Source organism: Schistocerca cancellata, chromosome 5 (genome assembly GCF_023864275.1).
Source record: "Schistocerca cancellata isolate TAMUIC-IGC-003103 chromosome 5, iqSchCanc2.1, whole genome shotgun sequence".
In the NCBI taxonomy this organism is placed as follows: Eukaryota; Metazoa; Arthropoda; class Insecta; order Orthoptera; family Acrididae; genus Schistocerca; species Schistocerca cancellata.
Window position 1 is genome coordinate 521,458,873 of NC_064630.1, and position 144,179 is coordinate 521,603,051.

The window sequence follows — 144,179 nt, forward strand, 5'->3', positions numbered from 1 at the left end:
AAGGTCAGTATTGCCTCACGTGTTCCAACATTTCTACGGAATCCAAACTGATCTTCCCCGAGGTTGGCTTCTACCAGTTTTTCCATTCGTCTATAAAGAATTCGCGTTAGTATTTTGCAGCTGTGACTTATTAAACTGATAGTTCGGTAATTTTCACATGTGTCAACACCTGCTTTATTTGGGATTGGAATTATTATATTCTTCTTGAAGTATGAGGGTATTTCGCCTGTCTCATACATCCAGCTCACCAGATGGTAGAATTTTGTCATGACTGGCTCTCCCGAGGCCATCTGTAGTTCAAATGGAATGTTGTCTACTCCCGGGGCCTTGTTTCGACTTAGGTCTTTCAGTGCTCTGTCAAACTCTTCACGCAGTATCTTATCTCCCATTTCGTCTTCATCTACATCCTCTTCCATTTCCATAAAATTGTCCTCAAGTACATCGCCCTTGTATAAACCCTCTATATACTCCTTCCACCTTTCTGCCTTCCCTTCTTTGCTTAGAACTGGGTTGCCATCTGAGCTCTTGATATTCATACAAGTGGTTCTCTTCTCTCCAAAGGTCTCTTTAATTTTCCTGTAGGCAGTATCTATCTTACCCCTAGTGAGACAAGCCTCTACATCCTTACATTTGTCCTCTAGCCATCCCTGCTTAGCCATTTTGCACTTCCTGTCAATATCATTTTTGAGACGTTTGTATTCCTTTTTGCCTGCTTCATTTACTGCATTTTTATATTTTCTCCTTTCATCAATTAAATTCAATATTTCTTCTGTTACCCAAGGATTTCTATTAGCCCTCGTCTTTTTACCTACTTGATCCTCTGCTGCCTTCCCTACTTCATCCCTCTGAGCTACCCATTCTTCTTCTCCTGTATTTCTTTCCCCCATTCCTGTCAATTGTTCCCTTATGCTCTCCCTGAAACTCTCTACAACCTCTGGTTCTTTCAGTTTATCCAGGTCCCATCTCCTTAAATTCCCACCTTTTTGCACTTTCTTCAGTTTCAATCTGCAGTTCATAACCAATAGATTGTGGTCAGAATCCACATCTGCCCCAGGAAATGTCTTACAATTTAAAACCTGGTTCCTAAATCTCTGTCTTACCATTATATAATCTATCTGATACCTTTTAGTATCTCCAGGATTCTTCCAGGTATACAACCTTCTTTTATGATTCTTATGGTGCAGTATGGGCTGTAAAAACTGGCAGTAAGCAATGCCACGGCGCAGCGTGCGGAGCCCCTGCACTTGTCGCTAAGCAACAGAGAGTGGCACAGCTAGGAAGCAGGTCCAGCGCCAAAGTCTCGAGTGCATGTCCAATATGCATCGTCATTGATTTGCCGAAGTTAAGGATGCTACCCAAAATATGTCCATTCTGCTTGATCCAGTGGAAAGTGTCATTGAGTTCCGGTATGGAGTGGTTCAGGAGCTCATCTGCATAGGCCCTGCAGCGATAGGTATGACTGCGCAAGATAAGACTCTGTGGGAGAGTTGTAAGACTGGTGATGTGGGACTCCAGTGCGATGGCCTACAGTAACGTGGAATGTGGCATCCTTGACGCACAGAGTGGAATACAGTGGCATGTAGGTATTGATCCAACAAGTCTCCCATTGACATGGACCACGGGGACACCACGAAGCAGAAGCTGGCGAATAGTATCCACAAAGAGAGCTGCGGAAACCCCATACGTGCCACAACTGTGAGGAGAAATGGATGTCGAATGTGACGAAAGGCACTTGTAAAATCAATGGAGATCAGCGGCGCACACAGATGACAGCCTGTGGCTATCGTGATGAGGTCACAGCATTCCCCCCAAAGCCGTTTGAAGGGTATCCCTACAACCACATGTTGTCTGTTATGGTAAAAGGACCTAAGGTAAGACTGTGCGTGTGCACGCTGCTAAGGGGCACACATAGGTTTTATAATCTGCGTTCATTAATGTAACGGGGTGATATGTAGCGACAGTGGTCGCTCCTGATTGTTTAGGCACTGGTAGAAGAACGTCAGTGACAAATTCGTGTGGTATTTGGAAGGCAGAAGTACAGAGTTCCTGAAGCATCTCTGTCCAGCGAGGGAGCATTAAAGTGGTGAACGCCCAGTAGAACTCCATTGGAAGACCATCTGGTCCCGACGACTTGTTCTTCACCCTCTTGTCAATCGCGTCCTCCACCTCATCCGCAGTGATCGCATACATCATTGGTGTTGACTTTGCAATGTTGAGACTCCGTCCAGGAGCAAGGCGGAGCTATCAGGAATTGGGTTCGCCATCGAACAGTTGTCGTAAAAGTGGCGGTAGTGGACGGCGACGGCAGACGCCACCGCTGACTGCGTTGTGTGGCGACAACTGTAGGAATTAGTGAGTTTAGATACCAAAATCTACGTCAGCGACGATGGTCAGATGCTGCGTGAATTGTGGACAGCGATTCCTCATATAGAAGATACTTCAGTCGCGATCTCGCCACGATCCCGCACAATTTATCGCGTTGGAGTGAGAGGAGACGGGGATTAGTGCACTGATGTTCCCTATGGACACCAGCATGGAGCTCACAAAGGATGGTGTAATGAATGTTGGCGGTGTCCCGATGCCAGGCTGCTGCTTCCTTGCCACATTGCATGAAGATCTTTGTGACTGCAGGTTTCGCGCATTTGAGCCACCAGTGCAATAGGCATGCTTTTCGCACGATACCCATATAGTGGCGGTACATTGTTGGCAATGAGGTTTTCCAAGTAGGGCAGCGTTAAGCTTCTAGAACCCATTGCTGCACCAGACAGACTGAGGTGGTAGAATGAGCGTGCAGATTATGGCGCAATGATCCAAAAAGCGCAAGGGGCCATTTTTCTACTTGGAAGACTGTGTTTCCAAGATGAACAAAGACATAAAACCGATCGAGTCTGCTCGTAAAATGCGCTGTATAATTGGCATAACCAGGGACAGTGCCGGTCGCGGTGGCCAAGCGGTTCTAGGCGCTTCAGTCTGGAACCGCGCGACTGCTACGGTCGCAGGTTCGAATCCTGCCTCAGGCATGGATGTGTGTGATGTTATTAGGCTAGTTAGATGTAAGTAGTTCTAAGTTCTAGGGGACTGATGACCTCAGATGTTAAGTCCCATAGTGCTCAGAGCCATTTGAACGTCGCTGTGATTTTTTTCCCGAACTTCGAGTTGAAAGTCTTCAACTAAGGTGCCCAGCATTGGGCATGGCTAATAACCAGGTGTCTCGTCTTTCTACCCAGTTGAAATCGCCACCCACGACGAAGCGATCATAACATCTGGAAAACAGAAGAGTCATGTCGTCCGCAAATAATGTGGACCACTGCTGACGATTTGTGGAGCTAGATGGGACATAGATATTGACTACGTGCATGTCAAAGATGGTGTCAGCCACGCCACAGCCAGGTGGGAGGATTGTAACGTCTATGCCTGTTATCCATTTGCGAATGTAAAACGCCAATCTGCGCCCCGAGAGATCTCCTACAGACGTTTATGAGTCATAGCCGTAAACCCCCGGTATTGTGGCAACATAAACTTCCACAAGAACGGTGACATCGACATTGGAGGCCCAGATCACACCATAGAGGAGCTGCAGCTTTGGTGTGGTGCCAATCATGTTGATGTTCAATGTGATGAACTGGTAGGTCCGTGTTAGCAGGGGCGGACGTACATCTACCATCGCTGGCGGCAATATAGTTAGTGGACCTCAAGGAGAGACCTTCCCTCTGGCAACCAGGTGTAGATTCCAATATTAACGAGCAATCTATTTGGGGGGTGGATGGTAGATAGCCCTGTGGAGGAGGCATTCCTTCCTCCATATTGTTATCCTACACCCCTGTGCAAATGTTCGTTCAGTGTCCATGTGTACGTCATTACAGTGAGAGAGGTTATCAGGCATCAGCAGGGAGACAGACATGTTAACCTGCACACTGGCCGGTACTACGCTTGTGGCGGCTGCCACTGGTTGCCCATCTTACAAAACGTGCTGATCATCGTTAGAGCTGTCCACCGACACCTACATGGGACTGTTTGCTGGTTGAGCAGCGTCTCCATTACCTTGGGTAGGAGTCTCGTGAAGACCTATGAGCGAGTGAAGACGACGTCTGCGACGAGGAGGTGAGCGTTGTTTGTTCACATGTTCCTCAGCATCTGAGGATGGCAAGGAGGAGCGTCTGCCTGATTCGAAGGCTATTGTCAATTCAGTGAAGGAGTTACGCGGGTATTTTGGAGAGGTAACCGTCTTTGGCGACCGTCCTCGGTGTCCTGATGCCGGCCACATCGTCAGGTGGAGCGACTGCACCGTCCGAAGGTTGGTGGGGTGGAGGGGCGTGCCGGTCGGAGAGACCATGCGACGTGCTGGGCGAAGCTGTAGGCGTGGCGAGGGTCGCCGCGCAAGTTACTGGCAGGGCGGTCAGCGTGGGGTGGCACGGACGCTTCTGACAATTGGAGCTGTGTGACACATCGCCGAAAATGGCCCTCCTGGCCGCAAGTGGAAGTGCGGGGCTGACCGTTATACGTTATAATGGCAGGGCAGCCTTCGATAAGACAGAACGACAAGTGACTGAAGATCGATCCAAGCCTGCCTGATCCCACTGCAGTAGTTCGGAGCGCCGCAGTGACGGCGTCTGCGAGTAATTCGAATGGCAGCTAGTACATCCCTATCGTTTGCACGCCGAGACTGGCGTGGGCCTTAAGTTTTCGTCGCACGTCACGTCGTTAATCATCTTGACGTACACGGTTCTACTAACCATGACAGGTGGCTGTTTGGCTATCCATACACGGCCCACAGCCAGACCCAAACTTCCATATGTCGTCGTCCCAGTATCAAAGCCTATACTCGTACATGCAATATGTAATTCCCGTACAGGGGAGGAAATTTTAATTGAAAGTCGCTGCCTGAGATCATGCATGCATGTGCGAAGGAACACCGTATCGTTATTCTTAATAACACGGGCACTGAAATATCGTATTTATCCGCCGTTACAATGAAGTGACTTTCAATTAAATGTGTGAACAATTACAGGTTGCGACGCAGAAACGACGACATATGGAAGTTTGGGTCTGGCAGTGAGTTGTACACAGATAGCCCAAGCAATTAAGGGAACTGCTTGTGTAAAGCGAGAAATCCGGTTTCGAGTCCCGGACCGGAACAAATTTTCATTGTCGTCATCGCCTTATACAGCTGATGGTTGTCTGGATTCGCAACTGCGAATACATTTCATGTATACGAGTACTTGTACAGTGTTCGTGAAAATAAACCTTTTCAATAAGGAAACGATAGCAGTTCTTCTGTTGATGAAACTCTCCGCGCTTGTGCTGGCAGTGGCATGAACTACCGGCACAAATCAGATGACGTGGACTGCTATTTCCTTGTTCCCAGTTTTTCATTAGCTAAAAATCTTGTCGCGTGGGGCAGAACTACAGTAGCTGTTGTGTATTTATGATGTACAGCGTTGCGTCGTTTTTTCGTATTTTGACAACAACAACAACGATCTTGTGTATTGAACCGGGGCCTAGAAACGACGGAGAGGCTTCGTCCCGCCGCAGCCCTCAGTGGTTCACAACCCCACTACAGGCCACAGCGGTCTACCCACCCCACACCGAACACAGGGTTACCGTCCAGTGCAGCCCCGAGTGGACACCCCCCCCCCCCCCTCCAGGAACGTCTCATACTAGACGAGTGTAACCCCAAATGTTTGCGTGGTAGAGTAATTATGGTGTACACATATGTGGAAACAGTGTTTGCGCAGCAACCGCCGACACAGTGTAACAGAGGCGGAATAAGGGGAACCAGGCCGCATACTGCGAGGCAGATGCAAAACCGCCTTAAAAACGATCCACAGGCTGGCCGGCACACCGGACCTCGCAACTAATCCGCCGGGAGGATTCGTGCTGGGGACCGGTATGCCTCCCTGCTCGGGAAGCAGCGCGCTAGACCGCGCGGCTAGCCGGGCGGGCTATTTTGATCTTTATTGGATTGTAACATAAAGAGTGCAGGACAACCCTCGTCCGTCATGTCGTTTGTCTACGGCGCCATCGAATGGCAAACGGGGTAGGATATCTGTCACTTCCGCTTTCCTGAGAGAAGCTTTGCGAGATGGAGTCGGTGCCACTTCCGTTCATAGCACGTCCGACTCAGAGGAAGTCTGTATGAGAGGCAAGGCACAGCCACCACACGAGGAACAAACATACCATAACTTTTCTTTTGGAAGCGATCATGCGTTGGGCGCTTTCTTTCTGACTGTACAGCTTGTACGATCTGTGCGCTAGTCCGTCCTTCAGGAGTTGAGAGTGGATTGTCAGAGAGTCGGCCAGTAGGTTGCAACTGGTGGGAATGCAGGCAGAATGAAACAAGATGATACTGAATAATAGTAAGTATTGAAAGTTAATTAAATATAGACGAGAGGCAAGAAGTGTAAGTGCGATAGAATGTTAATTAAAGAATGTAGGGGAAAGAGTAATATAAGAAGTCATTGAAAAGTTGCGTTCGTATTGAATTGGCTCAAGTGTTTAAGATTCACAATCGCTCGTAAGTGTTGAGGAACAATAATTGTCCTATATGAGGTTTCATCTATATTGGAGTAATTTTCATAGGGAAATTTCCAGTAGGCACTAATCTGAGTGAAATGCTTTGGTAAAGATGCGAAGAGGGTGACTGCAAACTGAAGTATCGCTAGGTTGAAATTGATGTCTAATAAGAAGTGTCCACAACCACAAGCGTCGGTCATGTAAATTATTGAACATATACCATGTGCAACCTAAGATTTATGAAGTTGCATGCACAATTATGCTGCAGAAAAATCAAAACGGGAACATAGGATTAGTACTGTAAGTAGGCTGTTCAGGTTTTCTTATTGGTAACGCCACGTAGTATGAAAATCACTGGCTGTGCTGTGTGCAGTCTGTGGCTAGTTTGCATTGTTGTCTGCCATTGTAGTGTTGGGCAGCTGGATGTGAACAGCGCGTAGCGTTGCACAGTTGGGGTGAGCCGCCAGCAGTGGTGGATGTGGGGAGAGAGATGGCGGAATTTTGAGAGCGGACGATCTGGACGTGTGTCCATCAGAAAGAGTAAATTTGTAATATTGGATATCATGGACTGATATATATATATATATATATATATATATATATATATATATATATATATATATATATATATATATATATAAAATCACTTTTGAACACTATTAAGGTAAATACATTGTTTGTTCTCTATCAAAATCTTTCATTTGCTAATTATGCCTATCAGTAGTTAGTGCCTTCAGTAGTTTGAATCTTTTATTTAGCTGGCAGTAGTGGCGCTCGCTGCATTGCAGTAGTTCGAGTAACGAAGATTTTTGTGAGGTAAGTGATTTGTGAAATGTATAGGTTAATGTTAGTCAGGGCCATTCTTTTGTAGGGATTTTTGAAAGTCAGATTGCTTTGCGCTAAAAATATTGTGTGTCAGTTTAGTGTTGATGAGAATAAGTAAAGAGAGTAATGTCTGAGTACGTTCAGTTTTGCTCAGCTGTTTGAAAATCAAATAATGTAAGAGGTTTATCAGCACTAATAATCTGAGTTGAGTGTGCATGAGCAGTGGGAAGAAGGTATATGTTAAACATTGCTTCATACACGAACTATAAAAATATGTAATTATTGTTGATATGCAGAGAACACAGCTTGAATTTTCGCTGCATGCACTAAAGTAGAACAATCAATTCCTCCTTCATTCTCTCGACAACCCAATTTGCTTATATATATAGGCGAATAAGAAAAGGAGTATTAGTAGAGCTGTAAACTGCAGTTGCATTGAAACTGACCGGGTCTACAGAAACTACGGTGTTACGTGCTCCTTCTGGGAGTACTGACTTTGTGTGGTGAATTAATTTCAAAATTGGTTCAAATGGCTGTAAGCACTATGGGACTTAACATCTGAGGTCTACAGTCCCATAGACTTCGAACTACTTATACCTAACTAACCTAAGGACATCACACACATCCATGCCCAAGGCAGGATTCGAACCTGCGACCAAAGCAGCAGCGCGGTTCCGGACTGAAGTGCCTAGAACCGCTCGGTTACAGCGGCCGGCAATTAATTTCAGTAGTCCGTCATGTGTTGGTCCTGGCTGAGTTTCTATATTCTTGGAGTCTTATAGCAAACGATGTGTGATACTTTTGTTTGATCCTCATCCACTGAGTACAGCTCTGAACAATATTACAGAGCTGCTGTAGGCTTGTAGTCAGCAACATATTTTCGCTGATTTCATTATAAAGTATTAGTTATCCATTTCGTTCTACCTCAACGCGGATAGAGAAGTTCATAATGTAGTAATATAAACCGCTTTTTTTCAATAGAAGTATTACTCGGGTTTTTCTACATATAGATCTACATATACATTTCTCAAACAACTGTGAAGTGCATGATAGAGGACACTTCCGATTGTAAAAGTTACTGGGGCTTCTCCTCATTCCATTCACCTAAGAAGCCCGGGAGGAATAACTGCTTAAATGCGTCTGTGTGCTCTATAACTAGTCTTCTTGATCCCAGGGTATCGTAGTATATACCTACTGGTCTTTGAAACGTTATAAATAGTTCTTACGGGATAGTTTGCGCCACCTTCAAACATCTGGCAGTTCAGTTTTACCAGCATGTCCGTGACGGTATTCCATGTGACTATTCGTGTTACCCTTCTTTGTACACGTTCAATATCCAGGTTCGGACTTTAGCACTGATACGAAGGACGGCGTTGATAAATATTTTAGATAAATCAGACTTTGCACTTCTTACTTCTTAACTTTCTTGTTACATTTTTGCACGATCTCTGGCGAACTCTTTCTGTTTGATAATTAAAAAAAGGAAAAAAAAAATAATCTCACCAATTATCACTACAACTCCCAGAACAAAACACGTACAATATTAAGCTCCAAACGTTATTCAAATAACCGTATATTATACTTTAAAGTACAAATGAAAAACAATTCAGTATAACAGCCTTTCCGAACTATAAAATAATAATGTCCACTAATGACGAAGTCGACCCTTTCGTGGTCGCAAACTCTCACCGTGACTTCATACGTTGTACAGACGAAAAAATGAAACAATTTCAGAAAAACTGGATGATTTATTCAAGAGAAAGAGCTTCACAAATTGACCCAGTTAATAAAGCGTTGGTCTACTTCTGGCCCTTATGCACTGGTAATTATTCGAGCTGACATTGATTGAAAGAGTCATTGGATGTCCTGAGCGATATCGTGTCAGATTCATTCCAACAGGTGCGTTAGATCGTCAGAATGACGAAATGTTTGGAGGGTCCTGCCCCTAATGCTCGAAACATTCTCAAGTGAGGAGAGATCCGGCAACCTTTCTGGCCAGGGTAGAATTTGGGAAGCACGGAGGCAAGCAGCAGAAACTGTAGCCGTGTGCACGCGGGCATTACTTTGTTGAAATGTAAGCCAAGGATGACTTGCCACAAAGGGCAACAAAACAGGGCGCAGAACATCGTCGACGTATCGCTGTGCTGCAAAGGTGCCGCAGATGACAACCAAACGGGACCTGCTATGAAAAACCGTGGCACCCCACATCTTCTCTTCTGGTTGTCGAGCCGTATGTCGGGCATCAGTCCGGTTGTATAGCAGCGCTATCTGTGGCGACTCCAGACGCGTCTTCGGCCTGGAATCTCATTGACTGGCGTAGAATTGTCTTCAGTGATGAGTCCCACTTCTAAATGAGCCCCGATGAACGGGCTACATGTACGTCACATCTACTAACGTCCGTCCCATTGGGATAATTCCTTCGTGGTGCGTCGCTTTTTTGTCTTGGAGTGAATAATCGACAGCTCCGTTGAACGTTTGTGACTTACACTGGATAGACTTCACTCGTCCGCAGTGTCGTTCGCTGGACAGGAAACACGAAGTGACCACTCAGTTCCTACACTATGCAATAATTAGTAAATACATAAAACACACATTTTTTGCTCTCGTTACCGTGTGTTGCCGAAGCGGGAGAAATTCGAGCTTCGTAATCCAGATTGTGTGACACTAAAACATCGATGAAGAAATGAGGGGAATATCGTTTGTTCACAGAACGCCGAGAGCGGGTCGCTGATCAAGGTGTTGGTAACGGCACCAGCAGTCAGCATGCAGCTGCTGGTCTACTGTCTCGGAGCTCACAGCGTCCGGGAACAGGTGAAGACAATTATTCTCGTTTCTTCCCCCCTTTCACGACTCAAATAATTTATACCTACAACAACACTTTTACACATTGGTTTAACATAAAAGCTCTTCTATTTATACAACTAACATTATGGGAAACACGCATACTACCAAAAAATCTTTTTCGACAGTAAAATATTCACAGTATGGGATTCCACAAAAGTAATTCCATGACCTATCACGCACCCACGCTTTAGTGCCACCAACGAACAAATTTAACACTAAATGTACTCTCTGTCGCCGCTCCAGTGATTTCGTGCAGCGGCAACAAAATAACTTAATACTTAAGAGTGTTGCTTGCTTTATGAAGTGATATAAAATCCTTATACTACGACTCTTCTCCTCCAAGAGCAGGCAATTAAATGTATGATAAGGCCATTGCTCTCCTGAGATAAGTAAATAAAAGAAAATCGATGTAAAGAACTACAATGGTTTAACTTCTGCTGTTCATCCTTTGACATAACTGAAAGTCCCTCCAGCCCTGTGACTGGCAACATGAGAAATACCGCACCTGTAATGATCTCGGGAGTCCCCATTATAACATATCCATCACTGGGATTCTGGCAGCAGACACATCCCAAGTCTTTACTTTCTAACGATCTATTAAAGGTACACCCCACTGTACTAGCTCAGACATATAAATGCCTTTCTAAGGGTTAACTGGAACACATCTCATGTCTTAAAGTTATCTAAATACTTGGTAGGCTATACAGTTACTCCTCCTCTTAAATATCAACCAAAATACTAATTTTCTTTACATTCTTCCATTCCCTAGAATAATTTGACAATAGCAGCTGAGCGTAGGTTGCCTGCTGGATCATCATTAATCCACCTAGATAGTACAAATTTATCGTTACTCGCTGAATCCCTCTTACACGCTAGTCTAACATATGTACATACATTAGGTACCGATTGGCTTGATTTATAGGTTTTCGACACCAGATTTAAGCACTTTAGTCTGTGTTAGTCAATACATTTCTCCTGTACTGCCTCCACCTGTTGTGTTATATCAGATTTCATCTTACTTATATCAGTGGATAATGTTTCAATTACCTCGAATTTGTTCTTAATGCTAGTTCACAAAAATTCGTTATTTCAGTGACTTAAGTGTTACTGGCACCAATAGTGTCTGACATCTGTTTCTTCCTCAACCTGTCAGTGCCGTGGTTTCAGCGCTCAAGTTATGTACTCCCTCAGAGACTCCCTCCTTAAACATTGAAAAATTCTCGTGGCATCTATTCAATTCTTACTACACAGTCATTTCCAATGCATTTTGGATTAAACTGAAGTCAACCTAAAAAAACCCTTCTAAGTGCACTTGTTTAGGTTTAAATCTGATTTGAATGTTTAAAAATTGGACTCGAATTTGTACAGATCAGACTTAAGTAACTTATACTTATCATCTGTTTTACCCTCCGGTTTGACACTATTAGAATTTGAATTAACAATGTTAGAGTCTAACTTATATCTTAATTTTTGTCTATCAAATCTCATGCCGTTGTAACTGGCATCCATCTTACTGTTTCACTCTCTTACATTAGAGTCTAATTCTAGTAACATATTCTGTACAACGCTAAGTAGATGAATTTCCTTTCTTTTCTTCCCGAGACACGCTACTCTCTTCACTGACCTCTTCCTCTTTTGATGCTATCAGGACCTTATCACTCATGGCAAAATCACTCTAACTAGTAACGGATTTTATCTTGTCTCAAAACAATCTCTTTCACCACATATGTCAGCTAAGCACTTTTATATTCATCTTTCCCTTCCACTGTCCCACCGTCTAATTGTTGTTGTTATGGTCTTCAGTCCTGAGACTGGTTTGATGCAGCTCTCCATGCTACTCTATCCTGTACAAGTTTCTTCATCTCCCAGTACCTACTGCAACCTACATCCTTCTGAATCTGCTTAGTGTATTCACAGTCTAATTATCAGAACAAAATGTTTAAGTCTTATCTTAAATATCGTCAATAATATGAGCAATGCAGCCAGTGAGTTAATCAGCTGTCTACGTAATGCAGGTAATCAATTACACTTCCAAATAATACCTTTCAAGCTATAAGGCTTCAAGCAACGATCAAATTGCGATATTATCACTCAAAAACCTTCACTTACACCAAGTTCGAACCGCCAACCGTAAAAGCGCGAATGCAGCAACAAAATTCTTCGTGTATTTTTCCAGAAAACATTACAAGCTATGCGCCGGAAAATCAGTGACTAAGATTCACTTCGGTATGAAACACATTCAACTCTACGTTTAATCTTGGCCTGGAGCATCGATCGTTCGAAATTACAGCACAATGGAGAACTGCGTAACTTCTTCTCTGATGCGCGCACAACTTGCATAACGTCGTGATATGACATATTTTTTACACTTTTGACAAAATTCTGAAAACTGTTTATTTCTTGTTGATTACATTAGTTCACGGCAAGCTTGTTTCGGCGCAAATGCCATTCTGAACGACATTCTAAATGAACGGACGGATCTCAAACACAGAAATTACCGGGACAACTTCATTGACATAACAGAGGAAAGGATTGAACACAATACGATAAGCAAAAAACCATAAAATGCATTAAATTCTCTCATCTACAAATGCACAATATCTTTGGCAAAAAACATCTCCGACTACCTAAGAAATAATTTACTTGTAAACATAAAACATCATTTGAACGATTTGTCATTTTACAAATGTCAAAAAATAGCACGAAATATTTATAGATTATTAATAACAAAGTACATAAAATAACAAAATGATTTATGGACGTCACTTCACCTAGACGTGAGTAACTATAATATAAGATAAAATCTCGTAGTAGTATTACACTGACATTGGAATGACCTACAAATTTGTAACTGTCAAAAGATAATACGAAATTTCGCTATTATTCTTCTATAGAAAGTAAATACGTGACATATGTTAACAACGTAGTACACAATAAGAATTAAGTTCTAAGCTGTTTTACGGACGTCACTTCATCTCGATGTATATATAAGATAAAACTTCATATAAAATTGCAGAGTACTGTTATACTGACGTAGAGTAAAATGATATGTAAAGGTAATGTCAACAGGAACACTTGACAATGACACGTACATCGATCGTGAACGTATGTAATCAACAAGAAATAAATAGTTTGCAGCTAATTTTGTCAAGAGTATAAAGAAGAGGTCTGAATTGAGGCCTCCCGTCGTTGCTCGGACATTTTGGCATGAGATACTGTTTTTTAGATACGCCAGCAAATCAGGGTTCTTCGAGACCCGTTATAATTTATTGCTTCTGTAACACATTTGTGCAAAATTAGCATAAACACATTTTTCTGTTGGTGTTTCGTCTGGTTGCTCAGCAGTAGTCATCGATAAAATTCTCCCATCTTTATAATTTACTAGAGGCGTAAAGTAAATGTTGACGGTTACCCTAGGCAAATTTTCACAATGCCAGAGCTTCCTGTCAGTAAAACAATCATAGACTCTATAGACATAGCTTCCTCTTAATACAGCCACCGATTTCTTGGCAGCGAGTACGGTTGCACGTCTTGGATCAGATGTTTATTCGTTAGTTGTTAGTTCTCTAGGAAAAAGACGTTTCAGTGTACTGTTACATCCATATCAGAAGTCAGAGAAAGATCTATCTGACAATTCGTGTAGCACTAATTATCTGCCATTCTTGTTTTCACATCACGCACAGGACATGCAACAGCACGTCACAAAAAAAAAGATTATTTCAATATATACTCAGCTCTGCGAACAGAAGTTAATAACACACCAGTGGAAGGGATGCATGAAGCAACGATTTTCTTGGAGATTTCTCGGAGGTCGCTCCGCCCCGTAAAATATTCCATACTTTCACTACGAGATCCTTAACTCCTTCCCAGAATTTTAAAACTTCTCACAGAGTACGCTCTTACTGCCGCTTCCAAGCTCGCCAAACCATTGGTGAACGTTCTACACTTTAAGCCATCAAATTAGCAAACTAGCAATGACCATTAAATTCGTTGTTACATTCTATGAATCTGCTGTGGCAAGGTTAAGGACAGCGTAATTTTTGGCCTTTTGGGTATTGTTAAAAAACATCCTTCAACAAAAAACTGAAATGTGTATCCTTTTGCAGAACTCAGTTATCAAATTTGAAGTGAAGGTGGGACATATCCGATCGAAACTGGATTAATAAAAATATAGAAACTTTAAGATGGGAGTTTTAATGCTTCGGGTGTTCTACGTAGTATTCCACACTTGAGTACAGCCCACAGAATGTTCACACAACCATGTGAAACTGCAAGAAAAGTCCTTCTTTGGGGTGTTATTCAAATCTCACGCCACATTGCCTTGAATATCCGTTGTATCATCACAGCGGTGACCCTTTAAGTGAATTTCTCCAGTTTGTCGTTTTGTGGTAGGTTCGTATTGATAACACTATGTCTCGTCACCAGGGATGAGTTTGCCAAACGTCTTGCTAGTTGTCCAAGCTTCGTTGGTTTTGTGCAGAAGTCAAGGTATGTGGGGAAAACATTGCACACTCTTTTCTCTTCTTCAAAACGTTCTGAAGAATATGTTGCACGTTTGATTTAGCGGTGTTCAGTTTGTTACTCCACTGCGGTTTGTGGCAGAACAACTTTGACACACAACGGTCGCATGTCCATCACTTAACACTGCCTGTCACAACTGATTGGTCAAATGGATATCTATGATTTACAGTTGTTAGTTCAGACTGCTTTCACAGTCACTGCGCTGACGTCGCTTAAAACTCTCTCTCGGAACTCTTCGGACTGACAGTGTATCTTTCTTTCTTTACTTAAATGAAGCTGACTGACTTCTACAGGCCGTGGCGTACTCCACTCCACTGCGCTTTGGCCGTTTACTGACACATACCTCTGTCTCTATCATAACAGACAATAATCACAATGTAATATTTCAGTAACACGTATTTTATAGAAATGTTACAAATTTTAACATCTGAGGCGTATGAAAACACATAGCTGAGAGACGGTTGACATTACATAACTGATAGCCTATAACTCGCGTATGAGACGACAAAATAGGGAGTAAAAATAAATGAAAGAAAAAATCTGGCTTAGTTAGCCAGTTTTTGGCAGAGTTCAAGCATAATCTTTTAAGGACGGACCCCAAGTTTTAGTCCTCTTGCCGACACTGTGACAATATGCAATTGCTGAGCAACTTTTGTTTTAATTTAATCAAAAAGGAAGTCATTTTCCAGAAAAAATGAGCTTTTTTTGGCCAAAACGTGTACAGTGAAGTAAATAAAAACCATATTAATAAAGTAGATTTACTATGCCAAGTGACATGATTGCCCAGTAACTAATTTATGTTTCGAATCATGTTGTGCTAATGTTCACATTTAATATCAACTATTTTCAAGAATGGATGACGTTATAGGTTTTTCTGTAGGATGTGAGTAAAAAAACGTTTTTAATAATTAAGTTGTGTTGTATAACATGACAGTTATGTATTATCGCAGTAAAACTGAGTTCCATTCAGTTGGTCACGTTCTCTAAAACTTGTGTCATTTTTGTGAACTGTGTACGGCGATATAACAGCATAAACAACATTATCCACTAAATTAAGGCCCATATCATTAACGTCGATATGCAGCAGGATTTTAGAGCATATATTTTGTTCAAACATTAGGAATTACCTCGAAGAGAACGGTGTTTGACACACAGCCAACACGGATATAGAAAACGTCTTTCTTGTGAAACATAACTAGCTCTTTACTCACACAAAGTGCTGAGTGAAAATCACAAGGGGTTTCAAATTGATTCCGCATTTCCAGTTTCCAGAGGGTTTTTGACACTGTACCACAGAAGTGGAATGTAGTGAAATTGCGTGCTTATGGAATGTCGTCTCAGTTATGTGACTGGGTTCATGATTTCCTGTCAGACAGGTCACTGTTGGTAGTAATTGATAGAAAGTCGTCGAGTAAAATAGAAGTTATTTCTGGCGTGCCCCAATGTAGTATTATAGGTCCTCTGCTGATCCTTATCTATATAAACGATTTAGAAAACAATTTCAGCAGCCATCTTATGTTGCCTGCAGATGATGCTGTCGTTTATAGTCTAGTAAAGTCATTAGCAGACTACAACAAATTGCAAAGCGCTTTAGAAAAGATATCTGTATGGTGTGAAAACTCGCAAATGGCGCTAAATAATGAAAAGTGCAAAAAGGAATCCGTTAAACTTTGGCTGGACGAAAAATCAGTCAAATATAAAGGCCGTAAATTCAACTAAATACCTAGGAATTACAATTACAATTAACATAAATTTGAAAGTACACATAGAAAATGTTGTGGGGTTGGCAAACCGAAGACAGCGTTTTATTGGCAAAACACTAAGAAAATGTTACAGAGACTGCTTACACTACGCTGCTGGGCGGTCTGTGGTCCTTATCACACGGGAATAACGGAGTACATTGAGAAGGTTCAAAATGAGCTGTACGTTTTCTATTATCGCGAAACAAGGAAGAAAGTATCACTAAAATAATACTGGATTTGGGGTGGATATCATTAAAACAAAAGCGTTTCTCGTTGCGGCGGAATCTTCTCAAGGAATTTCAATCACCAACTTTCTCCTCCGAATGCGAAAATATTTTGTTGACGCCGACCACATAGGGAGGAACGATCATCGTAATAAAATAAGGGAAATCAGAGTTCGAATGGAAAGATATAGGTGTTCGTTTCTTCCGCACTCTGTTAGAGACTGGAATAATAGTGAAGTATTGTGAAGGTGGTTCGATGAACCCTCTGCCAGGCACTTAAATGTAATCTGCGGAGCATCCAAGTAGACGTAGATATAGATTACTCCATTACGAAGTCATGTACAAAAGGAATCAACAAAATCCTGGGGTATACTGTATAAAAAAATTCTGCATATATTTTTCTGTAATTCTGTATATATTCCACCGAAATTTTGTAAATTTCGTGTAAGAATGCACTACAACTGCTGCAGACTCGCATTTTTTAGTGCTGACATCGCAGTGAAGGTCCTTACATACCCAATGAAGTGGGTAGACTAGGGCAGATTGGCCCCTTTTTTATTGTTGTTTCTTTCCATCTTATGTTTTCAAATTTTACATAGATCTTTTTATGTGGAATCATTGGTACATTATTCCAGCGGCTTTATAACTATTTAATTTTGGCTTCATTCTATTTGTCAATTCATAAAAAGATATTTAGTATAGTAATGAAACCGGGGTCAACCCACAGGGCAAGTTGACTCAGCAGCTTGGACAAGATGGCCCATAAGATTTTATCATATAATTTAGCTACGAGATTAGTTATTAACTGAAAATATATCTAGTTTATACTCAAGTTGTTGTAATACAAATTACTAAAACCTAATGACAAAAACTATTCTCATAAATCATGTATCATTGTTGTAATGAGTCTGATAAAAAGTATGTACAAAATTTTAATCATTCATTGTCTGAATGCCCGATAGGATCTTCACAGGTTAAACATTAATAAGAAACTCCTTTCACATTATTTTTAACACATGACAGATATGAATACCTCTTAAAACTTGAATATTGAATCAATTCATCATACGGATTGCTGGGCGAAAAAGGTTTAAGACACCTAAGACGAATAATCCTAGTCTTCTTCATCTTGAAGAACTTTCTCAGGGATGCTTACTTTCTTTCTGCCCTTTATTTGAGGAGTTCTATAATGTGATTTACGTTTACCATTGTCACTTGTTGAGGAAACAGGTTCTTACGCCAACCATAAATATTTCTCTTCACGGAGTTCTCTTTTCTTCTGTGTGGAGGCTTGCTGGTTCGCGTGGTGACATGTCTTTCGTTGTGTCTGTCAGTATTGTTCAAGTTCTCTTTCGTTTGTTTGCTGTTTCTTTTCTTTTTCACAATTCCGCAAATGGTCTGACCTCTTCAGGTTTTGGGAAGGACATTTGGCCAGGTGATGTGATGTTTAATGTAACAGGCGTTGTTACTGACTGAATAGACCTAGAATTGTATTCTTGAGCATTCGAAAGGCTAGCTCCAGCAGTTAAATCACAACCAACAGTAAGATCAAGCATATCTCTTATGTATGAAGACAAACAGTCATTATTTGTGATAATCTACCTTTTTACCTGTTTAAGGATACAGGGTACTTTTCCAGCTGAATATTATGTAAAAATCAACACCTATTTCTTTCAGGCGCTGTTTATAAGGTATATGTTTTACAGATTTTTTTGTTGATGTCAGGTAATGCAGCACACTTTCTAAACAAATTAGAAATATTTTGAATATTTTTTAACCTGCTTAGGGTTATTAAAAAATTACAAAGAAATTGACGCAATTTTTTTCCTAAATGCTTCCTCAAATTGAGGTGCCATTTAATCCAATGTTATACATTTGAAGGAGACCAAATTTTTACAAGGTATGCATAACATGATGGCTGAGGTACTAGACCTATTTGATTCCACCTACTATGTATATTACAAGGATAAAAAATATCACATCTTACATTCTAATTTTTATAATTTTGTTCCTAATAAAAGTGTCATTTTTTCAATAATTTTGTTGATTCTGCAATAAAGATTAGGTCTACTACATAAGTATTGACTACTACAAGTTACAGAAAAAATTAGAGCAATGCTTCATAAACTTTAGGAATTATTTGTACCTGAATTGTGAAAAATAAAGCTTGCGGGAATTTGCGAATGAAGATATGAGTCCAATTAAACTGTACCTCAGGACATTCCTGAAGCATTGTTTTCATCCTGCAGCATTTCTTCATCTTCAAGCTTCCTCTTGGCATTCCTTTTAGCACCTCTTGCTTCTTTGGTAACTTGAAGAGCGAATCGTTCAGCTTCATTCACCCATTGTCTGTCAGACGCAAGCAATTGATCTTCCATATTAGAACCACATATTCTGCCTAAATTTCTCAGGACTTCCATCTTTTAAACATATCACTGCATCTATTACACCAACTTTTAATGTATTTAGTCCAAAAAAAAACCTTCTTGGGTAATCTTTCCCATATGCGATGGTTGAAACTTTCGTTTGTATTCTGAGTGCCCTCATTAAGACATTTACTAAGCAAAACAGGGCTACTCAGGTCTCTAAAAACTGGTTTTATTTCATTCATAACAGGCTCAGGAAGAGAATGCTTATGATGGCATATTTGACCACTTTTTTTTTGCTTTTTGGTAACCACACCAAGAATCTGCTCCTTTAGGGCAATATCCGTGAACAGTGTGGTCATCTGTAGACAACGTATGAAAGTTGGTGGCCCATACAGCTTTTCTCATTGCTGTAACACCATTCAGAGGTGCAGTCCGTCTAATGCCCAGTCCATAGTAACTCTGAAGAAAGTCTGTTTCAGTTTCTGTCAATTTACCTCGGTCAGACAGAGATTTTCTGTCAGATAGCAAGTTTCCTTTCATTTCTCTTCGTAGCTTTGTCAATCTAGCACCCATCCTCTTTTGCACGTGTCCACAACACTCCAGTTTTTTTCCCAAGATATCACCATAAACACTGAACTCATTAATTTTATTGAAAGCTTTAGAGTCCACTTCGTATATCTAATGTTATAAACGGGCACCAACCTCTGAAAGATTTTTAGTGCTCCATCACACTCCATACCTCCACTGTAACCATAATAATTCTTAGAACATTGGTGTTCAATTTGTCCTTCGGTGTTACAATGGCAAGTGTGGCAGTTCCTAGATAAGCACCCAACATCAATAACTTTCCCATTCTCCAGAGAAGTAGCACTTACAACACCATTCAAGGAACGATGTCCTCGACGCTGCCATGTCCCATCAAGTGCAACAGCAATATCCCTGGTTCGACTAATATTTACAGTTCCTTCTACTGCACGAACAGAGTATCAGCAATTGAGACACACACATTCATAGACCAACCAGTGTGAAAACTGTGGTCAGAAGAAGAACCTAACGTATAGAGACTGGCAAAGAACTTCCTATACAGTAATCAACAAACAATTTGCAAGTTAGTAAATTTAAGCAAACGGTCAATGCTCAATTAATGACCGCTTTCAATGGTTTAAGAACCTACGTTAAGAATCTCATTAAATTACTATTTGAAGCATAAACGTCTAGAAGAGACCATTTCAAAGACATACGCAATAAACTCGGCTCCACGAATGGTGAAGGCTGCATAAACACCTTTCTAGATCTATGTCCGCACTCTGTAAATCGCTGTGAACTGCATGCTAGAGAGTACTACACGTAGTACCAGTTATTAGGGCTCCTTTCTTTTCCATTAATGTATGGACCACGGGAGAGAGTTGTTTAAACGCTTCGATGTGCGCTTTAATTATTCTAAACTTGTCCTCGCGATACCGACGTGAGCGAACTTTGGGGCTCATAGTATATTCATAGATTAATCACTTAAAACTGGTTCTAGAAACTCACTCAGTAGGCTTTCAAGGGATAGCGTCTTCCAGTTTAGTTCTTTTTGCATCTCTGTGACGGTCGGCTATGGATCAAAAGAACCTTTGATCATTCGTGCTGCCCTCTTTCTATTCGTAGAAATCCCCTGCTGGTCCTATTTGGTACGGATCCCCCACACTTGAGCAATGTTCTAGGATGGGTCACACGTGTGTTCTGTAAGTAATCTCCTTTGCAGACTGATTACATTTTCCTGGTATATTCTGTTTGTAAACAGAAGTCTACTACTGGCTTGACCAAAAATGAAAGTGACAGAATTGGGAGCTCCAGATGGCGAAGCGTTTAGAACAGTATAGCATATTTGGCGCGGATCAAGCGAGGCATGTGATATTTAAGATAACGTAATTTTGAAGTAGCGGTTATTGCAGCGAAAAGAGTACAGATTGGTACTCGGAGGGTGCTGGGTTCGAGACACTACTTAGTATTTTTTCTTTTTTGTGTTCAATTTTTACGTTACTTCCACTGTAAATAAAACGAAATAATGCTCAATATATTGTATTTATTACTATTTTCATAAAAGGGGTGTAAAGGAGAAGTCAAAGAAAATTTGGATTTGCAAATAAATTTCCAGGAAAACATCGTAAGGCGTACATGAGAATGTCGTACATAAAATTACATACTTTTATTGTTTTGCAATTAATGATTCACAATTTCTGCCGTGATTTTCATCTTAAAACAGAGGAACCAGTAATTTTGTTGGCTTGTTGCACAGCTATAAACGTCACATTTTTTACAATTACGTGGTGGTTTTAAAGTTCCTGTGGGAAAACAGCTTTAGTTTGCATTCATAAATGGTCTCTCTCGTCGTACAATATGGTAGTGAACCACGCGTAAAGCTGATTTCGCCAAAGATTGTAAATTGAATGTTTTGAAGCTTTTTCATCAAGTATTTAACTTGATACAAAAATAGATATCGCAGGCTTGCAGCAGCGAGTGCATTTGGGGGTGTGGATTCACTTTAACTCTGCATGATGGCACTCCTTACTCATCTTGGAAAATCTCGTTGTAAAATTTTGGATTTGCTTGTCTTCCCCACGAGCCAATTAACAGAAGAATTTTGTTCTGCTGCACGTAAAGCTTCTTCACTTCAGTCACAAAGTTTTTGTAGAAGATTGACGTACGTTTCCCAGATTTTGATGAAGTAATGACGACGTTCCTATATTTTGCCACGTGCTCATCCACCAAAGTTTCTTTTGTCTATCCTTTCATGCCTTTTATGAAAATATTAACAAATACAACGTATTGAGCATTATTTCGGTTTATTTGCAGTGCAACTAACGTAAAAATTGAAAATAAAAGCAGTTCCGTATAGAAGCTCGATCACAGGCTTTCAGATTACCGTTCCGTATTTTTCCCGCGGCGCCAACCGCTGCCTGCATCATGCCTTACCAGTCCCGCGACAAATATGCTACTTACTTCTAAATGCTTGGCCATCTGGAAATCCCCCTTCTGTCACTTTCGTTTCCGTCTAAGCCCTGCATACACGGTAGATTCGGTCGTAATCAGTGATGTTACCTTGTCAGCCTATATAATGGATGCATTTCATATCGCTACAGTAACATTCATGTACTTGTATGAGCTGATCGACTCTAATTGTGAGTCTTTGATACTGAGTCACATGACAGTACACCACTTTTAAATCTTATGGAGGTCCAACTCAATACGTGTGCAGATTTTTTCAGACAGTATACTTTATTACAGATAACTGCAGCATCTACGAGAGCTCTGAGTTATTATTAACATTGTGTGCAAGATCGTTAATACTAATATGCAACATGAACAGCGATGGCTCCAACAAAATTCCCATGGGCATACCTAAAGTTAATTGGGCCGAGGACTGTCCAGCTGAGGTAAAATGCTGCGTGCCCCCTACCGAAAATCCAGTTACAAATTTCTCCTTATACTACGTACGACCGTGCTTTTTATAGTAAGCGCAGGACGGGTATTGAGCCAAATTGTTTCCGGATGTCAAGAAATACGGCGTCTACATGACTGTCTTGATCCATGGCATTCCAAGACAATAACTAAGGGATGTCTCATATGAGAAATTCCTGGTACATGGGCCTACCCTCTGACCGGTCGACGACGGCACACACAAGTGCAAGCAGCGGGTTGCCAAGCTTCAGGCGTTGTCTGACAGCCAGCAAAGGCGCCAGCAAGCCAGCCACGTCTCGCTAATTAGGTTGCGTTCATATCGACGCCAGAATGTGCAGCCATCACTTGACTATTTACCTTTGCAAAGATCACGTGCCTGAAAATAGTTCACGCTGTGGTCATTCGCCAAGGCAGTAGTTAGGGCAGCGCACGGCTTCCGACAGCCAGTCCTCGTCGGTAGTAAACACTGGGCACGTAAAGACACCGACCCGCGGTCACTCATTCGCAGCTCATGTGCTCCCAATCACCGACGACAGTCGACGTTGGAGTATTCGTCGACAATTTACTCCGATTATTAAAAGGTCTCTCTTTCGCAGCACATATGCTCCCAAATACCGCCGACTGTGGCTGCACCTCCCCTCTCGGCGCAACGCCGGCCCGCAGATGTAACCCTGTGTTGCTTGCTTCACTGTGTTAGGGCTCCATCACGAACTCTCAAAGGAGTTGCTTGCCAAATGTTATCTGTTTTTGTAACTCACACAGAATCAGATGGTTACTTGCTAAGTGTTACCTCCTTTTGTTACTGTTCCAGGATAAAAGAGTTATCATTTCTAACCCACTCGACTGCTGTTATTCTGTCTGTACTGTACCGTGGCCATAACAAAATTAGTTCATGGAACACCAGGGAACAACTAAATTGTCGGATTTACAGATAATACATAGGATCATCTCAAAGAATAGATAGACGGAAACAACAGGGATCCATCCCTCAAAGTTACAGAAGTGTCTCGACGAAGTAGACTCATATTAGTCTGTACTACAGAAATGTAATTAGAGAATTCCTTTCATAACGAATTAACTCTAATTCGCTTCAAAAGTGAACATTATCTACGATAATGCAGTGCCGGTGATACCGGTGTTCTCCCGAATAACGCAGGCACTGCAATATCACATTTATCCACCGACACAAGGCAAGCGACTTTCAAGTAAAATGGTTACTTGCTAAGTGTTACCTCCTTTTGTTACTGTTCCAGGATAAAAGAGTTATCACTTCTAATCCACTCGACTGCTGTTATTCTGTCTGTACTGTACCGTGGTCATAACAAAATTAGTTCATGGAACACCAGGGAACAACTAAATTGTCGGCTTTACAGATAATATATAGGATCATCTCAAAGAATAGATAGACGGAAACAACAGGGATCCATGTGATATCTCAAAGTTACAAAAGTGTCTCGACGAAGTAGGCTCATATTAGTCTGTACTACAGAAATGTAATTAGAGAATACCTTTCATAACGAATTAACTGTAATTCCCTCCAAAAGTGAACAATTCCTGTGAACCTTCAAGTAGTGAGTTGTCTGCAGTTTGCATAGTTAAATATTGGTCTGTTTTGTGATTTTAGGGTGAGCTGGTGTCCGTGGCTGCATATAGTTGTGGCTGGCCAGATACCGACATCAAATTCCAGAGAGCATTGCTCGTCGTCATGGCTCGGGCACAGAAACCTCTGAGTCTCACTGCTGGCGGGGTCTACCCCATACAGAGGGCCACCTTCCTTTCGGTAAGCATTTAATGACTGTTCATACTATTTGTTGTGGACATTACAACATCAATTCTCTGGACTATTTCGCGATGGTGGCACCACCTGACGATAATGGGGTTCTTGTAGATAGAGCACGAGAGCAACTGGGCATGGACTAGACATCTAACACAAAATAATCCTATTAAAGGTCTCATCCGAGCACTTAATTTAATAAGTTTGAGGAAATACATAAGATCCATATTAGACGACCCAAGCGGAAACGGTTCACGAGTCTTCCAAAATTCGGGTCTAGTGTTTTATCGTGCCTCTTCCTTTTTCGGCAACAGAATTGTTAATTAAGATTAGCGATTTTTTCTCTTTATAATCTTCGTCCACTGCACTCTCCATTTGTCTACAATGACGGTTCCACTGTCGAAGGAATCTATTACAACCACGGTTATTGTCTTCTTTCAAATTTCGATATTTTTAAGTATATTCGATATGTATTTATGGGTGACACTTCCTTCAGCAGACAGCCGGTCATCATGTACTTTACGTTCTGCTAAATGAAAGCGAGCTGATCATTCATTTACCCGGGAAGCAACTACATGTAATATTGCGAAATGTAAAAAAAAAAAAAAAAAAAAAACTGCTGCACATGCTGTAATGCAATGACCTTCTACCACTCTCACACGTACGTCTAATTAGATTTGCTTTCGTAACTGAAATCGATTTCTGACCTACTTACCCGCAAACATCTCAATTTTAGCGTGTTCACCCTAGGCCGACTGCTGTTTCTCATTTCCTCGTTTCCGTGTTTTGGACATTCTTCAGATTTTACACAGTCCATTCGGACCTTCAGTATACATTTTCAGATATCCCTTGAAAGAAATTGCTCGAATGATACGTCTTTTTCTCGTACCCTGTTCATTAAAATTTTTCAACATTTGTCGCAGAATACCACTAGATGCCTTCTGCCTGTCATATCGAACACTTAATCTGTCATTAATTGCTTATTACAGTATGAAACTGCGTTAAATGAACTCGTGACTAGATCACTCTTTTTCTTCATATTTCGTCCAGGAATGGTAGGAAAGTCTCATGTTTTCATTTTTTAAAGAGTTTTGTTTGATCTTTTTCTTTTGCTAGCGAGAACACTTTTACAGCAATTTCGGTAATTTTTTCGCCCACCTTCTCTTCGAATCAGTAGCCTCTCTTAGTTATTTTCTTGCTAACATCATATGGACTCACCTGAATTTCCTGAAATTCTTTCAGACTTCTGTGATGAGCTTCATGACTCTGTTTTGTTTCTACGCTGCAATCATTCTTTACTTGTCGAGGCCATGTCTTTCGATATTGCATTCGTTGTTGACTTTCCCTCAAATTAACGAAATTTTGCGGCAAAGCTCTGAGCACATTTTGTCATTGTTGACTTCATGTCATTATTCATTGAGCTCATGTTATTTTTCGTATTTTCCATACCCTTATTCATGTCCTACATTTTCATCCGGCTCTCATTCATGCATCCTGTAATTTTCTTCGTCATGTTACTTATGTCATGTACTTCTGTTTCTAGAAGCAGCAAATGTCTCAACCGTCTCGTCCATTATTTCTTTCAGTTTGCCCTGGAGCTAACATGTATCCTGCTCCTATCGCTTTTTCTGACTGTTAAGTAGTTCTGTTCTCATCTCTTTCAGTTCTTAAATTTATAACTAATTTCTTGAAATACTCGTTAATAATATCCTCTTTCGTATCTACGATAATGCAGTGCCGGTGTTGCAGGTGTTCTCCCGAATAACACAGGCATTGCAATGTCACATTTATCCACCGACACAAGGCAAGCGACTTTAAAGTAAAATGTCCCCCCGCACGAGAATATACCAGTACAGGTTGTAGACACATGGTTGACGACATGTGGATGTTTGGGTGTGGCCGTGCACCATACGCGGATGGCCAAATGGTACAGAGGGCTGCTTGCTCTCTGTAATAAAAAGAAAAAAAAACGGAGTGAAGGAATCAACGATCAATTTGAACAGAAGTCTCGTGACGTCCGCCCAGACCAAACGCAACGAACTATATCGAACAAAATAAAACAAAAAAAAAAATGGTAAGGCGACCGATCGCGATAAGTGGGAAATCCGGGTTCCAGTCCTGATCCGGCAAAAATTTTCATTGTCGTCTTTCCATTATACAGCGGATGGTTATGCATATTCACAACTAGCCCGCATCTCGTGGTCGTGCGGTAGCGTTCTCGCTTCCCACGCCCGGGTTCCCATGTTCGATTCCCGGCGGGGTCAGGGATTTTCTCTGCCTCGTGATGGCTGGGTGTTGTGTGCTGTCCTTAGGTTAGTTATGTTTAAGTAGTTCTAAGTTCTAGGGGACTGATGACCATAGATGTTAAGTCCCATACTGCTCAGAGCCATTTGAACCATATTCACAACTGCGAATACATTTAATATATTTCGCGTCTGGTCCCTCATCATTATCGGATACATCCTACTTTTCTTTTTCTAAGCCTACTATGCTCGTATTGTCCCATTATTTTTGTGTGCCACGTTTGTTTGATATTTGTGCCTTTAATATCTGTCAATGCTTTGACCTTGGGACGCCCCATATTATTTAGCGTACTTCTCTTCAACTCCACTCTGTTCGCAGTTCTAAAATCCAAAAATTGCATCCAAACACGGTTGGTTCTTAATACGACAGATTTTCTCAGATTTATTCTGTCATGTTGTTGATATTTCTTCCATGGACCACGGCCATATAACCCGGAAGAATTATCAACAACAGTACCATCCGGTAGTGAAAGCCTTCATTGCATGATTATTCTGTCATGCTCTGCACCACTTGTAACATCACTGCTTGATTGTATTAATGTTCTGGTTCTATTGAACATTTATATTTTTTCATGACTCTTCGCGCTTTACAAACTGATAACACCTCATAATCCTACATGAAATGTATTCCCTATTGCGAATATGGACAACCATCAACTGTGTATCGATTGACGACAATGAAAATTTGTGCCTGACCGGGACTCGAAGCCGGATTTCCCGCTTATCTCGAGCGGAACGCCTTACCATTAAGCCACCCTTTTTTATATACTATAAACCAATAATACAGCTTTAATGTTTTGTGTTTTGACACTATTAGACACACAATCTGACTGTCACATAAGTTCTTTACATTAGCTTATAATATTTCAAAAACTACTTTCTGAAGTAGAAAAAGCACACACCAAAAATTCGCAGTAAAAATTTAAATAATATCCTTAAGGTAACTACAATACATTACTGTCAACACAGCCTTTTTTTATATTAATCAATGCCCATTCTTTCAAATATAATTGTAATAACATATTACCGAACTTTTTCTTGTGGTTCGAATACCTTCTAATGTTGTGGTATTCACGCAGCATGTGTACCTTGAACTCTATGGTGCTGTCGGATACTAGTTTGTTAATGACGTAATTAACAAAATTTCCGAGCAACCAGTACACAGCGTTATTTTTTGCCTCTGGGAAATAGCATGCTTAAGGCCTTTGTATCAATGATAGCGATAAATTCTCAGGGGATGTCATCGTAATCAGAACTATTTCCTCCCGGATCCACTTCCAACTATTCATGTGACCCCTACAAGTGTATCTATGAATTCTTGTGCCAACTAGATGGCATTGTTGACAAATTTTTTTCAGAGACCGACTGCGTACAGTCTTTCATTGGCGCTAAATATGTTGTTAACTGTCTTGTACCATGACTGTTTTACATTAGAACTAATGTTTTTCCAAATCTCAGTCCAATCAATGTTTGGAAACTGTTGTTCTATTTTGTTCCTTCCTCCGCTTTTCTTTCGTTCCCACATTATGGCTCTTGAAGCTAAGTGTCGTGACTGTCTGATTTCGGCACTTATATAACTGAACTCAACATAGAAAACGCTCACATGCTCTAAACGACTGTTAGTATTCTGCACGTCAATCGGGGGAAGCAGGTTTCTAGGTTTAATTATCTCGAAAAGTTGGCTGGTTATGCTTTCTCTCGAGTCTCTTATTAAATTAACTAGCCTTTCGATAAAAAGTGCAGAGGCCTTATCCGTTATATCAGTTAATCCTAGTCCACTATTTTTAGGATCTAGAGTGGCTACTTTAGCAGGTACTCTGAACACTTCACCTTTCCACAAAAAGTTGGTGATTTTGGACATTATTCTCCCTGCTATCATTCTCGCTATTGGATACAACTGGGCAGTATAATAAGCTTTAGCACGGATGAATGAGTTGCTATACTTTGTTCTTTGAACTTGGTTCATACGTCGAGTTAGATTATCTATAATTGCTCCTTGCACTTTATCTGCTGCAACTTTCCAATTTAAAGCCGTCATTATCATGAGGAATGCTGTCAGGGTGTTCCAAGTGTTTTATGTTGTCGGACTAATTTTGCCCATTCGACACTGATATTATCAAAACCTCTGAGATTTATCATCTTACTTTTTTCGTTTGCATTGGCTCCAGATGCTCTACAGTACGTATGAATCGCTGTTGCTAGCATGGTTACCTCTTCAGTATTCCTTATAATGACTCCTATATCGTCAATATAGGCTTTTATAACTGTTTTATTTCCTGATGATGTTAAGCCTTTTAATCTAGCAAGGACATGTCAGCGGAAAGGTTCCAGTGGAATCGCGAAGAGCGGCATGGACAGAGGACTTCCTTGAGGAACACCTCGTTTTATTTGTATCGGCCTGGATTGTTGACAATTCACCGCTATTTTTGCATTTATTCCAATTGCTATGTTTTTTATCAACTGTATGACCTATCGTTGAAACCTATTTTCTGCAACCTGTAGAAGATATTCATGATTTACTACATCGTAGGCCGTATAAAAATCTAAAATAAAATAAAATAAAATAAAGCACACTTTATGTTTGTTACAGAAGTTATTGCAATGATGTCCCTGAATTCTGCTTGATTTTGAAAAATGGTTCAGCCTTGTCTACAGTTCTGATGTCTACTAATAATTTTATCTGTAAGGCATGAAATTCTCTTGTTTACTATTCTAGCTATTAATTCATAATCAAAATTCAGCAGTGAAATTGGGCGAAAACTATTTAAATCTTTGTTTCCATTATTTTGTGGCACAAGAACAATTTTACTCTCCTTATACTCAGCCGGAATCATTTTACCCTGAATAACCTCATTTACAACGTCCGTGATTTTCGCACCCACTATTGGCCAGTAACGGATGAAAAACTCTGCTGGCAGACCATCCAGTCCCGGGGATTTTTTTGATGATGAGGCTCACAGAGCCTCATACACGTCCTCTTCACTGACAACCTTGAGAAAATTTTCGTTGTTATCTTCTGTCAGCTGTGGTGCTAGGATGTCCAGGAATTCTTCCGAGGATGCATCACTACTTTGATTTACAGAATATAGCTCGCAATAATAGCGATAGATCTCCTCCATGATATCCTGCTGGGTTCTGAGAATCGTACCTTTTTTGTTGGAATTTCATGAATAAAAGTCCGTTTTTCGTATGCTTCACTAAATGATACAGGGAAGTAGCTTCCTCTTCTGACACCGATTTTGCCTTCGATTTTATTTTCAACCCTTCCATTTGATTTCTCTTGACATTACGTAACTTTGACTTTTTTGATGTCTGCTATCCGAAGTGAGGAACCTGCTGAGACCTGATCATAAAGATCTCCCAAAACGGAAGAGTAATATTCCATAGTGCATTTCATTTCTCTTGCGCTCTGGGCACTGTATTGAATAAGAACCTTCCTCAACTTTGGCTTCGCCATTTTAACCCACCAGTCGACAGAAGTGGCATATCTACTACGAGCACGCAGGCATATTGCCCATGCTTCTTTAATCAGGTTTTCTAAATCATGATTTACTAACAAGGAAATGTTCAAATTCCACTGATTCTTGAATCGGCGAACTGGCTGTCTTGTTAGATTTATGCAAGCTAAGGCACTTGAATGGTCTGAAAACTACGCAAGCATGGTTTCTACTTGTGTCACGGAAGTTCCAAGATTTGTAGAAATAGATAATCTATCAGTCCTGCTACGAGATGTTGCCGTGACATAAATGAACTCAACAATGGAGAGGTATTTGATTTCCCATATATCCTTTAACTCTAAACCAGTAAGTAGTTGTCTTAGTTCACTTGAGAAATTAAAATTAGGTAACTGATCTTTTCGATTAAAAACACAATTAAGATAACCTCTAAGTAATAACTGTCTTGGATTTTTCCTTAACAAGTATATCATTTCATCTTTGAAGAAACGTGCCCTGTCAGCTCGGTGAGAACTTCCGGCAGGGGCATACAAGTTGATGATAGCTACATCTTAGATATGTAGTCCTATTACCCTTCCGGATTCCACTAGTTCCATCTCACTTTGTGGAATCTTTTCACTCACCAAAACAGCTGTTCCAGCACTTGTTTCGTGAATCACATTTATGTAACTGACATAACCGGGAATTACTAAATCCGGCATTAAAACTTCTTGTAACAGGCTAATATCAGGGGCGGATTCCTTAAGTGCTGATAATTTCAAACCGGACGTAATTTTATGTTTATAGTGGTGACAGAATACGATTGCGTCATTGCGCTGTCACTATGTAGTTGTTTTGATGTACTAATTTAGTTTCCTGCGGTTCAGGGTTCACTTAAACTATTAACAGGTTTCTCGGAACGCTGAATATGGAATAACACTTCAATCAGTTTATTAGTTACTGTCCTGTTTTTTTTTTTCAACTTCTGAGGTTTTATCTTGTACCGCTAGCAGACATTTCATTGTGAGCTTTCTGTTTTTTCTCCAGTGATTCGTGTGGGACCGTCTGGTACCGAACATTCTTTGGGATTGGGTCGCCCTTTCCAAATTTTCCGTTCTCTTGGTTACGAGCTACATTCACATTTGGTTGCGTGTCTATTTTACTTCGCGGCCCATCTGGAGTACCAGCAGACGCTTTCGCAATTTCTGTTGCTGGCGCCTACCCTGCGGTGCTGACCATGACTTCATTTTGGCCACCACTTCATTGTTCTTTATTAATATCTCTTACTTCCTGATCGAGGGAAACAAATGGAGACGGCAGTTTTGCAACCTCTCCCTGAATTTATTTACTAACAGATAGCTGCTGATCTGTGCAATCAGCTACTACACCTGTTGTTTGTTGCAAATTAAGACTGACTACACCCCCCTTCATTTTCTAGTTCCGCATGTTTATTATCTTTCTGTTCATAAGTTTCCATTCACATTCTACCTTCCGGTTCCTCTGCCTCCGCATCGCACTGTTTTTGGTTGCGAACTGAGGGAGTTGTACAGGACAGCTCGTCCTCTGAGCAAGTATCAGCTGTCTCCAGAGGTTGTTTATTCGGTTGCATTTTAGTTTCACGAGTAGTGCTAACAGGGTTTCCCTTTATTGTTAACGGGGGAAATTGACTGTTATTGTGAAGGGGGACATCAACTTGGCCCGCTGCGTTAATATCCGCAACCAGTTGATCCGGGTTATTCTTTGGTAACAGATCGTTTAAGGGAAGTTGGTTGGGTGGTTGGTTGGTTTGGGGAAGGAGACCAGACAGAGTGGTCATCGGATTAGGGAAGGATTGTGAAGGAAGGGGGCCGTGCCCTTTCAGAGGAACCATCCCGGCATTTTCCTGGAGTGATTTAGGGAAATCACGGAAAACCTAAACCAGGATGGCCGGACGCGGGATTGAACCGTCGTCCTCCCGAATGCGAGTCCAGTGTCTAACCACTGCGCCACCCCGCTCGGTTTTAAGGGAAGTCTCAGACGCTGTATCAAAGTACTTTTAAGGACAGCAGTTCGCTCGGACATTCCTGTCTGAAGTCGCCGGTTTCGTTACATATATGACATGTAGCTTCCTGACCTGTATAGACAATTTGAATAAACAAACAGTTATGTGAGGCGGAATATTTGTCTTGGTGTCCATCTCTACACAGCGGACCCCGTTGAAACATTGCAGTGTTAACCGAGGCGACCATCTTTCATTTGCAATTGATTTAACGTGCCAGTAGTTTGAAAGAACTCCGCTAATCTTATCATTTTTAATTTCAAGGGGGAGATTTAAGACAGCTCTATAGATGGAAACCTTATTTTTATAACCATTTCTATACAGAAAATCTACTTCATAGCCCAACTTTCGTAACACTGTATCAACAGTCGCACCACTGAATAACTTGACAAAAACACAGTATCTTTGGGTTGGGTTGTTTGGGGGAAGAGACCAAACAGCAATGTCATCGGTCTCATCGGATTAGGGAAGGACGGGGAAGGAAGTCGGCCGTGCCCTTTCAAAGGAACCATCCCGGCATTTGCCTGGAGCGATTTTAGGGAAAATCACGGAAAACCTAAATCAGGATGGCCGGGCGCGGGATTGAACCGTCGTCCTCCCGCATGCGAGTCCAGTGTGCTAACCACTACGCCACCTCGCTCGGTACAGTATTTTTCCTGATCCAGTTGCCAGGTATGGACGGTTTCAGAACTGAGACCAAATACCTGTGTAATCCAGTCATTTATTTCCAGGGATGTCGGCTGAACAGGACGGGATTCCTTGTCAAAAGCAAATACTAGAGTATTCTTCCTCAGGTTTGTAGCCATGGTTAATCCAGCGACGAAATTTCGGTTAAACAACCGTAATTCCAATTAGCAGCAGCACGACCAGAAGGAGCGATCAGATCATAAGGAATATGAACGAACACGGAGATTAGCGGACGGACAGCACTCGGCGAAGCACAAGGACAGCGATGTAAACACGGGAGTGCAGCGCAGCAGTAAACAACGTCCACTATCTAGCGCGGCTGAAACGGAGCTATGTTCGAGCACGACAGCGTCGTCAACCGTGTGTCTGCAACCCTGCACTGGTATATTCATTATGTGTACTGCCGTACAGGGAGGGCAATTTCGTTGTGTGTCGCCTGCTCGGTGTCTGTGGGTACATACGATATTGCAGTGCTATTTCTGAACAGCACAGACACTGCAATACCGTCTCTCACTAAATTGTTTTTTTTCCTAATTTTACGACAATAATTTGATTATCAGAATTCTTTTTGTTATGGTATTCCGACAGATACACTAACGCCCCCATAGTCGTAATTGAAAAGTTATTGATTATTTTTACTTATCTGAACTGTATCAGTGTCCTTAAATCCCGCCAGTCTCTGTCGCTCAACAGTAAGGCTAATGGCCGCTACACAACTCTCCACTACTGCCTAGGTTTCACTTTCTAAAGACCAAAGTGCTGGGGTGAGTTTTTAACGGCAGTTGCTCTAGCACTCGCGATCGGATGTTGTTTATAAAACGGGCTCGTCAAAATGGTAAAACTTTATAATTATTCCACTATTCCCTATTAGACTGGGCATTGGGCGGAACACCTTGGACAATAATGCTGGAAGACTCTTAACTTCTCGGAAACGTTAAGCCCACCTGACATTAGCACTAGAGACAATAAGTATTATCTATGCGTCTTATTAATTATTATTTATGCCAAAAGTTGCAAATAACAGTGTCCCAGAGGCGGGTTAAAATGTTAATTCTGTAGGTAACTAATCAAAGGAAAAAGGAATCGGTAGTGGAACACTACTTTGAGTTCATTCACTCACTTCGCTGGTCATAGTTCTCTATAGATGTTCCACTTCCTTTGCAACGTCTTCCTAGCACTGTGTTCTGCGACTCGACTTGCCGCCGTACCTGTTCGTTGGTGTTATCACATATTCAGAAAGAAATTTCAGAAAATGGGGGTAGCAGTGGGTCTTGTCCTATAATGTTAGGAGGCAGAAGGCACCATAGGACTGAATGACTTGTATGCCAACGTGTATTTCTTTCCGTACGCATGTTTACATTTTCTTTCAGCTTTTTGCCCAGTATTGTCTTCTGTTGGAATATGAGACAGCTTTTTTTCCAGCATTCTGTATGAATGATTTGTGTTTCTTACAGCTGGATATTCACAACCGCTACTGGACACGGTGTCGTCTACCTATGCAAAGAAGAGACTATAGTTTATGATTTTTTTGAGAAGGAAGTTGAGAGGCTGATAGATGACATTGATGACGTTCATTAAAGTTGTGGACCACATGTTCGGAAGCGGTATGATTCGTACGCCATTTTACTAGAGTCGCAGAGATACACCAGTTTCTAATAGATATGTGAAAATGGTACAACGTCCCAGATGATTGACACCTGAAAGCAAAGGCAGTAACATGCGTTAGCTATAGAGCCTACCTTAGTAACATTACCGAATGCAAGTTATTCCACTTTCCCGAAGCTTATACGAAATATGTAGACTGGTTCTCTAATGCTTCCTTGAAAACTGTACGATGCATTGTGTGAGAGTTGGCATTCCACATAGCTTACAACCGCCTATTTTTGTATGGAATGATAATAGGATATCATGGGGTATCATGATAAAACAACGTGGTCATACAACGAATTCAACCCTTCATGAGCGGAGAAAGTAAAGGAAGATAAGGTATTATCGACCCATCGCCATTGTGTGTAGTGGAAATCGGGTGATAGTTCAGATGAATAAGAGCAGTGAATGAATTTGATCGTGGCCTTCTTGGTAGGATCATCCCAGAACCGCATGATATGATTTTAGGAACCTACAAAGGCCCAAAATCCGAATTTTTGCACATGTCGATCAGTGACTTCGGTTCCATGAGAATAAGTCTGTATGAACAAGATTGACAGTGGTTGTTCAAACCCTTCACCCTTAATTCTGAATGAGATTAAGGCCTCGAAACAGAGTTCATATCCATAGGGTCAACTACTTCCATATTTCTTCCTCTTTTCTAGAATGGTGCGACGACGAAATACAAGTATTCATCTACATCGGCATCGTACTCCACAAACCACCTAATGATCTCCCACGCGGTTTAGGGAATCACCATTTAAACACTCAGTTTTTTTATTTTCAATGATTTTGAAATCTTATAAGTGGTTTCTATCTTATCACTATAGTTCAATTCATTTATCTTGGCGGCTCGCGCATGCCCGCCCAGACGCGGGAGATTGCTGCGTTGCCAGTTGCACACGACGCACGCGCCAATAGAAGCAGCGCCATAGTATAGCATAGTTCGCAAACTTACGTTTAGGGGGGAGCGCGCAGTTCATGAAGTAAAGCCACGACGGCCGCATTAACCCTTTCGCTGCTACAAAGACGTGCTCCCTGCATTCCGCGCTGCGCGCGATTTTGTCACTGCACTGCTCGCCTGTGCAGACACATCGTGTTCCGACTGCTTTGACTCTCTTATAAATCGATTCCACAAAAACTATTTGGCCCAAAAATTAGATTTTTACACATCTTCTTGACTGATACCTTCCCCCCATAAATGACTTAATTTTGTTTCGATGTTCAACGCAGTTATTATGCAGCATTAAATATAGTAAACCATTGCACGAAATTTTGAAGTTTGCAGAGGTAAAAGTCCATAGAGTATACTTTCCGTATGGTCGATTTTAGTTGCCACAATGTTGAGAAGGAAATGTGGACAAGATACCTAAATTTCATATAAAATTTACTGTATAACAATAGCTATTTTAAGTACCACATAGGTGTCGTATGTAATATTGAGAAATATTCAGTTTTTCGCGACTGTAACAAAAGTTTTATTTACACTGAGCACGTTTGGCTTTATTTTAAAGCACTTCAATCAATCAAAAGGAAGTAGACAAAACACATTAAACAAAACTGTGGACTTACAAAAACATTAGGACTTGAATATACCGTCTATCAGTGAAGTGCTCTGAGCTATGTCAAATATAATTTTTGTGTGTGGCACACACAAACATCATTTATTTGCTAAGACACTGATCTGCCAACACAAACGTTGAATATTGTGTTACCGCAGCACAAAACTACGAAAGGTGACTTGGCAATGGAAGAGACAAAATACTGTCCACTGAAGATGCTTCAAAAGAGAGAAACGCGTCTGGTCTAAATAAGTCCATTATTACAGTTGCAGAAGAGGAATATATTTCAGTACCATTGGTAAAACTGCGACTGTGGAACAAAAACAAGAAAGAGAACATGAGTACCATTGTGTATGTGCCATACCTTTCCTTGATAGAAGTGCTTTAAAATAAAGCCAAACGCGTCCGGTGTAAATAAAACTTTTATTACAGTCGCGAAAGACGGAATATTTCTCAATATTACGTACGACACCTATGTCGTACTTAAATTAAATGAGATATTGTTATACAGTAAATTTTATATGAAATTTAGGTATCTTGTCCACATTTCATTCTCAACATTGTGGCAACTAAAATCGACCATACGGAAAGTATACGCTATGGACTTCTACCTCTGCAAACTCTTCAAAATTTCGTGCAATGGTTGACTACATTTAATGCTGCACAATAACTGCGTTGAACATCGAAACAAAATTAAGTCATTTATGGGGGGGAAGGTATCAGTCAAGAAGACGTGTAAAAATCAAATTTTTGGGCCAAATAGTTTTTGTGAAATCGAATGATAAGCGTGTCAAAGCAGTGGGAACACCACGTGTCTGCACAGGCGAGCAGTGCAGTGATGACAAAATCGCGCACAGCGCGGAATGCGGGGAGCACGTGTCTGCAGCAGCGAAAGGGTTAATGAAGAGACAAATCACTAGAAATTTCAAAAAATTCTCGAAGTAAGGCACTTCGATATTGTTTTGAAATAATGAAAATATTAAGTACCACACAAGGTTTGAACTCATAACCTTTCACGTAGCAGCCCAACACCCCAGCCACTACACTAACGCACCTCGCACAAGTACATGTCCTCATGAGGACTATAACACGTCACGCAAAATACTGACAAACACTGTTGGTATGACTATGAATTACTCACGCTTCGTCGAAGTACAATAGGAAATAAACAATTACCGCTGTTCTTTATTGCGAAAAAGCGGTTCGTGAGAGTGGTACATACACCTTTCCTTGCTATCGCCTGAATTAGGAGTCTTATTGCTTGTTTGGTTTAATTAATTAATAGAATATGAAGCAATTGGTATAAAGAATGCTTTTTCCAAACTTTCTATAAAAGAATGTCTGCTATCAAGACATAGCTTTTGTTCTATTACTTTATTTATGACTGAACGTTTCTAAAACTGAAGACACTCGTCCATGCTCTGCACTGCAGTCGAGATGTGGCAACGTCGTTCTCTGTTCATTGGCTGACTGTGTTTTGTGACGTCAGATGCGCAGAACGAACCTAAACTCGGCCGCCAACATAAATGATGCGCACTTTAAAGGCAAGAGCACGCAGCCATGCTGCTTTCTCGCAGACTTGAAAGAGTAATAATGAGTGAAATATCTAATACTGTTTATTGGCACTACTTGAATCTTATTAATGATCTGTTATCCCATCAACAGATGAGTGATTAGCAGATGATGGAGGAAAGAAACAGATGTTATTCTGAAACTTCCTGGCAGATTAAAAGTATACGCCAAACCGGGTCTTGAACTCGGGACTTTCGCCTTTCGCGGGCAAGTGCAAGTGCTCCACCGACTGAGCTACCTAATCACGACTCACGCCCCCCCTCCCCCCCCCCCAATCACAGCCGTACTTCCGCCAGTACCTTGTCTCCTACCTTCACAGAAGCTCTCCTGCTCAAAATGGTTCAAATGGCTCTAAGCACTTTGGGACTTAACATCTGAGGTCATCAGTTCCCTAGACTTAGAACAACTCAAACCTAACTAACCTAAGGACATCACACAAATCCATGCCCGAGGCAGGATTGGAACCTGCGACCGTAGCAGCAGAGCGGTTCCGGACTGAAGCGCTTAGAACCGCTCGGTCACAGCGGCTGGCAGCTCTCCTGCGAGCCTTGCAAGGCTAGCACTCTTGGAAGAAAGATATGTGGAGACATGGCTTAGCTACAGCCTGGCGGATGTTCCCAGAATGAAATTTTCACTCTGCCGCGGAATGTGCGCTCATATGAAGCTTCCTGTCAGATTAAAACCGTATGCTAGACGTGAAGGCGAATGCGGAATCTTTGCCTCTCGCAGGCAGGTGCTCTACCGACTGAACTACCCAGGGACGCCTCAGTGGTCGTCCTCACAGCTTTACTTTCGCTATTACCTCGTCTCCTATCTTCCAAAATTCACAGAAGCTCTGCTGCGAAACTTGCAAGACTAGCGCTCCGGGAAGAAAGGATATTGCGGAGATATGCTTAGCCACAGGCTGGGAGATGTTTCCAGAAAGTTGTGAGAATGAGTAGTGAATCGTGCTTTGGTAGCCCAGTCGGTAGAGCACTTGCCCTTAATGGCAAAGGTCCTGAGTTCGAGACTCGGCCCAGCAGACAGTTTTTCTCTGCCAGGATCAGGTCACACTCCGCAGCAGACCTAAAATTTCATTCTGGAGGTGTTATCCTATTAGTTGACTGCCAGAGATTCAATAAAAATAATTTACAAGGTTATTAAGTAAAGGAGAATCGGATACGAATATGGCTTCACCCCAACAGAATCTTACTCTTTTTTTCTATACGTAGATCACGGGTAGTAGGCCTCTCATTTCAGCGTTTTACGCAACTACTTGTTTCGATATCTTAACCATTTTTCTGCTTTCTGCTACCAGTGTCTTACTTTGACCGAAATGTTGCAGCTGCTGAACGCTGGCTACTCGTACTACGCTGTTCTTCAGAACTTCACTGGCCGCTGAAGGCGCGCCGTCCGACATCTACCAGCATCGCACACAACCTGCTTGTCCCGAGGAGGGCAGTCGCCAGTAACTGATAACCTCCCCCCATTCATAAGCACCAACGCGTTCCTGACAACACCAGTGGACGAAGCTTGGACATGAGAAATAAATGGACACACCACACTACTAATAATTGGTCAACAATATGAAATGTCACTCACCTAATAAATCCTGAAAACTGATGTTGTACAGTCCAAAATGGCACTGCACAGTGTAACAACTAAGACGTCATTCATATAGAATGAATCTGCAATAAATCAACAATACAGCAATATCAAAATATTTCCTGTTGTATTACCTTTTTCTTCGATTGAAATGTAATATACGGTTAGGTCATTCAATGAAACTCTTATGTTGTGGTCCTTCTACTTATCGCATCACTTCTACAGTCATTTACACATACATACTGGCATAATTGCGCTCTCAGCATTTCACAAAATCAACTTCCTTCACACGTTCATTGTTTGCCAGACACACTTCGACAAGCTGCTGCGTACTTGATTGCTCAGAAACAATTAAAACAGGAAAGCAGCAATAGTAAACTTCCAGAACAATTTTTCACTCTGGAGCGGAGTGGGTCTGATATGAAACTTCCTGGCAGATTAAAACTGAGTACCGGATCGGGACTCGAATTCGTGACATCTGTCTTTCCCACGAAAGCGTCAAAAAGCCATGAATTTTTTGTATCTTGACCTCTAATTTTGCACGGGTTAACTTTATAACAAACAACTCTGAAAATGGCTCTGAGCACTATGCGACTTAACTTCTGAGGTCATCAGCCGCCTAGAACTTAGAACTAATTAAACCTAACTAACCTAAGGACATCACACACATCCATGCCCGAGGCAGGATTCGAACCTGCGACCGTAGCGGTTACGCGGTTCCAGACTGAAGCGCCTTTAACCGCACGGCCACACCGGCCGGCTACAACTCTGAAAAAATTCATTGAAATTGGAGAAAAGTTTCGTACGACTCCCTATTTAACAGACCTTCTATTATCTTTATTGGAATTCAATTGATTGTTTTGCGATACGTGAATTTTTCTAGAATATCACACCATGACCTGAAAAAAATGTGCGAATTATTACAGTAAGCTCAAAGTAACTGTTCAATGCTATATCTGAATCAGAACTGTAAACAACAATAACTTTTACTGAATCTTTTGTTCAGTAGTTCAACATGTTTTCCCACCTCAGCTGCCCATACCCTAGACACTTTCCGAATGGCGTCTGTTCAGTGATATATCCTTCTAATTTTAGCACTATATTGCCATGGCTTCAGTTCTTAAAACTCTAAAGCTTATCTGTTTCGTTTTGTTCTCATTGTCCGCCATAGAATTAACTCCAATCTATATTTACACCGCTTTTGTTGTCACAGGGAACTGCCACTGCAAATCTGTTTCAGTAAGTCCTTCAATAAAAAGGCTAGCCATTAATAACAGATGAACTAACACAGAGGCCAGGGTTCTCCTTAACTAAATCTCCACACCTTAAAAAGTAATTTCTGCTCTCATGAGATATATCTACCACGTTCTGCGTGCTAGAAAAATAGGACTTCAGCAGTTGCAGGCAACTCGACGAATACCACACCCACATTTTACGTCAAGTAGCAGATCATGGGTAATCAGATCAAAGTCTAGAAACAGCCTGCAGTTTAGTTCATCTTGTTCTACAACGTTAAGTACTTGCTCCATCAAAGACAGCTGGTTCAGCAGTTTTGTTTCCCAGAAAAACTCCGAACGTTTACAAATATTTTATTTCTATTCAAAATTATACAACATTTTAAGTAAAACTCTTTCAAGTATTTAGACATGGTAGAGATACTGAGTCAGGGCTTTATTTTTGTGTCGATTTGTGAAGTACTTTTACTGTTGGAAACACTGGTACCCAACCTATTGGTTACCCCCTGAGGGATAAAACGAAATTTTTTGTGGGCTAAAAACAAAAGACTTCCATTCTGCTTTGGCCATGAAACTAAATTATTTTTAAAATACGGTTAGTAATATCTCTATTTCGTAAGACCGCAGTACTGATAATTGACAGCACCATACGGCAGTGACGATGTAATCGCTACTACATTGCTGTAGAGCTTACACAGTATTATTCTTGTTATTGTTGTTACTTTATGTGCCACTAACTGCATTTACAGTACTAGCATTAACATGTGACACAGTGTGGTGGCGGTTACAGATTGTGAAAAGAATTTATGAACGTCTTCTTCCTCACATAGTCACCGACTACACACGTAGTTTATACTTTGTACCATGCATCTATGAAAAAGAGATGGAGTCATATTCGTAACATAAGCTTAAATATGTAATGAAAATATCTTCTGACAGTTATAGGAAGTTCTTGCAATAAATCATAAATTTCTTCATGATTCACTTCGAAACTAGTAAAGGAACTAAGTGACAGCACAACACAACAGTAAATTTGTCATGGTCATGGCTACTACTAATAAGTGGTCAGAAATAAACCACTGACAGCCCAAAGTCTTTCACATTTCAAAAGTAGGGAATCCAGGGATCAAGTGATATACAAACAATAAGTATTGTGCACATATTTTAGCTTCGTTGATTTTAAATTAGGGTGCCAAGTCTGGACGAGGAAAACGTCGCTAGAGAGAAGAGTGATGCAGAGAAAGCATGTTTCGTAACAAGTGTCTACCCTCAATGTGGGTACTTAACTTTCTTTTCTGAGAAGGAGTTGTAGGTAGCAGTTGCGAATCACAGGGATTGCCTGACAGTTCTATAAAAAAAGGTTGTTAGAAATAAGCAGTACCAATTTTCTGATTGACTCATTAGTTCTTGGCTCAATAAAACAGTTAAAAGCCTCTCATTTAATAATACGTGCCCAAGGAAAATACTTGTTCATTCTAAATTTTAGTTTTACGCAAATGTTGATCACGCTGTGGGGAGGGGTGGGGATGAGAGCAGTGGCATGTACTAGCTTGTATGCTAGCGCTTTCAGGGATGTTGGACTCAGAAAGGTTGGAAGTATCTCTCTACTACATAAAACATAAATGTTATCAGTTAACTGATAGTCTATGTTGCATGTCTTAACGACCTTATCAGATGACTGCTCCTGGACCACAGGATGTTTAATTCTTTAAATGAATATTAGTATTCCTTTCTTCTGTGACAGTCATTGGTTAAATAAATGTGATATTTGGGTGACCTCAGCAGTATTATTTGGATAACATTTCCAAGATGTTACTCTAGGCGGGCGTAAAAATGAATGTGCGCAACGGAAAATACTGATCGCAAATAATAATGTGATATTTAGGTGACCTCAGCAGTATTATTTGGATAACAGTTCCAAGATGTTACTCTAGGCGGGCGTAAAAATGAATGCGCAACGGAAAATACTGATCGCAGAAATGAAGATTTGGCCCTATCTGACTGCCCCCTGAAGCAGATCTTAGGATCTCCTAACAGTGATATTATCTCCTCCTGCTTGCTTTTTAACCCATAAATTACAACATAAACATAAATGAATGTTTAGGGGAACTAATAACAACAACATGATAAATGCTGTTTCTGCGTATACACATATTGTAGATTAAAAACTCCTATTTATTACAAATGTTTATATTTCCCAACTAGTGTTTCTGATCAATTGCCCAAATCTGCCCCTTTTTATGACTACGTGATCTAATAAATAAAACGCGAGATCACTGACATCAGCTATGTGCCAAACACTAGAAGACACTACTTTCAAAGACGATCTACAGTGGTGTGCAACCTCAGTGGAAATAAAATTTACTGATCACAGCTACTTAACTTTATAGCCCTAGTAAGCTGAAGCAGTTAGCAATATCACCGTATGTACTGTGTCCGATGCGTCGGAGTGATGGTTCTCGTACACGTCTGCAAAGACGGAAGAACTCAAGCCACAAAATATTAAAAAAAACATCATTCAAACACTAGGACGGCAGAAGAGGGTTCTCTGACTAGTATTATCTAATACTGTCTTCTCCTCTCTGTGTTCTAAAAAAATTAAAAAAAAAAAAAAAAAAAAAAAACCACGCGAACTTCCAGCCACAAGGACGGAATTCAGATAACGTCTCTATGTGAGTATAGACAGATGAAGTGCTCTCAATCACTGAGCGGTGCATACTCAACGATGACACCCTACCTGGAGGCGAAGTCCAGGATCATATAGGTTCGCAACAGTACAGTGCCTAACCGTTCATACTATAAAATCTCCGAGAGCAAAGACAGCAAGTCCGTCTGTACCAACAAAAGCTGATACTGAGCGACTGTCAAACACGGGCGCTCAAAACGGAAGACCTCTTTGTCACCACCGCTGGCTTCCCAACAAAGCTCGGCTCCCCTCCCTCGTAACTGCAGAAACCGAAATATATTCTCGAAACCACGGAATATTCTTTCTCTCTACAGATTCTTCCGAACGCTGACCAATCATATTTTAGTCTTTTGTCGCCCAGCGCGGAAAGTTTGCGAGGAAATACCTATCTTCGTTAATTAGAATACATACAATGGTACACTTCTTAGAGTAAAAATCCTTAGAAATAACCCAGCCTGCGTGATTTCCGAGGTAACGCTTCCTCGTTCCTCTCTGCTGTGTCCAAGATTTTCAGTTTCCGAAGTATTATCCGGTTATTCTTCCGGCCCCGCTGCAACATTGGCCGGCCGCCACTGTATTGTGCTTCAGCGCTCAGGTGCCCCGACCGTCCGTCTTGGCTACTTCCTGTGTTAAACAGGACCAACACACTTGTCCGGGCTTTTCCACCCAGGGCTTAAGTTACGCCTGTCGTTTCATTTCCACTTGTGTTCCAACCTCTTCTAGTATAGGCAATCATTCATTACGCCATTTTGATAATAAAGACACTCCATCACCTTTCATGCAATAAGCGTTAACAGCTATTTACAAGGTGTACGTGACAATGTGAGTCTTCTTTAAATATTCATATATATGATGTACAACCTATCAAATGATACGTAATTCTGGTTGTAAATCATGGCAAAGTATGTAAGTGAGTGCTTTTAAGGTGTGAAATTATAGCCACCTGACAATACACCCACCTAATGAACTATTTTGTACTAAGATGGGGTAATTCTTTTCGTATTATCTCATCTAGTACAAAATAATATAACCTTCAGTTGTCTGTACAAGCGAACTAATAAGAATACGAGAGCAGAGGAACAATTGAATCATATGTTCTTCTACAGTCATTCTACGTTCATTCACGGGTTTACTGCCTTAAATTTATTTACTATTTGTTTATTATTTAATCTGTCTGCTCCTTATGTTTGGAACATTTTCTGAGACATGACAGTTGGAATATACAATAACATGCAAAATAACCCATGATATCAAAAGAAATTTAGCGAGCATCACAAAATTTTTATGCTCTTTCAAAAATGGCAGTTCCTATCTTTCTTTTAGACTTACAGCCCATGCTCTCTGTCATTCAACCGTCCCTATGATATAGGTTGAGGGAAGAAATATTAAAGTATTATAATCTTTTCAAGTTGGTCGTCCAATAAATTAATGTGCTTCATTTAGCCACTAATATGCAAAACGAGTCGTTATGTCAATTATTCTAGAGGTTATTTATTGGTCATTATACAATTTTATAAAATTCTATGAAACATCTTGTGTAAATTTTACTTGGTCATACTTATGCTCTCGGCTTGCATTAAAAAAAATCATTTCATAAACTGACTGTCCAAGTGTAGTGTTTCCCTAACGTGTATACTCTTTAAACAGTTCACAAATCTTATGTTCTTTGACAGACTGTATTTACATTTTCTGTGACAACTAATATCTGCAACAAGAGACCGGACTGACTACCAATTTTAACTAATGTTCTTGTTCACAGTGTATAAACGTGTATACATCAAAAGCGTTAAAACCCATGGCATCATTATCAAATAAAGTGCCAAACAAGAATTTTACATAAATAAATACAAAAATATTTAAAAACGTTGAAGCATGTAGTATCATTATCAAAGAGAATGCCAAACAATAATACACAAATATTTTCTTAAGACTGCCTTGAAAAATGAGTACAATATGTTTACAAAAATGATAAATACACTCCTGGAAATGGAAAAAAGAACACATTGACACCGGTGTGTCAGACCCACCATACTTGCTCCGGACACTGCGAGAGGGCTGTACAAGCAATGATCACACGCACGGCACAGCGGACACACCAGGAACCGCGGTGTTGGCCGTCGAATGGCGCTAGCTGCGCAGCATTTGTGCACCGCCGCCGTCAGTGTCAGCCAGTTTGCCGTGGCATACGGAGCTCCATCGCAGTCTTTTAACACTGGTAGCATGCCGCGACAGCGTGGACGTGAACCGTATGTGCAGTTGACGGACTTTGAGCGAGGGCGTATAGTGGGCATGCGGGAGGCCGGGTGGACGTACCGCCGAATTGCTCAACACGTGGGGCGTGAGGTCTCCACAGTACATCGATGTTGTCGCCAGTGGTCGGCGGAAGGTGCACGTGCCCGTCGACCTGGGACCGGACCGCAGCGACGCACGGATGCACGCCAAGACCGTAGGATCCTACGCAGTGCCGTAGGGGACTGCATACGACCGAGGCACACAGGGCCAACACCCGGCATCATGGTGTGGGGAGCGATCTCCTACACTGGCCGTACACCACTGGTGATCGTCGAGGGGACACTGAATAGTGCACGGTACATCCAAACCATCATCGAACCCATCGTGCTACCATTCCTAGACCGGCAAGGGAACTTGCTGTTCCAACAGGACAATGCACGTCCGCATGTATCCCGTGCCACCCAACGTGCTCTAGAAGGTGTAAGTCAACTACCCTGGCCAGCAAGATCTCCGGATCTGTCCCCCATTGAGCATGTTTGGGACTGGATGAAGCGTCGTCTCACGCGGTCTGCACGTCCAGCACGAACGCTGGTCCAACTGAGGCGCCAGGTGGAAATGGCATGGCAAGCCGTTCCACAGGACTACATCCAGCATCTCTAGGATCGTCTCCATGGGAGGTTAGCAGCCTGCATTGCTGCGAAAGGTGGATATACACTGTACTAGTGCCGACATTGTGCATGCTCTGTTGGCTGTGTCTATGTGCCTGTGGTTCTGTCAGTGTGATCATGTGATGTATCTGACCCCAGGAATGTGTCAATAAAGTTTCCCCTTCCTGGGACAATGAATTCACGGTGTTCTTATTTCAATTTCCAGGAGTGTATATTGAAACAGTTTGTGGGTGTAACTGTTCAGTAATCACCAAATTATACGGCTTTCTTTTATCAAGAGGCACACACTGATTCAGATTTCACAACACACTTTCAACTTCATTTGTGTTGAGCGATGGAAGCTACAGTTTTTTTTGTGAGGTATAGGAAACAAAGACTGGTTCAACAACTGTTCGAGATCGGTCATGGTGGCTTTGCAAGTCCATCTTTGGACCCTCAGGTTGGATCACGTCAGGTTACGAGTCTCTTGCAGAGTTGATGATGTGGAAGTATCCTCTGAATATACAGCAAGGTAAGTGGATGTATGTTTTGAAACAGTCAAGTTTTCATCGAATTTGCACACAGTATGAGGGAGGTACAATCAGGTAGGATCTTTATAGAACACTTAAAATTCTTCTGTGTCAGCAAAGAGAAGTGTAATGGTAGCTAGTGTTCAGTTCTTTGTGTTTCTTCTTTTTACTATGTTTGTGTTCCTACTCTTCTGTTCTCTCTGCGGCTGGTCCCGGCGGAGGTTCGAGTCCTCCCTCGGGCAGGGGTGTGTGTGTTTGTCCTTAGGATAATTTAGGTTAAGTAGTGTGTAAGCTTAGGGACTGATGACCTTAGCGGTTAAGTCCCATAAGATTTCACACACATTTGAACACATTTTTTCTTCTGTTCTTCATGTCACTTCTTTCTCTTGATATAAATATTGTATTTTGGATAAGGATATCAGTAATTGAGGACAGGTACGTTATCTGTTTGGTGACATTATACATGGAACTTTAGTCATTGTGTGTGACTCAGATTCCTCAGAAGTCAGTGCCATGTGACTGATTGCTACAGATTATGATGTTTATCAATCTCTGTCTGGCAGAGAACAGCAGAAGGAAAAGTAAATAGAGTTTACAGTTCTGTGCAGCTATTAGCAGTTGCCGTAGGACTGACTGTATCATGTGTGCAATTTGCTTATCTTGTTTCCATCTTGTAATACAACAGTGGAGACAAGTCGTTAGTAGCTGTTTAAACACCCATCTTGAACTGACCCAGTAGGGCTGCTGCAGAACGCCGTATGCTACCTGCTCTGTCGTTACTGGCCGCCCGAGGTCTCCAGGCAGCCACATTAGAATAGGCCTGCTGTTTGCCCACGTCCACAACATGGCTTTGGCTTACCGACGGTGTCCCTTGCTTCTGCTTTCCCCTGCAGCTGTGCTGTTAGCCTCCTGTTCCATCCACACATCACGTCGTTGCTTCCCGTGTCTATTGCAAACCTTTTTTGTGAATTCTGTACCCGCTCATACAACTAGTTTCCGATTTACACAAATACTATACAACGCATAACACAAAATCATTGACATGTTTCTGTTACGAAATATATTTTTTTAAAGATGCACTCACCAGTGAGATCATTTGTCTTTACATTAATTACTATTCGAGTTGTACAATCAGCCAAGATGCTCACTTATTTACTCTTATTATTTTGATCAAAATTTCATGTACAAAGTTAATGCTAATTATAAAAGAACATATTGCTTAACCTATGTAATTTAGTTATTAAATTTCTGTTGGCACCTGTATACCAACGAAAAATACACATAACAGTAGAATTATGATCATCACCAGATCCTAATGTTAACAATTGCTAATACTACTTGTTGAACTACTGGCCAGTAGGATGTTTATACTAGTCTAACTACAACCATTTTCAAAGTACTACGCTGTCGTTGGGTATCACAAGATCGTCAGATCTCATGGCTCTTGGTTTTGTTGTGGATGTCGTGATGAGTATCTGTGAACAAGAAAAGGCGTGTCTGAACAAACATACACGAATGAGTGATTAGGTGGACCTCTTCTTCATTACATGCTTCAGCTTGCTTCCTGTGGACAATCTTAAACTACATAGCAAGTTTAGTACAGAATTACTGATACTTTCTTTAATCATACCGTCACGGATCTTCTTTCATGTTTTTACTCAGTAATACCTTCTCTGTCACTGTCCCTTTATCAGAGCTGCAGCAATTACCTTTATCTGTCGTTAACTGCGCGTTTTATGTTAACAAAGTTACATTTTGTTTTACTAGTGGTACCTGCAAATATAAAGATTTTAGTGACTTTTATAAAATCACTGCTCATCAACATGACTGCCATGCCCTTATGTATTACCAACGATGTCATGTGCTTTGAATCTGTAGCATTTCTTACTTTCTTTTATTAATTTTTACATGTATATCCCCTTATTATTTCCATTTCATGTCGCTATAACACTCAAACAATATTTCGGTGCTCCCATACGGTGTTCCACAGAACTGGCCACTATGTACACAATTCTTCCATCTCTCTGATCAGACATAAATACAGCACTTCGACATACAAATAATGGTGCACTCTCATTTAGTCGCGTGGAGAAGGCAACTTAGTGAACTCTCGTTTCTCAGAATGGACGACACACCATGTGTCACTGCAAACCACTACTGGTAAGTCACTCATTTGTGATCCCATTGCTAAACATGGAAAACAGACACTCATTTCATCAAGCAGCTCTAAATTTTTTTTCAAAATGCTGAGGTTTCCTGCTAATACGTTCCACATCAACTGGGTAACAAACTTACCTATTCACACATCTTTACACCATTTTTACAGTACCAAACGTCTCTCAATTTTAGTTTATTCCTTCATGGACAGATAGCACATCTTAAAACCTAAATATCTTTCAAATTGTACGCTCAGCTAGTTGTGCACATACCCTAATTTTATCATTCTCGACATCCTGCCCTTTTTATGCACTGTAGTACCTCTTTCAACATGATAATACTACAGAAAATACTGACAAATCTACATATCCCTTCAGTGCAACAACTTCACTTAATTGCTAACTATATAAATATACTTTACTTTCGCCATACAAGCTCACCTTAAGTCTTCCTACTTATTCTATAAATGGCTTGAGATGGCTCACATAATGGAGCCCCAAAGCTTTTCCTGATGTCGAAGACTCAATTTCAACCACTTTTGCGTGCGCTAGTCCTCTTATACGTACAGGGCCGCTGTATCTCTTGAAAAATATTTGACATAGCTTCATTTGTTTATTGGACAACATATACACTTAACTTGGACTTTTTGTCCAAGCACAGATTCCCTTACCTGCACCTTTTGGTCTGCGCGTACCTTGCACAGCACTCCACAGACCCGAATATTGCTCAAAGCCTCTTCCACTATGACTCTATGTTATCGGCGCGTCCTTTGTGGAAAATCGATCAGTCTTCGAATTTTATCTGGAGGGTCCCTATTCTATAGAACCATCATAGGTGGCATCAATGTAGTACTGTGGGGGAGCTCATTTATCCCATCCTGAAAATCTTTAAGAAATACATCCCAGCTAGCATGATTCTTTCCACAGTATAGTCTACATAAATTATCCAAATCTTTCATCGTTCTCGCTGCAGGGTTCGAACTCGGATGAAATCTACTAATAAATATGGGTTTTATTTTATATCTTCTTAGTTTTGTTTTCTATACCTCAGATTTATATTGGGGTCCATTATCTGAGATAATACAATTTGCAGTTCCCACTTGGTTTATGAAGTCTCTGCGCAAAGCCCTACTCACAGTTGCACAAATTAAAATAGACAATCTTTTCCGCTTTTCGCCATACTGAATTTTTTAAAGTGTACGTCATAGTTAATACCAGTCGCTATTTCCGCTTTAGTTGATAGTACTGATAAAGTTGCTACACCTCTTGGCTCATAGCCCTTCTCAAGTAGGTCTTAATAAATTTTAACTTTGAGAAGCTGTAAATTGTTTAAACTGAGACTCAATTTCGTAACTACTTTTTTCAACAAACAATCAAGAATCTACAACGTTTGTTTCAAATCCTGTATTAAGGAATTCTTTAATCCACTCATGTTTGGTTTGTGGGGCGCTCAGCTGCGCTGTCATCTGACCTGTACAAAGTCCCAATTTTTACACAGTCCAGTCTAGCTACTGTCACGAATGATAATGATTATGAAATGATGATGACAACACAAAAACCCAGTTTCTGGGCAGAGAAAATCCCCAACCCGGCCGGGAATCGTATCCGGGATCCCGGGATCCAGAGGCCGCAGTGCTAGCCACTACATCACGAGCTGCGGACATAGTTTATTTATATTGTTCACATGTAGTAAAATCTCGTACCACAATAAACTCAAAAGTTAATAATTAGTTCAAGACTGCTTCACGGTCGCTAAGAGTTTCGGAATCATCAGTTTTATTTTTCAGGTCATTCACACATCCGATGACATTATCAAATTGCATAAATATCACTTTTACTGCTCCGATTCTACTATCCCAACGTGTTTCATAGAGACGTTTTAAATTCAATTTTAATTCAGTTTTTAGAAAATCTCAAAGTTTGCTTGACTTTGTAAAGAGCATATAAGCTTTATCGATGAAGCGAAAAACGTTTTAACTGTTTTAGAAGTATTAGCTGCAGCTATCAAAAACAAATTCCTACAATGGCATGTCCACGGCTTGAAGAATTCTCGTGAATTAAAACTGAGTATTCTTTCTCTGACTCCTTTATTAATGCCAAATATACTGGCGCCGTCATCGTATCCCTGCCCTCGACAGTTTTGCATATTTAGGTCATTATTTTCTAGTTCCTTTAAAATGGCATTTATTAAATACTCTCCAGTTGTTTCTGTGACGGAAATAAACTCAATGAAATGTTCCTTTATCCGATAATTAATTGAAACCCTCAGCTGCCAACAGGTGTTGTTGACATACCTCGATGGGGACAGCTGAAAATGTGTGCCGCGATCGGGACCCGAACCCGCGATCTCTTGCTTACATGGCAGACGCTCTATCCATCTGAGCCACCGAGGACACAGATGAACAGCGCGACTCCAGGGACTTATCCCTTGCACGCTTCCTATGAGACCCACATTCATAACTGTCCACAATCTACATACGTAATGTTCCTAATAGATATTTGCCCATCCACTCATTACTGACGCCAACTAAGGTGACGATTCCCCTAAGAGTGGCTGCACGGTCATGAATGGTATCTGTTCTTTCGAGAACAGTTACTATCTTCATATATGTTCTTTTATCTCTCAAGTTTCGAAATGGGAAAATCTTAATATTATTGACGTTTGACCCAGACGGTTTATATCCCTAGTATAATCAAGCATGAAGGCATAGTATTTTGCTTGTCTGACTCTGTTTATAATTTCCTTAATAACAGATTTAGATGTTAATGTAATTGGATGTCGTGGAGCAGATAACGTTTACAAAGTTGCTTATCATTAATACGTTGTAAGTGATCTTTTAGTGTTAGGCCATATTTGGATAGCAGTTTAAATAGGTCTATAAAATTTCCTCTGTTTCCGCTATCGTTCATATTAAGGGATTCTCGATGAGTTCTAAATACCTGGTTGTGTGAGGCTAGGTATCTGACAACACCTATCAGTCTTTCAAGCAAGTTATATCAATACTTTTATGATTCCGTAATAAGTCGCTAGTTTTCCTTAGCTATTGTTTTTCCTTACTTAATTCCTTTAAAGAATTCTATAAGAATTCTATGCATTTAATCATGCACTCCAAGTATCCTTGACTTCGTTCATGTCCTTGCAATATCTTACTCAGATCTTTCCCATCCTTCATTTACTATGCGAATAAAAGTTTATATGTAAAGCAATAAACTTTTATCTTGAGCCGGCCGGTGTGGCGAGCGGTTCTAGCCGCTACAGTCTGGAACCGCGCCCGCTACGGTCACAGTTGACAAATGGTTCAAATGGCTCTGAGCACATCTGAGGTCATCAGTCCCCTAGACTTAGAACTACTTAAACCTGAATACATCACACACATACATGCCCGAGGCAGGATTAGAACCTGCAACCGTAGCAGCAGCGCGGTTCCGGAACGAAACGCCTAGAACCGCTCGGCCACAACGGCAGGCGCAGTTTCGAATCCTGCCTCGGGCATGGGTGTGTGTGCTGTCCTTAGGTTAGTTATATTTAATTAGTTCTAAGTTCTAGGGGACTGATGTCCCATAGTGCTCAGAGCCGTTTTTTTTATCTTGAGAGATGGAGTAAGCTAAATATCTGTGATGTTGTTTTTCACCGTGACTCAGTTTTCTAGTAAATAAAATTTAGTAGAACGTCTATTATTTGCGTCTTTGGGGTGACACTCATCAGATTTCTCTAGATTTTATTGGGGACCGTTTTGAAATAAACCGTGACGCTGCGAACCTGTTACTGGAAATACCCACTACCCTGAACCTGATTCTGTAAATGACTTTCTTATGTAAACAGTTTGCTCTTCATTTTTTGAGCCACAAGTCTTTTCACTTTTTAACTCTTTATTCGGGTCAGAATGTTGGGTCGCACCAGTTTCACCTAACTCTGCTGCTGTATCATAAAGCGTAACAAATTCATTCGATCCTGAAGCTGGTTCTGATCAGAAACTAAAGAAACCTGGAGAAGAGGTTCGTCAGAGGCCTTTGGTGCAGTTACGCATGAAAGGGGGCTCTTAAGAAATATTATTATACTCGAAATCATGGCTTGGATGGATATAACCGTCTCAGCCTTTTATCTTCTTTTTGATGCGCCGGACTCCCATTTCCTCCCCGTGTCTCTGTCTGCTTAGGATCCTCCAGATATGACGATATAAAAATATTTTTTGTTACACTTATCAGCCAGAACATTATGACCAGCGACCTACTATCGATATAAACCCGTCCAGGCAATAGCAGCGTCACCTGGCGAGGAATGACTGCTAGTCACACAACCGCAATGTGCATGTAGTATCAGTGAGCGTGCTGTGTGTGTGTAGAATGAGGTAGGCGCGTGATCTATCTGACTGTGACCGAGGGCAAACTGTGTTGGCCCCGAGGCTCGGCCTGTACATTTCGGAAACTGCATGACTTGCGGGTGTTCGAGGAGTGCTGCGGTGAGCATCTTCAACACGTGGCGAAGCCACTGTGAAACCATGTCCACAATTCGTGGGTTTGGGTGATCATCCCTCGTCAGTGATATCGGACGTCGTAGGCTGGGCAGACTGGTAAAACGGAACAGGCATCGAACTGTGGCACAGCTAACATCAGGTTTTAATGCTGGGCAGAGTAAAAGTGTGTCCGAACACACAGTGCACCAAATAATCCTAAAACTGGGCCTCCACAGTCGACGACCTATGCATGTGCCAATGTTTAGATCACGACATCGGCAACTACGACTATAATGGGCACATGTCCAGCGGCACTGGGCGTTGGCACAGTGGCAGAACGTTGCATGGTCCGGTGAATCCCGATGCCTTGTTCATCATGCCGATGGGAGGGGGCGAATCCTGCGTCTTCCAGGGGAACAGCTCCTTGACACCTACGGCGGCTCCATTATGCTCTGGGGAAGGTTCACGTGGGCACACCTGGGCCTAGTAGAGCTCATGCAAGGCACCATGACGGTAGAGAAGTATCGTACACTGGTTGTAGACCACGTACACCCCTTCAGGATGATCATACTTCCCGATGGCAGTGGCATTCTTCAACTAGATAATGCGCCATGTTACTAGGCCATGAGTGTGATGGAGTGGTCCGGGAAACACAGTGACGTGTTCCATTTGATGTGATGGCACCCCAACGCGCCAGATCTGAATCTGATCGAACACATCTGGGATATGATTGAACGTGGCGTCAGAGCTCACTGCACCCCTACCCTGAATTTACGGAATTAGGTGACTTGTGTATGCAGATGTGGTGCAAACTGCCTCCAGAAACCTACCAAGGCCTTATTGCTTCCATGCCATGACGCGTCGCCGCTGTTATCCGTGCCAAAGGTGGACTTACCGGCTGTTAGGTAGATGGTCACAAAGTTCTGACTGATCAGTGTGAGTAGGTTGATAAGTACAGTACTAAAGTACTCAATGTTTAGTATAGAGAGAAAAGGGTGTGTGATCATCACATATGGCAGAATATTTTTTGTTTCTGTTTTGCCAAGTTGGATGGCAGAATAAAAAGTATTAAAATATAAAAATTATTTACTAAATATTTATCTAAAATTTACGACAGTAAAATAAATAACGTGTTGCAGACAATTAAATACACTGCAAATATTACATTTGGATAGTGACTTACATTACAAATATGACAGAAATCACCACTATGATAAATATGTCAAAATATAGATAATAACTTGTTTACAATAAACAAATAACCAGTTTTTCACTTAGTAATGAAAAGAAATGTAGTCAGAAGTTTTGAACATGTGCGTCGCTGACTCTCAGAGATTCATGCATTATTGCCTTCTAGTACGCATGAGCGGATTGGCGACAGGTGCCGCGCGGGATTAGTCGAGCGGTCTCAGGCGCTGCAGTCACGGACTGTGCGGAGAGTCCCGGCGGAGGTTCAAGTCCTCCCTCGGGCATGGGTGTGTGTGTTTGTTCTTAGGATAATTTAGTTTAAGTAGTGTGTAAGCTTAGGGACTGATGACCTTAGCAGTTAAATCCCATACGTTTTCACGCACATTTGAACACATTTTGCGACAGGTATTGTAAGTAGCCGGTTTTTATGTTGGCAGCGCTATAGGCTGTGTTAATGTCTCTGACAGCGCTCTGCGTCCTAGGCAAGAGATTCTGTGGTTGGACGGACTAGCAGTTAGCGAGTGGATAGGGAAGTGTATGGCCATGATTTTCTTAGGGAGGCTGTGTTGGTAGGACACGCCATGTAAAGTGAGATGAAATGATGTGTTTATATGAAAATGTGCAAGGAAATATATGATGATGAATATAGTTGATAAGGCTTGGGTAATGGAATTATTGACAACTACATAATTTTTTGGAACTGGATGTCACATGAATAGGGTAAAATTTTCTATATACATTGTTTGCTCTTCAACAAAATTTTTCTTTTTGCTAACCATGTGCTCCTAGTACTTAAAGAGTCTATAGTAGTTAGAATCTTTTTATGTATGTGGCTGTTGTTGCTACTTGATGTAATTGCTGAGTTCATGTTCAAGATTTTCTGTCAGGTAAGTGATTTATGAAAAAGAATGGGGTTTCCACCTTTCGGGATTCGTGATTGAAATGCGTTTAGGCAATTAAAAGAGTTGGAGGTAGTTTCATATTTCTTTAATTTCATATTTTTTGGATTAGTATTATTGTTAGAATTTCTTGCAATTCAGGGCCATTCTTTTGTGTTAATTGTTGGAAGCCATGTTGTCAATGTATAACAGTCAGATTATGTTGGGCCTTTATAACGTGGGTAATAAATGAATAGGTTAAGTTTGAGTTGTCTTCGTCAGGGAAAATTCTGTAGGTCAGTGTTTAATATGATAAAAATAATTAAAGAACTAGTTTCAGTATATCCCGTGTGTATCGTGTAATCGGTCCACTTGAACCAGTCTGCAGTTCCAAACGTGTACCCTTGGGGTGCTGCTGTTTAGGTGTCCACTTTAGGTGCATTATGTAACAGGGGCTTAACTTTCATAATGTGGGCAGTACTACTACACTCGCACGGAAATAAATACGGATAACTAAATAGCTAAAATTTTAATAACTTGAACAACTTTTCTGCGAGGCCGCCACATGCACGAGGTCACTAGCGGAAGCCGACGCCTAACGCCGTTACTGATGAGAAACACATGTTATCGAAATAAAATGATCTTCAGAGCATTGTCACAAGAAACGAAGAATACAGAAACATAAAATATGTTCAAGAAATATCGGAAATACGCTTATACCTAATAATTTCTATAACGTTCGTTGATTCTTATTGGCTCAGCTCTGTTACTTTAGAATATATGTGATTTGTTTCTTATTTGTTTCATGTAAAGAAGATTTCTGCTGTTGTAATCGAGTACACAGCAGCCTGCTGAAGAAGAAGAAGAAGAAGAAGAAGAACGACGTGAGAAAGGTGAAAGTGAGAACTGGTGGGAGAAAAGAGGTATCGTGTGTATGCATAAACAACTCTGGGAGTGATGAGGTGAGAGGGAGATTTATAACTTAAGATTTTTATTCAATAACCTCACAGAACATTACATATCACCAAAAGAAGGGAAACAGTAGGAAATATTTCCTATTTACTTGATTTACTTGGATGGGACATGAACAAACGTTAATGGTTATTGACGGTCATCCGAAATAAATTTGAAGTAACACCGCTGAATGCGAATATCTTGGCATCAGCTGTGTTAGGTATAGATATACTACTTATTAGTGACTTGTAAATATTTGTGCCGGACCGGGTCTGATGTCAAGATATTCGCATTCAATGAATTCATTTTGAATTATTTTCATATATTCAATTGTCTATTTATTCCGCTTTCATGCTGTGGGTATGACATCTTAGTTTTTATTTAAGTGTTCAGCGCTATCTCTGACTGTTTCGTTGAGACTCATGAAATATCCATACATCTGTACTTTTCGATAGCTAGTAGATAAGTCCAAGGTTCTTTTTGTTGACATGTCATAAGCAGCAGGGTGTATCCCTTTACCATCTCGGTGACAAGCAGGGTGCGTGCAGTGATGGCAGATGCCCGATGTTGAGTCTTCAGCGTCCAGTGAAGTTCTGAAGAACTGCATAGTAAGAGTAACCAGCGTTCAGCAACTGCAACAGTTGAGTCAGAAGTGAGCCGCGGTTTACCCATATACTGCAGTACATGTAGCAGTAGCAGAGGTGAAACAACAAAATGATTCTAACAACAGATTGGTCAGTCAGTTCTTTTTTTCTTTTCTTTTTGTTCTGTCGAATGAAGCAACTGAAAGTAACTAGTCACCATGGTTACGTAAGCTCTACAGATGTTTTCCACCCACATTCTGGATTAGAGTGGTTTTACCTAATGTTAGACAACAAACTGAAACAAGTCTCTGACATTTAAGTCATCTATGTGAATGTTTTGACTCATTGTCCGGACAGGAGTGGTTTCACTCAGATACTTGTTCAGAGTTTTCGGATAAACGTGAATTAGGTTAAGGGTTACAAACTTTTATAACGACAAATAACGCATCATATTAGAAGTGAAAGTAATTCATAAATGAACTATTTTTAGAAATTCATATACTTATTTACATAAATACAAAGTTTTTGTACTTCTGGCATTACAAAGTATTTGGCTGGTTGTGAGAGACTAATAACTGATGCTACATTGTAAATTTATGTTGAAATAAATGAATAATTGTCTTTATAATTTATGTTTATTGAAGATATGTGTCTTTGTTCCCGTCTGTTTGCATCGGCGTACAAAGGCGCCTGATAGTTGTAAAAAAGCGGATACGTACTAATGACAGAATTTATTAAATATGAAAGGTGGGAACCCTTCATGACTTGCCATCTTTCAGATTTCTCTGGGGTTCTACCAACAAACTGAAGTCTGACACTTGCTTTACCTACAACTGTGCCAACGTAAGCGTTCGGTGTAATACTCAACCAAGTGTTACACCCGAGTATTTGCGTGAGCTGACCGGTTTCAGTTGTGACTTTTTGATGCTTTAGTCATGGGTCACTACGTTTTCTCGTTTTGTTGCGTGCTCATTTTTAAATTTTTGAACTTTTAAAGCAAGCTGCTGATTTTTTAAATATTTGCTGATCTTTGAAATGTTATCATGATCTCATATTTGTGCAGGTCTTTCATTTGCAGATATCTGTATCATTTGATAGAAATCTGTGGATTGTGCAAGTATTAACACTGTCAGGTCGTTAAAATACTAAATGAATGCAAGGGTTCAAAAGTACTGTCGCCGAAGGAGAAATCCTTGTCTCATAAGACTAACCCCAATCTAGAAAAGAGTGGGGACCGTTTCGTCACACCTCCGTGAGAGGGAAGTGCCACGCCAAGCCCTGATAATCAGCTTCATAGACTGCATTTTTTCACAGCTCACTTCCAGTCTCTCATCTCTTACCGATAAATGGCTCTGTGCCACAACTAGTAAGCCAACATTTATTATATATGGGACTTAACGTTCCACAACTATATATGGAGGTGACACAAGCGTGGTCGGCTGCTGCAGCCACCACTTTGTTGCCCGTTATCACTTAGCACAGGAGACAATACATTTTTACAACTGTTAATATATAGCGGTTGGATAGAAATATGGAAACATCAAAAACACAACACCTTACCACGCCTAGCACGGTGTAGGAGACCCGTTGGCATTGTAAACAGCTTGCAGCCATCTGGAATGGATAAATACAGGTCCCGTTACAGATTTGACAAAATTGTACAAGGTCAGGACACTGCGATGGAGGTGGATGGCGATCAGGCACCCTCCTTTCCAAAATAGACTATAAAGCCTCGATTGTACTGAGGTCTGGTAATTGTGGGGGCCCAGGGAGATTTGACATTTCATCGTTGTGCTCATCTAACCAGTCCTGGACAATCAAAACTGTTTGAACAGGGGTCCTGTCAGCTTGAAATACAGCATCACCATCTGGAAACAAATATTATACAATGGGAAGCACCTCATCAGCCAAAATGGTCACATAATCGCCAGCAGAAATGCGAACGTTCAGAGTAGCCATGGGTCCCATCGAATACCACGATATGACTGCCCAAATCATCACCGAACCACCATCATATTTCATTCTTGGGAAGTAATCACGACCACAAGGTCCGCAGCTCGTGGTCTCGCGGTCGCGTTCTCACTTCCCGAGCAGGGGGTCCCGGGTTCGATTCCCGGCTGGGCCAGGGATTTTCACCTGCCTCTAGATGACTACCCAGTCATTGTGTTGTCTTCATCATTTCATCATCATTCATGCAAGTGGCAAGATTGGACTGAGGAAAGGTTGGGAATTTGTACGGCCGCTGATGACTGCGCAGTTGAGCGCCCCACAATCCAAACATCATCATCATCATCATCATCATCAACATCAACCACAAATTGGAAGCAGTGTGAAACAATACTCATCCAACCAAATGATATTCTTCCATTGCTCCATACTTCAGGTTTTATGGCTTCTGTACTACATTTTCCTGTTATGAGCAATTGCATCACTGATGTGCTGATTTGAAATTGCGAGTCACCCTTCAACCCCAGCTTATGGAGCTCCATTTGTGTTGTTCTGGTGCTGACAGGGTTTACGAGTGCGCCATTCAGCTCTGTACTGACTTTTGCAGGTGTCGTCCTCTTATTTTTCGTCATAGTCCTCTTCAATGATGGTCTGTCACGATCACTCAACAAACAGTTTCGTTCGCGTTGTGACTTAGTGGGTGACGTTTTATTGCTTTGCCTGTACGTGGTATAAATCTTCGAATTGATGCCTCCTGAAACACCAAGAACATCGGCTCCCTTAGTTACGGAAGCACCATTTGTACTGTGGAGCATCAGCTGTGATGCTTTGCATACCTCTATGATGCTGAAGTTCGATCTATGGTGAGCACAGACGGGAAGCACCCTACACGATCATGCAACTTAATTAAAGGAGATGACAATGTCACCAATGGAAATGTCTTACTGAATGTTAATTAACAGGCGTGGTCCAATGAAATACGACAATATGGGTACCATACTACTTACATATACATATTAATGGTGGGAGAGATAATTTAATCTATAACGGAAATAAGTGGTCATTGTAACAATCATGCTTATTTTCGAAAAGCAAAACATATGAGATGAGATAAAGAAATGAACATTTAATGCCTGGATAAAGGATTCAGAAAATGGACTCTAGCCTCCGCTGAGGTGGATGAACAAGATAAGTGCAAAGTTATGCCGATAACATACGAGTACGACCAGTGGCTGTAAGTATTGTTAGTAAATTACAGACGGAACACGGAAAATTAGGATCGAAGATCAATGAGATCGCCGAAACGCCTATTGAAAGCATACTAGCTGGTTGCGAAATATTAAAACGGAATAATTGTCCCATAAAGAGAGGGAACTAATATCGTGTCACTACGGAATTTGCGATCACGATGATGGCCCATTTTACCACCTCATAGCGTAAAGCTGAAAGCAGTGGCGACGTCGGCTGGAGACTGAGTTCAGTTCTCTCTTTATACTGCATTCTCAAGAAGAGACATTCTTGTGTTTAATTCAAGGCTCACCTCATCCTTTGTCCAGCAACAAGTCTGCATCTACTGTTTCCTAGAAGCGTAACATGATGTCATTACCCTCAAAACTCCTAACATGGAGAGTGCTCGTTCATCACCTAGCATGAAGTTTTCTCTCTTCAGCCATCTGAAGTGTATTGTTTTCTTTCTAAACAGTCTGTAACTTCACTCTTTTTGTCACAGCAGGGACCCCACCTGCCAACCATTGCAGACATTGCGAGTTCCATCCAGTAAAACTCAAGTACAATTGTTAAACAATCTCCTACTCTTTCGCATTTTCTGTATTTACAACCAGTAGTGCTGTGGGGTGAAGAGGGAGGCGGAAAATCTCACCCACTCCGTCGTAGAACTCCAAACAGACCTATTAGATACCCAACACGTGGAGGCGGATGAGCTCCAACCAGAATGCTGGTTTGCAAAAATTTAAACTGAATGTTATTTTGTGATGTTGCTCCTGAGTAGACATGTTAGCCGCCTCTGGGAAGCAACATCGCTTGAGATTCCTTATCTTGCTAAAAGGCTGTGTTTTTTCATCAGAAAAAACATATGTGAATACTTATCTCAGAAACTGCTGCAGGATTTTGATAAAGTTTTCACTAACAGCTAGACTTATTCACAGGGAAGGTTTATGTACATGTCAGATGTAATGTCACGAGAGTATGGGATCGGGGACGCGAATGAACGTGAATGCTGGTCTGTCTACCTGAGGCTGCGACTTTACCTCCGACTCTGATGATTTTATGGTGTCTGGTTCCTCTTAAAAGGACTGTGTAGCTGGTGGGCTCCCAACTGTGCCGTCCATTCGAAAATAAGGAAGTAAAACAGTCAGTCACTAGAGGTCCCGCATATTGACTGCAGTTATTATGCAGTGCTCAATGATTGACTAATTGTTCATGGGAAAAGAGCATAAAAGTGATCTGAAATGTGTCGGGAAACAGTTTGACAGGAAACTGGACACCTACGGTATGAGCAACAACAATGTGCCCAACTTCGAATTGAGTTAGCTTCAAAATGATGCACTCACAACTACCCAAAACACTGAGCTGGCCACTAATGAACTTTCAACATAAGCAGAACATTGTACAGGTGCTTCTCGTGCTCAAATACTACAGCATAGCCTACAGACTATGACACCACCTGTATGTATGTTCAAACATGTATTTCTCGCGGTGTTTCCATGTTTCTGTCCAACCTCTGCATATACGAATATTTCCCACTAGGTGCTTGAAATATGTTTCTTCGACACGTGTGTGAAGTTTCAAACAATTCAGACAGATGAAAGTGACGTAGTGAACAATCAAACGGTGTCTGCAATACACTAGTTACAGCCGGTGTGCTGTTGTTGAATTCGTGGTTGTGGAAAAATAAACAGCGGAGAACATCTAGAAACGTTACTGTGCAGTGTATGGTAATGATGTAATTGATAGGACTACTTTTGGGCGATGATTAAAGAGAGTTAAAGCGTCAGAAAGAGCAGCAACGGCAACTGACATCCCTCATCGGCAACTTTCGGTGCGTCCTAGCACAGCTACTGCTCCCGACACAGTGAATTGCTCGGATACCATTATTCGCGGCGACGAGCGCCTCATTATTCGACAGTTTGCTATCGGTAAACATTGAATTTGCCTGTGCATTGACTGAGGCTTACTGTTATTTAAAGGAGTGTTCAAGTGCGTTCCACGAAGGCTCACAACAGACCACAAGATTCATTTCACATGAATTATTGGAGCTTTTTGAGACCAATTGAGAAGCCTTTCTGTCATTGAACGTTATAGGTGGCGAAACCTGTGTATCTCATACTGACCTGTAAACAAAAAGGCAGTCATTGGAGCGGCATTATCACGGAGAGTTATTTGTTGAACGACCTTTTTACTTTCACAGAAAACTTCATAAAACTTTTTATTTTGTGTTAATATACTTCTCATTTCATTTCATATTTCTCTTAGATTTTTGTCAGTACGGATTTTATTAGGTTAGTGCGCTAGTTTGTAGCTTTTTCGCAAGTTTAATAACGACAACAGATACATATAACAGAGACTTCACATCAATAATACAGTGTCCTTAGGCACTTACAACAGGGTGCCGATGATGGAGTAACTTTTCGAATGGTTCAAATGGCTCTAAGCACTATGGGACTTAACATCTGAGGTCATCAGTCGCCTAGACTTAGAACTACTTAAACCCAACTAACCTAAGGAGATCACACACATCCATGCCCGAGGCAGGATTCGAACCTGCGACCGTAGCAGCAGAGCGGTTCTGGACTGAAGTGCCTAGAAACACTCGGCCACAGCGGCCGGCAGTAGCTTTACGATGCCGCGACTGTAGAAATTACGTGGTGCTGAGACAAATAAATTGTTAAGCCATGTTCGGAGAGGCTTTTCATCCGGGAGGAAAGTTCCTTGAAGGTTGTTCAATTGACACTGGAAAATGTGAAAACCTGAGGGTGCAAGATGAATAACGTGGGTGCGGCATGACTTGCCAACCCACTTCTGTATCGTTGAGTTTTTTGCCAATATAGGAGAGTGGCGGGGGGGGGGGGGGGTGATTATCATGGAATAGTGTCACTTCACGCAGTCTTTCTGGTCGTTGTTCTCGGATTGTGTCTGCAAGACGTCTCAGTTGTTGACAATAAATGTCCGTAGTGATGGTTACAGCTCGGAGAGGAATCTGTAATACACCACACTGTCGTTGATGCACCAGCTGCATAACATTATCTTTTTTGGATGAACGTAGGTCTTTACATGGGAAGTTGCTGCTTTGTTTGGGCTCCCCATTACTCGTCACCAGTAACGGTGAAGATAGGATTGGTCGGTGTTATTCAGGACCCAATTGACGACGAGCAAGCAGAGATGCACATTTAGCTACCTTCTGATTTTTGTGATTTTGGCTGAGAGCATGCAGTACCTATACACCCAATTTTTGAACCTTCCCCATTACACGCAAATGTCGCACAATGGTGGAACGACTACAGTTCATCACAATTGTCAGTTCTCGAGTAAACTGACGGGGATTATTGTGGAGTAATGCATTTAATCGATCTTCATCAAACCCTGAAAGTCTTCCTGAACTTGGAGAGTCGCTGATGTTAAGAAGATGTTCTTTAAAACGGGAACAAAATTTTCTTGCCGTGCTCTGTCCAAAGGCATTATTCCCATACATGGCATACAAGTTTCAGGGCTGCTTTCGATGCTGTCACCCCCCTACTGAACTCAAACAGAAAAATATATCGAAAGTGTTCCGATTTCTCCACTTGGCACTCCGTTTTTTTGCGCCCAAGTTCCTGTCACAATCTTCAAATGACAAAACAATAATACGTAAACACAAATAGCAACAGTTAACTGCCTGCCGTGGTGGCCGAGCGGTTCTAAGCGCTCAGTCCGGAACCGCGCGATTGCTACGGTCGCAGGTTCGAATCCTGCCTCGGGCATGGATGTGTGTGATGTCCTCAGGTTAGTTAGGATTAAGTAGTTCTAAGTTCTAGGGGTCTGATGACCTCAGATGTTAAGTCCCATAGTGCTCAGAGCCATTTGAACCATTGTGAGCCAACATTGAACTACAAATAAAAATTGACAATCCATAAATAAACACATAGCAACCGCAATACCAACATGCAAAACAAAAACACTACGAACTTATGTATTAACGTAATATATCCATTTTTTCTGCCATTGCCAGCTCCTTTGTTAACCAAGTACAAAGGGAGGAGTAATGATAAATACTGGACACGAATTTTGAAAGGATCATGTACTGACTCTACGTCGTTTTCTAAACTGAGTACTCGAACTGCCCCTTTGAAAGAACCATTCTATGTTACCTCCGGAGTCTTTGTCCAGTTGAGATATTGGTCCGTCTGTAAGGACCAAACTGTCGTCAAGATATGGCATCGTCCGAAAACAGAACAGAGAACTAATGCTGCGACGCCCAAAACAAAGTGTGCGAGCAGTAGTTAAACTCTTACCGAGAGGAAGGTGGCCCTCTGTATGGGGTAGATGCCGCCGGCGGTGAGTCTGAGCGCCCTCTGCGCCCTCGCCATGACCAGCAGCGAGGCTTTGCGGAATCTGGCGTCGGCGTCAGGCCAGCCACAGCTGTATGCCGCCAGAGACACCAGCTCACCCTACAACCACGAAGCCGTTTCGTCACGCACAGCCGAAACAGCTCCACTTTTGTCTCTACCTGAATAGAAACTATTTCTTCAATGTTACATGCATCTCAAACGTAAGCACCTTGCACATTAACACTCCAGACAAGTTATCTTAAGAAATCATGACACAGAGGGATTTAGCGACTTCTGCTGGTACTTTCTCAGTGACATGACCAAGTGTTATTAAAATATTATGGATTCTAGTCATAAAAATAGCCGTGAAACAGGTAGTCCAGTATCTTAAAGAGTTCAGATCATTCGAAAATACAGCCACTAATAAAAAAATAAGTGATCACAATCACAATTTAATGTAATTCTCGAAATTTATAATAAAATATAATTGAAGCAATGTGTCACAATTGAAGTTCATATATTTGGCGACTACTTTCGAAGCAGCTGGTTAATTCTCATGCCTGGCCTACTGAGGTTGTGCTGAAAGCCCCTGATCTTAATAACAAACATCTAAATGGCAATACATGCTTTATAAAATGTTCGCAGATGACTCTCACAATCAATATGTGCATCTAAGCAACGCAGAATCGAAATGGAGTCTCTTGCTTCGGGGCACATGTTGATTCTGACAGTCATGTGCGGACATCTCATAAAGCATGTATTGCCATCTTGATGTTTGTTATTACGATCAGGCACTTTCAGTGCAGTCTCAGTAGGCCACGGTTGAGAATGGACCAAGTGGTAAAAACCAGTCGTCAAACGTATGTACTATGACTGTGACACACCGTTAATAAACACTTCATGAAGGATCAAAAAGGTTGCTGCTCCCTTTCAATAAAATTTTGAAACTAAAAAATAACTGAAGTCTGCTTCTACTTTTCCCACAACTGGTCTTGAGACTATTATTTATTCTCCCGATAGCACTTAGTCAATTTAATATGATTTATTTAATTTATTAAGCATTCAACATGAGAATGTTACCACCTTGTTTTAAAACTGGTTAATATTTTCACACGTTAATATGTGAACGGGGATCGAAATGCACGTTTCTAACTCACTTGGTAAATTACTGTAGTCTCTAATAACCAAATGAAATACTGTATTGGCTTCGGACTCGAGTAATATTTTTGATGGACGGTAGTTTCACCTTTGTTAACTTTATATAAAAATGTCACCATAATTGTTTATGTACAGTATCCACTAATATTATATAGTGACTATTATCGAAAATTAGTTCAGCTAAAACAGTAATTGGTTCAGTGGTAGTTTTTATTATCATTTCCACCTGTTTTTCACGAAACTGTCAAATTTCAGGCAGAATTATAATTCGTCGTCTTGGCAATTCTTTAGTCTCTCGCTATTGCTTGCTTGTGCTCCGTGTGTGCCAAATCTCAAGTGATTGTTCCAGCAGCATTCGATGTTCTATCGAGCCCTGCGGTCTACTAGGACATATAGAGATCGTTCGAACGCGAGTGTCGTTTACACGGCCCTCCTCAACAGTCTGGATCAAGCCTTTCAACTAGACCACATTCCGGTTACATGTGTGTACCTTACCTACCCCATTAATCATACCAAGCAGATATAACGTACAGTTTAACGTGGAAACTGAATCACGTGTCGTTTTTGTCGAATCTTCATACCAGTGATAGGTCATGCCTAGTTTAAAGGCACACTGAAACTCTAAGAAAATCGTTGCGCCATTTAGTGCTTTAAAATGCTATCCTGCCCTGCCTATAACTGGTATATTGTTGAATAAGTGACGTCATAGAATACAATCACAATTCTGTCACTGGATACCAGACATAGCATTGGCATCACCAGAACGGGAAGAAATTACATGTGGTGTCCCACAAGGATCCATCTCACGGCCATTGCTTTTTCTTGTGTACATTAATGATCTCTCATCAGTTACACTGAAAGAAGCAGAGTTCGTTTTGTTTGCAGATGACACAAGTATTGCAATAAATAGTATGTCGAGTGTAGTTCTAGAAAGAGCTGCTAATGATATTTTCATGGATATTAATAAATGGTTTAAAGCCAACTCCCTGACAATAAACTTCGAAAAGACTCACTACATGCAATTCAGAACATGTAAGAGGTTTTCACCCAGCATGTGCATAAAGTATGAAGAAGAGCAGATAGAAGAGGCTGACAGTCTTAAATTCCTGGGATTACAACTTGATAATAAATTCAGTTGGGAGGAGCACACCACAGAACTGCAGAAACGCCTTAACAAATTTGTATTTGCAATTCGAGTGTTAGCAGGCATAGGTGACATAAAAACGAAAAAGCTTGCATACTTTGCCTACTTTCATTCCATAATGTCATATGGTATAATATTTTGGGGTAACTCTTCAAGTCAAACAAAAGTTTTCAGAGTCCAAAAGCGTGTAATACGTATTATTTGTGGAGTAAATTCATGGACGTCCTGTAGAAACCTCTTCAAAGAACTGGGTATACTAAATACTGCCTCTCAGTATATTTACTCCTTAATGAAATTTGTCCTAAATAATATATCTCCTTTTCCAACAAACAGCTCAGTTCATACATACAATACCAGGAACAAAAATGATCTGCACAAGGACTTAAAAGCACTTATTTTAGTTCAAAAAGGGATCCACTACTCAGGAACACACATCTTCAATAATTTGCCAGCAAACATAAAAAAATTTGTTACAAAGAAAGATCAGTTTAAAAGGAGCCTGAAAGACTTACCAGTGGCCAACTCCTTCTACTCCATTGACGAATTTGTTAATAGAAACAAATGATGTATTGTATATGCTCATACTATTAGTATTGTTATTTCAGCTTAAAAAAGATGTATTGTATATACTCATACTATTAGTATTGTTATTTGCTTAAAAAAATTGACATGTTCCACATTCACGAGGATCTCCTCAGCACGGATCTATGGAACGAAAAACTAATCTAATCTAATCTATTAAGATTAATCGCAGGACACGGGTGTTAGAACTATTTCGTTAACTCTGTACGTTGGGAAAGTCAATAGTTGTAAATAATTGATTCTTGCAGTTGTAGTTACTGTTGCTCATTGTGATGAAAATAAATAGGGTATTATTTCGCCAAGTGGGTGCCTGGATCTCGAAAGAGTTTAGGAACAATATGCTAATCTTCTTCTTGATCTCCAAGTTCAATCATAATTCCTCCTACAAAAATCATCAATGATGCAGATGCGTCGTATTCTCATAATTATGTAATCATATATAAATGTAACTCCTTTAAAACTAAACACCAGTTGAAGTCAGTATACCGTGTATTTCTCACTTTTAAATAACAACGAAACACTTTTTGCACATGGATACAACAGGGACTAGTTAATGCCGACTCCTCTCCTCCACAGCCCACAGCCAACTCCCTACGTGAAAGAGTAACGTGAACCAAAGATACAAAAGTTTTACAACGATAACTCGTACAATACGATTCATGTCGCTATTTGTTCACAGATGACATATAATGTAGATTAATTGACATCGAAGAATGATTGCATTTTTATTAAATTTGGATAATCAATTAGGCTTGGCAGCAATAAATTATAATGCTTTTTAAATATTCCGTATAGTTTACATTGCTTCAGAGATACAAAAGCACAAATCTTGTGATAGAATTATCAGAATACGCTGTATAATTATCCTCACTTAAAAGATATAGCTGTTACTTGTTAAAGTGACATAACGTGCATCTTTGGTTAAGATAAAAATTCTCTGCTGATAACTGGTGAGTGGAATTACAACTTTCCACTTGTGGTAATCAACGTTCCCAGTAGGAAGACTAAAACACAAAGTAATAGGTTTTCAGAACCCTGCTGTTCTGTTCACTTTTTCTGTACGAAGGCACTGACCATAGCGATAATAATAATAATAAAGGTAGTACACATAGCATCTCTAAAGAAAATTTATTATTTTAATATTCATTCAGGGTACACTAGGAACAACAAACATTTCCACCAAAAAGTCAATCTCAACAGCCATCTGTCCGTCTGCCCATATGAAATTGTTTCCTTCTGACTCTCTGCAGTTTGGTGACAAGTAGGTGAGTGTGTGTTTTGCATACATGTTTATTACACTTTCCACACACGTGTTTGTTTTATTGTCATTGCTTCAAGGACAGAACTTAGAACGTGCACGTTTAGAAGAGTTTCTTGTTGTTGCTGATTTAGCCACACCTGCCACTCCTTCAAGGTCCTGGATACTCCTCATCATTCTCGAAGAATCTTCTGTTCTTGGAAAATGCTTCCTTGGTGCAATATGCTCTGCAACCAGTTTCTCCAAAATTATTCTCCATTTAGTCAGTCTTCTTGCCTTCGAGTTAGTAGGGTCAATTGAAATCCGAAGACATATGCATTACAAGCAGCAACATCACGAATATTGCAGAAAACTAAAATGGGCCATCTATTGTTTCTTTGTTTGCATTTATATGTACCTGTAAGCCGATCGAGTGTGTCTACAGCCGCTTTGATTGAATTATAATCTAAAATATTGTTGGCTTCTTATCAGCACTGTCACTTATTTCCCAACCACGGTGGAGAGTACTCGTTAGTACAACATTCTTATTTCTCTTAGGAATATAACTGACCACCGTAGTGCCATTTGTGAAATAAAATGAAGAGCTATGACCCTCCTTGTTGGTCACAATTTGTGGAAGCTCTGGCTTATTTTTACGTACGGTTCCTAACGTTATCAGTTTCCTTTTTAGGGGCAGGTGTCCCAAATTGTTTAACATTAAAAAAAGCTGTCACAAGTTACATGCTGACCTCACAAATCAGAGGTAAGGTCAGCAATTGCTCGCATTCCCTGATTTTTTTCCTGGCGCTGATCCATTCTCCTTTCCAGTATAAATTTGGGCTTTCAGTACATATGAAAATTTGCTGTCACACAGAGTCCATATTTTGATCCCATGTTTTGCCGGTTTGCTTGGGATATACTGCTTGAATTGTCTCCAAATGCTACCAGCTGCTCATCGAAGGTCACATTTTTCCCTGGATTATACAGTTTAGGAAGATTCTAGCCACTTCCCCAGATACTGCGAATTGCGCCGAATTTATCAGTACATCTTCTTTCCTCTCTTGTGGCTGTCTTACCAAATTGCAATACGATGGCGATATTTTACAAAATGTTCAAATGTGTGTGAAATCTTATGGGACTTAACTGCGAAGGTCATCAGTCCCTAAGCTTACACACTACTTAACCTAAATTATCCTAAGGACAAACACACAGACCCATGCCCGAGGGAGGACTCGAACCTCCGCCGGGACCAGCCGCACAGTCCATGACTGCAAGTTATACGCTCCCAGAGCTGAAGAATGGGACTGGGGTGGTCGTCGAAAGGTTGTGCACACAAATGGAAACAACTGCTCGGCTAAACAACTGAAAGCACACTATTAATCGGCCATCCTATTATAAACTGAGGTCTATATATATGTATATAATTTCCTCCAAGCTTTTCCATCCATATATGAAAACTTATCTCAGGAACTGCTGCAGGATTTTGATAAAGTTTACATAATTTGTAAATATTTCCTATTAACTGGTCGAAATATGATGTACCCCGCCGTGTTTTTCTATCTGAATATGAAGGCTAATCTCAGCAACTAAACTAGGGATTTTCATACGGTTTTCACCAACAGATATAATTATTAGAGGAAGGTTTATGTATTTAATTTATTACCGCTCCTCTACCCCCACCACAGACAGGTCGTCTGGCCATAGATACTTAATGCTACCCTTACGAACCCAGGGTGGCTTGCTAATACGAGGGGTGTCCATTAAGTTCCTGTCAGTAGAGAATGGAAACCACAGTTAAATTCCCATAAAGCTTTGCACAGATGTGTTGGGCAATGTCTCTAGTATGCCTGTCGATCGCGTCACGTTGCACTTGGAGTTCTATGTGCACAGGAAGCACGTAAAGACGCTTAGGAAATAGTGTCCCCCGCCAAGTATGTGTGCCCGCCGAGAGATTTCGCCTGATTTCGAGCAAATTTCACAGAAGCTCTCCAGAGTACATTGCGGTATCAGACTTCTGGAAGAGCGGGTTACACCGAGATACGGCCTAGTCACAAAGTAGCGATTTATTCAGAATTAATCTGTGACTCTGCAATGAAATATATTTCATGGTCTACGCTCTTACTAAATGAGTGATCCATTACTGTTTCAGTTACATCGATACCTATCTTCTACTGCCCATACTTCACATAAGTTCTCATCTTGCTGTAATAGAGGATATGTCTGAGACATGGCTTAGCTGCAGAATTAAGAGCCAACGTCGCTCTGAAAACAATTGTTAGGATACGGCAAGATATGCAGGTGATCCATGAAGTACTGAAAGTAGGAGAAAGCTACTTGCAGAATAGAACCTTTGAGGCAAACGTGAGTCGTACTCAGTGAAAGCGTTATCCGGAAAGGTAACTAGGGTCTTTTGCCACAAAGGAAGTTATGAATCTAGCTGCAATAACAAATGGTAATACAAAATGCAATGGAAAAAATCGATTTAAAGTTGCGTTATCTGACGACATTAATACTACCTAAACGATCAAACATTTTGTCAAACCCAACTATGATTGCCAAATATTCGACCGAGTACAAAGCTGTTTGACATGTTTGTCAAGCATAGATAATGTCTGACGTTTTTGAGAGAAATTTTGATTAAGGGGAAGTTTGGCAAGCTGGTGGACGTTATTTGTGAAGATGTTTCGCTGCACATGTTTAGTGATAAATTGTTTTATTACATTTTATCTCTTTATATTGTGAGTTCCCACAATCATGGTCAAGTATAAAACCAAAATAGCACTGACAGTTACCAAAATGGTAGATCTCTGTAAAGTCATTAGACTGTTGTTTATTTACCGTGTTACATTAACACTTACACAATCATGATTTCGGCTTCAGAGTGCCATTATCAAGTGTTTTAAGTGTTATAAATGGCCTAAGATGGCATACTGTCATAAATAAACAACAGTCTAATGGTGGTACTGACTTTAAAAGAAATATATTATGACTGTGGCCCCGCATTATGAAAGAATTATTAAAAAAAGTTAGAAAATGGTAGAGGCATACCATCTTTCCCAGCCATATAATACGCATGAAAAGGTTATGAACAAAATCAGTATTTTACGCATACAGTCGCATACAAGCGAAGTTTTTCGGTTTATCCACGGACAATGTCGGCTATACGTTTCTACGTTGTGACATTTTAATGAACTGTCTGAGAGGAACAAGTAGAAGGGAATAAATTTTCGCATACTTGTCTCCTCTTTTTCAGTATGAGGACGAAGTATTGCTAAACAAGCTATTGAACGTTTCACTGTCCATCAGCAGGAAGTTGAAGTAATCATCACGTTCTGAATGTAACATTCCCATTGACATATTTTCACTTGTATATTTCACTCTCATTTTAAACCATTCCCTGGGACGGCGTCTTGTTTTCTTCTTATTTAAACACAGTGCCAGAAAAATGCTCTTCGGTCAGGAGAGTGGCTTGATGCAGCTCTCCATGCTGCTACAATTGCTTTGAAGACTACTCCCACTAGGGCCAAAAATACGCCATACAGCTTCTTAAAAAATAAGGTCAATTGACAAGCTTTCTTCGTACGTGTAAGGGCTTATTTGACACATCCGTGGCTAGTTAAGAGTGAAGCTGACAGACAAGTTTGCACCTTTAGGAGGGCCTTAATAAGCTTTAAGAATCATTATCCATTTGAAGAAAGTTGATGTAATCATCGGGTTCTGAGGGTAATCTTTCCTTTAGCAGATATTCATGAACAAATCTCTCATTTTAAGCCGTTTTCCGGACCATGGTCTTGTTTTCTTCTTTTCTTCTTCTTCTTCTTCTTTAAACACAGCTCCAAAGTTAACGCCAGGACTGGTTTGTCTACATTTGTGGCCGTTCTTACTACTGTCAAAATACTTACGAAGACGGACAGCGTCTGCTTAAAAGTGAGGGTAAACTGGTAAACGTTGTTTGAACGTGTACGGGCTTGCTTGGCAAATACGTGGCTACGAAAGGGTAATTTTGTCAAACAATTTCGATCATTTACGAGGGCCTTTAGACAACAGCCTCCAGAACACTGGACTCTGCATCGGAGCCACTGCTTTTTCTGGCTTCCCATGTACGAAATGCAATACACTGATCATGGCTGGAGCACAATCCAATTTACAGATAACTTCCACCAGTTCCAATAAATATTTGATTTACAATGTTTCATACATGTACGAACCACATTTTAAAATTTAAAACGCTGTAATATTTTACTCATTAATAGCAGTAGTATTACGTTAAAGGTTTAACCAAATAAGTCATGTTTGCAGTAGAAACTGTATGTTTTGAGGCAGCGTAACTAACAGAGCACAAATTACGCAGCGTAAAATCATCCAGTATTTGTGAATGAGAGCAATTAGCGACTCCCAAGAAACTTTACACATAATTTCAAACTTTTACGAAGCTTTTTTTCTCTGTCATCGCTTCTCACAAAAATGATGAAAGGGAAAAAATATATCTCTTATTACATTTTCGCTATTCATACAGTAAGACTGCAGCATCAGGAATGACGTTTTAATTAATTACTTATTTAGTACGAGTTCTACTTGCAACTCATTTTGCGGACAGCATCCATATACAGGGTGGTCCATTGATCGTGATCGGGCCAAATATCTCACGAAATAAGGGTCAAACGAAAAAACTACAAAGAACGAAACTCGTCTAGCTTGAAGGGAGAAACCAGATGGCGCTATGGTTGGCCCGCTAGATGGCGCTGCCATAGGTCAAACGGATATCAACTGCGTGTTTTTTAATAGGAACCCCCATTTTTTATTACATATTCATGTACTACGTAAAGAAATATGAATGTTTTAGTTGGACCACTTTTTTCGCTTTCCGAGAGATGGCGTTGTAGTAGTCACAAACATATTGCTCACAATTTTAGACGTACAGTTGGTAACAGGTAGGTTTTTAGAATTAAAATACAGATCGTAGGTACGTTTGAACATTTTATTTCGGTTATTCCAATGTGATACATGTACTTTTGTGAACTTATCATTTCTGAGAACGCATGCTGTTACAGCGTGATTACCTCTAAATACCACATTAATGCAATAAATGCTCAAAATGATGTCCGTCAACCTCAATGCATTTGGAAATACGTGTAACGACATTCCTCTCAACAGCAAGTAGTTCGCCTTCCGTAATGTTGCACATGAATTGACAATGCGCTGACGCATGTTGTCAGGCGTTGTCGGTGGATTACGATAGCAAAAATCCTTCAACTTTCCCCACAGAAAGAAATCCGGGGACGTCAGATCCGGTGAACGTGCGGGCCATGGTATGGTGCTTCGACGACCAATCCACCTATCATGAAATATGCTATTCAATACCGCTTCAATAGCACGCGAGCTATGTGCCGGACATCCATCATGTTGGAAGTACATCGCCATTCTGTCATGCAGTGAAACATCTTGTAGTAACATCGGTAGAACATTACGTAGGAAATCAGCATACATCACACCATTTAGATTGTCATCGATAAAATGGGAGCCAATTATCCTTCCTCCCATAATGCCGCACCGTACATTAACCCGCCAGGGTCGCTGATGTTCCACTTGTCGCAGCCATCGTGCACTTTTCCGTTGCCCAATAGTGCATATTATGCCGTTTTACGTTACCGGTGTTGGTGAATGACACTTCGTCGCTAAATAGAACGCGTGCAAAAAATCTGTCATCGTCCCGTAATTTCACTTGTACCCAGTGGCAGAACTGCACACGGCGTTCAAAGTCGTCGCCATGCAATTCCTGGTGCATAGAAATATGGTACGGGTGCAATCGATGTTGATGTAGCATTCTCAACACCGACGTTTTTGAGATTCCCGAGTCTCGCGCAATTTGTCTGCTACTGATGTGTGGATTAGCCGCGACACCAGCTAAAACACCTACCTGGGCATCATCATTTGTTGCAGGTCGTGGCTGACGTTTCACATGTGGCTGAACACTTCCTGTTTCCTTAAATAACGTAACTAACCGGCGAACGGTCCGGACACTTGGATGATGTCGTCCAGGATATCGAGCAGCATACATAGCACACGCCCGTTGGGCATTATGATCACAATAGCCATACATCAACACGATATCGACCTTTTCCGCAATTGGTAAACGGACCATTTTAACACGGGTAATGTATCACGAAGCAAATACCGTCCGCACTGGCGGAATGTTACGTGATACCACGTACTTATACGTTTGTGACTATTACAGCACCATCTATCACAAAGCGAAAAACGTGATCCAACTAAAACATTCATATTTCTTTACGTACTACACGATTATGTAATAAAAAATGGGGGTTCCTATTAAAAAAAACGCTGTTGATATCCGTTTGATCTATGGCAGCGCCATCTAGCGGGTCAACCACAGCGCCATCTGGTTTCCCCCTTCAAGCTAGACGAGTTTCGTTCTTTGTAGTTTTTTCGTTTGATGCTTATTTCGTGAGATATTTGGCCCGGTCACTATCAATGGACCACCCTGTGTATGACAGAATGTACTTCCAGAATCATGTCATTGTATAACATATAGCTCGGGAGATATGGCGTTTTATATAAAGGAGTTCGATTCTTTAAAGAATTGGGGGTGGAAGTTTACTGGTTTTTATTAACCAGCCAATTCAGATGAACTGTACACGTATATATCTGATACAGGGGAGAAAATAGACGTTGCTAAATTTTGTTCGTAACAGACTGCAGAGTAGCTAGCGAGCCTGGTTGTATCTGCTATAGACGGAGAGCGATCGACGTAGCAAATTTTTCTCCCGTAAAATCATTTCGTACCTCCTCTATAGCATGTAAAGGAACTATTTTGACGACGTTTTTTCATCTAAAGAATGGCATCATACAGTGGCGGCTCATGCAAAATTTTATCAATGTGCCATCATGTGGTGGTCCATAGCCTTTTCACTTACGAGGTTAGTAATCATAACTAAATTGAATGTATTAATTTACCTTGTATAAATTGAACTGTTTAAACACATTTAAATTGTATAATTTATCTTTTAACATTGTGAGGAATAACAGAAAAGGAAAAAAGAAAACGATGCAACCGGCAGCATTCGAAGTCGGACATCAAAATTGCGAGCCTGTACATTTAACCACTTTGTTTGTTTTCTTATGCATTTAACTACGTGGCTGCCACGTCGTAACAAGAACTACCGCTCAAAAATCCCTCATACTCTACGACGCGTTCATCTTTAGAGATCGTTTTACGTTTCCCGTACGGCCCACTCGGGTGAAATATTCTAGGAACTCGAAAGGGGCATCGAACACATGCTGACAAATTGACAGGCAATGGTGTTGATCACTTCCCCATGGTGCCATTATGGCAGCTGCTCTTCAGAAACCCCTCATACTCTACGTTTGCACAGTACGTTACACGCAATTTCAAAGAAAATACTGACCAGGTGCTGGTCCATTTTATTTGCACACCACCACGCATCCAAAGAGAAATGCGTAGTTTTGGTGCGATTTTTGGCCTGCATTCGAGGACAAATAGCATTATATTAATGCACTATTTATATTGTGCTGTAACACATTAGCACAAGATAACTGGCCGCCACAGGCATTGCCTGCAGTTCCATGTCACGAAATAACGTTATTTAACATCATTATTTTAAGAGAAATGTCTCCAGGCTATAGAGATGTAAGATATCTTGATAACAAATAGTCAGGAATCTCTTTATGTAGCTGTGTATTTCATATATTTCCGTTCTTTCGAGACCACCTGGCAGTGTGTGGCACAGAGTATTTCCTGTACTTCCGTCAGTTCCTCCTTTTCTTGTTCAATTTGTGAATGGTGCACGGCAAAAACGGTGGTCGAACATACGTGAGTCAACTACCAGTCCCTGCACCAGTTATCGACCAACTACAGGTCTCCATGCATTATGCTACAGTTTTTTGATGTTGCAACAGAATCATCTGCATCACAGAAATTATGACGTGATGCATCAGGTATTTACATACACCTTGAACAATGTTGTTGTTGTGGTCGTCAGTCCAGAGACTAATCTGATGCAGCTCTCCATGCTGCTCTATCCAGTGCAAGCCTATTCCTTTCCGAATAACTGCTGCAACCTACATCCTTCTGAGTCTGCTTGGTGTATTAATCTCTTGGTCTCCCTGTACTATTTTTACCCTCCATTCATCCTCCCAATACTAAATTGGTGATTTCCTGATGCCTCAGAACGTGCCCTACCAATCGATCGCTTCTTTTAGTCAAGTTATGCCACAAATTCCACAGTACCTCCTCATTAGTAACGTGATCTACCCATCTAATCTTCTTCATTCGTCTGTAGCATCACATTTCGAAAGCTTCTATTCTCTTAATGTCTACACTGTTTATCATACATGTTTTACTTGAACACATGGCTACACTCTATACAAATACTTCCAGAAAAGACGTCCTAACAATTAAATCTATACGTGATGTTAACGAATTTCTCTTCTTCAGAAATGCTTTCCTTGCTATAGCCAGTCTACATTTTATATCTCTCTATTCGACCATCATCAGTTATTTTTCTCCCCAAATAGCAAAACACATTTACTACTTTAAGAGTCTCATTTCCTAATCTAATTCCCCCAGCATCACCCGAGTTAAATCAACTACATTCCATTATCCTCGTTTTGTTTTTGTTAATGTGCATCTTATATCCTCCTTTCATGACACTGTCCTTTGCGTTCAACTGCTCTTCCAAGTTCTTTTCTGTCTCTGACAGGATTACAGTGTCATCGGTGAACCTTAAAGTTTTTATTTCTTCTCCGTGGATTTTAATACCTACTCCGAACTTGTCTTTTGTTTCCTTTACTGCCTGCTCAATATACAGATTGAATAACATCTGGGAGAGGCCACAACCCTGTCTCACTCCCTTCCCAATCACTGCTTCCCTTACATGTTCCTCGACTCTTATAACTGCCATCTGGTTTCTGTATAAATTCTAAATAGCCCTTCGCTCCCTGTATTTTACCCCTGCCACCTTCAGAAATTTGAAAGAGAGTATTCCAGTCAACATTGTCAAAAGCTTTTTCTAATTCTACAAATGCTAGAAACGTAGATTTGCCTTTCCTTAACCTATCTTCTAAGATAAGTCGCAGGGCCAGTGTTGTCTCGCGTGTTTCAACGTTTTTTCGGAGTCCAAACTGATCTTCCACGAGGTCGGCTTCTACCAATTTTTCCATACGTTTGCAAAGAATTCGTGTTAGTATTTTGCAACCATGACTTAATAAAATGATAGTTCAGTAATTTTCACACTTGAGAACACCTGCTTTCTTTAGGATTGGAGTTATTATACTATCTTGAAGTCTGAAGGTATTTAGACTGTCTCATACATATTGCTCACCAGATAGAAGAGTTTTGTCACTGCTGGTTCTCCCAAGGCTACCAGTAGTTGTAATGGAATGTTGTCTATTCCTGGAGCCTTGTTTCGACTTAGGCCTTTCAGTGCTCCGTCAAATTCTTCACGCAGTATCATATTTCCCACTTCATCTTCATCTGCGTCCTCTTCCATTTCCGTAATATTGCCCACAAGTACATCGCACTTGTATAGACCCTCTATATACTCCTTCCACCTTTTTGCTCTCCATTCTTTGCTTAGAATTGGGTTTTCCATCTGAGCTCTTGATATTGACACAGGTGATTCTCTTTTCTCTCTCCAAACTACCCATTCTTCTTCTACTGTATTTCTTTCTGCTGTTCTTGTCAACCGTTCCCTAATACTGTCTCTGAAACTCTCTACAATCTCTGGTTCTTTCAGTTTATCCAGGTCTGATCTCCTTAAATTCCTACCTTTTTGCAGTTTCTTCAATTTTAATCTACAGTTCATAATAAATAAATTGTGGTGAGGGTCCACATCTGCCTGTGGAAATGTCTTACAACTTAAAATCTGGTTCTTAAATCTCTGCCTTACCGTTATATAATCTATGTGAAACCTTCCAGTGTCTCTAGGAATCTTCCACGTATACAACCTTCTGTCATGATTCTTAAACCAAGTGTTAGCTATGATAAAGTTATGCTCTGTGTATAATTCCACCAGGTGGCTCCCTCCTTCATTCCTTTCCCCAGTCCGTATTCACCTACTATTTTTCCTTCTCTTCCTTTTCCTACTATCGAATTCCAGTCCCCCTAACTATCTGAATAATTTATTTTACCGCATCATACATTTATTAAATCTCTTCGTCATCTGCGGAGCTAGTCGGCGTTTAAATTTGTACTACTGTGACAGGCGTGGGCTTCGTGTCTATCTTGGCTACAATAATGCGTTCACTACGCTGTTCGTAGTAGCTTATCCGCGTTCCCATTTTTTAAGTTCATTATTATACCTACTCTTGCATTATTGTTATTTGACGTTGTATGTGTAACCCTGCATTCACCTGACAAGAAGTCTTGTTCCTCCTGCCACCAAGCTTCACTAATTCCCATTACATATAACTTTAACCTATCCATCTCCCTTTTTAAATTTTTTTAATGACACTATAAGGACGGGCCCACACTGGGCGTAGGCTATGCAGAGTATGCCAGAGCACCGCGGGGCGGGGGAAACCGTACGACGACATAGCATGTGCTCACATTGAAAGATAATTCCATAGCCACAATTGGGCAGTATTTACTTCTCAAGCAAAGGCATATCACGTGGATTTCGTTTCAGAGTCTGATGAGGAAATGGAAATGTGCTTTATTGTATGACACTTCGAAACGGAAGAAGCCAAAATGTGAGGCAGATTCATGATCAAGAGAAAAATTCATGGCTAATTCTCTTAGACGTCTGAGTTTTCTGATATGAACCACGTCCTTAAAAGATTGGAACCAATTGCACAAGGTTGACGAGATTGCAACGGCCAAATATCTATCGGCAATGAAAGAAGAACTGTCTGCATATTGAGGTAAGTTTCGCGAGCCAGGCAAACAGCTGAATCCGCTTTTGGAATACGAGCATCACGATTTTGAATTTTCAGACAACCATATGACATTAAAATTGGAAGTGTTGACAAAGACGACAAGGCGACATGAATGTCACACCACTACTTCATAAGTACCCTAATAGTTGACAACAATACGCGTGATAAGACTAATGTAATGCCTGAGAATTCATCTACTTCCATTCATTTATAACAACAGTAGGAGTGCTTTCGTTGTGAGATATAAGAATATAGAGCACTTCAAAGCGGTTAGAAGTGTCCTTTGGAAAACAGATAGAATTTAGAAACAATAAAATCTAGAAAAACTGTTACAAATCGTTACGAAAGTGACAAAAAAGATGCCTTTAAGCGCGAGTAGGACTGCCGCACCGAGGTTTCCATAGAAACTTAGTTATGAATGTAGATAGTTCATCCGTCCCTGGAATTGATTTTTGTCTGCTGTCGATACCGGTAGTGGCATGATACTGGTCCCAGTAATTTCAAGATTTTTGAGAGTACTTTAATTTTAAGTTTGATGTTTAAACGTTTACAGAAATTTCGATTTCACTATTGCAATTTTGATTAATTTTACTCATTTCGTAGTTATATTAACATGCTATCCAGAGAAGGAATTGCAGATGCATTGACTTCGCCCGCACTCGTCCATGTTGCAATTACTGGTTTGATTTGATGGAAGTCGCTTGAGAAATAACAGTACAACCAGTCATAAGACTATTGTTGTTACGCAATGTCGAATTGTTCTGTGGAACTCTTCGATGAATATTTTGTGGGATATCGGAAACTCATCCCAAATAATGGAAGTGCGATATTACTTTCCTTGGAAGCATTGGAAACGCCGTACGTGTCGTGGGCATAAACCGTCAGCACGGCAGCCGGGCGACCTTACACCTATCACTGCTAGATGCCAAAGGCATCGGTTTCACAGCGGCAGGGGATTTCATTTCATCATAGCTCAGACTGTTAGCACGAAGTACTTGTCAATTATATACACAAACCTTCCTCGTGAATCACTCCACTTATTACTGAAAACCAGATCAAAAGCCCTACAGCAGTTCCTGAGGGTTTTGACACATTGCAGATGTACTGTAGGTTTCTAATGGCAAAAAGGTATTTTTTGTGATATAATCACAGTTTAACAATTTTTAGGTTTATTTCCGTTACTTGTACTGTGAAACCGTGCTTCTTAACCAAATTTCATGATTCTATGTCAACGGGAAGTTCCCTATAGGTTCTGATGAGTGAGTTTGCAAGTATCAAAATATGTGACATATATAGCCGATCTTTCGACTACGTTGATGTAGAATCTTCCATTTTTTACGCCGCCAAGGAACCATCTACCTTAGAATGTGACACAAACTTCAACTTGATAATCTCCCCGTTCCTGAGAAAAAAAAACGTTTTAACCGATAGACAAATAGACAGATGGATAACAAGTGACAAAAAAATTTTCCCTTTGATATAATTACAAATCAACAATTTTAGGATTATTTTCTTTACTTGCACTGTGAAACGTTGCTTATCGTCAAATTTCATGATTCTAGATCAGCGGAAAGTACTCTACAATTTTTAGTAACCAAGTTTGCAGCCGTCAAAGTATGACATAAATGACCGTATCTTTCACTTTCATTGACTTAAGAGCTTAAACGTTTTTCATCGCCAAGGGACCCAGGATCATAGTATGTGACATAAATTTCAACTTGATACGTCGGCGCATTCCTGATAAAAAGGGGTCTCAACAGACGGACTCAAGGACAGACAGACGGATGGACAGACAACAAAGTGGTCCTGTAAGGGTTCCATTTTCAACGATTGAAGCACGGAACCCCCCAAAAAAGTAGCCACTCTACAGCTATAGCCCGATAACTCATGACAACGCAACAGTTTAAAGTTTAATGTTATCAATTTGAATTAAACATGAACCATTAAGTGGCACACAGGGTGAACATTAACTACAGGGACGGATTCCTGACTGGAATTGAAGGAAAAAAAGTCCTGTAAACATGTCTTCGGAAATGCATCGTTGCCACGGTAGATGGCGCTGACGAATGAAAGTTTCTCTGGCCATGTACCGTGTGTTCTTTCTGTTCTGCAGGCTCTGTGACTGACGCAGCTTGATGCAAGCAGCAGAATGGTCCGGCATTTATGTCTGAAACAAGCCGATTAGTATGTGTGTAAGGGCAAGTAGATGGACACTGTCGAGAGGCAGCACGGCTATACCAAAACAAGTACTCTCACAGACATCAACCACATCAGACAACATTTCAACCCCTTTTTCGGCGTTTCCGTGTGAATGGGTTCTTTAATACAGACGAAGGTGCCGGGAGGCAAAGGATTGTGCGTGCACCAGATTGGACGACCTCGTTCTGCCTCTCGACCGTTTCCACCTGCTTGGCCATACACAGAAACCCTCTCGGCTTGTTTCAGACTTGAATACCGGACCATTCTGCTGTTTGCAGTACGTTGCGACAATCTCACAGCCTGCAACACACAAGTAACACACGACACGTGGTCAGAGGAAGTTTCATTCGTCAACGACATCTATCGGGGCAAAGATGCAATTTCGGAAACATGTTCATAGGATTTTGTCTGCATTTCCAATAAGGAATCCGTCAATGCAATTTGTCGGTTTTATTGATGTTCACCCAGTATAAACAAAGCAGACAGAATTGATAAAAAAAATCCCACTGTTTAAACATACTTACTGTTGTGTACATTCAGTTCCTTTCAGTCTTCTTCTGTAGTGTATATATCTTATGACAGGTTTGAACTAGAGGCTCTCCATCGTATCCTGTTCTGAGCATCTTGATTCATATGTCTGTATATTCCTCCTCTTCTAATATCATCCATCATTCCAATTCTCTTCGTATGCCTTCCTCTCATTTCACTCAGTTTTCTCTCTATAGTTCTTTGATCCAGACAACTCCTACGCAGTAGATGTCCCAGCCAACAAGATGTTTATTTCTTTTTCAAAACACTTCCAATAATATTCTTTCTGTATTTTCTTCATTAATTTTTCATTCTTAAATTTGTCACGTCACTTCCCTTAGACATTCTTGGCGATAGCCACATATTCTTTCTAAACATATCTTTTTCTTTCTTTTTAACTGTCCATGATTCACTGGTGTATAACACTGCACTCCAGGGATAACTTTTAGCAATTTTTTTCTCTGCTCCATTCTTAAAATGATCTCTTTCTCATAGATATCATCCCCCTTATATATTCTTTCTGTACATCTTCCATTCCATGTCGTTTAACTTGCCGGGAACAGAAAGGATTTCATTTGTTCTACCTTTACTCCCTCTAGGAACATGTGAACTGTAACTTACTTCTTGCTTATTCACATCATTTTTGTCTTTCCTACATTTATCTTCATTCCATACCCCTTGCCCCTTCTTACAGTTTCTTTTCTGATTCTGACAGCACTGCTTGGTCATCCACATATGTTATAGTCTTTATCCTTTCTCCTCCAGTTACAATGTCTCTTGCATCCTCTATGGCCTTACCTATCAGTTATTCTCCGTACTCGTTGACTGGCTTTGGTGTCAGTGAGCATCCTATTGTGTTACACCCCTTCCACTGCTCATCTCTCGTGTCTCCTCATTTGCATTGTCACCTATCGCTTTGTACACAACTGTTTTATTAACATTCTATCTTTCCTGTCTGACCCTCATCTTTTAAAATTCTCAGTACTGTACTCCATTTAATTTAATCTAAAGCCCTCTCCCAGTCGATAAAACAAATATACACCTTCTTGTTCACGTTTATCATTCTTTCACCAATCATCCTCAGGTATTATAGAGCATTTCTTGTTCGTTTATCTTTCTGAACTCGAAATGCTCTTCCCAGGTATTTTCCTCAATTTTCCTTATTATGAATCTTGTTACAGCCTTTGTAACGTAACTGATACAACTAATTATTCTATGGCCTTTGCATTCTTTGGTATTACATTCTTCAGGTAAATATACTAGAACGGTCTTAAGTAGATCTTGAGGCCAACTTCCTGTGTCATAAATTCTGTTTCTTATCTCAATCAATCTGGCTGTTGAATCTGGGCCTAAGACTTTCATTGCCTCAGATGGTATTTAGTCACAGTCTAATGCTTTCTTCCCCGGAGCTCCTGAATTACTCTGTTCAGTTCCTATTTCAGTAGCTTAGGATCTTGGTCTTCTTCGTTTTGTTCCTCTTCATCCTCCAAAATCAGTCTGGTATCAGAGTGTGCACCATATAATTCTTCTACATAATCCATCCAAACTTCTTTCTCTTCTTGTATACATATTATCTCCTTCCGATGTTTATTTAACATTTCTTGTTTGCCTCTTTTCCTTACTTTTTTCCTTACTTCTCTTCTTGTTAAGGATTTTACTGTTTTGTACATTTCTGCAGATTTTCCTTTCTTTTCCAGTTCTTCTATGTCCTCACATTGTTTCCTCATCCATTCCTCTCAAGCCTGCTCATTTAACTTTCTTACTACATTGTTCAGTTTTCTGTATTGTCTTCTTCCTTCTTCCGACATATCGTTTTTTTGTTTCCTGTACTTACCCATTTTATCTATCATACTTGCTTTTACTGACTCTATCATAATTCATCTTCTTTCTACCTCTTCAGTTTCTATCTCTAATCCTTCCAACATCGTATTTATAATGGTATATTCCACTCTTCAGTGACTCCTGCACTTCTCTTTTGTGTTGCGATTTATTTTCAACATAATGACTGTAATCGTTCTTAAAGTTCTCACTTTTCAAATTCTCAGTGTACCATTTCCTTACCTGTTGTCTTTTCTTAGTATCCTCAATCTTTTACTAGTATCTGCTATGAGTTTATTATCGTCTGTATCAGCATTTGCATTTGGAATGGTTTTTGCCATCTTAATGCTGTTTTTCAATCTCTGATTGATTATAAAGAAGTCTATTTGATATCTGTCAATATCGCTCAGGGCTTTCCAGGTGTATAATCTTTGTTGTTGGTACTTACATCAAGTATTGGCAATTCAGAGATCAAATACTTCACAGAAGACAATCAGTGTTTCTCCCCTTTGATCTTTTCCATTCCACAGATCTCATCTACGTTGTTTCTTCTTCTCTTTCCCTGTATACTATTCTAGACACCCATAATTACAGTTCCTACTTGTCCTTTCCCATTTTCTTCGTAGACTTCGTCAGTCTGCTCATATATTTTTTCCACTTCTTCTACACTTGTGTCCGATGTTGCCATATGAACTTTCACTGAAACACGCTCTCACTAACTGAAATAATTCTCACTATCTTGTTGTGTAGATGTTTCTTGCCTATAAGTCCATCTCCATTTTCCTTCCTTTCCGATCCTTTGTAAATTACCTTGTATTCTCTAGATTCAAATCCTCCTTCTCATTCCCACCGAACATTATTTAGCCCAAAATGCTTAGTCTCTCCGTTCCTCTCTTCACATTTTTATTATTTTCCGTTCTTATTCATCGTCTACATATTCCATGCAGCAATCACTAATAAAGATGTTTCCCTTTTCCTCTTCTTATCTCGATTTAATTTAGTGTATGGTTTTCCTGGGTAGGCGCCCACCTGGAGATCCGTTTCCATTTGTGAGCCTATTCCAGACTATTTCTTCTCAGGAACAACCATACTTGAGAGTACAATACAGTGGGACTAGGGATAACACATGGCTCTTTAATGCGGTGGTTTCCCCTTGCTTCGGTATCCTACGGTCTTGGCCTTGTCAGGCTCATCCACCTTAAAGAGTAGTTCTGCACTCCAAGTGCAAGAGAGTGCCCTGCCATCAAACCGCTTATCCGCCTTCCAAGGAGGCTGCTGGCAGATGACAGGAGGGGTCTCCTTATCCCATGAGATGCTCGATCCTTGCGTCCATAGCCGCTTGCGAGACAAGCGTTGCCCCTTCTCTGCCACAAGGAGGTGACGTCAGGATTTTCATTTCATCGAGTCTAGGGCAAAATGGCTTTTCCTACGTTCTCCAGTACCTCCAGAGCTTTGCAATATAGCACCAAAAATCTTTTTCTAAATTTGGATTTCAATAAGTCACATTGGCTACACTCATGCTCATAAATTAAGGATAATGCTGATACATGGTGAAACAAAGCCCTTACGGGCGGTTTTCGGGTTTAAATCACGCATGGGTATGACCATGCGGTGCATCTGACCTGCGGTCGTCGCACGTTGGTGCTGGCAGCAGTCCACATACACAGAGATGTGTTCGTGCATGTCAGATTACGGTGCAGCGAGTAAGTGCGGAGACGTTTCCGGACGTGCTAATGGTGACTGTGTGTTGAAAATGGCTCAAAGAACACATATGATGACGTTATGAGGGGTAAAATACTAGGGCGACAGGAGGCTGGTCAAATACAGCAGGTCGTAGCACGGGCCCTCCGTGTGCCACCAAGTGTTATCTCGAGATTACGTCAACGATTCCAGCAGCCAGGAAACGTGTCCAGACGCTACAGTACGACACGTTCACAGTGTACAACACCACAAGAAGACCGATATATCACCATCAGTGCCCTCAGACGGCCACGGAGTACTGCAAGTAGCCTTGCTCGGGACCTTACCGCAGCCACTGGAACAGTTTTCTCCAGACACACAGTCTACAGACGACTGAACAGACGTGGTTTATTCGCCTGGAGACCTGCAAGGTGCATTCCACTGACCCCTGGTCACAGGAGAGCCCGTAAAGCCTCAAGAACACAGTACATGGTCATTGGACGTCCCAGGTTTTGTTCACGAACGAGTCCAGGTATAGTCTGAACAGTGATTCTCACCGGGTTTTCATCTGGCGTGAACCAGGAACCAGATACCACCTCTTAATGTCCTTGAAAGGGACCTGTATGGAGGTCGTGGTTCGATGGTGTGGGGTGGTATTATGATTGGTGCACGTACACGCCTGCAAGTTTTTGGCAGAGGAACTGTAACAGGTCAGATGTATCGGGACGTCATTTTGCACCAGTATGTCCGCCTTTTCAGTGGTGCACTGGGTCCCACCTTCCTCATGGTAGATGATAACGCACGACCCCATCGAGCTGCCATCGTGGAGGAGTACCTTGAAGCAGAAGATATCAGGCGAATGGAGTGGCCTGCCTGTTCTACAGACCTAAACCCCATCGAGCACGTCTGGGATGCTCTCGGTCGACGTATCGCTGCACATCTTCTAAACCCTACGACACTTCAGGAGCTCCGACAGGCACTGGTGCAAGAATGGGAGGCTTTACCCCAGCAGTTGCTCGACCACGTGATCCAATGTATGCCAATCCGTTTTGCGGCCTGTGTACGTGTGCATGGTGATCATATCCTATACTGATGTCGGGGCACATGCGCATGAAACAGTGGCGTTTTGTAGCACATGTGTTTCGGGACGGTTTTCTCAACTTATCACCAATACCGTGGACTTACAGATCTGTGTCGTGTGCATTTCCTCTGTGCCTATTCTCTTAGTGCCAGTTTTGTGTAGTGCCACGTTGTGTGGCACCACATTCTGCAATTATCCTTGATTTATGATAATGAGTGTAGTATCACAAAAATCCAGGTATAATCAAACTGCTTCCGTAACCTGTTTCTCTATTTTCAATGCAAACTATGTATCAGACCCGCAGTAAACTGTGTTTCTGATAAAGCAGCTTGCAGGCGGAGACAGGAGAGGTAGTGTGCTGTAATGTGCTGCCTTTCAGCTTGCGCTGTGTCACAAAACATGCACTTCCCCACGCTGCGTCCCAGTGTACACCTAAAGTGGTCACTTCAACATCTGATGATTTAGCTCACTTTAGGACGACGTTATAGATCTGTGCGCTTGAAAGTCCTGAATATATTCAAAAAGCTGGTCTGATACTACGTCTTGCAGATCAGGCAACTGTGGGCTAGTTTAAAGAAAATCTATATTGAGTCAAAAGAATAACTGTCTCAGGCTAGATACACACTCCAAGAAGCCGCCTATAGTAGGTACTGCAATCTCTTAAAAATCCTTGGTGGCTGTGATGGAAAACTGAAATACGCAATATGGTGGTAGCAAAAAATATAAAAGAAATGTGAGATGTTGGAACTAGCTCAGTTGTGTTCGTGGGAAATTTAAAAACAACATCTGAATTTTGTTCCATGTTCGTAGGTATCTGATTATTAATCAAAAATACGTGAAGTCTACCATTTTCATTACGGATTTGTGTTTAAAGTGAATAAATAACCGGCAGAGCCAAAGTTTTTTGCACCTGAAAGCAACAGTTCAGAAGTCACTAGCATTTCATCGATGTTTAATTGAAATTGATTAAGGATACAAATACTGATGGTTTAGCTATACATTCTGTTCATGGGTTTAGTGTAACTTTGTGCAGTTTTTGAATTTATGTGCTAAAAAACTTTCACACAGAGTGCGAAATTTTATAATTTCGATAGAGCTATTCAACAGAAATTTTTCGTCGAACAGTTACGATACTTGATGTTGGATATTTTAATAATTCCACCAGAATGCAATTTCTGTCTTTCCTCTCCTATTACGCTATTAATACAAATATGGCTATCGAAATTATTGTGATACTGTCCCTTATTTAAATCACTATCTTTGTTCGTAGCTACAGAATTGTAAGCATTCTCACTCCATGCTGGTTACACATTTCAAGGAACACGTTAATAGTCACATCAAGGTTAACATGACCGCAGAACACATACATCAAATCATGTAAGTCTTGTTTGAATATAACAATAACGTCAGAATTGTTCCTAATTAACTATTTCGAATTTTTGGTATATGTCCAACATAAATAGAAGCTGTCTACACCATAATGAGACTTAAGCCATCGCTGCGGAAATAGCTCTACATAGCGTCATTGTATCGCTCTTACTCTGCATTCACTGAACCCATAGACGAGATGCGTATCGATGAACTCTTGTCCATGTTGGTATCACTGGTAACACAACCGTAACACTGAGGGAAATAAACAAACTCGAGACGGGCTCGAGAAACACTAAATGCGACCGTGAAAGAGAAGAGTAAAGTGGGCGTCAATGTCGTCAACAGGAGTACCGTCAGTAAGAGCAACAAGTTCATTTCCAAACAAAACACACTGCACGTACCGTCGTCATTTGCTTTGCTGCGCAAATATTTTCTGTATAATACTGATACAAAGGTAATTGAGTGTAAGATATCAAACGAAAAGCACTTGGTTTATAACGAGCTACCGAAAGCCAAGCGTCCCTTGTACCGTGATATAAAATCTCGCTTAACAATCTCCAACATTTTTGCGGTGGCTTTCTGATTTTTGTTTCGGAAACAGTAGAATCTTTTCGGATGTATTACCAATGCACAAGATGCTATGTATAAATTTCTTTTTAGTTTTTCCTTCTGTGGTGTTGTTTATATCTGTTTTTTCTTGGTCTTGAGTCAACGATGAAAGAAGTGCAATCATTGGCAACTGCAGTTTATTTCACTACTTTTGTTTGCCTTTACATGTTTTACTGATGAAGGATATTTTATTTTCCTGTGCAACATTTACCTGTATGCTGCATGTTTATGAATGTTTTGCTGATATGAACTTGTAGGGATTGTGGCGTTATTATGAACGTCGAAGTATTGTTGTTTCTTGCTATACTGATGTCCAGGTAGTTATGTTTTCGTTTTGTGCCACCGTAAATGTTGCTTCATTATGTAGACTATTAAAGCAATCTAGAATGCCCATTAGGCCTTAACTACACATTTGAGTAACAGCAGTGTGTCATCGACACGCATTTTATAAAATAAGTTTACTTTAGACGAAGTTCTGGGCTGTTAAACAATTTTTGTTCTAGATAATTGACGTATATGTTAAGTATGGTACCAGATATACATGGTCCCTTTATTAGTCCATCTGGATGTTAATAAATTTTGCCATAAAATGTGTAATACTTGTAACTTAGAATTAGCTGGAGCAGCTCTATGAATCCAACAGTCATTACGTCTGCAAGTTTCTTATGTTTTATTATATTCTTCTGGAATAATATTATGGATCTTGTATAGGTATGTATGAATAAAAGGCTCTAATGTCTAGTAATGAAAACTGAGCATCTTGTCCGATAAAATGACTTTCAATTCTTCAGCTAAAACTACACTATTTTCTAGAAAATATGTTGTATTATGTTGTATCATATGAGTAATTTTAATAAGTATTTTATTCAGTTTGTGTGACAGTTTGTGTGCTAGGCTACTGGAGTGCAGTAGTTCACACGTCGCAAGTATCTTGTCTGAAAGTGTCATAATACACAAAAAGAACACTTGATAACGGGAATTTATTTCATGAAAAGCATTAGGCAGGAGATAAATAAATTCGTGACTTACAGCAGCAAATGTTATAACAAACGAAACCACTGTACTGTACACGCAAGTGACAGAAGTCATGGGATGGTTCCCAATATACTGTTGGACTTCCTTTTGCCCGGCCCAGTGCAGCAACTTGATGTGGCATGCACTCAACAAGTCGTTGGAAGTTCCCTGCAGAGGTATTGAGCCACGATGCCTCTATAGCCATCAATAATTACGAAAGTGTTGCTAGAGCAGGATTTTGTACACGATTATTTCTCAGATTGTGTCTCATAAATGTTCGATGGAAGTCTTGTCGAGCGATCTGGGTGGTCAAAAAATTTCGCTCGAAATTTCCAGAACGTTCTTCAAACAAATCGCAGACAACTATGGTCCTGTGACATGGCGCATACCCATCCATAAAAATTCCATTGTTGCTTAGGTACATGACGTCCATGAATTTCTACAAATGGCCTCCAAGTAGCCAAAAACAACCATTTTCAATCATTTATCGGTTCATATCTATGTAAACACAACCCACACCAGTGTAGAACGACGACTAGACGCACAGTACCTTGTTGAGACAACTTGGGTCCATGTCTTCGTGGGGTCTGCGCCACTCTCGAACTCTCCAATCAGTTCCTGCCAACTGAAATCTGGATCCACCTGACGAGGTGGAAATCATTATAAAGGCTGGATTCCGACGAAAGTAATTTGCAATGTCCGAAGCAAAACGTACCGAATTTACCACGAAGTAGTAGATACAATTAACACATAAGCAATGATGGCAGAATTACATAGTTTCTTTCAAAACAGGACTAACAAAATAAATTGTCCGCATTTCCTGGATGGAAATTGGTATAAAGACATTGGCGTTCGTGTTGTATTATTGCATTATTAGTACTTTCTCCAACCTCCTTTCTTCCTAAATACCTCCAAAATTCTCTTTCGCTTGATTTTGTTACGGTTTGTAGTTCTTGCACTGAACTTGACGCCCACTCTTCTCGTATCGCACTTTTCAGATCACATATGGCCTCCAGCTGCCTTCCATTGTAATAAACACGCCTTGAAAGTGTTACAGAAAGATTTTTCATTGGGTTTAGATCCGAACTTCGTGTAGGCCAGGGCAATATATAGATATATTATCTTCAAACCACTTCTTGGTTGTAGGAAAAACATGCACAGACGTATTGAAACATTCGACTTCCGTCCCCTAGGTTCTCATAATTCTAATCAGTTCTGTCTCTCGCATCTTAGTGTTCATGTTAAGAGATCATTCTACTGTTCAGACAAGCAATGCGTGATTAAGCTTCAGCGCAGAAGGCTGCCAAAATCATAACTCTTCCACCACCAAAATATCTGTTCATTCTTACCTGCTGCTCTGTTCTCAGATCATGCCAACAGTACTGAAATCCATCCAGCCCATATGAATTAAATTTTTTCCCATCACTGAAGACCACTTTATCCCGTTCTGAAGTTCATGTCATCCGTTTCTTGGTAAACTCCAACATAGCTTGTTTATGTCTGGGTGTTAGAACTGGTTTCTGCAGTCTTTCTTGATTGATATATATCTGCCATGTGACAAAATTTGTCGTACACGTCCAGCAGTCACTGGCCACCGTAAATTGTCAACAAGGTGAGAAAAACTATGGTTTATGACCCTAGCTTTGCACAAAAGTAACCGTTTTCATGCGTCAGATAATTTTCTACTTACGGCCATATTTCCTGTTCTGTCCATATCGTGCGCCCAGTGTAACGAAGTTATAAATAACTCAATAACTGTGCATGAATGGTTCAACTTATTGGCGATTTGACGATTAGAGTGTTCCATTTGGTTGTATGCGCCTATTTTTGCTTTTTTTATTGTATGATAATTGTTTTCCGTGCGGCATTGTGACAATCGTGGTTTATGTATCACTATTGATCCATGTGTCCTGGCTGCTGTAAAGGCACCTGCGCACGCACTGACACCGCACAGAGCCGACACTCTGTAAACCCGGGTTCAGGCTCTGCCGTCTGATTCGTTGATGTTTTGTTATGCATTGTACTTCTGACATTAAATGCGATACCATTTGACTGCGTTTGTCGGTATGCTGGCTCTTGTACTATTGCATATACATTGCACACAAGAGTTCCAATCGACAATGTTAGCTTCCCTACAAATGCTCATGCCTTTATACTGATTTCAGCTACTGTATTGGTCGCAAGACCTAATTTTCAAAAGAGCGTTATTTTAAATAAAATTTAGTTGGTAATAAATTAAAAAGACTTAGTTTAGACTTTCATAAGCCAATAGCGGTAGGAATGGATGTTTTAGATGTTATGAAGAGACATCGTATAGACTTTCATTACGGCTGCAAACTAAACAAGTTTCCAGCAATGCAATGAAAACGATTTGATGTAAGAAGGATTCCGCTTACAATTGGTAAAACTGTTCTTTTATTGATACACAATCGGTTTGGCGGCCTAAAGCTTCATCATCAGGCGCAACAATGATACAAGTTCATAACTACGCATCGCTCCTAGTCCAGATACCTTATTCAGTGAATATGGCCTACTTTATATTTGCGAACACAGGCCCGTCTCATTCGACTGTGCGGACCGCTCGTACCCTTCCCAACACAGGGTTGCCCTGCCGTCACACCGATGCCGGTAAATCTTAAAACAAGTTCCCCTTCGTTCGCAAGTATGAAATAAACATTGTTCACCGGATAATATATTTTGACTAGGAGCGATGGGTACATATACGACAACTTTTTTGCACCTAATGATGCGGCCTTAGACCGCCAAACCTTCTGTGCATCAATAAAACAAGAATTTTACCAGCTGTCAATGGAATTCTCAGCATCATACCTTTCAACAGCTGCGGATGCCCTGATTTTAAAATACCCTGTTAATGAAAACGGTGTTATACAGACAACGATAACTTAATTTATCATGTTAAAACTTCAAATAATTACGATGCTATCAGGGATGAGAAGTATCATACTCCTACATCACCTACATCTACATCTACATGAGTAATCTGCTAATCATACACTCCTGGAAATTGAAATAAGAACACCGTGAATTCATTGTCCCAGGAAGGGGAAACTTTATTGACACATTCCTGGGGTCAGATGCATCACATGATCACACTGACAGAACCACAGGCACATAGACACAGGCAACAGAGCATGCACAATGTCGGCACTAGTACAGTGTATATCCACCTTTCGCAGCAATGCAGGCTGCTATTCTCCCATGGAGACGATCGTAGAGATGCTGGATGTAGACCTGTGGAACGGCTTGCCATGCCATTTCCACCTGGCGCCTCAGTTGGACCAGCGTTCGTGCTGGACGTGCAGACCGCGTGAGACGACGCTTCATCCAGACCCAAACATGCTCAATGGGGGACAGATCCGGAGATCTTCTAGAGCACGTTGGGTGGCACGGGATACATGCGGACGTGCATTGTCCTGTTGGAACAGCAAGTTCCCTTGCCGGTCTACGAATGGTAGACCGATGGGTTCGATGACGGTTTGGATGTACCGTGCACTATTCAGTGTCCCCTCGACGATCACCAGTGGTGTACGGCCAGTGTAGGAGATCGCTCCCCACACCATGATGCCGGGTGTTGGCCCTGTGTGCCTCGGTCGTATGCAGTCCTGATTGTGGCGCTCACCTGCACGGCGCCAAACACGCATACGACCATCATTGGCACCAAGGCAGAAGCGACTCTCATCGCTGAAGACGACACGTCTCCATTCGTCCCTCCATTCACGCCTGTCGCGACACCACTGGAGGCGGGCTGCACGATGTTGGGGCGTGAGCGGAAGACGGCCTAACAGTGTGCGGGACCGTAGCCCAGCTTCATGGAGACGGTTGCGAATGGTCCTCGCCGATACCCCAGGAGCAACAGTGTCCCTAATTTGCTGGGAAGTGGCGGTGCGGTCCCCTACGGCACTGCGTAGGATCCTACGGTCTTGGCGTGCATCCGTGCGTCGCTGCGGTCCGGTCCCAGGTCGACGGGCACGTGCACCTTCCGCCGACCACTGGCGACAACATCGATGTACTGTGGAGACCTCACGCCCCACGTGTTGAGCAATTCGGCGGTACGTCCACCCGGCCTCCCGCATGCCCACTATACGCCCTCGCTCAAAGTCCGTCAACTGCACATACGGTTCACGTCCACGCTGTCGCGGCATGCTACCAGTGTTAAAGACTGCGATGGAGCTCCGTATGCCACGGCAAACTGGCTGACACTGACGGCGGCGGTGCACAAATGCTGCGCAGCTAGCGCCATTCGACGGCCAACACCGCGGTTCCTGGTGTGTCCGCTGTGCCGTGCGTGTGATCATTGCTTGTACAGCCCTCTCGCAGTGTCCGGAGCAAGTATGGTGGGTCTGACACACCGGTGTCAATGTGTTCTTTTTTCCATTTCCAGGAGTGTATTTAAGTGCCTGGCAGAGGGTTCATCGAAACACCTTCACAATTCTCTATTATTCCAATCTCGTATGGCGCGCGGGAAGAATGAACACCTATATCTTTCCGTACGAGCTCTGATTTCCCTTATTGTATCTTTGTGATCGTTTTCCCCTATGTAAGTCGATGTCAACAAAATATTTTTGCATTCGAAGGAGAAAGTTGGTGATTGGAATTTCGTGAGAAGATTCCGTTTCAACGAAAAACGCCTTTCTTTTAATGATGTCCATCCCAAATCCTGGATCATTTCTGTGACATTCTCTCCCATATTTCGCGATAATACAAAACGTACTGCCTTTCTTTGAACTTTATCGATGTACTCAGTGAGTCCCTATCTGATAAGGATCCCACACCGCGCAACAGTATTCTAAAAGACGACGGACAAGCGTAGTGTAGGCAGTCTCCTTAGTAGGTCTGTTACATTTTCTAAGTGTCCTACCAATAACACGCAGTCTTTGGTTAGCCTTCCCCACAACATTTTCTATGTGTTCCTTCCAATTTAAATTGTTCGTAATTGTGATACCTAGGTATTTAGATTGGACTGATTTATCGTGTAACCGAAGTTAAACTCATGTGGATGACCTTACACTTTTCGTTATTTAAGGTCAACTGCCACTTTTCGCACCATTTCGATATTTCTTCTAAATCGTTTTGCAGTTTGTTTTGATCTTCTGATGGATTTATTAGTCGATAAACGACAGCGTCATCTGGAAACAACCGAAGACGGCTGCTCAGATTGTCTCCCAAATCTTTTATATAGATAAGGAACAGCAAAGGGCCTATAACACTACCTTGGGGAACACCAGAAATCACTTCTGTTTTACGCGACGACTTTCCGTCAATTACAACGAACTCTGACCTCTCTGACAGGAAATCACAGATCCAGTCACATAAATGAGACGATATTCCATAAGCACGCAATTTCACTAGAGCCGCTTGTGTGGTACAGTGTCAAAAGCCTTCCGGAAATCCAGAAATCCGGAATCGATCTGAAATCCCCTGTCAATAGCAGTCAGCACTTCATGTGAATAAAGAGCTGGTTGTGTTTCACAAGAACGATGTTTCCTAAACCCATGTTGACTGTGTGTCAATAGACCGTTTTCTTAGAGGTAATTCATTACGTTCGAACACAATATATGTTCTAAAATCCTGCTGCATATCGACGTTAACGATATGGGCCAGTAATTTATTGGATTACTTCTACTATCTTTCTTGAATATTGGTGTGACCTGTGCAACTTTCCAGTCTTTGGGTACGGATCTTTCGTCAAGTGAATGGTTGTGTATGATTCTTAAGTATGGAGCTAATGCATCAGCATATTCCGAAAGGAACCTAATTTGTATACAGTCTGGACAAGAAGACTTGCTTTTTTTAAGTGATTTAAGTTGCTTCACTACTCCGAGGATATTTACTTCTTCGTTACTCATGTTGGCAGCTGTTCTCGATTCGAATTCTGCAATATTTACTTCGTCTTCTTTTGTGATGGCATTTCGGAAGGCTGTGTTTAGTAACATTGCTTTGGCAGCACTGTCTTCGATAGTATCTCCATTGTTATCGCACAGAGAAGGCATTGATTGTTTCTTGCACCTAACCTAACCTAACCTAACCTAACAAACTGTTATAGGCATCCCACATTGAAGTTCGCGCTAAATTTCGAGCTTCTGTAAAAGATCGCAAATCTTGGGGATTTTGCGTCTGTTTAACTTTGGCATGTTTGATTCGTTGCTTCTGCAACAGTGTTCTAACCAGTTTTATCTACCAAGGAGGAAGAGCTCCGTCGTTTGTTAATTTATTTGGTATAAATCTCTCAATTGCTGCCGATACTATTTCTTTGAATTTGAGCCACATCTGGTCTATTCTTATATTATTAATTTGGAATGAGTGGAGATTGTCTCTCAGGAAGGCGTCAAGTGAATTTTTATCTGCTTTTTTGAATAGGTATATTTTTCGCTTATTTTTCGAGGATTTGGGGATTACAATATTCAGTCTTGCTGCGATAGCCCTGTGTTCACTAATCCCTGAATCGGTTTTCATGCTCGTTATTAATTCAGGATTATTTGCTGCTAAGAGGTCAAGTGCGTTTTCACAACTGTTTACTATTCGCGTGGGCTCATGAACTAATTGCTCGAGATAATTTTCAGAGAATGCGTTTAGCACAATTTCGGATGATATTTTATGCGTACCTCTGGAATTAAAAATGTATTTTCGCCAACATATCGAGAGTAAATTAAAGTCACCACCAACTAGTATCGTATAATTCGGGTACGTGTTTGAAATCAAACTCAAGTTTTCTTTGAATCTTTCAGCAACTGTATTATCTGAATTGGGAGGTCGGGAAAAGGATCCAATTATTATTTTATTCCGGTTGCCAACAATGACCTCTGCCCATACTAACTCACAGGAAGTATCTACTTCAATTTCGTGACAAGTTAAACTACTTCTGACAGCAAAAAACACGCCTCCGTCAACCGTGTTTAGCCTATCCTTTCGGAACACCGTTAGGTTCTTCGCAAAAATTTCGGCTGAGCTTAATCCGGCTTTAGCCAGCTTTCAGTGCCTATAACGATACTAGCACCTGGAGCTCTGGTACTTTCCCAACACAGCTACGACAATTTACAACTGTTATACCAATGGTTCCTGTATCTACGTTCCTCCGGTGTTCAGCCTGAACCCTTTGTGACTGAAGCCCTTCTTGTGTTTTCCCGAGACCCTCTAACCTAAAAAACCGCCCAATCCACGCCTCACAGCCCCTGCTACCCGTGTAGCCGCCTCCTGCGTGTAGTGGACACCTGACCTATTCAGCGGAGCACGAAACCCAACCACACTTTGGCGCAAGTCGAGGAATCTGCAGCCTACACGGTCGCAGAACCGTCTGAGCATCTGATTCAGACCCTCCACACGGCTCTGTACCAGAGGTCCGCAATCGGTCCTGTCGACTATGCTGCAAATGGTCAGCTCTGCTTTCATCTTGCAAGCAAGACTGGTAGCCTTTACCACTTCTGTTAGCCGCTCGAAACCAGAGAGAATCTCTTATGATGCAAAGTGACACACATCATTGGTACCGACGTGAGCCACCACCTGCAGTTGGCTGCACCCTGTGCTCTTCATGGCATCCGGGAGGACCCTTTCCACATCTGGAATGACTCCACCCGGTATGCACACGGAGTGCACATTGGATTTCTTACCCTTCTTGTCAGCCAAGTCCCTAAGGGGCCCCATAGCGCGCCTAACGTTGGAGCTCCCAACTACCAATAATCCCACCCTCTGCTATTGCCCGGATCTTACAGGCTGAGTGGTTTCCTCTAAAACAGGACAGGCGACAGCATCTGGTTCAGCGCCAATGTCAGCCACAGACAGCATCTGGGAACTGTTTGTCAGATAAACCGGGGAGGCCTTACGTGCGGCCGCCTGGGAAGTCTTTCGCCGCCTGCTTCGGCACGGGGCGACCTCCCACTCGACAACAGGTGAGGGGGTCAGCCTCAGTGCGAGCAGTAACTGGGTTGGCCAGCGGTGAGGACCGATCGGAGGAGTCTGACGCGCTGGACGTCCGCTGGATCTCCACGGCCGGCCCACAACAGTGGTGCCCATCCACTGCAGTCTCAAGCTGTGTAACCGAAGCCATCATAGCCTGAAGCTGAGAGCGAAGTGTGACCAACTCGGCTTGCATCGGCACACAAAAATCGCAGTCCCTGTCCATACTAAACACCGTGGAAAACTAAACTATGCAGATAAACGGACTATCAGCATGTGCTGCGCAAGTCTACTGTAGAACCTGATGAAAACGCACAAACTGTGTCTAGTAATATGCAGATATTCAAAAACCTAACTACCGAAGCACTCAGGTGAAACCATATACTAATTTGCCCCTGATTAGGAACTTTCGATATGTCACAAAATCGATTTACTTTCTCATGCAAACGAAAACGCGAGAACTGCGGCTCTTAGATGTTAAATTTACACGCAGAAACTCAAGAAACTAAACCATTAAAGCACACAGATGATATAATAAAATTCGCTCCTAGTTAGGAACTCGTAAATGACAAATGCGGTTACTTATCTGTTGCTGCGTCTGTCGCGGTCGGCTACTGCTGCCTGACTGATTGATAGTTCAATATTGCCTGTAAAAACACATACAGCATTCCACTTGTAAGGTAAAAGAGGTTGGATGTTTGAAAAATGAGTTGATGGTGAACCTGTTAGTGACCTAGTCAGTCTGTGAGCTACTGTGTATACATCGAGATTGAATGAGGATGATGATGATGATGATGATGTTTGGTTTGTGGGGCGCTCAACTGCGTGGTTATCAGCGCCCGTACAATTACCCAATCTTTGCTCAGTCCAATTTCGCCACTTTCCTGGATGATGATGAAATGATGAGGACAACACAAACACCCAGTCATCTCGAGGCAGGTGAAAATCCCTGACCCCGCCGGGAATCGAACCCGGGACCCCGTGCTCGGGAAGCGAGAACGCTACCGCGAGACCACGAGCGGCGGACATTGAATGAGGATGTACAAGATGCAGCGCAAAGGGTAGGCAGCAGACTTTTGTTGAAGATTATTACCCGCAATGTGTGTTTCATTGTAATGTTAAAATAGTTGTAGCACTTATTATTCAATCCGAGTCCCATTTAGCTTCAGATGTTACACAAAACAAGCTAGATTTATCAGCGTGAGACGCTTGTTTTTCAGTCATAATTCTTCTGACTGGTTTGATGTAGCCCGCCACGAATTTCTCTCCTACGCTAACCTCTGAATCAAAGAGTAGCATCCAATCTCTGTCTTCGCTTACAGTTTTTAAACTCTATAGTTGCTTCTAGTACCATGGACGGTTATTCCATGATGTCTTGACGCATGTCCCATCATCCTGTCTCTTCTGCTTGTCAGTGTTTTCCATATGTTCCCTTTTTCTGAGGAGAACCTCCTCGTTCCTCATCTTATCACTCCACCTAATTTTCAAAATTCTTCTGTAACACCTTATCTCAAACACCTGGATTCTTTTCTATTCAGGTTTTCCCACAGTCCATGTTTCACTACCATACAGTGCTGTCTCCAAACGTCTATTGTCAGACATTGTTCCTCAGATTAAAGACTAAGTCTGATGCCAGTAGAATTCGCTTGGACAGGAACTACCCACTTGCCTGGTTATTTTGCTACTAAGGCAGCAGATTTCCTTAACTTTGTCTACTTCGTGGTCACCAGTGATGATGTTAAGTTCCTCAGTATCCTCATTCCTGCCACTTCTCTTTTTCCCGTTCATTCTGAAACGGGACATCCTCTTCTAGCATTACTTTTCCACAACAATTGTTGTTGATACCAGTATTATTTTTCGAAATTTGGACAGGTCAGTATTATCTCAGTTGCTTTTCTGAAAACTTTCATATAATTGTATACACAGTTTGTTATATTTCAAGTTAAAATTTGTGAAAATGAATTACTTTATAAAATGTTTTAGTCTCGATGTTATAATCGATAAGTACTAGTTCTGTATGTACAGTTAAAATTATTTTTTAAAAAAAATTTGAAATTGCGAATTATTGGCACACTTAAAATTTATATTATTAATTAAGCAATACTGTACTGGTTACTATGTTTATTTCTGGATTCATTTATGAAATAATAAGTGAAACTGATAATGTAACAGAAACCGGTAGAAATTCATTTGTTAAGAAAAATTGTAAACCCTTTGGAGTATGGTTATTTTCCGCAAAGTGGAGAGTCGTAAGCTAGCCTTTGATGTGATCGGACGTATTTTTGTATTTTGTGCGAACAATGTAATTTCGGCTTTGTTAATGGAAAAATCAAAAGACTGCATGTCATACTAAAAAGAGAGAAAATATATTAACGCAAAAAAAAGAATTGTGCATCAACAAATTTATTTCGTTCATTTCAACCGTGAGGACATAAAACATGAGAATTTCGTCTTCAAGAATCAGAAGAATTAGACAAGAGGAACTCAACATGACAAGGTAAGTAAATTCGAAAATTTATTGTAATCTTTGCTCCTCTCAAATTTTTCATAAAACACTTTGCTTATTGTGGACAATAGCTGCAAGTAGGAAGGAGGGGGTAGATTACAACTCTGAATTCATATTCTACACTCATTAGACTGTCTATTCCGTTCATCATAGCCTGTAATACTTCGTCACTTCCGCTGCGGATAGCAATGTCATTAGCGAGTCTTATTATTGACACCCTTTGATGTGAATTTTTATCGCATTCTTGAATTTTACTTTTACGTCCATCATGGCTTGTCGATGTATAAATAAAACAGTAGGGGTGAAAGACTGGATCCCTTTTTAATCCGTGTGCCTCGTTCTTGGTCTTTCAATCTTATTTTACATTCTGGTTCTTGTTGATTTGTGTATTACCCAACTTCCCCTATAGCTTACTCCTATTTTCCTCAGATTTCACATTTGACATTTTCTACAGCTATTTTTAGATCGACATATCCTATGAAAGTGTTCTGCTTTTTCTTCAGCTTTGCATCCATTAACATACGTAGCGTCAGAACTGCTTCTCTGGTGCCTTTATATTTCCTAAAGCCAAACTGATCGTCATTTAACGGACCCTCAGATTTTTCCTTTCTTCTGTATATTATTCTTGTCAGCAACTTGGATGCTGTCTGTACGATAGTTCTCGGACATATCTGCCCTTGCCATCTTCGGAACTGTGTGGGTGATATTTCTCCGAAAATCTGATGGTAGCCTGCCAGTCTCATAGATTCTAAACACCAACCTGAATGGTGACTAGGATGCCCCGTCCTCCATTTATTTTAGAAATTCCTATAGAATGTTATCCATCCCATCTGCCTTATTTGGTCTCAAGTCTTCCAGCGCTCTTGTAAATTTTGATTCTAAAACTGGATCCCGTATGGCTTTCATATCGACTCCAATTTCTTGTTCTATCATGTCATCAGACAAGTTCATCCTCTCATAGAGGTCTTCAGTGCACTCTTGACGCCTATCCTTTCTCTCTTCTGCAATTCTCATTGTACTCTTAATGTTACCACTTCCGCTTTTTATTCCGATGAGGGTTGTTTTGACTTTTATATACTGATTCAGTCCTTCCGATGATCATTTATTTTTCTAATTATTCACATTTTTTATACAACCATTTCGCCTTCGGTGCCCTACTCTTTCTATTTATTTCATTCGTAAGTGGTTTTTACTGCTGTGTGCCTGACTTTCCCTGAACATTTTTTACTTCTTTCTTTCGTCGATCAGTTGACGTATTTCTTGAATTACCCAATGTTTCTTTACAGTTACCTTCTTAGTATTTGTCTTTGTTTTTCCAAGTCTGATTTCTTTTTAGAGATGTCTATTTCTCTTCAGCTGAACTGCTCACTGTGTTATTCCTCATCACAGACCTACATCTTTTGGAATCTTCAAATTGGCCTCAGGCTTCCTCAGTACTTCAGTACCCACTTCCTTCTACAATAATTCTTCTGAGCCATTCACTTAAACTTTAGTCCACGCTTCAACATTACTAATTTGTGATCTGAGTCTTCATCTTCATCTGGCTACACCTTACAAATCAATATCTGCTTTCGGAATCTCTGCCTGACCATCATGTAATACAGCTGGAATCTTTCCTTGTCTCTGAGTCTTTTGCAAGTACATGTCCTTCCCTTGTGATTACTGAACAGTATTCGCTATTACCATCTGAACTTAATTGTAGAACTCAATTAGTCTTCCTCCTCTCTCACTCCCACTGCCAAGCCCATATTCTCCCGTAACCATTTCTTCTGTTTCTTCCCCAGCAACCGCGTTCAGTTCTCCAGAATTATTAGATTTTCATTTCCCTTTAGATAATGAATTACTTTTCAGTATCCTCATATCCTTTCTCCATCTCTTCATCTTCTGATTGCGACGACGGCAGCTATACCTAAACCATCGCTGTAGATGTTGGTTTGTTATCGCATCTGAACTGTGCAAAGTAGCTCATATCTGTCCTACGTTCCTATACATAATGAATGCTACACGCGTTGTATCATTTTCTGCCACTGTTGATATTACCCTATAATCGTCTGACTAGAAATCCCTATCTTCCTTCAATTTCACTTCACTGCCTAAAACTCTTCCCTTTCCATCTGAAAAATAAATTAGTACAAACGCTTATACTCCCAATCATTGACTACAGCGATATTATCCTACAAGGCCTCTCTCAGGAAAATTCGCGACGTCTTGAACTGGTCAGGAATGCCTGCGTCCGATATATCTGTGACGTTCGACTTTTTGATCACATTTCACCAGCATATGCAAAATTGTCCTGGCTGCGTGCAGACAACCGCAGAGATTTCCATACACTCTGTCTCATCTACTGCCTTATAAATGTACACTAACCCTCATATCTCTCCTCGCCTTAACGCTTATGTCGGAACAACATGACAGAAACACACGTTCCCATCATAGTAAAATCCTCTCTGTTCCACTGCATCGCTCAGTCACCTTCTCCAAGTCCTTTAGAGTAGCGGGAACCCGACTGTGGAATAACCTCCCTCGTTATGTTAGAGAACTTAAAAACATGTCCGGCTTCAAAAAACAGTTAATGACGTATCTACTTAAGCAACAGTAATGCCTTCCTCTGTATATGAATGCACTTCACCTCATTACTTCCCTCTTTCCCCCTCCTTAAATCTCCCTTCCCCAAAACTCGCTGTACTAGTAAACATCTACTTTACACACCAAGATATTAATATTCATCTGCACAAATCTTCACTACTATTGCCAATTTTTCTCATGTTTATCATTATTATTTGATTTTTTTACTGTTATTATTATTGCTTTTATCATAATTTCTATGTATAGCACATGTTGTAAAAATACTGCCAGCATTTGCTTTATTAGGTCTTAGTCATTACTCTTTATTCATATTGTCACTAGAGTAATCTAATTTTCGTATTTACACTATTGTCATGATGTAACTTTGATGTGTGAAATGCTGCATGTGTGAAACACTGGTCCGATGAAACAAAGGGCCTGATGGCCCTAATCTGATCAGGTTAAATAACTAATAAATAAATAAATATATCTAGACTGAGCCTCAACATTTCTCTTTACAGATTTTCTAGCTTTCCTCAGTCTTCTGACAAGTCATACTTCAGCTCCTAGAATGTTATCCCTTTGTTCGTTATTTCATCTTTACCTCATGGTGGCCTGCTTTTATTTTCTTATTTCTAGACAATGGGAATACCTTACCTTTAGGTCACTACCATCTGAAAATTGATGATGACGAGAGACGTTATTGTGCACTAGTGAATCTGGGAATCTGGCAATACATGGCAATTGCTAAATCTGTGTTGGAACTGGATATACGTCCCATGGTCCTCTCTCCCCCCTCCTCCTCCGTCTCACTATCCGTCTCCTCGCCCCCCCCCCCCACCCCTACTCTGTCCATCACCTTCTCCCTTTTCTCTCTCTTTCTCTCTCTCTCTCTCTCTCTCTCTCTCTCTCTCTCTCCATCTCCTCCTCGTCCTCTCTCATTGTCGATCTCCTCCTTCCGAATTTCTATGTCCAAATCTCCCTCCCCCCCTCGGTTCATCTCCTCTTTCCCCCTTTTTCTGACCTTGAGTCTTGTTTATTATTATTGCAAGCAAAACATGATTGGGAACTGAAATCGCTTAAAATGAATGGGTAAATTGTTTGGAACCTCTGGTGTACAGGATATGAGAGAGAGCTTTCCAGCTGCTGAATGTGTTTGGATAGTAGCTTCAGTGAGGGTATTTCCCGTAGTTTCAGAGTTTCAGTCTGTGACCGGGTAGGATTTCAAAGCTTCGGACGATTCAGATTCCGTAGGCGTACTCTAATCATAAACCAATGAGTCACCACTTGCCTATTCTTTTGTTAAAACTGATTGCGAGGAAGAAAACATAACACATTGTAGTGTAAACTGAAGGAATGTCTTATTGTTTAAATTCCCAGCTAGTTTAGTTACAACGACTGTTAGATAGACAAACCGCACATTTTCATATAACAATACAGCATTTTCTTTCTCGCAGTCAGTTTTAACAGAAAACGTTCATATTAATGATCAAACACACCTCCAAAGTGAATTGCAGTGACAAAGTCACTGCACAGTGGAAATTTACTGGCCCACCAACACAGTTAGACCGCAACAGACCGGTGATGCTGTATTGTAACCTATCACCTCGGACTACAAGTACATTAAAAAAAAAAAAAAAAAAAAAATCTAAAACTCCGAGATCTGTTTGCTTTACATGAGCGTAGTGTGGTCAGAACCAGTCTGTAAAGCTTGTAAGGGTGTTGCAGGCTAGCCTTTACTGAGATATAATTGTTAAGAAAAAAGCAGTTAAGTTGCGTCGTTTCCGAGTTAATTAGCATTGAAGTTAGCTAATCAACCCGTTACGTGTGTAAATTCAAGGGGCCCTTTCAATTGACGGTACGGTCGAACGTGTTCTTCGTTTGGTTTCATAAAACGGGGCAAGAGAACGATACAAAAAGTGGATTTGAAGGTTCGTTTGGTTTCCCAGAAGGACGCAAGACAGCAATGCAAAAAGTGCACTTGGGACGGTAGGAAGGATCGAATCTGAGCCAGCTGTTGGTAACATGGCATAGATGATAGTGCACGAGGCGGATCAGCATTTGGCTCAGTTAGCATGTTGTAAATCCATGTGTGTCGTCCTATGGGCGTATTTAGTCGGTCTGCATACTCCATATGGCTGATTTTCGGCGTTCTTTCGACCAGATTTATTTAAACGCTTCGCTTTCACTTTCCAATTTGTGTTAATTTAATCGTATCAGGAACCATATATCATAAAATAAAAACACCTAGGTAATATCAGTCTGGTACTATAAGCATTACCAGTCTTCTACAACCAGGTGTTACGTAATAACACACATCTCAAATGCTGTGGGGCGAATGTTTAGCCACCTCACAGGCTTAGTGGGTAGATGACATCAGTTCTTTTAGGGCGCATGTAGTTGAACACAGCTTGCAAATTAGGAGATGATCCATTGTTTGCTCTTCTCTGCATTCGTACAGGGTGGAGTCACAAGAATGTTGGTTCTACACCTACCGACTCCATATCGTAGTCTAAGGAGCGTTATCCACGTCATCCAGCTTTCTTCATGACGGGGAAGTAAGTTCTCAGATGGTGCCATTAATTCTAGTTTGCGGTCTCTGTTGCGCCAAGAATTCAGTCTGAATGTTGAAGGTTGTTCCGTAATGTTTTCCGTAGTATGGAGGAAACTACGTCTTGATTTCAATTGGGCCGTTTCTGGAGAGGACCCATAAAGGCGATGGACTTCTTTGATGTCCGGCGATGGGATACTGGTACACATTAGATCTTTTGAAATGGAGTTGATCTCATGCTGCCTGTAATGAATCTGCAAGTCTCGTTTAGGGCGAAGTCTTACCTGTCTGCCATACCTGGAACTGTACAAGACAGGGCAGGCAAATTCTCGTGCAGAGTAATTGAGGTGTAACGCAGACATTCACAGAACACGAGGCTGTGACCCTTAAGTTGTACCAGCTCGTTTCCGGTGGATGTTATTTCTTACTGATGCCTTTATTTTGGTGTTCAAGCATTGGGCTTTGTAAATTAGGGTTCGATAAAAGATGTCGGTAGTGCTGTGTTTTAACTGGCTATCTTCCCAGGTGTATTGAATGTGTATGTTTACAGTGTGTAGTGCTGCCAATTCTTAGTCTAAGAAAAATCCCCCAAACAATACAGCCACTACTGTGGACACACAAACACAAAACAGTAACACTCATAACATGTCTAAGAGAAAGAAATGGTAAAGTGTGAAATAGAAACACAAATCAACACTCATTGTACCAAATATGTTAAGAAACTAGGATTAAAAACTGTTTTCAGAACAAGAAACACACTCGTCACATTTACAAGCAGCAACAGAAAACCAAATAAAGTTGATGGAGTAGGTATTAAAGATTGGAAGTTCAAAAACGCAAATCAGAGTATCAATGACTGGAAGAAATTTCAAAACTAGGAATAAGGAACATACAAGAAGACGGAAGTATGAAAATATCCATTCTACCTTCACTTAACACTTGATAAAACATGAGCATGTAGCATCTAACCTGGAACAGGACTTGAAAGTTGGTTATTAGAGTGAACGATTATAACAAAAATTTCCTGACATTACAGGAAAACTTCCTTGTACAATGAGCCCTGGTAATGAACAAGAAAGTAATTACTGACCACGTCAATATAAACAATCAGTTGTTGATCATGTTAGTCACTACAACATACAACATAAACACATAAAATAATAATATAATATTTCCCGACTCTTGCCTCTCTCTCTCTCTCTCTCTGACACACACACATACACGAAATATCTGCTCCGCCACGCCACAACACAAAGAATAACGCACACACTCAGATGACATCGTACCCACATGTAACAGCACTCGCACACACTTGACAAATGAACACATATCATGCTGCACATAAGCACAACAACACACACAAAAGACAAATGATAAACACACGATGACAGTTGGCAACACTACACACTATAAACGCACACATTCAGTACGCAGTGGAAAGTGGAAATGAAATGTTGAAATAAATGTGGTCGAAAAAAATCCGAAAATCGGCCATCTGGAGTATGCACACCAACTAAACACACCTCCAGAACGACGCACGTGGATTGACGTAATCAGAAATCGTAAGTAACACCAAAAGATAATTTAGTCTCACGAAATTGTGCTGCAAAAGTTGTTTCTAGCCTGAAAAAACAGTACATTAAAGAGAGAAAACTTAACATAGTAAAATTTTTGTTAAGTACTATGCAATGTAAGACAAATGTGTATTACAGGCCACAGAAGACGCTTCACAATAAAAGAAACGAAACGCGTATGGCAGAAAACAAACTGCCTTTCATTTAGTCGCAAAGACAGAATACACCTCCATGAATTTTAAACATACGTTTGAAGGAAGTAAAGAATATACATCGCTGCAGTAGTATTAAACATTTTTAATGATGTTGAACTGAGTAATGTACAATGTTTCTAGTTGTTAAAGAGCAAATGATTTGATAATAACATCATTTTTCGCTCAATCTGTGCTCATAACATTTGAAGATTTGTATGAATACGCCTTTACAGTAGTGAAGAATGACCTTATACATAGGAAAGTCTGATGCTTTCGATCAGGAATATGGTAAATGGATTTAATTAGACTGCCTGAATCACATTTTCACACTGCTTTCACAGGTACAGGTTAAGCACATCTGTAAAGGGAATTTTAAAAATTTATTGTTGTTTTGTCTAGATAAATAACTCATTTAATTTTGTGTATAATCTACCTCTACTTACTGCATGTATAAACAAAATGCAAATAACTTGTAATTTTCAGTGTTTGAATATGTGTGATGTAGTGCATAATTTGTATGACGAGTTTGATAAGTGATGATAAAGAGTTTGAAAGTATTACGTCAGTCAGCTGGTAGGATAAAGTAATTAATGATTCGTTTTATTTGCGGAAAGATGCGTGTAATTAATTATGAAAACTGTGACCGAAACAGCGTCGTCGTTGTTGATCAGTAACTTCCGTTGGGAGAACATACTCGTATATCTACTGGAACGCTTATTAAGAGGCTTCCGTGAACGGTGAGAACATTTTAGATTAATTTGGAAATGCAATGTAGCAATTGCAGCTTCAGTATAAAAGTGGAATAAACTTAACTGTTAATTCAAGCGTGTTGAGCCTAAGCATTGTTAGGAAGTGTGTTAAACTCAATTGGTCAATAACACGAAGTAATATGATTTGCACTGTTATTCTCTCAAAGCGACATTTTACCATTCATAACATTTGTAAAGTTATTAGACAACGTTCTCAGGTTCAGTTAGCAATGAAGCATTTTGTTGCAGTAAGGCATCCAAAATCTTAAATTTTTTGAATGTCCTGTCAGCAACATCTTGCATTTTGGGAATTTCCTGTCACCGTCATATTGGATGTTTTGGTGACTGCAGCGCCAAATAGCGGCAGGTATGCGGAACTTGGCACAGGCATTCTGTTCGAGGTCATATTCAACACTAACTTTCGCCTCTTATTTTAGTGGCAACGGCTCTCGTACATTCAAGTTTTTTGAGCCGCTAAAGAGAGGATGAAACGCAACTGACTGGGCTCACCTGTTCCCGCACGCTGTGGGCCCCGAGGCAGTAGAGCAGCAACTGCGTGCTGACTGCAGGCGCGCTCACCAAGATCTTGAGCAGAGATCCACTTTCAGCGCTCTGTGAACAAATCACGTTTCCATCACTTTTTCTTCGTATGTCATTCTGTCAACAACCTTCAGAGCGCACAAAAAGGATACAGATAGCTAAAAATATGAAAATGAACGTGAAAATCGGTATGCGTATAAAACAATATTTCTTAAATTAACTACGACGTTTAGTCATAAATCATTGATCATCAACACGAAAAAATGAAATTACGAAATTACTATTTTGTTTGTCTGCAAGTATATGTCTGCAGTCCCGGTACACATTAAAACAGTTGCACCACAATACCGTAGCACGCTGCTAGATGAGCCAAAGCAGCTCACTAATAAAGTGCAGTATCGTACAGCAGCTTATTTTTCAGCATTTGAAGAACAATGCTGCAGCAGTCCACGCTGAGGTGGTCGGAGTGCACAATAACAATGTACCATCATATGATACGGTGATCAGCTGGTGCAGACGCCTGCACTCTGTTCAAACTGCTCAAACATCTCTGAATGATGAAGAACGAAGTAGCAGACCACCTCTCTGAAAATCTGGGAATAGTAAAAGAAGTGGAGGTTCTGGTGCTCGAAGACCAGCGGATCACTTCTGAGACAAAAAGTTAGTCATGGATCAGTTTTCAACATCTTGCACGACACTTTGAAAAGGCTAAGAGTTGTAGCCTGCAGGGTTCCGCGAGTGTTCACACCCCGACAAATCAAGGCAACGGCGGAAATGCATCTGTGTCAGTCCCGAAACGATTTGGGAGGCCGTCAAGTGCTGCTGGAAGCTTTGTGCACTACAACGCCCGTTCTCATTCTGAACTGGACACCATCCACCATCATACATGCTGTCTCATTAGGCTATCTAATTCTGTCTCATCTTTCGTATTCTCCTGGCGTGGCAGTCTGTGACTTCTTCCACTTTCTTTGGATGAAGATACAAAGGCCTGCGAGCATTTTCAGGAAAAATACCTGATGGTTTTCGAGGTGGAACGTTCCCTAAATAGCTAAACTACAGACTTCTACAAGCAAGGTCTCCACCAAGTCAACCGTCGTTGAGAAAATGTGAGAATAACCAGACGAGAACTAACAAGATGACCAAGTTTCCCGGCTATCGCTTGATTAAAACCTTATGATCACATCTCACACACTTGGCAGTTCTGATGATACTTCACGCGTGCTACGCGTGGACTGAGTTATGAACACTGAAATGCACTTTACGCCAAAGATTTTTGTACAACATTTTTGAGTAGTCGTTTCTCTTGTGAAAGAAGAGGTTAGTATGAGCGAAAACCCTAAGCCTAGCTGAGAACTGAGCATCGAACCTATGAATATGTTGTTATTTATTTATTTATTTGCACGTTAAGTTCCGTAGGAGCAAATTGAGGAGTAAATCTCCAAGGTTATGGAACGTGTCAGTACATGAAATTACAACATAAAGTAATAACAGATAAAAATAAATGTTCATGAATTTGAAAAAAGTGAGTCCATAAGTTTAAGTAAACGCTATCAGCAATACAATAAGAACCAGCTTAATTTTTCAAGAAATTGCTCGACAGAATAGAAGGAGTGACCCATGAGGAAACTCTTCAGTTTCGATTTGAAAGAGCGTGGATTACTGCTAAGATTTTTGAATTCGAGTGGCAGCTTATTGAAAATGGATGCAGCAGTATACTGCACACCTTTTTGCACAAGAGTTAAGGAAGTCCGATCCAAATGCAAGTTTGATATCTGCCGAGTATTAACCGAGCGAAAGCTGCTTATTCTTGGGAATAAACTAATATTGGTATCATGAAACGACAATAAGGACTATACATATTGAGAGGCCAATGTCAAAATACCCAGACTCATGAACAGAGGTCGACAAGAGGTTCGTGAACTCACACCACTTATTGCCCGAACCGCCCGTTTCTGAGCCAAAAATATCCTTTTAGAATGGGAAGAGCTACCCCAAAATATAATACCATACGACATAAGCGAATGAAAATAAGCAAAGAGGACTAATTTTCGTGTCGAACGAGGCACAAATTAACCTTGATTCAGCTTGAACTGAATGGCACAGCCGACTTTATTGTTCAAGGTATTGTTTTATATCTGTATTTCTGTTAATATTTCATTCCTTCGTTAAGAAAATAGTGACGTATTTGACCTTGAAAGTGACCAAAGTTACTAGAAGATTTGGCTCTATCTTTGACTGACAGACTGAGCGATGTGGATAGCTGGTCAAGTCACTGGATTTGTATTCTGAAGGACTGATCTTTCAATAACCGGCTCACCAACCAAATTAAAAATTTTCGTTATTTGCTTAAATCGATTAAGGCGAGTGTCATAATACTTCCTTTCAAAAGAAGACAACCGATTTCCTTCTCCGCCTCTCTTACGTAAGCTAGAGCTTCGATTTTCATGACACTGTCTTCGACGGGACTTAAAGATTTAATCATCTTCGCTCCAAATTTAAGCAATATATTTTTATCTCCGTGGGTGCGTAACGTATCTGAGTCTAAATTACGCAGAATTTGGGACAAATTCAGGGGAAATTCATCTATCTAGCCATCTTCGTGACTTATACCTATTCAAACGTTTTCTGAATATGGTATCGCCTGAAGACCTAGAAGGAGGTCACTGTAATCTTGGCCGAAACTTTGGTTTTTCCAGTATCGGTTTTACATTATGACGCAATACCGTATTCAGAAAACTTTAATGTCAACCGACTCTGCCACGAAAACCTTTGCAGATTTCATACCGATTTGTACATCGAAAGTTCATTTGCCTAGAGAAGTTGCACTCCTAACGTTTCATCGGTATTTACGAGGGGACTTCAAAAAGTAAGTTACAATTATTGTGGTAGGGCAAATAACTTGTATTGAAAGCTACATTACATTTCAATGCGACACAGATACGTGACACAATTTTTCAACACTGTAACCAAGTTTCGGTAAACAATGGCCTCAAATTTGTTCCAATGATTCGCTTCCTTAACGATAGAAATCTGCTCTTTGATCTCGGAGCCATTCGAAAATCGCTGTGTAAATTCCCTCATCGTCGGAGAACGTCTTTCACGATGGAAATCATATGGTGTAAGATTCATCATCCACCCCTGTGTGGCCACAGTCATTTGGTCCATACACCACCAGAATTTAATAGTGCATCTTTGTGTACGTCAGGGTTTTGCCATCAAGAATCGTACTGTTCCGCGTACTTCAGCTTTGGAGCAGATTTCCAGTTATCGCACTACTTCCCTCTTGCACTCTGTTATCGATACCGCGGCAGAATTGTGTTTGCAGGAAACACAACACATGTACTCTCTTTTGACAATGGACCATTCCGGTCTTAGCGTGGGACGATATGTGTAACTTACTTTCTGAAAGACACAAATATCTTCCTTAGTTATCAGCTGAAAACTCGACATCTTTGACCGAGCAGCCTGTCCTATTTCTTGGCTTCGTTGACATTAGAATCAATGTAATGACACTCTTTCACTGACGACATTACCGCCATCGCTCTTAAAACCGAAACTGGCGAAATATGGAGCGTCAAAGATTTCTTTATGCCTCAATTGCATAACCGCATTATATTGTCCATATAATCGATATGCTCTAAGCGACGCTACAAGATTTACTTAAACTTACGACACTGTCGAATTATTATTTTGTGCGGTAATGCTTGTCTACGACATGTTTACTCTGTTCTGCTACCACAGACATAAATTTGGCGAACCCTTAAACTGTGATTTTTTTTCATGCAGTTAAACAACTGTGACGTGCCACTATATAGCTTTAGCTGTCATGGTACACGGTAACTAGCGATCTTATCATTTATTTCATAATGTCTCTGACAAGGAACCCCTTTAGTGCGAAGTCACAAGTTCAGTCTTAAGTAACGCTCATTTGAAAGTTTTATGTCAGCAACTAAGACAGGAAATATATTTACGAACTTTCAGCATGCTGGAATAGCTTGGGTCAGAAATTTATGTTAATCAGTAGAACGAAAAACCAACCCAAAGTTGCATTTTTTTTTTTATTCACTCGAAGACTTGTGTCGGCCGAGACCCATTTTCAAATCGTCGTCCCGAAACTAGTCATCCAGCGAACAAAGAAGTAAAATTTGCAACTTTGGCCTGGCATTTCGTTCTACTGAGAAAATATATTAGCTGCTAATGACTCACCATGTGTTTGAGGAGGGCAAACAGAAAATGAGTGTCTGGGAGCTGCCAAGATCATTCTGTGGGAAGTGTGTATTACAATTTACAAAATGGACATAGTCGGCATTCAAGAAATCTTCAAAACTAACCGTTAGCTTGCACCATGAACGCCGAAAGAAAAATGGGGCGCCGCAGTGATCACAAAGGTTCGCACCATCGAGATCGAAGGCGAACCCCTCGGGAGTTACAAGCCGTGCAGGACGTTCAGCTAGGTATTCACTCTTAAAGAATGCAACAATGCATATAGAATCATACTGGTGTAACGGGGCGATGTGAACTAATGGAATGTCACGGCATGCAACCGAATGCGAAACTGTCTGGCCGGCCGCTGTGGCGGGGCGGTTCTAGGCGCTTCAGTCTGGAACCGCGCGACCGCTACGGTCGCAGGTTCGAATCCTGCCTTGGGCATGGATGTGTGTGATGTCCTTAGGTTAGTTAGGTTTAAGTAGTTCTAAGTTCTAGGGAACTGATGACCTCGGTAGTTAAGTCCCATAGTGATCAGAGCCATTTGAACCATTTGAACATACAGTGCTTAGAGCCATTTGAACCATTTTTTTGAAACAGTCTGCCATGGAGCTTATCGTCAAACTGGATATCCTTTAGGACTTAGCTACACAAAGTGCGATAATATGTTTTCCAGGCGCCGAAAAAGAAACATTCATAGGCTGGAGTTGTCGAGTGTTTCCAGCTGGTATGAATTACAATGTCACACTCTTTTACGCTAAAGGAGACCAGGAATCAAGCAAAATCAAGTTATTTTGACCAGCTATTGGCCAAAAGCAGTATTCATACCGTAGTTGTAGTTCTCTTAGCCCCATTTGCCCTTGCAAGATCACACATCACCACACAGGAAAGAATCGTATGGAGCAGAGCACCTCCAACTTCTCGTAGCACAGTAATTGTGTACGAATGCGTTAGGGCATTGATGTTAGTTGATCTTGATACAACTTTCTTGGTGTCGCTAATTTTCAGAGCTCCTCTCATACGCATTTCCTCTTCAGATCTCGACTGGTCGGAGCTGAAAAAAATTCCTTTCTAAACGGAGGGATAAGTTTGTTTATCTCATCTATAAATTTTCGGGCCGATTCCGCTATTTGCTGTGCATCATCAAATTGACGCTTTGCTTGAAATTTCGTTGTTTTTGTTTTCCAATACTGTAGCACTGTCTGAACCATCAATTGCTTCATTTGAAATGACGGAAATCTTCATCGTGCCCAATTTGATGTACATAATGTAGTAGGTCACTAACATGAACATCGTGCAAATTGTATCGAGCGTTCTTGAAACGCGCAAACACCACTCTTTGCATCAAGTACGCCTTGTCCTCTCTTGAATATTCGTAGTTCTTCTTATGCACTAAACGGTCATATTGCTGGGGACTTACTCGAAATCTGTTCATAAATTATTATATTTTTACTGTGCTGAGGATGATATTCCATTTACGTAATTATGTTTAGTGCTCGCTCCTTGGACAACGATTGCCCTTTACCACGTTCCACTGGAGACGGCTCCATGTCCGAAAAGTATGAAGAACTACAGGACTCGACAACTGTTTCAATATCACTTTCACTTGTTAAGTACATATCATAGCCCTCTAGGACATTTTCTGCACAGTCGCGCATATACGCCACAACACTTTCGACTGACTCATCTTGTTGTAGATATAATGAATGTCTGGTTTGTTCATTGTTGTCATTGCTCTGCTTTGTATCAACACCTGTAGCACTGTAGCACTGTTGTGAGTTACTCGTCGATTAAGCAGTTCAACGACGATTGGAAGTCACATGCTGTGCTCACGATTTGATACCTCCATTCCCGTCCCCTGTTGCCATTAGCAACCAATACTGTGGGGTGTCGAATGCCGTAAACATCTTTGACCTTTGGCGACCTCCCACTCAAGGAGTCCCTTGTGAATCATATAAAACATTTAAGTTATTACTGCAACGAACACTGACTTTTTTATTGGAAACTGCTTGTTATTAGATCATATAACGTTAACATTACATGTCAATATAATCTTGTAAATTCGTTATGTAAATATCTAGCAATTAAATTAGTGACTTACTGTACACTGTTCTTCAGGATAATTGTTAAGCTTTCTAAGAGAAATAATAAATAAGACAATCGTGGGATTCATATTGAGATTTCCCAATTAACGTTCCCATAGGAGCTCACTTTAGAGACTTGCAGTAGACATATTTCCTGAGATAACTTCTACTTTCTTCGTTTCTGTGGCTGAGAATAGTCGCAGCTAGATTGTTTAAAGCCGTATAATATTTTTGGGAATATTATCCACTTCTAGATCTTAGACGACACTTCGAAGTTTACGAGTATCATATTTTGCAATAAGCGGTGACGTGAATTTTCAAGTGGTACTTACATAAGCTGCCGGGAAAATGAGCATGCAGCCATTGAATACTCCTAGAGCCAGCTGCATCATTGCGATGGGATTCATCACTTTTTCTAAATGAACGATGAACCTGAAAAAAGAAAAAAAATATATTCAGTTTGCCAAGGAACAAGATTATGAAATTCTTAGCCAGTTCCGTGGGTGCATCACTGTATTGTTTCATACACAGTCAGAGAATTCCCTTCAGAGGTAGTGCACAAAGAGGGTGTAGTTATTAAATACTTTAACGAACATTAGTGTTCCAGACTGTAAATGATTCTCTTCTCTAGGTGAAGCTACATAAATTTTTTGAAACATGAAGAACATAATCGTAAAATATTTTCAGGTCACTATTCGCAGAAAAACGCGGTCGGATCCTTCTTTTCTGTTTCAATCCAGAAATGTTTCGGTCCACTGAATCCTCACAGCATGGTTGTTAATTGCTTAGTACTTGCTTGAAGCACGTAAAGATAAAAAAATACACACAGCTATGAGCCTGGTCCTCAAATTCTCAGAATATTTCCACAATGTGTATCTTAGTTCTACATTTGATTGTTTATGGACCTCTCTGCCGTATTGGTACAACTGTTCACTAAATCAGTCGATTGTTTCTGTAAGTGCTTTAACACACTTTATGTAAAACAATTGTTAAGCCTGAGATGAAACTATTGCAAGTCGTGTTTTGAGCTGTTTATCCAATCAAACGCCTATTTAATTTTCGTTCGCTCTCAGCCTTCATTGGACTGAACGTCCACGTCAGACTTTTGGCAATAGAATTTCTGTTGCTTGAGTGTTCCCATTTATAAAATAGAAAGTGTTGTTTAAGGTCAAATGTGTGTCGTCAGAGCCACATTCGTCAGAATTACTTAAATTAGCTGCCTTCTCTGTTCCCTAGTCACAGAGTAGGCCGAATATTCTTTAATATGTCTCTGGTCAAATTTTAAATATTCTTTGGGCCGTGCTATGTGATCTAAACATGACCATGTGTACTGATTCACACGGTAGAGGGGAGGTTGTAGTGTTCTGGCTGATCTTTCTGCATCACATATCCAAAAACATTCAATAAGAAAGAGTCAGACATCTTTCTCAATAAGTTAACTAACTTTACGTCGTCGTTGACTACAACACTTGAAGGCTAGAATTCTTAATTTGCGTCACTTTTAATAACAGTCTGAGAACTGAATCAGCTCAGGATGCCATTTCTTGTATTTGACAGTGCTGAACATTTCTCAGCCACATTTGGACATCATCCTCTTAAAAGTAACTTCAGTTGTGGAACTGTATGGCAATATAAGGACCTGTTGTGTTCTCTTGTAGGGAGATTTGAAAGCGAAAGAATGTCATTAACAAAATGAGAAATAAGAGTATAAGAAATTACACGTGAGATCGTCTTGCACTGTCAAGACAGGAAAATGAAGACAATCTACATTGCCGTGTAATGGGTCGACGTTTGAAAAGCAAAATGTTGTGGTATTTCTTAGGTTTCCTGAGTGGAAAGCGAATGCATATGCTGCGTATGCGTTGGAATCAGTGTGCTGGTCAAATGTGGACTGGATAAATTTCCGAAAGTCATCAGCCTGGCACATTTACACCAATAACGGATTTATTTAGTTATTCGAATGCATGCTTTCGAACACTATTATAGTTCGAGAATGAAATTTGACTCTATAGTGGAGTATGCGCTGATATGAAACTTCCTGTCAGATGAATGATGTGTGCCGGACCGAGACTCGAACTCAGGATCTTTTCCTTTCGCGGGCCAGTGCTCTTCCGGTAGGGCACGTGCCTGTAAAAGGCAAAGGTCCCCGAGCTCCTGTATTGGTTCGGCACACATTTTTAATCTTCCAGGAACATGCGAGATGTAAACGGGAAATACGAGTAAATATCAAAAACATATTGAAAATGACTGTTGAGGAGAGCCTCAAAAAATGGGGAAACAGCAAACCGAATAGGAAAAAAATATATTTAGTTCTAGACACTAGAAATGATGAAATCAGTATTAGTCTAAAGGCTCATAAGGGACTAAAAATGGCTTGCAAAGCTTTTCTTTAGGCGTTCTTAACTTTCTCTGGAGTTATGTCCGCGTGCTTAGCTAGGTGGTAACATACTTGCCTCCCATGCACTGGGCTCGGATTCTGTTCCCGGCCGCGTTGGAGATTTTATTCTCTCGGGGTCTGGGTGTTGCGCATTCATCCTCATCATTGGCCCCAAGTCGCCCAATGTGGCGCCTTCTGAAATAAGACTTGCACTTGGCGGCGGAATCCGAATGGGACCTCCCGGCCAACAATACCATGCGATCATTTCAGTGCTGGAGTTATGTGCCGTGGCGAGATTTTTTAATCACCAACTTTGTGGCAAAATTATTTTGTTCACTCTGACTTGCATACGGGAAAATTACCTTTGTAATTAAGTAAGAGCTATCTCTGACGGAAAGATTTAGGAAGTCATTTTTCACACGTACACTTCGAGAGTGAAACGATCGAGAAATGGTCTGGAAGTAGTTCTGCCAACACTTAAGAGCGAATTGCAAGTTATCATGCAGACGTAGACACAGATGCAGTCCCCGCTCTTCGACACACAACCCGGTGTAGCGCGAAACGTCCGACAGGCTAGCACAATCCTCAGAGGACATTTGGCTCGGCTCGGCGGACTGTGCGTCCCCGTCGGTAGGAGACCAATGGGCTTCAATCGGGAGGGAAAGGGTGGGGGAGGTATGGCCACGAAGCAATTGGCCCTTCTCCCTGATCTAGTGTCAAAAGGGTATAGATTCACTGCACACTCATATAATTCATATTCAGCATGGAATGATATTGTGCTGTCAATGAGCTATTCCTTCTTCAGGAACACTATTTAAGATTTCTCAGGTTAAAAACTGTGTACTCTTATTCAGATAGAATAACATTTACAATTATGGTCTTGTATCTTCATTTAAGTTTTCCATAGATTCTCAAAATTAAACAGAGCAACTAATGACTAAATAATGCCATATCTCACTACCTTCGGAGTCCTTATTGGACCTGCTCATTGTTGGTAGATGCTATTATTATTACTGCTTCACGTGATTTATGGACTGGCGCAATCCGTTCCAACGCCTAGTTGTGAGAGTATAATGGGAAGGTGAATTCGATGTTGGCAGGCAGTCTGCTCCGCGAAGTTAGAACGAAAGAGGAGCCGAACTCTCTGCCCCATCTGTCGGAGCTATCACAGTGAAGAGTGTGACGTGCTCTATTTGCTTGAGGCAATGTGAGAAGTATTGAAACTGAGCCCGTAATATCTATAATAATTCTGATCATGCGGAACATTACTTCAGTTCTTGCCAACCCATTACAGCTTATGAAAAAATTATTACTCTCCGATGACGTCATCCTGCGCAATCACACAATCGTGCGTTAGTTACTTCGGTAGATACAAGGATCTTTATTTGAATGGTGCGTTAATTACTAGCAAGAACTGTTTTGTAGTAAGAATTTAGTAAATGTAGTAACTTGTCGCAGTATCCATGGTGATATACATCCGAATTAAACGTGAAAAATTTGCTTCCGGACCAAAATTTCAACTTGGAATTCCCACTTATAAGGAGCGATCGCGGTAAGCATGAGAAGTCCTATTCATGGCATTATTCTTCTGTCACTTTACCTCTCGATGGCGATATCACTGCAGACAGGGCACAAGTTCGCTTTGGGAATGGAACGGGAAGATGGAGAAGTACCAATTACAGCGTTTTTGTTAAGTTGTTTAGCCTTGGAAAACCTAAATCCAGGTCGTCCGATGGAGAACTGAATCTCTGTCCTCCCATGTGAGAGTCCAGTATTTTACCACTGCTTCACCTCGTCCAGTGTGCTACTGTGATGAGTGGGGAACGTGAAGCAATTCTCGTTTGTCATTCGTGCACATGGAGCATCTTTGGTTCTAGACTAATAGATAAGTCCTCTGCTACTGTTCCCTGGAATGATGCTACTCTCAACATGGGAGACTCCATGCACGTAACACTTCGGAATGTAAGAGGGAATCGTCGAAGACAGCGAGAATTTGAACGAGTCCAGGAGACGACTTCGGATAGCCTGTTGGTTAAGGCGACTTTCTCTCAAAGACAAGAAATTCGTATTGTAGCCCTGGTCCTGGAACATATTGTCATGAATTACCTTAAATGTAAATTGTTTGAATGATATCTTCTTGATGTTTATGTACCTTGTGATATCCTGGTGAGTATGGATGCAGAGGCATAGCTGCTTGTACATGTCTTCCATTACCAAACTATTCTTTCCCAATTTTGACTCTGACGATGAGTTTCCACCACCATTTCTCAGATGTAGATCAGCAATGCGTGAAGCCATAATTTTTAGCTGAGCTGCAATGTGAATCATAACTACTGTAAAAAAGCAGTCCATATGCACGTTGATTAAAGCGATGAACGTCAGAGAGATACCCTGTAAGGCGTAGGACAACTCGTACAGTGGGAAGGCGGTCGTATTCGCCATTGGGAGTTGCTGGAGGGGTAGTCTCTTGTCGCCCGGGGACGCAATCAGTGGTGCAAGAATCCATACGAAGAGCAGGGAGACGTTGTACGCGTCCAGACCTTTTGAGATGCGACTGGCGCGCTGCCGAGCTTCCCTGAAGATCGCTTCGCGACACGGCTGGCCCCGCACGTACTCCGTCTGGCGCTTGACCAGCGCATCCAACCAGCGCACCAGCCGACACAAGCTGCCCTCGTCACGGAGGAAGATCGCCACCTTGAGCACGCCGACGATGATCACCGACACGTTGGACAGAGCCAGTGTGTAGTCTTCTAGTTCACCTCGTAAAGTGCAGAGGTTGATGCCAGCTTCGGCAATGTGACCCAAGCATAGCGTGATGATGGTGACAGTAAAGATGCGAAACAATCGCGAGCCTTGTAGTGGCCAAAGACCACATACACTCAGAAAACGCACGTCGTACTTAAGAATGGAGTCCGCAGTGTACTGCCATGTCAGTGACTTCGATCCTTCAGTATCCAAATCCATGACAAAAACGGCCAAAATCGTAGACTGTTACACTTCTGAACTCCTTCCTTCCCTCCACCGTTCACAGTCCCAGTAGGAGCACCACTGACGTGAATAGGACGGCACTTCCGCAGCATCGGCTCCCTCCCCCACACGATTGCTCTTCTTATAAACGAAGATTGCAGGATCAATACAGAAGACTCTCAATGTTGTTATTACAAAATCTGCTGACAGCCAGGTAGGTCTCACTGCACCTTAAAGAGAATTTCTGAGCTGCGTAATAGAATCTCTGAATTAAATGCGTATGACAATTTACGTCACTTCCTCGTGCATAACATCCACCGAAGGTTGTACCTGAAGTGTTGTGTAGCTCATCAATAAAATCACACAAATGAAATCAAATGCCCCTACAAATAAGTAATAAATTACGGTGTGGTGTTTGCCAGCACGGTTATTACAAATGGTATTCAAAGGGAATATTGCTCTCTCCGCACAAATCCTATTTCTCACAGTGTAAACGAGAAAAGTTGTCGGAAATAAATAATTAATCAGACTCGATTAAAACTTCGAGTAATTGCAAGTCAGTTGTAAACACAGCTTAAGTCCCTCTAATTGAATCAATTGTCTAAGCTACTAAATGAATCATTTTGAGCTTCTGGTTTCTAATTCATATCCCAGACGTAACGTTCCTCAGTATCGGTAAACTGAATCTGTATTATAATAGAGGTTCCACTTTCCCGTTCAGCAGAGTAATTTAATCGTAGAACAGACTGTGACATGATAGGGGAGAGGCAGGAGTGGCAGAAATATGTATGTATAACTTCACTCAGCGAACGGCTTTCAGAAATCGATTGCCTTCCAGGGATAATATGTGGACTACTGCCACAACTCTGATCTGTCGACAGTAAAATTTTGCGCATAGCACATCTTGTTGAATTTCTGGCGACGTTTTCGCTAATGGTGCCATTGTTCCAGGAAAGTTCTTGGTAAGATTTGGCATCATTCCGTAAAATGTTAATCTCGCCTTGGAGGTTAATGTCGAAGTACTGTACGTTACAGTATATGTAGAAGAGAGACGTAGATGGACATGCGTAACCGCAAATTGTGTTATTTGTTACTGTGTGTTCATTATTGAAATACACAAGTATATCGAAATCATCCTCCTCTTTCTTCACAAAGGTTGTATGTTATATAAGAGTTGTGCACTTGTCAATGCAAATTAAGAAATCTTATAATGATGTAAAAAACACTAAGCTTCAGCATTTGCATATGGATGTTGTACTACTGATGCATACTCATGAATGAACAATCTTTTCTTTTGTCACTCGGATTCTTTTCAAGCTGATGAAGACCATAGCAGTTTCAGAGATGCAGATAGTATACCTACAATGTCAAAGAACTGTTTCTGAAAATTGTCAAAAATACAGCTTTCGTGGTCTATCTTGTAACCCCTTATCTACTATCTACGTCATATGTTACAAGAAACGTACTTAGAAAGCTTTGTTGGTATCGCTTCGGCATAAATCTCAAATTCTTTTCATTCAAAAATCTTTTTCACTTTCACTCCATATGTTGAGTAAAATTTGGAGCTTAAGTACTACCACGTAAAAAGTTCCTCAAGCTAAAACTTGAAAATCCTATTCAGTTCTAGAAATGTCACGATAGGACTTCCGGTTGTCATTCGAAAATTATTCAGAAATACGGAGATATAGATATTTTGTATAACACCAGAAGATGATACTTAAAACTCTGGCTCCATTAAATCTGAACAGAATTTTCTGAAAGGAGATAAAAGATGATGAACAATGAATTTCAGTGAGTTGCTACAGTAGACTCATACTGTATTAGTGCTCTTGATTCTATGCTTCGTTCTGTCTGCCGAGCGGCAGTCTGACATTGCTTTGTTTGCTACATCCTTGAGGTGCTCCCGCGTTGTTTTCCTCTGAAGTGCCAATGAAGGGTATTAGTCTATATCCTTACCACATCGATGTTTGTGATTATGATATGTGAAATGTAGGTTGTTCGTGTTATTACGCTAGGGTATTAGAGGAAAGGAGAGTTGAAAGCTAGAAATAGCACATAAAATTGCTATAGAATAGCACCAATTGGATCTCCGAGCTCAGTTTTCCTAGTTACTGATGTGAGATCGTAGAAAACAGTGTTACATAACATTACAACAGTGTTACATAACATTACTGTATCAAACACCGAACAGAATAAAAATGATTAGGTTTTAACGTCCCGCCAAGAATTATGTCGTTAGAGACTGAAGAAAAGTTCGGACTGAACAAAGACACAGGACCGAAAGAAAGAACCCTGCTTCAGCTATAGAACAGCCATGACATGCAATTAAAATTGCTACGAATCACAAACAGCACGGCAGTATAAAGCTCGCGGTATACTTCGACATGTCTTTACATTACAATTAATTTCAATGTGTTCTATCACCTTTAAACATTCATGTTTTTCAGGCGGTGGTGCCCCACAGATATTCTATACACTGACGGAAAAAAAAAATCACAATACAAAGAAATTTTTCGACATAAACGGAAGTTGGTAGGAGTGTTCTACATCTGAAACATGATGTCCAGTTGCGTTAAGAGCGGCGCTGGCAGCGCCTCTACGAGGATGCAACTAAGATTTGCTTTCAATACTCGGTGTAACGGTTGTTAAAGTTAGGCACCTTTGAAACTGAACGTGGTAAGTTGATGTTAGTCAAGAATGCCTCTAAGGCGACAAAGACTCCATTATTACTATCTAACTAAGTCTGAATGAAGTCATGTAGAAGGGCTACAAGAAGCTGGATGATCCTTCTGAGATATTTCAGAAAGACTGTAGCCACTGTACGTGATTTCTGGCAGCGGTGGTCACGAGCATGTTCTGTAGCAAGAAGACCGGGCTCTGGACAGCTATGTGGCACTACCGAGAGGGAAGACCTTCCGTGGTAGGCATAAGGCCCTGGTGCATCGTACTGAAACTGCAGCAGTAATTTGAGCAGCAGTTGGCACCACAGTGACACAACGAACTGTTAAAGATAGGTCACTCCAAGGATAGCGCCGAGTCAGATGCCCTGTGGCGTGGATTCCACTGACCCCAAGCCACCGCCATTTGCTACTTCAGTGGTGTCAAGTAAGAGCTCATTGGAGGGCAAGGTGGAGCTCTTTTGTGTTTTGCAATGAAAGCTGGTTCTGGCTCAGTGCCAGTGATGACCTTGTGTTGGTTAGAAGTCAGCCAATTGACGGCCTGCCACCAGCCTATCTGTGTGCTGGACACACTGGATCTACACCCGGAGTTGTGATCTGGATTTCGTGTAAGACCAAGAGCACTCTCGTGGTTATCCCATGCACCCTGACTGCAAATTTGTAAGTTAGGGTGGTGATTCTACCTGTTGTGCTCCCATACATTTACAGCATTCCAAGGGGTGTTTTCCAACAGGAAAACGCTCGCCCACATACTGCCTTGAAACCCAACATGCTCTACCGAGAGTCTACATGTCGCCTTGGCCTGCTCGTTCATCAGCTCTGTCTCAAGTCGACCACATACAGGACATTATAGGACGACAACTCCACCGTCGTCCACAACCAGCATTAACCGTCCCTGTATTGACCGGCCAAGTACGACAGTCAAGGAACTTCATCCCACGAAGAGACAGCCGGCACCCGTACAAAACAATGCATGCACGTTTGCGTGCTTGAATTGAACATACTGACGGTTGCCCCGGTTGATAATGTACCAGCATTTCACATTTTCAATGGCCTATTCAGTGCTTACATTAACCTGTGATCTTGTAATGTTAATTACTTCAGTATGTTATCTAGGTAAATGAACTCCCGAAACTTCTTTACTACACATTAACTATTTTTTGATGTTGTGATTTTTTTGAAAAATGTCTTATTACCGCCTTGAGCTGTTGGTAAAACAATTTGTTTACACAATCGGTTTCAATCGTCTTAGCATCATAAAACTTATTTTTTGAGGTTGTGATTTTTTGAAAAATGTCGTATTACCGCTTTGAGCTGCTCGTAAATCACTTTTTTTACGCAACCAGTTTCAATCGTCTGACCATCATTAAACTGATAAAAGTTTTCACAGCGTCATGTTATGAGAAATATAAAATCAGTATCGTAAGTTGATAAAACCATGAACTATACATCATGTTAAAACTACAATCGCATTAACGCCGTGAACAGATTGGTATCACATAGGGGCACCACAATGTGGTATGAATTTGTTCACAGCGTCAGCACCGTTACAGTTTTTACGTGATGTACAATTCATTGTTTCATCACCTGACGATAAAGATTTTATATTTTTCCTAACATGACGCTGTGAATACTTTTATGAACCTGATGATGGTTAAACAACTGAAACAAAGCATTTTACCAGCAGCTCAGCGTCATAATATGACTCTTTTTCAAATTAATGTTCGAAAGAGAGTCTCCTTGTTCAGACGACTGAAACTGGTTTTGTAAATAAATTTAGCAGCTGCTCAGAGGTATAATATCACATTTGTCACATTAATTTTTGAGAGAAAGTCTCCTTGCTCTGTTCTACTACATAACAAGTTGTAAGCATTCTTCCTGAGAATTTCTGACTTCTTTGTGGTGAATGTTGCAAAGATACAAATTTTGGATGCAACAAGTACGTATTGTGGATATATATTGTGGATTTTGGAAAATACCTTATGGTGCTTATCATTACTGGGATAAGCCATCGTGCACTGTTTGCGACAACTTTTTAGTACTGATAACCTTTTCTGAAAAATGCCTGTGCTTATTTAACAAACTTTTTTGTGTGATAATTATTTTTTGTTTCAGTAAGACGAAACTAACTATGCAAATCGAAATCGCTTTTAAAAGGCTCTAGAAAAATTACGAAAGAAATGTAAAATCATTAGTGAAACTCGACACGGGAGTGGCACCGTTGTGGCACATATCCGAGACAGACGAGATCTGGATTGGGTTGGATTGTTTGGGGGAAGAGACCAAACAGCAAAGTCTCATCGGATCGGAGAAGGACGGGCAAGGAAGTCGGCCGTGCCCTGTCAAAGGAACCATCCTGGCATTTGTCTGGAGTGATTTAGGGAAATCACGGAAAACCTAAATCAGGATGGCCGGACGCGGGATTGAACCGTGGTCCTCCCGAATGCGAGACCAGTGTGCTAACAACTGCGCCACCTCTCTCGGTGGGACGAGATCTGGAATTGAGAGTGAATGGACGTAACTGAGGCATTCGGACGGCGGCTCGGTCGCGGCAGTTTGGTGTAATGTGGTGTGGAGCGAGGTCTGAAAAAACTGTCGTAACCCTGTTCCTCCGCGGTGCTGACGACACTTGTAGTGGTCTCCAGTTGCAGGCTTTAGAGGAGGCGTCTATATGAGTGCTAGTACAGGGTGAGGCTTTAGAGAAAGTTAACATAATTTGTTTCATAGGTATTACCCTGCTGGAATAAGCGGCTTAGTAGTTTCCACAAGGGCCCGTCATCTCTTTTCCTTGAGGGGACCATAAAAAAAATCGTTATTGGTAGTTGATTTGATACGAGAGCCGATCGATAAGTAACACAACACATTTTTTTGGCCTTTTTCGGTTGAAAAATTGTGGAATTAGTTGTTAGACGTCGTTGAATATTCCAGATTCACCCCTAGAGTTTCAGGAAGTTCCGGTAGGTGGCAGCACTATTTGTAGCTTTCAAAATGGCGGGTGTATTCCAAACAGAGACCTGTCTTTGAGTTTCTTTTGGCGGAGAAAAAGAACATTGCAGATATTCATAGGCGCTTACAGAATTCCTACGGAGACCTTGCAATGAACAAAAGCACGGTGAATTCTTGGGTGAGGCATCTGACATTGTCGCAACAAGGTAGCGAAATCTGCCCGATCTCTTGAGTGCCAACCGGACACACACAGCTATGCTACCCTAAGGAAATTGAAGAAACGACGTCAGCGTGTTCTCCTTCTCCATGACAAGCCAAGGGCTCACACAAGTATGCGCACACAATAGGACCTCCGAAAACTTAATTGGACTGCTTTTCCTCATCCACCCTACAGCCCACATCTCGCACCTATAAACTGTCTGGCACGATGAAGGATTCACTCTGCGAGAAGCAGTACGTAAGGGGGGGGGAGGGGGGAGGAAGGTTACTGATGCAACAAGACGTTGGCTCCGACATTGACCATTAGAGTGGTACCATGCGGGGGCATAAAGACTCTCCCAGTAAGCTGGAGTAAGCCCGTCGCATTGAATGGAGATTAGTTGAAAAATGGGGTTTTGTAACCAAAAGAGTGAAGAATAATGTGGTGTATTGGAATACTGAATAAAATCAACCAACTTTCAGAAAAAAACGTGTTGCTTTACTTATTGAAAGACCCCCGTAGTTTGAAGAACCGAATTCCAAGTATATTTTGAGGTAAATTCTTGAATATATTCAAATAATTTTCAAAATTCTTTAAAAAGAACCACTGAATTTTGATACATCGAAGTCATCGACGTTTACAGCTAGACGAACAAAAGGAACTGTTTCCATAAACAGTGAAAAGGTCAAGAATCGTATACACCTAAGAATAATCTCTATGCTTTAATTCAGTTATCATAAACACTGCAATAACTAATTCAAACAGTACATCGGTGTCCTAGCCACAGAAACTACATACCTTACATGTTAAATGAAATTATTGACTATTTTTATAGCATGTGTGGTATTGTATTATGCACTGCCTGACGTCATTTCTGTTTTGCGTAGTCCCTGTCGTGATTCGTCTACGAATTGTAAAAAGAATCACTGTTGTTATTGTGTTGCCTTCAAGATTGCTGGCCTGTACGGTGCATGAATAATTAGCCAAGACTTAAAAAAGATTATAATTTGATGAATAGACTAAGTGAGGATTACTACGAGGGCAAACCTGCAACTTTTTATGTCTGTACGATCAGTAGTGTCTACCAGTGCACTCTCGTGTCTGCCTGCAATCTTAATTACAACAGTTGAAACAAAAAGCGTATTATCTGCGTCGTTTACAGTCATTCTTATGAATTTTACTTGCTTGGAGTGGATGTATTTCACGGTGCAATCACCACGCATAAGCTAACCCTTTGAGCATCAATGGTTTCTGACCCAAACCACCATTTTATTAACTTCGTTTAGAAGTACCAGTGCCTTTTGCGTGAAAGCACCGACGCCAGTGCGAGACAGGGATGTCCAGCTGTATACTGAGGTATTTCTACGAATATAGTGCGTTTCAGCGGTTACTTACAGTCAGTGCTTTACTTCTAAAAAAAGTTTGAGGGTACTCCGACATTGGATATAATGCAGCGAAAATTACTTATAACTGTAGCATGGGATACCACCCGTCTGCATTTAGCCATGACGTCATCAGCATGTCGAACTACAAAAGAAATGGTATCGGACTCTTCAGTTGACTTTGCATCTCAGATGAAGCCGGTGATAATGAGAAACACCCAAACATACAAGAGAATGTTGTATCGAACACTTCAGTTTGTATCACCTCAAATGAAGCATGTGATTTCCATCAACCCCTGAGCAATAAAAGAAAATGGTATTGTACACTTCAATTGACCTATACTACATCTCAAATGAAACAGGTGAGTCTAATCAACACTCCGACATACAAAACAATACAAGGAAATATTACCGAACACATATTTTAACCTATAAAACACCACTAAAAGATATAATACAACAAAAACCATCCATCAACAACAATGGAAACTACACTACAAAAATCTTTTGTAACCTTTTTTGGCTCCCGAAATGGCAAAGATGATGGGTCGTATCCCGTGCTTCAACTGACCCAGTTTTTAATACAGCTGAAAATTTATTTAACTATAAAACTACAGTGTAACTTACATTAATAGCATTACAACAGTTTCCAAACTGCCTTTAGTTCATGGCTGCTGTAGTCTTCACACCTCTTACTTTACTCTTGCTATCAGTAGCAAGATGTCTGCCTTTCATGAGCCAATAGCGTACATACTCCATGGGCTGGAACAACATCAGTGGAGGAGCAACCAACATCGTAAAAAAAATACTTTGTCGACGAAAAATTTTAGGGGTACGCATCCCCCAGTTTTGCCCCAGAAAAACAGTACTGTTTACACTGCTTAAAGCAATAGCAGACGCAGAGATTTTGCTACGTGATCGCGAAAGGCCGTGAAGGAGTTTCTTTTCTTTTCTTTCGTTTTTTTTTCGGTGGTCATACTATGGTTCAAATGGTTCTGAGCGCTATGGGACTTAACATCTGAGGTCATCAGTCCCCTAGAACTTAGAACTTTAAAAACCTAACTAACCTAAGGAGATCACACACATCGATGCCCGAGGCAGGATTCAAACCTGCGACCGTAGCGGTCGCGCGGTTCCAGACTGAAGCGCCTAGAACCGCTCGGCCACATCGGCCGGCGGTGGTCATACTGAGAAGATACTTAGCAATGAGGATAGGTCCACCCAGGGTTATTGTAACGTTAATTTCAGTTTGTACTACAGATTTTATGAGTGATTTCGACATGAAATCTCTGGGACGATACGTACTTTCATCAATTTTGTAATTGGATATATATTTATTTATTATTTTAGGGCCGTTTTTTGTTTGTTACTTAGCGCTATGGTTTGATTTACGCATTATGAGTTCATGAAAGTGTCGATATGTGGTATTATATCTAGGAGAAATGTGACACATCACATGAAATAAAGGATTATTGGAAACTATATGTCCCAATGGTTCCAACGTGGAACCACCGCCTCAAAACATTTAATTGTTAACTTTTTGCCAATTTATTCTTGTATTCATTGCTTACTAAGATAACAAGGATTAAGTGAGTGAAAAATATTTAAATTACATTTTTTCATATTGTTTGTACTCAAACGGTTAGCTAATAGCCTTGTATTCTAGTATTTTGCTACGATGCCCTCGTCGCCTAATGAGGCTGGCAACGGTATTGTATTCTAAATTACTGGTTTGACAAGCTCAGATGCTTTCCTCTCTTGCATCTTCAAGTTTTATTGTACTTGTGATTTAATCGTGTCCCGTAGTTTATTTACGATCTGTTGGAGTGGAGTCACCTGCCCTTCTCGAATACGTTTAAATTCGGGTTGGCACCACATTCCTACACATGCCTAGGTCATTCGACCCTCTGCAACGCATATCTAGCCTAAAACAATGTACAATTACATGAGATGCTTAAAACAGAATATATTGTTCTTTGATTGCTTATAGTGATTTAGTATTTAGCAATAAACTCCAGATTCTTTACAGAAACGAGCTCCTACGTTTAAGACAACTTAAAACTTCTGATTACTTTACAAACGACTTAATGTGTTAAGTATTTGATACTGGTCATGTGAGCGAGAAAAAGTTTAGAAAAAGTTTTAAGTTATGTTTTAAGTTTGATGGAAGTCGCTAAGTGCTCGTTTTGTCAACAGTGGATAAGTATAGTCTACGTGATTTCCTCTCTGTTGCAAGCAAAATCTAATTCTTCACGCATCTCAGTGTTTACGACGTCATATCTCCTGAACTATGTGTTGTACAATGATATAACTTTGCAGGTACATTCAGGGACGTATTGGATATTGTCTGCAAAAAGTGTTGCTAACAGAGTTAGCAGTAAAGAAGTAATAAATGAAAACGTCAAGCCTGATAATCAAGTTTTATTGCATAAACAGAGAAAATGTTGCAAGGGATAGTATTTTTTCCTTTCATGATTTTGTGACGGGGTGCCAACGAGGAAAATCTTCATAAAGTTTTGAAGTTATGTGTAAGGTTTGTCGAAATTCGCTAAATGCTCTCATTCTCAAGTACTGGATGAGTACAGCGTGAGTATTATTGCGCGCCATCAGTTACGCTGCCTCAAAACGTAACACAGTTTCTAACTTTAGTACTTGTATTACTGAGTTAAACCTTTGTCATAAGATTACACCTCTTAATGAGGTGAGGGCCAAATATCTGACGAGATAAGCGTCAAACGAAAAAACTACAAAGAACGAAACTTGTCTAGCTTGAAGGGGGAAACCAGATGGCGCTATGGTTGGCTGACTAGATGGCGTTGCCATAGATCAAACGGGTATCAATTGCGTTTTTTAAAAATAGGAACCCCCATTTTTTATTACATAATCTTGTAGTACGTAAAGAAATATGAATGTTTTAGATGGACCACTTCTTTCGCTTTTGATAGATGGCGCTGTAATAGTCACAAATATATGGCTCACAATTTTAGACGAAAAGTTGGTAACAAGTAGGTTTTTTAAATTAAAATACAGAACGTAGGTAAGTTTGAACATTTTATTTCGGTTGTTCCAATATGCTACATGTACCTTCGTGAACTTATCATTTCTGAGAACGCATGCTTTTACGGCGTGATTACCTGTAAATGCCACATTAATGCAATAAATGCTCTAAATGATGTCCGTCGCCCTCAATGCATTAATTGGCAATACGTTGTAAGTAGGCTGTTTATATTTTCTTATTGGCAACGTTACGTAGCGCTCTGTATGAAATCACTGGCTGTGCTGTGTGCAGTCTGTGGCCGGTTTGCATTGTTGTCCGCCATTGTAGTGTTGGGCAGCGGCAGCTGGATGTGAACAGCGCGTAGCGTTGCGCAGTTGGAGGTGAGCCGCCAGCAGTGGTGGATCTGGGGAGAGAGATGGCGGATTTTTGAGTACAGAATGGATGTCATGAACTGCTATATACATTATGACATTTGAACACTATTGAGGTAAATACATTGTTTGCTCTCTATCAAAATCTTTCATTTGCTAACTATTCCTATCAGTAGTTAGTGCCTTCCGTAGTTTGAATCTTTTATTTAGCTGGCAGTAGTGGCGCTCGCTGTATTGCAGTAGTTCGAGTAACGAAGATTTTTGTGAGGTAAGTGATTTGTGAAAGGTATAGGTTATTGGTAGTCAGGGCCATTCTTTTGTAGGGATTTTTGAAAGTCAGATTGCGTTGCGCTTAAAATATTGTGTGTCAGTTTAAGGACAGTCATGTATAATTTTTCAAAGGGGAAGTTTCAACGTGTAACGACATTCCTCTCAACAGCGAGTAGTTCGCCTTCCGTAATGTTGGCCTATGCATTGACAATGCGCTGACGCATGTTGTCAGGCGTTGTCGGTGGACCACGATAGCAAATCTCCTTCAACATTCCCCACAGAATGAAGTACGGGGACGTCAGATCCGGCGAACGTGCAGGCCATGGTATGGTGCTTCGACGACCAATCCACCTGTCATGAAATATGCTATTCAATACCGCTTCAACCGCACGCGAGCTATGTGCCGGACATCCATTATATTGGAAGTACATCGCCATTCTGTCATGCAGTGAAACATCTTGTAGTAACATCGGTAGATCATTACGTAGGAAATCAGCATACATTGCACCATTTAGATTGCCAACGATAAAATAGGGGCCACTCATCCTTCCTCCCATAACGCAGCACCATACATTAACCCGCTAATGTCGCTGATGTTCCACTTGTTGCAGCCATCGTGGATTTTCCGTTGCCCAATAGTGCATATTATGACGGTTTACGTTACCGCTGTTGGTGAATGACGCTTCGTAGCTAAATAGAACGCGTGCAAAAAATCTGTCATCGTCCCGTAATTTCTCTTGTGCCCAGTGGCAGAACTGTATACAACGTTCAAAGTCGTCCCCATGCAATTCCTGGTGCGTAGAAATATGGTACGGGCGCAGTCGATGTTGATGTAGCATTCTCAACATCGACGTTTTTGAGATTCCCGATTCTCACGCAATTTGTCTACTACTGATGTGCGGATTAGCCGCTACAGCAGCTAAAACAAATACTTGGGCATCATCATTTGTTGCAGGTCGTGGTTGACGTTTCACATGTGGCTGAAGACTTCCTGTTTCCTTAAATAACGTAACTATCCGTCGAACGGTCCGGACACTTGGATGATGTCGTCCAGTTTACCGAGCAGCATGCATAGCACACGCCCGTTGGGCATTTTCATCACAATAGCCATACATCAACACGATATCGACCTTTTCCGCAATTGGTAAACGGTCCATTTTAACACGGGTAGTGTATCACGAAGCAAATACCGTCCACACTAGCGGAATGTTTCGTGATACCACGTACTTATACGTTTGTGACTATTACAGCGCCATCTATTACAAAGCGAAAAAAGTGGTCCAACTAAAACATTCACATTTCTTTACTTACTACGCGAATATGTAATAAATAATTGGGGTTCCTATTTAAAAAAGGGCAGTTGATATCCGTTTGGCCTAAGGCAGTGCCATCTAGCGGGCCAACCATAGCGCCATCTGGTTTCCCTCTTCAAGCTAGACGAGTTTCATTCTTTGTAGTTTTTTCGTTTGATGCTTATTTCGTGAGATATTTGGCCCGGTCACTATCAATGGACCACCCTGTATAAAGTACTGAAAACCAAATCGATGTCGCCCTGGGAGCCATTAGATACTCAAGCTGCAACTGCAATGGGGTGACCGTCCTCGGTGTTGGACGTGTAATACTGAAGATTTCATGTATCTTTATATATTTTATTTTGAGTGATGAAGACATACGATGATTACTAGTTACTAAACATTTTGATTTTGATTTTATTGCTCGTTCACAGATCTTGATAAGATGAGTGATTATATCCCTGTGTAAAAAGATTCTGAAGGTTCGTTTTCGTTCAATGTTTTGTGACAAACGATTACACTTTGTGAAGTGTGATATCTATGATAACGTCTGAGATGTCAGTGGAAGTTGATGGCCTTGAGACTTCCATCTGTGAATGACATGTTCATGGAAAAACAACTATACACATTTACGAAATAGCTACTTTGCCTGAGATTATTCCTGTCATATTGGCTACATATCCTACATACCTCACAGACAATCTGACGTATCGTTTACGTAGTGTTTGTGAACACTTTCCTGCACATGTTTGTGATAACCGAGGTATCCCAATGGTAATGCATTTGCTTTTGAATGTTGTGATGCGTCAAATCTAAATTGTGAAAATAAGTTTTACACCGCTCTCATGACTTTTCTTCCAGAAACCTCTTACTCAACACTTTTCCGGCCACAGGAAGCAGCCACCTGTGTAAAAGTTAACTCGGTACAGTGTAGCAGAGCGCACTATTTCTCGAATCGCGAACGAGACAATTCCGCACGTGTATATGCATGGAACGATCACGTTAAGCTTAGTTCGTACACACATTTTCATTATTGTTACGGCGAGTTAGGTGGTCAATACAGAAATCTTCGTACAGTACAGCCGTGTCATTCCAATATGCGTCCGCTATCGTGAGACACAGAACGTTTTGTTCACAGTGGTTTCCCGCGACCGCTACTTTCAGTTTATGGCTCGTTGGTACTTCGTGGAAAATGCAGCAGAAATATGCATTGCATTCTGAAGGCAATTGGTAGTGTTGTATTCTGTCGGCTCAGACAGTACGCAACGTCGTGAACGAAAACGATGAGTAAAGGAACACATGGATTGGAATCTAGTTCAAAGGAGTCGGGTCCTCATCGCCGATAAATGCAACAATTTTCTAATGCCTAATGTTCACCGCAAGAGTTAGAGGCACATACCAGACATACAGTCGTACGGGTTGAACAGAATACTGGTGAGCCACACTTTTCCCGGTCTCGTGCAATAATAATGAACGCCTGTCGTCACTATCGAGAATAATTTGAAGGCTATGCAGTGGCGGAACAGAAACCCTCAATGTATTCCCTAACTCTCGGCTATGGGTTAGACTCTTTAGACAATAATTCACGAGCACACCACGACCACCTCGTGAACACTTCCCTCCAAGAAAAGTCAGCCGAGTAGAATGGCGAATGGTATCTGTTGTGAAGAAAGTGACTAAGCATACTGGGATCAATTGACAATGCTAAGCGGTTCTAGGCGCTTCAGTCTGGAACTACGCTGCTGCTGCGGTCGCAGGTTCGAATCCTGCCTCGGCCATGGATATGTGTGATTTCCTTAGGTTAGTTTGGTTTAAGTAGTTCTAAGTCCAGGGCACTGATGACCTCAGATGTTAAGTCCCATAGTGCTTAGAGCCATTTGAACCATTTGAACCAATTGACGCTTGTAGTAGTCTCGTAACACATTGGCTCATTTCAGGATGTCCGCCGTCGATGAGTGGTACTGAACCGAGCAGTGACATCTGGGCTAGTTTGTGGACCGCAAAGAAGGTCGACGTGTTTAGCAATCCACGGACTGGAGCAGGTAGGGTACTGAATGTCGCCGAGTAGTTGATTTTGATTATCTAGATGTGGAAACATACACTCTTTCGAACAGACAGCCTTTGTTTTTGTTACTTTTTTGCTTTTGTCTCGTGATAAAATAATTTTTTGTTTAGTTTCGTTAGGCGTGCTCTTTCTTTCCCAGCTTCCGTCGAATCTTATCCCATACCCATACATAAGAAGGTGCAATTATTTTAGAAAGTTTGTCTTAAGTTAAACAGGTAAATGAATTGATGGTGATTTCCAGTGAAAGGCAGATTCTTGTTTCAATACGTTCGTAATTCTTACTGTCGGTGAGGTATACTCATTGTTAGCCCTTTGCAACAATCTGAAATAATATTCCTAAGAAATGAACCCACATACCAGCCAATAGAAACAGCACTGCCATCAAAAGGCAGATACTTGCTTCTGTCCCTCAATCCGACAGCCTTCACTTATTACAAATGATTAACTACATCTCGTTAAAAATTCGAAACAAATAAATATCCTGTTCAACAATAAAATAGATTAAGGAACTCTGGCTCCGCCGCGCGGGATTAGCCGAGCGGTCTTAGGCGCTGCAGTCATGGACTGTGCGGCTGGTCCCGGCGGAGGTTCGAGTCCTCCCTCGGGCATGGGTGTGTGTGTTGGTCCTTAGGATAATTTGGGTTAAGTAGTGTGTAAGCTTAGGGACTGATGACCTTAGCAGTTAAGTCCCATAAGATTTCTCACACATTTGAACATTTGAGCTCTGGTTTCTTCAGATACGCCCAAGCTTTCAGTTGATTAGCTAAAGCGTCATTGTTCCTTTCACACCACGTCATTTGCAGTCATTTCCGAGGAAGTCTGCTACTAGGGCTTCATTTTCTAGCAAAATCTTGTAGGTCTGGCGGGGGTCCCTTAAATGTTTATTACGACTATTACCTATATCGATACTGATATGGAATTTTTATTTCAGTTTTGCTTTTAGAGTGAATGCATGTCTCAAGAGTGGTAATGTTACATACAACTGGCGCTGATAATTTGTACAATTATTTCGGATATTTACTGAACATTTCTTTTGGAGTTGTAAAAGTTTAATTCGGCATTTCTTGTGGCAGTAACTACATTTACAGGCAGGCTGGTGATGTGATTTTTTAATACAGTCACTTTCACTTAGTGAACCAAAACATATTTTAAAATTGGGCTGTGTTCTTCATCAGTATCTACAGTCTTTATTGCAAGACACTTTTGACCATCAGTGTGTTTTGTTTCTGAATCTATTTCAGTTCATTGTTAAACAGTTTCATGACTGTTTTGCCAAACTGTCAATTGGTTGGTACTTGCTATAAAATTCGAAAGATAATTTGTGTGGAAACCATTTAATCAATCCAATGCAATGGCAGCCATGATTTTACTTATTCATAATATTACATCTTACAACAAAAATTACAAGAAATACACTCCTGGAAATTGAAATAAGAACACCGTGAATTCATTGTCCCAGGAAGGGGAAACTTTATTGACACATTTCTGGGGTCAGATACATCACATGATCACACTGACAGAACCACAGGCACATAGACACAGGCAACAGAGCATGCACAATGTCGGCACTAGTACAGTGTATATCCACCTTTCGCAGCAATGCAGGCTGCTATTCTCCCATGGAGACGATCGTAGAGATGCTGGATGTAGTCCTGTGGAACGGCTTGCCATGCCATTTCCACCTGGCGCCTCAGTTGGACCAGCGTTCGTGCTGGACATGCAGACCGCGTGAGACGACGCTTCATCCAGTCCCAAACATGCTCAATGGGGGACAGATCCGGAGATCTTGCTGGCCAGGGTAGTTGACTTACACCTTCTAGAGCACGTTGGGTGGCACGGGATACATGCGGACGTGCCTTGTCCTGTTGGAACAGCAAGTTCCCTTGCCGGTCTAGGAATGCTAGAACGATGGGTTCGATGACGGTTTGGATGTACCGTGCACTATTCAGTGTCCCCTCGACGATCACCAGTGGTGTACGGCCAGTGTAGGAGATCGCTCCCCACACCATGATGCCGGGTGTTGGCCCTGTGTGCCTCGGTCGTATGCAGTCCTGATTGTGGCGCTCACCTGCACGGCGCCAAACACGCATACGACCATCATTGGCACCAAGGCAGAAGCGACTCTCATCGCTGAAGACGACACGTCTCCATTCGTCCCTCCATTCATGCCTGTCGCGACACCACTGGAGGCGGGCTGCACGATGTTGGGGCGTGAGCGGAAGACGGCCTAACGGTGTGCGGGACTGTAGCCCAGCTTCATGGAGTCGGTTGCGAATGGTCCTCGCCGATACCCCAGGAGCAACAGTGACCCTAATTTGCTGGGAAGTGGCGGTGCGGTCCCTTACGGCACTGCGTAGGATCCTACGGTCTTGGCGTGCATCCGTGCGTCGCTGCGGTCCGGTCCCAGGTCGACGGGCACGTGCACCTTCCGCCGACCACTGGCGACAACATCGATGTACTGTGGAGACCTCACGCCCCACGTGTTGAGCAATTCGGCGGTACATCCACCCGGCCTCCCGCATGCCCACTATACGCCCTCGCTCAAAGTCCGTCAACTGCACATACGGTTCACGTCCACGCTGTCGCGGCATGCTACCACTGTTAAAGACTGCGATGGAGCTCCGTATGCCACGGCAAACTGGCTGACACTGACGGCGGCGGTGCACAAATGCTGCGCAGCTAGCGCCATTCGACGGCCAACACCGCGGTTCCTGGTGTGTCCGCTGTGCCGTGCGTGTGATCATTGCTTGTACAGCCCTCTCGCAGTGTCCGGAGCAAGTATGGTGGGTCTGACACACTGGTGTCAATGTGTTCTTTTTTCCATTTCCAGGAGTGTATTTATCAACCATTTTACATGATTTCAACCATAAATAACGACATCTTTCAGTAGCTCGAGATCCCCTGAAATGCCCTGAAGTAATAATGATGAAAAAAGTGCGCTGAGATGCCAGTATTATGGTCCTTTCAGTCGACTACTTTGGTGTGTAACATAAGTATTAGAAACAAAAATTGTGTTATTGATTAGGCATGAGTAGTTGTGATATGTAAGTGACACAATATCTTCTGAATTACACTGCATTAAATTTCTGACTAATTAAAACAATGTGGGGATCTCAGAAGTACAATACCAAAACAGAACGTACTGAAAGAAGTCTTTGTCTAGAAATCCATGATAAAGGAGTTATATTGACAAATGGCATTTCGAATTGTCTTGTGTGATCTGCTTGTGGCTTTCATGTGATTCTGTCTCTTGTATTTTGAACCAGTATAATTAACAGTTGGGATCCATACAACACAGACAGTTATGTTCCCATGTATCTTTTACTATAATAAAATAGTTTATAGCCTCAACATTGAATACTAATCTTGTGTGTCAATCGTATAAAAATATTCTTATTTCAGTGGTTTATTCATATTTTATAGGTAACTGATCTCCTCCCTCAAGAAATAAAATATTGATAATGCTAGAAAAATCTCACTTGTATATAAGTAAGACTTTTGAGAGCTATTATTAGAGAAGATCTTTAGCAGCAGTATGAAAATCATGTATGTAAACTAAGCACAATATCTGGGAAACTGATCTTACAGAGGATTAGCATATATGAAGCAAGAGTAACAGCAAAATACAAACTAATCCCAGACAAAATTACATGGTATGAATAAATAGCTACATCTCTCCTCAATTGCAGAACATCTTGACAGCTTTTCATGACCTATCAATGGTGTCAACAAGTGTAATGTGCCATAGATTTACTTAGTGAATTAGTATTTCCAGTTTAGTATAGAGGACAATGGACTGGATATAAAGTGACATTTCTAGATCAGTTCTGGACAGATTTAGAATGTACTTTGTTTCTATGAAAGTACTCCTGGAACTTGGAAAATATATCTGTGTTAGCACATTTTTTAAGAAATCACATTTATTCCATTTTTCTTCTGTATAAACCCTGCTTGAAAAATAGCAGAGAACTGCAAAAAGACACATATATTTCAGATTAAAGCGATGAACTTTAAGTGTATATGAAATTAAAAAATTCAAAATTCTATAAGAATTTACTAATTTATCAAATACTTGTAAAGAAATTGTTAAAATCATATAAAACAGAAAATGAAGATACTATAAAAATATACCGATTTATAAAACAAAAATAAATTTTTACCCTTATTAAATGGAAACTAAAATAAGCACATGGTAATAAATGAATAAAATTGAAAATCGTTTCTATAACTACACAAAAGTAAAGGACAGATATACAAGCTCAGGTAAAGGCTGCATTCTTAAGACAAATAAAAAATGACCAAAAAACTTGAAAGTTAAGAGATTGTGATGGGTAGTGTGTTACATCTCATAATTATTATAAGAAGATCTCTAAGACAGCCAGACAGAAAAATTAAAAAAAAAAACTTGTTGTGATTGTGGTGAATGTGTGTATACAACTAGCTCAAGGGTCATAACAGTAATAGGATTCATAAAAACATATTACTAAACAGACAGAGTTTTGACTCATAAAACAGGTGACAGCAAGTGAGAAGATGTTCAGTAACACCAAGTTTTAAGCCATACTTGTTTTCTCTGAGATTTTTCCTATAAGAAATTAATGGTTTTATCGCTGTTTTAAATCATAGCATGCTGAAAATTCTTGAACTTAGAGCTGTACCTAAAGGTTATTACCAAATGAGTGAAATAATTGAAGAATATACATATTTTTATTCTCATCAGTAATGTTTGAAGAGCCTAACAGGAGAGTTCAGAACACCAGTTGCATTGTTGAGAGAGCTGTTCAAAACAGATCTGGAACAAGTAATATAGAAGCCAATAAAGGCTCTGAGAGATGCTCAGATTTTTTAACTACTGTGGAATGTGCTATACCTAAAATGTTTAAAGAGAATTTATGAGTTTATAATAGAATGGGAGTCAACACGCACTTATATTGTACTTTAGGATGACTGATTACAATTAAACACAGAAATCCATTTTAATTCAAGTAATCATACAATTACTCATAAAAGAGATATCACATTGTTCTCTAACAGATAAATATGAACAAGATCAACAGAGTTTCAGGCAAGAGATTCTGAATGGAGCCTGCACATAGTCATAGGTTCACAACTGGCAGTTATCAGATATAGCTCACTAAGATGATGATCATATAGTGAATTACCAAAAGTAATGAAGCAGAACGTATTAATTTAAAGAAGGAAGATGAAAAATCTTTTCTGCAGGATGTGAAATGACAATTATTACTGGCAGAAGATCATGCAGATAGAGTTACAAAGCATGAGAAATTGTTATTATATATTACTGAGAAGTTAAAAATAGATAACAATAAATCTACATGTTCATCTTTCTTATTATTTGTAAGTTTTAGAAGATGGGCACTCCATTTTTAATCAAAGAAATTACATTAATTGACAGATCCAAACTTTCTTCAACTTTATCAAAATTTATCAAAAACATTAATTGACATATTGAAACTAACCTCAAATTTTGATAAATTAGTTGTATTAATGGCTGGCTTATGTGTACCAAAAGTATCGATATAAAATGTGATTGAACACAGGAAATTTTGTACAAGTGTGAAAATGATGACAGTAGATTATTCCTGCAGACTATTAAATCTGCTGAAAAATCCTGTTCCAAACAATGTCAGAGAATCACTAAGTATCAGAATGTTCAGTTTGAGATTGATGTGAAAATCACTGAATTTAAGTATCCTATTAAAACTGGGGGTATACTATAAACAGAGAGGAAACTGAACATATGTCATGGATACTCACTTTGTGAAGCACACAGACTATATCTTCTATATTTAACAGTTTATGTGAAAGAACAACATATCAGTTTGTTACACTACTGGAATGGTCTTAATGCTCATTATTGTTGAATTAAAGTTCTACCTAAATTATTATCAGTATTATGTGCGATTGGACCCATACGGATCACGCAAAGCTTTTCCGATTCAATTTTTTAATTCTCCAAACTTCTCTCATTCTTTCCCCATGAATTCTCTTTCTTTCCTCTGTCCATTTTGTCCCCTGTCTCTTGCAAACTTCATTCTCAGGTTGTTCTTTACAACTATTGATTTTTTGCCTGTATACATTTCTGTTTATAACTTCTGAAGAATTTATTTGTGCATTTGCTAGATCTGTTTTGGTTTCTTTTATCCAGGGTATGGTTTTAAATTTTTCAATGTATATTAAAATTTTGTGGGAGAGTCTGGGTGTTGGGAGTCTGTGGATATGACCGTAAAATTTTAGTCTTCTTTTCCAGATGTCTGCGGCGAGGTTAGATAATTTTTCTGTAGTTTTCCGAGACTGTAACCTGTATCCATCTTCAGTTCTTTTTGGGCCAAGAATCTTTCTAATAATTTTGCGTTCCTCTTTCAGGATGCCTTCCAGGTCGCCTTTTCTATGGAGTGTGAGTGTTTCGCTGGCATATAGTGCTTTGGGCTTGATTACTGTATTGTAGTGTCGTATTTTTGAGTGAATGGAGAGACATTTTTTATTGTATATGTTGTGGGTTTTCCAGTATGCTCTTTTCAGTTTTTGCAGTCGAACTTTTTGTGCAGTTTTCTCTCCCCCTGTGGGTTCTAGGACCTCGCCTAAGTATTTAAAGAATGGAATTCTCTAAATTTGTCCATATTTTGTAGTCAGTTTTTGAGTTTCAAATTTTGAGCAGATGAATTTGGTTTTTTGGAAGGAAATTTGTAGCCCAACTTTTTCGGCGCATTCTTTGAGAATGTCTATCTGTTTAATTGCTGTGGTCTCGTTTTCTGCTAGAATGGCGACGTCATCTGCAAATGCCAAGCATGAAATTTTAATACCATCTTTCGATCTTCCTAGTTGCATAGGCTTCCAGTACTTTTGATTCTTCAGTTCTTTTTCCCATTCTCAGATGACTTTGTCTAAGACAAGGTTGAAGAGGAGTGGAGACAAGCCGTCACCTTATCTGACGCCGGTTTTGATCAGGGCTCTGATATTTCACCCAGGAATTTTATCTTAGAAGTTGTGTTTGTGAGCGTTTCTTTGATAAGGTTTAGGGTTTTCGGATCGAGTCCTAGCTCCTCAAGGATAATAAAGAGAGGTTGCCTATCGATTGAATCATAAGCCTTTGCGAAATCAACAAAGGAACAAATGATCGGACTGTTTCTGACTGCTTTGTATTTTAGTGTTGTCTTCAATTTGGAAATTTGTTCTGCACAGGATCGGTGAGGGCGAAACCCAGCTTGGTATTCACCAATACTGTGTTCGAGTTGTTCTTGTGTTCGTTGAAGAAGACAAGCCGAGAGGATTTCATAAGTGACTTGGAGAAGGGAGATTCCTCGATAGTTGTTTATATCTGCCATGTCTCCCTTTTTATGCAGTGGATGAATTAGGGCGCATTTCCAATCTTCTGGTAGTTTTTCTGTCTGCCAAATGTCTGTGATGATTTGAGTGAGTTCTTTGAGGGAATTTGGTCCAAGATTTTTAAGTAGTTCTGCAGTGATATTATCTTCTCCGGATGCCTTGTTGTTTTTCAGTCTATGAATATGTCTTTGGATCTCCTCTAGTGTAGATGGTGGGGATTCTGGATTTGTGTAGACAGCAGTTTCTTGAGGGAATCTTGAAGAAGGTTCAGGGCAATTGAGGAGTCCGGAAAAGTATCTCGCCAGCTCCTCACAATTTTCCCGATTTGTGAGCGCTAGTTTTCCATCTGGTTTTCTGAAACATAGATTTCGTGAGCCGTATCCATTGATTCTTCCAGCAAAGGTCTTATAGAAGTCTCGTACATTATAGTTACGGAAATTTTCTTCAATAGACTCACACTGTTCCTTGAGGTACTTCCTCTTGACTTGTCTGATTGTTTTTGCCACTTGTCTTCTGGTGTTGTGGAAGTGATCTAGATTTTCTGGGGATTTTTTACTGTTATACTTCAGAAAGGCTTTCTTTCTTTCTTCCAGCGTTTTTTCACATCCAGAGTCCCACCAGGGGTGTTTTGTGTTCTTTTTCAATGGGATCAGTTCTTTTGCCTTCTTTGTAATTTTTGTTCGAAATTTTTCCCAAGAGTCAGCTGGTTCCTTTTCCCACTCCTCCTTCAGATTGGTTTCTTTGATTGTTCGTGTGTCAAATTTCATCATATGTGTTTTCTTCGAATAGAATTTTTTGGGGTGAATTTCACTTTAATGCGTGTTAAGTAGTGGTCTGAGTCAATGTTCGCCCCTCTGCGGACTTGGACATTATGGATCTCTTTCTGTACGAAATAGGAGATGGCAATGTGGTCAATTTGATATTCGCCGATCTCTTGTATGGGGGACCTCCAGGTCTTTTGTTTTCTAGGTTTTTTTCTCAAAGATGTAGACATTGTTTTTAGATTATTTTGTTGGCATAGTTCAATAAATCTCAGTATATGTATACAAATCACAAAATACAAAGGATCAAAATTAATCTGTGATATGTGTTTACTACATTTTAATTTGAAAGAATAATGAGAAAACGGTACAGAAAGGCATGTAGAAAATACACGTCAGGAAAGAATTACCATTAAAAACTAAAACAAACCACTCCAAAAGTTATTAGAATTGCGCAGAAGTACCTTTTGTGATTTGTACTGTTTTTATAAGAAACTCTTAGAGAACATTAACAGTTGTCAGCTGAATCCGAGTGAATTATATAAAATGATGCAGGAAAAGCATTTTATACGAAGTAAAATCATGGAGATTGTAAGAGTCTTGTTGTATTCATAGCTAAAAATGCAGCTAAACAATTTACTGAACTGATTAAAAGACATGTTGAGAAGATGAGTAACAAATAGTTGGAAATAAATCTTATGGAGAAGAAACAATACTAACTGATAGAGATAACTTGTGTCACATTTGTAAGATAAATTTGAATGATCTCACACATTAATAAAATTAGAAATTGTTTTAAATAGGAAGTTTGATTATTATCAGATGACGATTGAAAACAGGATGGAAAATGGTGTTGAACATTTGTTTCGACTTACAACTAATTATAAGAAATTACTGAACTGACACAAATTAGAGAAAATGAGAAAACAGTTATGATGTAAATTTAGAGATGAAATTTTGTTGGTTGAATTACCAAACTCCAACATTAACATTTACCTACACAGTCTATCAGTATATGATGTTCATATGTTTGTTATAAGTAAGGATATGATAACAAATCTATAGATCTGATTCCAAACAAATGAAGAACAATACAAAAGCTTTGGAAAGAAATCTGAGAGCATAAAAATTGGGTTTAGAGATTCACTTGCATTTATGGTTTCATCATTACATAAATTATGATAAAATTTGAAGAAGGATCAACTGGAGAACATAAGACCAAGCAGACCTGCACAGGTGTTTATCCTTATGATTACATGAATAATTGAAAAAAGGTTTAAAGAAACACAACTATCCTCAAAAAGTGAATTCTACAGTAAACTAGGTGAATGTGACTCAAGTGATAAAGACTATGAACATAAAAATTAGTTTAGAGAAGATTCAATATCCAATGTGTGGGATAATGTCATCTTCATGTATACGAATTCAGCCTGTGTATGTTTGTGCTCACAAAACTTGAAAAGTAGTCAGTCAGTTGACATGAAATTTTCAACATTCAAATATGTGTGTATTTTTATACCTATTTTTGAATATATTCATAAATATGTAATACATAAAGTGGAAAGTTGTTAGAAAAAATCTCAAAGTTCTTGATGAATTTACTTCTAATTTATACATGGTACTCTCTCTCTTTCTCTCTCTCTCTCTCTCTCTCTCTCTCTCTCTCTCTCTCTCTCTCTCTCTCTCTCTCTCTATATATATATATATATATATATATATATATATACACAAATTGTATACATGATAATGTGCTGTTTTGTATCCTTCCTCACAGACAGGTTTCATAGAAAACAGGAAAGTTGTACTTTTAGTGTATCAGATTATGTTTTGTGTACTAAATACACAGTCTGAATTTGTAGTAACAACAAACAAAGGGTGGGTATAAGGAGATTGCCAGAGCAGTGGAAGGAAGTGGACACAGAGAGGGGAAAGGAGGAGATGGGCAGAGAAAGGAGGCAGGAGAAGTTTGAGAGAGAGGGAGGAGAAGGTGGACAGAGAGAGGGGCCAAGAGTTGATCGACTGAGAGAGGTGGAAGGCAGAGGAAATGGACAAAGACAGGGGGAGGAACAGATGGAAAGGGTCAGAAGGAGATTGGGATACTTACACATTTTCCATATGTACTAGAAATGTGTTGTTTCTCTTTTATTTCCTTTCTGTTCAACTAGACTGAGCCACTGCAATGCATGGCCAG

At 40.8% G+C, this 144,179-nt stretch overlaps 2 protein-coding genes across 2 annotated transcripts; one reads left to right on the forward strand and one right to left on the reverse strand.

Annotated features, from left to right (window-relative positions):
* Window positions 1-10,053: 10,053 nt before the first annotated feature.
* Window positions 10,054-38,905, forward strand: LOC126187410 (odorant receptor 43a-like). The gene is made up of 3 exons (XM_049928477.1): window positions 10,054-10,149; window positions 24,107-24,262; window positions 38,824-38,905. The coding sequence occupies exons 1-3, from the start codon at window positions 10,102-10,104 to the stop codon at window positions 38,878-38,880; spliced, it is 261 nt and encodes an 86-aa protein (XP_049784434.1). The 5' UTR covers window positions 10,054-10,101; the 3' UTR covers window positions 38,881-38,905.
* Window positions 38,906-56,618: 17,713 nt separating this feature from the next.
* LOC126188643 (odorant receptor 43a-like) lies at window positions 56,619-119,676 on the reverse strand. The gene is made up of 5 exons (XM_049930245.1): window positions 118,865-119,676; window positions 114,668-114,767; window positions 108,016-108,117; window positions 64,082-64,237; window positions 56,619-56,675 (listed from the first exon to the last, which is right to left on the reverse strand). Exons 1-5 carry the CDS (start codon window positions 119,674-119,676, stop codon window positions 56,619-56,621), a joined length of 1,227 nt encoding a protein of 408 aa, XP_049786202.1.
* Between the last annotated feature and the right edge of the window lie 24,503 nt (window positions 119,677-144,179).

Excerpts from the sequence above, each read along its gene's own strand:
- LOC126188643 (XM_049930245.1), bottom strand. The coding sequence starts at position 119,676 with ATGGATTTGGATACTGAAGGATCGAAGTCACTGACATGGCAGTACACT. Across the intron at positions 108,118-114,667 it reads TCATTTTCCCGGCAGCTTAT|AGCGCTGAAAGTGGATCTCT; the intron begins GTAAGTACCACT and ends ATTTGTTCACAG. Across the intron at positions 64,238-108,015 it reads CCCACAGCGTGCGGGAACAG|GGTGAGCTGGTGTCTCTGGC; the intron begins GTGAGCCCAGTC and ends TCGTGGTTGTAG.
- LOC126187410 (XM_049928477.1), top strand. The coding sequence starts at position 10,102 with ATGCAGCTGCTGGTCTACTGTCTCGGAGCTCACAGCGTCCGGGAACAG. Across the intron at positions 10,150-24,106 it reads CTCACAGCGTCCGGGAACAG|GGTGAGCTGGTGTCCGTGGC; the intron begins GTGAAGACAATT and ends TTGTGATTTTAG. Across the intron at positions 24,263-38,823 it reads AGAGGGCCACCTTCCTTTCG|CTGCTGAACGCTGGCTACTC; the intron begins GTAAGCATTTAA and ends GAAATGTTGCAG.